Source organism: Argopecten irradians, chromosome 8, assembly GCF_041381155.1.
Source record: "Argopecten irradians isolate NY chromosome 8, Ai_NY, whole genome shotgun sequence".
In the NCBI taxonomy this organism is placed as follows: domain Eukaryota; kingdom Metazoa; phylum Mollusca; class Bivalvia; order Pectinida; family Pectinidae; genus Argopecten; species Argopecten irradians.
The window spans coordinates 32,114,525-32,258,703 of NC_091141.1; the positions used below are offsets into that span (position 1 = coordinate 32,114,525).

At 34.3% G+C, this 144,179-nt stretch overlaps 7 protein-coding genes, 2 long non-coding RNA genes and 2 pseudogenes across 9 annotated transcripts; 5 read left to right on the forward strand and 6 right to left on the reverse strand.

Annotated features, from left to right (window-relative positions):
• Window positions 1-9,253: 9,253 nt before the first annotated feature.
• On the reverse strand, window positions 9,254-9,782 carry LOC138329844 (uncharacterized; annotated as a pseudogene).
• Window positions 9,783-11,099: 1,317 nt separating this feature from the next.
• On the forward strand, window positions 11,100-37,678 carry LOC138330109 (TBC1 domain family member 9-like). Its single transcript, XM_069277481.1, has 30 exons — window positions 11,100-11,254; window positions 12,449-12,560; window positions 13,303-13,354; window positions 13,821-13,898; window positions 14,442-14,534; window positions 15,926-16,009; window positions 16,628-16,761; window positions 17,904-17,969; window positions 18,632-18,708; window positions 19,113-19,166; window positions 19,517-19,588; window positions 20,001-20,133; window positions 20,666-20,785; window positions 21,174-21,265; window positions 21,833-22,027; window positions 22,555-22,663; window positions 23,128-23,222; window positions 24,512-24,606; window positions 27,444-27,590; window positions 29,384-29,495; window positions 29,886-29,946; window positions 30,377-30,559; window positions 30,964-31,074; window positions 31,425-31,523; window positions 32,401-32,592; window positions 33,162-33,342; window positions 33,830-33,892; window positions 34,532-34,912; window positions 35,216-35,319; window positions 36,056-37,678. The coding sequence occupies exons 1-30, from the start codon at window positions 11,211-11,213 to the stop codon at window positions 36,644-36,646; spliced, it is 3,930 nt and encodes a 1,309-aa protein (XP_069133582.1). The 5' UTR covers window positions 11,100-11,210; the 3' UTR covers window positions 36,647-37,678.
• Window positions 37,679-44,307: 6,629 nt separating this feature from the next.
• Window positions 44,308-48,059, reverse strand: LOC138330110 (uncharacterized; annotated as a pseudogene).
• A 1,549-nt stretch (window positions 48,060-49,608) lies between these two features.
• LOC138330112 (uncharacterized) lies at window positions 49,609-52,595 on the reverse strand. The gene is made up of 5 exons (XM_069277483.1): window positions 52,427-52,595; window positions 51,769-52,238; window positions 51,353-51,523; window positions 50,958-51,194; window positions 49,609-50,794 (listed from the first exon to the last, which is right to left on the reverse strand). Exons 2-5 carry the CDS (start codon window positions 52,225-52,227, stop codon window positions 50,249-50,251), a joined length of 1,413 nt encoding a protein of 470 aa, XP_069133584.1. The 5' UTR covers window positions 52,228-52,238; window positions 52,427-52,595; the 3' UTR covers window positions 49,609-50,248.
• Window positions 52,596-56,264: 3,669 nt separating this feature from the next.
• On the reverse strand, window positions 56,265-58,707 carry LOC138330113 (uncharacterized). Its single transcript, XM_069277485.1, has 5 exons — window positions 58,598-58,707; window positions 57,976-58,445; window positions 57,569-57,739; window positions 57,169-57,405; window positions 56,265-57,006 (listed from the first exon to the last, which is right to left on the reverse strand). Exons 2-5 carry the CDS (start codon window positions 58,432-58,434, stop codon window positions 56,464-56,466), a joined length of 1,410 nt encoding a protein of 469 aa, XP_069133586.1. The 5' UTR covers window positions 58,435-58,445; window positions 58,598-58,707; the 3' UTR covers window positions 56,265-56,463.
• Window positions 58,708-59,142: 435 nt separating this feature from the next.
• Window positions 59,143-62,060, forward strand: LOC138330111 (uncharacterized). The gene is made up of 5 exons (XM_069277482.1): window positions 59,143-59,603; window positions 59,854-60,323; window positions 60,539-60,709; window positions 60,864-61,103; window positions 61,289-62,060. Exons 2-5 carry the CDS (start codon window positions 59,865-59,867, stop codon window positions 61,832-61,834), a joined length of 1,416 nt encoding a protein of 471 aa, XP_069133583.1. The 5' UTR covers window positions 59,143-59,603; window positions 59,854-59,864; the 3' UTR covers window positions 61,835-62,060.
• Window positions 62,061-63,418: 1,358 nt separating this feature from the next.
• On the forward strand, window positions 63,419-76,215 carry LOC138329845 (lysosomal dipeptide transporter MFSD1-like). Its single transcript, XM_069277133.1, has 13 exons — window positions 63,419-63,482; window positions 65,267-65,373; window positions 67,428-67,531; window positions 68,191-68,246; window positions 68,809-68,958; window positions 69,272-69,427; window positions 70,176-70,297; window positions 70,898-71,010; window positions 71,860-71,968; window positions 72,816-72,956; window positions 73,996-74,135; window positions 75,094-75,208; window positions 75,875-76,215. The coding sequence occupies exons 1-13, from the start codon at window positions 63,419-63,421 to the stop codon at window positions 75,971-75,973; spliced, it is 1,476 nt and encodes a 491-aa protein (XP_069133234.1). The 3' UTR covers window positions 75,974-76,215.
• Window positions 76,216-76,412: 197 nt separating this feature from the next.
• LOC138330114 (uncharacterized) lies at window positions 76,413-84,521 on the reverse strand. Its single transcript, XM_069277486.1, has 4 exons — window positions 84,218-84,521; window positions 82,898-83,051; window positions 81,081-81,245; window positions 76,413-80,448 (listed from the first exon to the last, which is right to left on the reverse strand). The coding sequence occupies exons 1-4, from the start codon at window positions 84,279-84,281 to the stop codon at window positions 80,298-80,300; spliced, it is 534 nt and encodes a 177-aa protein (XP_069133587.1). The 5' UTR covers window positions 84,282-84,521; the 3' UTR covers window positions 76,413-80,297.
• A 2,491-nt stretch (window positions 84,522-87,012) lies between these two features.
• Window positions 87,013-106,603, reverse strand: LOC138330115 (triadin-like). The gene is made up of 12 exons (XM_069277487.1): window positions 106,426-106,603; window positions 104,808-105,361; window positions 104,444-104,524; window positions 98,082-98,352; window positions 97,595-97,716; window positions 96,952-97,146; window positions 96,230-96,354; window positions 95,213-95,307; window positions 94,376-94,430; window positions 92,717-92,866; window positions 92,234-92,348; window positions 87,013-90,388 (listed from the first exon to the last, which is right to left on the reverse strand). The coding sequence occupies exons 2-12, from the start codon at window positions 105,329-105,331 to the stop codon at window positions 89,236-89,238; spliced, it is 2,886 nt and encodes a 961-aa protein (XP_069133588.1). The 5' UTR covers window positions 105,332-105,361; window positions 106,426-106,603; the 3' UTR covers window positions 87,013-89,235.
• Window positions 106,604-106,869: 266 nt separating this feature from the next.
• On the forward strand, window positions 106,870-109,165 carry LOC138330116 (uncharacterized). Its single transcript, XR_011209530.1, has 2 exons — window positions 106,870-107,011; window positions 107,850-109,165. It is a non-coding gene; the product is annotated as an uncharacterized lncRNA (long non-coding RNA).
• A 20,375-nt stretch (window positions 109,166-129,540) lies between these two features.
• Window positions 129,541-131,459, forward strand: LOC138328908 (uncharacterized). Its single transcript, XR_011209374.1, has 3 exons — window positions 129,541-129,612; window positions 130,295-130,340; window positions 131,044-131,459. It is a non-coding gene; the product is annotated as an uncharacterized lncRNA (long non-coding RNA).
• The last annotated feature ends 12,720 nt before the right edge of the window (window positions 131,460-144,179 follow it).

Below are 144,179 nucleotides of genomic sequence, written 5' to 3' on the forward strand. Positions count from 1 at the left end.
TTTTGTTAATACACGAATAAGCTAATTGCCTGTAGCAAGCAGGATTTCTGTTGTCATTACATCCTCATACATGTACATCCTTTATAACACTAGCTGATACAGTAACTGAAAGCAATAAAAACTGTAAATCCCGTAAAAAAATAAAAATGTACAAGGGCACCGTACTATCAAAGTGTTTTTAACGAAAAATTAATAATTACGATTACATGTGGGTATTTTTTCCCAGAATGGAATCAAGTTCTGTTGGCATCTATTAGATAAAAGCATATTTCATTGCAAAGTGATACGCGTGAACGATTTTTTGTCAGCATTGTTGTCGTACACAAGGTACACTCAATCCACGTGTAGCTTTCTATGTTGATAAAAACACTTGATCTTTCTACATGTATGTTTATAACTTCATGTTTTTATGTTAATAATAACACTTTATGTGTTATGACACATACCTCTAGCATGGTGTGTGACCTTCCCAATACATGGCATTTGTCAAAACACTTCTGAACTGTTAGTGATAGGTCATTAAATTCTAAGCTTAAGTTATCAACATCGCTTGTTGAGTAGCAACCATTTAAAACTGGTAACGGCTCTGATGACTGGTTCGGCGGAGTCACGGCTAGAGCAAATATAAAGTAAAACATGCCTTAGCGGCCAGTAGTTATGTGGAGTGCTAATGTGTGAAAATAACTTAATACGTTAAAAAGATAACAAAAACTTATCAATCCAATTTTTAAACAATCATATTTCCAAAAGGATTTGCCCGTATTGGCACATTACACACTATCAAGGTATTGAGAACACCTGCATAAATGGACCACTCTTTGACGGTTTGATAATTCCGTCACAATTTATAGACAGGTTTGACGGTAAATCATTTTTCTCTCATATCGCGTTTTCAATATTATTAGTGTATGGTTTTATTGCATGTTTGAATCCATAAATCGTTGATATTCATTCTATTTAACTACGGTAGTTACCTACCTAAATACCATCATTTAATATCAAATACATTGTATATGTTCATTTATTGTATATTTCGCGCTTACATTGGTATTGTCAATCATATACAATAACCTGATGTTGAACTTGATGAATTTAAATTTTGTGTCAAGCAAACAGACACAATTCATGCTTACTTGATAGATGATTTAGAGTTCCGACGACAACATTTTGCTTCTGTTCATTGTCCAATATTGCAAGACCGGAACTTTGAGACGCGCATGCGCTATCAGCAAGTGTCTTGGTAAGGGTGTTGGATTCTGCACGATAACATAATCCCACACCTCGCTGATGAACGAACCCGTTGTAGACATCACATTTGGGATCTGTAGGTTAAACGGAAAACGCATTGTAATACTGATATTTACAGATCAAATATGTCTTTCTTATTGCATTATTACATACAATTAAGTTTGGAATTGTTTGATTAGGTGAAATTCATATTAACAGCTAGGGTCATTTAAGGAATTGAAAAGTTTCGACCATATGTACCAGCCTGCACGTTACAACTGTCTGCAATGTTGTTTATTTGTTTTTGTTGTAGTTTTTTAAAGGGGAACCAGATGACATGAATCGGCAACCTAAATGTATTGTTTGTGAAGAGAAGAGACGCAAATGAATGTTAGTTACAACTTTTCTAAATATACGTACTTGAATATTCTTTCTTGTAAATATTAAAAATCTAACTTGTCAAGGCGAGATAGGGTATCGGGATGTAGTTATGTTTTTTTTCAATTATTATTTTTTATGTTTCATATTCATAATTTTACACAACTGTCCATGAGTACAACTTTGTATGTCGATTTCCTACCACTTGATAGACTCTCCGTACAGCACAAACATCAAGGGTCCCAAGCATTATCAGTGATGACATATAAAAACAAAACAACAAAAATTCAATACATCAAAGTTAACTAAAAGACAATATCGGTACGTTTTCTGTCAGGTTTCTAATTAAATTTGTACATTATGTTCATTCATGCGTGTAATTATGTTTGTCGAGACATCAAAGGGATGCCAACGCATCACAGTTGGTCCACCATGTCACATCCCGTATCTTACTATCAGTGTAAAATATAAATCGATTTTGGAAAGTGATGACACGTTTGTGATTGTCTCTGCCACTACGAAAAGTAGGTGAACAATTGATTTATTTACCATTTAAGTCTTTTGAAAATAAAAAAAAATGATTTTACCCTTTCTTATTTTATTCCATTTAACATAAGTTTGGTCTCTCCCCTTTGAGATGTTCATACGCATGATCAATGTGTGGGCGAACGTTCAGGTGACAATGCATTCGTCGTTTTTTTTTTTTTTTTTTTTTTTTTTTTTTTCACTGTGAAATTTATGTAATAAGACTTTGTAATACGAGTCTTCCATTTTTTTATTTTTCTTTAGATTTGATTATTTTTAACTTTCCGTTGTCTCATTTATGAAAAATTTGAGTTAATGTTTAGTCACACACGTAATTTACTTCCTTCTCTGTCTACTGGAGAAGTTATATTTCCTTTGCAAAAAGGTCACCTGGAATCTTGGATCTCAAAATGTGCTTGAGTATAGGCTAATTCTGTAAAAAACATTATACACAAATACATGCAAATAGTTATAATTAAATGGCTTTGTTTACTTTGTCAACATTTCCTATTAATTGAATTGCCTGAAATAGAAAATATTGAAGCATCCCGGTTCAGCGCAAGTACTCACATTTTTTACCTGGGCATAAGCCTAATTCAGTGTGTCATATCAAAAATATATACGTGTAAAATAACTCTAGCTTGACTATAATGTTAATAACACTGACAATGTTCTAATATCACTTACTCAAGCATTCTGTGTTTCTGTTGTTACAATATGTACAACTGTAGGCCCATGCGCACATCGCCGATAAAGGATACGATCAAAATTCACGCACGTTTAACTACGAATATAGACAAAATATAAACAATGTCAAATGAAGGGGAAAACCATGAAATCAAATGCTATTATTGACGGCTGTCCCATTAAAGATAACCAATCATCAGTCTGGCTTGACTAGCTAAAAATTACACTTTATGCAGTGAATAAAGTGAAGAATTTTGATTGGTTGATACATATTGTTATTCTAAAAATAAAATGAAATGCCGGGAAGTGCCAGGCACATATTACCGGACACTTCCGCAGCATAGGGATATATTACGGACACATCTTTCTGAGATCGCAAACTATGTTTACTAGCAAAAATAGTTGCTCTAACGCAAAAGAATTATTATTACTAAAATCCATAGATAACAAAGATGCTAAAACTCTTCCAGTTATTCTATTAATTATAATAATGCTGTTTGTACTGGCTGGCGACCCGTTATCGTGGTGGACCCATTATCGTGATTTTGAATGGCGCGATACAAAATGCTATTTTTATACTTTTTACGTGTATAGAATGATGACACGTATCAAAATTAGGATATAAAGATATTGGATTAACAGGTAATCACAAGTATCACACGTACGGGGACACTCTTTCCGTGACGATTGAATATTGTTACTTGTACGCACAGGGACCTGACACAAAAAATTTTAACCAATAGTATACATATTATATTATAGTATCAATACTTGGCCAATTTTGTTCATCAAGCACTCAATGGAAAGATAAATTATTTCTCTTTAAGGTAAGATATCCGTCAATGTTGTATAAAACCTATTTATTAAAATAATCACGGTTTAAAAAATAGGTCCGTTTTTCTTGACCGCCGAGTTCATACCCTTGATACTATAATATATATATATGTATACTGTTAGTTTTAAAAAATCGTGCCAGGTCCCTGTGCTTGTACGTACGTACACTAAACACTATTTCTAGTTTTTCAAGTAAATAATATGTCGATTCACGTGTTTTTCAATTCAATTCTTATATTGACTTTAAGTCAATGACCCTTCAGTGCAAAGTAGACATAACAAAAAAATTGGAAACGAAATTGCAAAAAAGTATTTAACTTATTATTATAGAAAAAGTTTAAGTTTGATACCATTCTTTAAAAAACGACAGACGGACACTGGAGTGTATGAAATTATGACATAACACCTTTATGCAAGTCAGTTTTAGCTTGATTTAAAATCATCATCGAAACCAAACCAAGTACGTGTATATGTATACAATTTTAAACTAGCAAATTCAGTTCTTATAATAATTATATTACTTTGAAGACAGACGGTCTTAACGTGCATGTATTTCTATACATAGTTTTGTCTAATATTTGACATAAGTAAAAAGTGAAAGTCATCTTCAACTTCCAAAGTATTACAGTTTATTCAATCTATGACACCTGAAATATTCAGTGTCAGACACACATGTATATATTTCCGCGAACATTATATTTTTTACAGTGACATCATATAATACATGTAATTGTCATGTCACTATGTGATCACATCATAGTCTAGCATTTGTTTTTCTTATTTTGCTCTCTTTTTAGAGCCCTTTCCAGTTTTATTTTCTCTCTATTTTCTTTATTTAGTTGAATTTTTGTTGTTTTTCCTGAATGACCTCGTCACTGGTGAGAAGGCGATGGGTTGTGATCTGTTTTCTTTGAACATTCACCTTCGGGAGGTTGCTGGATGACAACTTTGGTGGGAGAAACAGATTCTCAATTTCGCTATCCCATAGCGAAACAGTGGGACAAGGCTCAACAGTAACAGCGCCATTGCCTAACAAATTGAGTAGAAGCTCAGCACTTTCGTTATCTGCACAGTTTTCCTCTATTTCAGACATACTTTGTAATGGATGAACAATCAGACTGGCAGACGTAGCTGATTCAGGTCGAACTGGTGTGGTAAAAGGTGCTGGAGAAGGTGACATAGGATTTGGTGTCATGGAAGAACGTAACGAGGACAGAGAAGAATCGGCTGGTATTGTGCAGATTGGCAGCGTTTTCTCAATCGGTCGTGGAGTGGACATGGCAGACACAGTAGAGGACGGTAGCATTGGTTCAGTTGGCCGTGAAGTGAACGAGGCAGACACTGTAGACGACGGTAGCATTGGTTCAGTTGGCCGTGAAGTGAACGAGGCAGACACTGTAGACGACGGTAGCAGTTGTTCAGTTGGCCGTGAAGTGGACGAAGCAGACACTGTTGAGGGTGGTAACGAACGCACAGTTGCTTGAGACAAGGATGAAATACAAACAGAAGTGGGTGGTGGTGGCCGCTCTGTTGGATTGGATGGAGCGAATCCGTCCAGAGGGACCGCAGATGCATTAAATGGATACACACCACACGCACGAAAGCCATTTATGATATTGGAACTGGTAAAAGCAGCTTCCCACGCTTGTTTTACAAGTCCCGGAAAACTCCATTTGTTGACGGTGTTCAGGGGGTTTTGGTTCAGGTAGTTAGAGCAGGCGGCATTGAATGCGGAGCTAAAAGGTCCAAATACCGACCTGTCTAGGGGCTGTAACAGGTGAGTTGTGTGTGGCGGCAAGCATAATAAAGATATTTGATGGTCCCTAGCCAACTGCAGTAACGCCAATGTTTCATGTGACGCATGGCCATCTAAAATGAGCAATTGCGGCCTTTCGTCGCCGCATGATTTTAAAAAGATTTCCTTGAACCATGTCTCCGCAATGGAGTCGTTGATCCACCCGTTTTCTTGGTAAGTCCATTTGGTGCCTTGGGGTGACGCACTTGTGTTGTAGCCATGTAAGGATGCTGCCGTTTTTCCCTTTACAATTAACATTGGAGGCATATATTCCCCAGCGGCATTCACACAAGCCATGATAGTAACGTTCGTGCGGCTTGTTGATGTTTTTCCCAACAACATTTTTAATTCCCTTCTCTGCTATTACACGAACCGGCGTATGCTCAAAATTTCTCCCTGTCTCATCGCAGTTCCAAATTTTCGCTGGGGATTGGGTTAGTCCTAAATCGCTGAGACATTTTCCAAGCTGGTCCATGTAATTTTTCACGACAACAGGGTTCAACATAGAAGCCCTTGCTGATGACAACTTTTCCGGTCTTCGAATGGTGAGTTCGGGATGGCGTTGTTTGAGACTTTCCCACCATTGTTTCGACGGACTCACCCTCTTGAAAGCGGCCATCTGGTGTCGTCTACACAACTCGCCCGTCCTAGCGAGAAGCTGCTTCCTGCTAACACCTAATCCTTGCCGTGACGCTTCCTTTAAAGTGTCGACGATCTTTTCTTCTATTGCCGAAGGTAAAGCCGGTGGACGACCAGGGACTGGGTCCTCGCCATACCTATAACAAAATGGGCAAGTAATTAGTAAAGATGATATTAACCACTTTGTTTTAAACTCTTAAACAGCTCTGTAGTAATGCCATCCCGATTCGCTGATAAAGGTTTTACATTCCCATTTTAAAAATTAGAAAAGCTTTTAGGACTGAGTTGAAGAAGACGTTATTATGGAGTCTGCAAGCCTTAGAAACGGTATTATAGAAGATGCTCATACAAGCGATATTCCGGAGACAAATGTCCACACATAACATGGCTAGCCGAATATTAGTCCTGACCTCAATGAAATTTTGAGGACTGTAACCTCCCGTCAAATGTCCGTCTTCATACGCAAACATCTGAACAATTGCCATTGTCACTAAATCTCAATCTAAAATAAAAGCAAATATTACGTATCTAAAAGACAAAAATAATTAATATATATTTATTACAAAATACATAATCTACTTGTAATAGAAGATTTAGTTTATGAACCATTGTGATAGTGTGATATGAGAATGAAAATATCATTTGCAAAAAGTTTTTTTTTCTGTATTTTGAGGTTTAAAATAGTGTGTGGATCGCATTTCTAATTTCCCATACGAATTCAAATTATATATATAATTTAGCCTTAGTGAGCAATGAATTGGTGACTAAATCTTATGAATTAGCAGAAAGTGGAATTATCTTTGCTGAATTTTCTGATATTGGTTACATGTAAGTGACTAAGTGCAATTTGTGTCTGATATAGAATCTACCGTGAAGTTTCCGCTAGATAAGTAATTATTTAGTAAATTTATTGTTTATCAATTTGATGAATAAATATTAAGAGCTCAGTGGTATATGGAAAGAACTTTGTCTCCTGAAAAGATAAGTACATGCTTATAGTAAGCAATGCAAGGTCATTAGAATCTGGTAACAAAGCTCACCGTTATAATTTTACTGAGATCTGTTGCTAGGCTATTCAAGCCAAATTCAGAAAGTGGTGTCAATAGCCAAGAATGCTTTTTTTCAGGTCCATATAAACAAAAAAGACTGTTGAACCGTTCATTTTAGTACTTTAGTTCATTGTAATTATCAAGTTTTTGAGAGATACTTTGGAACAGTGTTTGGATTTGTGGATTTAGCTCAATTGGAAGAAATGTGCTAGAACTCATATTATATATAGAACGTTCAGAAATACTTCGGAAATAGTTAATTGGTGATATTATATTTTCTTATTTTGGATATTGCAGGGAAATAAGAAATAAGTATAGTGTAAATATTTGTTTAGTTTTTTGACAATATTCTTGGATATATTTTTGGATATAACTTTTACAAACTATTAAATTCAGTTGTGCACTTTGAGGAAATTATTCTTCAGTTACCATTTGGTTTCGGCTGAAATCTAACTTCAAGATTTAGACCCATATGGATTCCATATTTGGCTTTCGATCGGAATTTATTACAACTGCATACGGCAAGTACTAGTACTGCAAATTAAATCTTTGATTCTTCTTTATAATAAAACTTGAATGAGTTTCATACATCAATTTGTATGCTGTTTTCCTGAATAAGTCACCTGAGAATGATAGCAAATAGACTAAATACAAGTTTACTTAAATATTTTGATAATACAAATCTAGCAAATTGTTGTCAGAAAACGAGATCTTGCGCTAGAAATACGGGAAAACATTACAGTATTGTACACATATTATAAAAAAAAAAAGTTAAACTTACCAGTTGTAAGTTTTTCCTGTAGTGGCTCCCAATAGTTTCTTAAAACGACGAATATCTACATCAGTATCTTAAAATCTGGTCCAATACATCACATGTAGGGTCGTGCGCTAGTGTGACGACTACCAAAGTAAGGCGGTAAGGTCGATACCATCCTCTGCCAATGATCATGAACAGACAACTGATGCGCGCGCACATGGCTGTATGGATAAATAAAGTGAGCATCTCTTTCAGACCATTATCAATATTCACTTTGTTATTCTTATTTACACTGTAAACAGGAATAACAAAGGGAATTAATTTACGATTATTTATTGGTATTGTAACAGGTATACTTATAATTCCCCCTTTCGTGAAGCTAGAAGGCAACCGTATCACAATATACCAATTAAAACCTGCTACAGTATTATTATTAATATCAGAGACAACTGGATTACGAACATATTTCCAGATTTCCAGTTCGGAATATTTCTGTTTGTTTGTGTGCTTTTGGGGTTTGTGTGTGTGTGTGTGTTTGTGTTTTTTTTTTTTTTTTTTTTTTTTTTTTTTTTTAATTTTAATGCTTTATGAACAGTTAGATCGATAAAGAACGTGTCAGGATAGCTTGTTGGAGGCATCACTGACTTGTGGTCAGTACCTAACAACTGTTCCACGTGGGATTCAAACTCGGGACCCAAGAACTTTTTTTTATTTTATTTTATTTTAATATATACCTGTAAGATACATTTGATTTTAAAAGTTGGGGTGGGGGAGAGGGATTGAGCACACATTGGCAATCTACACCGTTTAGGCCCATTGCCTTTCTGAAACAGCTTTGGATTTTTGGATTTTTGAAATGGAATGTAACACGAGATTGATAATTTTGTAGAGTCGCAATTTTTTTAACTTAAATTCAATAATACACTTATCATCACCGCCTAAACAGACAAATTAAGATAAATTTAATGTTAATTTTGATAACGCGGGTCGTATTATATGTGGCCCGCCTTCGTCCTCAGTACTGCGCGTTAGTTGATTATTCGCTCAATTCAAAATCCAAAATTCAAATTCATTTTATTTCTCTTTTTCATTATGAGTATTCGAAAAAAAGGTATACAGTACTTGTTTATATGAATAACATGAGCTAAGGAGAACAAATAATATTGTTAATTATCCTAATAAAAGCACACAATTTCTTCAGTGTTTTTATGTAAGTAGAGTTCATAAGTTCATTAAACATTTGGTCGTAGCCAAAAATATCGATCAATACACAAAGTTCTTTGGGCGGATAAGGTACTACATTCTAATTAATAATGGAATTCGTCGCCAATTTGCTGTCTATTACAATGTTGACATTTTCTTTCAGAGTATACAATATGTTGCCATTTTAATATGAGTGCCAAGCGAATTTTTGGCTGCATGCAATAAAATATTACAACAGTTATCTACCAACTCGTCAATATCAAGTTCCAAAAGGTCATTACTGTTATCAATCAAATCAGTAATACAGTTGATTGAATCATCATCAATATTATTAATGAAATCAGCTGTCTTTTCAGCATTCCATTTGTTAATTTCCTCCTTAATCCCCGTGGAATTGTCTCATAATTAACTGTATTATTCAAAGTATCAGCAAATTTTAATGTTAATGAAATTGGGCAATGTGCATCAGACAATAAGGAGTCAAAATTAGAAATTTCAAACTCATCAATATTTCAAACAGGCTTAGATGAACATAGTATAAAATCAACCACACTAACGTTTTAACAGTTAAGTTTGCCAACACTTTTATGGTTACCGGTTCGACCGTTACATATAAAAAGATAATTAAATTTACGGAAATCAATTAACCGGTTTCCTAAATTGTTCTTTTTTCATCACAGTTTGCTCGATATTTTTAAAAACACAAGTATCTTGGTAGTGATTAAGAATTCCACCGGTATTGTCAATATTATTATCTATTTCGCTTATATCAACGAAATCATTTGCAGTAGAGATTCGCGCATTAAGATCGCCTAAAACGCAAGCATAGTTATGGTTACTGGCAAAGTGTAAGTATTCATTTTCTAATTCTGAATAGTTGACATCATTGGTAAGCTGTTGGTAGCTTTTAGAGATGTATTAAAAATTTCTTCAAACAACGACATAGTGTTCTCCTAACGCGTACTATGAACTTCCGGTTGCTTAAAATGATATATGGTCATTTCATTAGGGCTGAAATCCTTTGCGTCAATAATGGAACACGAGATATATACACATTGTTACTTATTCTCATAATCTTGAAAATACTGACACATGAAGTGTTAGTCCGCTAAACCTGCCTATATCATCAGGTTTTTTTTATTTATTATCTTAATTTTTGCCTAATATATTAGGCAAAAACTAAATTAAAAAAAAACCCTAAGATATAGGCAGGTTTAGCGGACTAATGAAGTGCCAGACACTGATAGAATAAATACACATGTTAAAAAGTTTCCATTGATTTAGGATTTCACAGGGTTTACTGTCCATTTTTGTGAGGAACTTTTTTCCAGATTTGAGTCCATCCTTAAAGGTGAACACACCACTTCCTGTGCTAGACGGCAAAACAGCGAAATGAATCTTCAGTGTAGGTCTAAACATAGATTACACAGAAAACTTGCATTTGTTTGGTGTTGAATCTAATCTTAGGCAATCAATATGAATTTCCTGGTAGGTTTGTTATTTTTGTTTTCATCTTTATTTTTTGTTTCTGAAAGGTAACGACACCTATTATCAATCCAGGTCTATGTAAAGGACACGTTCTATGCCTGCAGCAATTTCATTTTATCATGTGCTATCAGAAACACAATATTTTTTTAGTTCTATCAAAAATTAAGCTTTAAAATTATTTGAAAAACAAAACGTCTGAAGTCGAGCAGATTTTTGCAAATGATTGTTGTAAGGGTTAGCCTAATATGAAATCATATTTTCCCGCGCATTTTCTTCTTGCGGTGTTAATAAACCAAAATTTCCTTTTGATTAATTATTTGAACAAGACTAGTGATAGTATTCTTTCCATTAAAAACACATTAATTACTGTAATTTAATGATCAACTAGCCTAAAGTCATTCAATATTTTGGAAGTGCGTGCTCACAGTCACGCGAGATCACGAGAAAAAACGTAAACATTATATTTCGGAACACTTCTGAAGCTTTCGACTAAAAGTAAGCCACGTTATCGAGCTAATCCGAACGTCAGTAATGGCAGTCAGCTGACGAGTGCACGTTCATGTCTAAAAATATAAATTCAACGCTTAGCACACTATCGGGAATGTTTGTTTGTCTCTAACCTTCCATTATGTGGCTGAAGCCAGAAGAAATCCTGCTGGCAAATGCTCTCTGGTTTGTATCGTTTATAACGGACGACACACTTCCAAAGTTTCACACCCCCTAGCCTGTTCTGAGCCTGTTGACGTTCGATTTCACTGAAGTGGTTTTAGAACAAACATTTCCTTATTCACAACCGCAATGAGCGAGACGTCTTTTATTTACAAATAATTAACGTAAAGTTTCGCGAGAATTGGGTGTTCGAATTTAATAATGTTCCAACAGTTCTGATATTTATTTGGCTGAACATGTCGGTCCGATTTGTAAACAACCAGGTGAATAGCCTTTTAATACTCGACCGTTGGCCTATCAGTAGAGTTCAACTGAATGCAGTGGCGTCAGATAATTGTATATAAAGTGGCCTTCCTTTTATCTTCCTCGAGTGCAGGAAGTTGAGGCAGTATGACAAGTGGACGCTACAATCATTCTATTGTAGCATGAGAGGAGAAAATATAGCGGCCAGACTGGGATTCGAACCCGGGACCTCTCGCACACTATCTGAATGTTATACAGCTGAGCCACCTGGTCACCAGGTCACCAATGATCGATCCAGTCCAATCATGCTACACTTCTCTTTTTTTCAAAACCTTCACAATCAAAACACACAAGACCCTTTTACCATCATTGTGCATATTTTATTTAGGCATCAATTTTGTAACAGGAGAGAAGCAAATGCAGTGGCCAGACCAGGATTCGAACCAGGGACCTCTCGCACACTATCTGAATGCTCTACCGCTGAGCTACCTGGTCACTGATGATCAATCAAGTCCAATCTCGCTACACTATCTTCTATTCATACTATGCTAAAATAGTGATAGTGACCCCTGGAGTATTGAGGGTGATATGCAACATTTGGTACAGATATACTGGATCATTAAATAGGGAACAGGTAGCTCAAAAGATAGGGCAACCAGCTGCTAGTAGTGTTTCTGATCGAGGTCTGACCTGGATTTGAACCCATAACTTAAACTGCATTTTTCTGCTCATTAGCTATAGCATCCTCTTAAATTTGGGTGTAATAGTTTTTATAGTGATTAATTTGTATGATATAAATTTCAGGGTGACTGAAAGAGCCAATCCTTTCTGAACTTGTGTGATATAAATTTCAGGGTGACTGAAAGAACCAATCCTTTCTGAACTTGTGTAATATAAATTTCAGGGTGACTGAAAGAGCCAATCCTTTCTAAAATTGTATGATATAAATTTCAGGGTGACTGAAAGAGCCAATCCTTTCTTCATCCTACAAAGAAGGAAGGGATATGGAGGAGGAGGTTTAACTGGCCTTTTAGTTGGTACTCTGGATACTGTTCTAGATAGCAAGGTAATCTTTAATGACAGGCTACTAAAGTGAATACATGCTTTTCATTTCAAATTTCTGGTTATGTGGATGTGCAATACGGGGGTTTCGAGATCCCAAAGCAACATGGGTAAAGTAAAATTTACCGTTGATTAGTCCCATGCACCTTCCAGTGATTATGATGTCACGAAACTTACTTCAAATGATGACATCATAATCACTGGATGGTGGGACTGATCAACGGTAAATTGTAGTTTACTACATTGATTTGGGATCTCAAAAAAACCTGTATTGTCTTTAGGCAAATAGTTTTAGTTAAGTTAAGAAACAGACATGCATTGCCATAGATTTCTTAAATTTCAAAACAAAATTTTGACAATCAGTTATCAGTGTACACCAGGGTATATGTTTAATTTCAGTTCAGAATAATTTGCAAAATAACCAGTAAATATACAGTCAGATTACTAACTACAATTGTAAATTATAAAAGTCACAAAAACTGCAACCATAATCATTGATCAAGAACTATTTTTAAACTAGAAATTATATAAGGAATGACAAAGAGCCATTGGCTTTCAGGTTTTTTTTAAGGTTTACAAAATATTTGAGGTGGTTAAGTAGGAAACCAACTTTAGGAGATCATTATGCCATTACCCATCTAAAAATGTATTATGCACTACTAGGATATAAAAGTTTATTTCATTTGTTTTATTGGATAATTTCACTTGTACATGTTGTAATGTACCTTCTCTCTTTTTTTTTCCAGACACCTCCGTACAGAATTCTTCACCAACCTCATGGATCAGACGTTAGCTACAGTATGTATGATTATATAATTTATTCTGTTTAGAGTAAGACAGGGTTTATATAAGCCTGATGTATTGGTAACAAGTCCCCCTCCCCTTCCCTGCAGGGTCCTAATTAACATTGTTAATGAAACCATGCAATCATTTATTATTTAATAGTTACAAAAATTGTACACAGTCTTGGTAAAATTGCAATATTAAAGACAAAATCAAAGTTGAAAAAAAAGTACATTATATGTGTCTTTATCATGGATAATATGAAGATATTTCCATTCCCCGAAGACTTCAATATAACCTGGTTCCACTCTATTAGGTCTCTAGGTCTTCAGGAACTTCACAAGAAGACATTTGAATATTATAGGTTTTTGGACCTCCTGCTATGTGATCAGCTGAACAGGTCTCAACTGTCTAAAGGACCTGTTCCATTATTTATTTAATGTTTTTGATAAACTTATTGGTCCTGTTTTCTCCATATCAGCTGTGGCCGTGGCCAACAACAAGAAAGAAATCCACAAAGACTGGGAATGGTTGGAGCAACACCTGATGGAGACTCTGGGTAATTTATGATTTATAGATTACATTTTCAATTTTAAACTTTTAATAAAATGTGGGAATTCTGTATTTGAATATTACAGAGTTATCTGCCCTTGTGGGTAGGTATTGATTGTGATGTCATGTGTTTGCGAACGTAATTCATATAATGTCATACATTTGTAAGAAAACAATGTGAATTGGCCCACAAAATAATGACTATACAATCGACAACTACCCACAAGGGAGCTAACTCTGTGGTATGCAAAGACAGAATACTGTAAATCAACTTATTTTTGTGTGCAATTAAATTTCGCAGGCAATATGAAATTTCAAAAATTAAATGTCATGAAAATGATTCAAATATTGCAGGTAAAGAGTGTATTGATAACTTCAATAAGGTAAGAAGAAAAGATAGAAAAAAATGAAGCAATTAGAATATTGACAAATTTTGGTATTTGTATGAATGTGTACAAACACAATTTTGTAGGCAAAGAGATGTATTAAATATTGCAGTGGAATTATTTATATAAAGAAATAGTGTTATGATTCTTTCCTTTTCCAATAGGTGCATTCGAGTCTAATGAAGATGCGACTGAGTTCATCAGATGTAAAATTGAAAGTCTGCTAGCTAATGAAGTGAAGTTAAAGGGAGAAGATGGTAAGGACCCGACCCGCAGGGATTTTATAAGGGTTTAATTTTCAACCAATAGATATAAAGGCCAGTATGATATTGAATTGGTCCAATGCATCATACAATATGGTAGTTAAGGGGCAAAGTGGTAGCTATAACACATGGAAGTGTTGGAAAGCTTCATTCATTTCTACAATGTCATACAGCCCTCATTAAAAATTTGTTTATCTCTTCTTTATGATTAACATAATGATACATATATATATATAAAGAGAGATAATTTATGATGTTGATATATCATATACTCTCAAACCTGTCTATAACAACCACTTAATAATTTATGATGGACGTTTATTCTTAATTATACAGTAAAACCTGTCTATAAAGACCACCTAATAATTGATGATGCTCCTTTAAAGGGACAATTCACTCAGGCTAATTCTTTTACATAACCAAGAAGCAAAATATGACATAAATGTATTGTTCTACATTTCTTATGAAACATATAACATAAATATTGACAAATTCCACGACATTGTTTAGTATTTTAATCTATACCGTTGTAATTATAAATCGTTGATCAATACGATTCAGCAGGTAAAATATGTACGCTGTATCTATACCCGAGCCAACGTCACGCACGTTAAACAAATGAACTGCATAACCACTGAGGAGGTGATAAAATGATTTTTTTAGACGAGTCAATTCACCTAATAAGGTAAACACATTACTGTCAGAGCGATTTGAGCACTTCTAGACAAAAGTAGCATTACTCTACGAGCAAGGGATGGGGTTTGGCATACAAGATGTTCGACCACAATGTGTAATGGCGGACAGCGAGCGAGTTTGAACACTCCACACGCATTTCGCCACCATGGGCTTTTTTGGCATATCACAGTAAAACCGACTGATCTAATTTCCATTAGAACTGGGTTTTTTTCGACATATGTACAAATTTTAATGTTCTTTTAGCCTGAATTGTCCCTTTAATCTTATACATTCAAACCTGTGTATAATGAATACCTTAAAATTTATGATGGTTGTTTAATCATATAGTGTCAAACCTGTCTATAAAGACCATCCAAGGGAGAGAGGAAAACAATCTTCATGGCCATGGGGTCTTTATACACAGGTTGTAATGGGCTGATATTGGTCTTTTTTAGCCCTGGAAAAGTAGTGATATTAAGTTTTATTAAGCAGGTGGTCTTTATACAGAGGTGGTCGCTAATGCAGATTTTACTGCAATGTGTCCATATAGCTCCACATTTATAGGATATATTGATTGGTACATTGTGATAAACAAATGTTGATGATACATAACGAGAGTCTGCAATCAGTCTCAAAAGCTATGAAACATGTTAAATGTTTTAAAAACTGTACTTTTGTCTGATGGATATAGAATGCATTTTTATTTACAGATGATGAAACTAAAAGATACAAAACAGCTACGAGGAAGTTTATGAAGTTGTTCAACATGCCCAAGGAAGAGAAGCTTGTCAACTGTGAGTTTTTATATATACAATATAATCTGTATATATATGCTTAGCATTAAATTATCACTATATTCTGTTTAATATCTATATTCAATTCTCAGCTTGAGTTGCTCAGGTCTATATTGAAATGAGATTGACTGACTATATAATAGTGGTCTGAGCATACAAAAATGCACAATGAGTCTAGGTAGACTAAGTATGTGTTATGGACAGATTCAAACACAAACAGTAATTGGTTATGATTCATATGCCAAACGACCTTTAACTTACTTAAAATTAATAGTTTAATAGCACTGGTGTAAGGGTCACACTCCTGGTCTCAACTTATTCTCCAGAAAATATGGTATATGGACATTGGTAGTAGAAACACATTTAAATAGTGTAAATGAATTAATAAGTAAACATGAATATTAGATTGAGTATTAATATGTTCTATGATGATGATGATGATGTTGATGTAATGATGATGATGATGATGATGATGATGATGATAATAATGATGATGATATGAGTAGGATTTTGTGAATGTGTGTGTTAGTGATATTGAAAGTGAATAAGTATTTTGGTTTATTGCACCATATAAAGAAATAAAAAATGAATTAAAAAAAGAAATGTTCTATGTTGTAGATTACTCCTGTAGCTACTGGAAGAGTCACGTGCCTCGTCAGGGCTGGATGTACCTCAGTGTAAACCATCTGTGTTTCTACTCCTTCCTGTTAGGACGCGAGGACAAGGTCATCATACGCTGGACAGACATACTGGTCAGTATATCTCATAACTCTGTCATCTCATCCTGACTGGTCAGTATATCTCATAACTCTGTCATCTCATCCTCACTGGTCAGTATATCTCATAACTCTGTCATCTCATCCTCACTGGTCAGTATATCTCATAACTCTGTCATCTCATCCTGACTGGTCAGTATATCTCATAACTCTGTCATCTCATCCTCACTGGTCAGTATATCTCATAACTCTGTCATCTCATCCTCACTGGTCAGTATATCTCATAACTCTGTCATCTCGTCCTGACTAGTCAGTATATCTCATAACTCTGTCATCTCATCTTGACTGGTCAGTATATCTCATAACTCTGTCATCTCATCCTGACTGGTCAGTATATCTCATAACTCTGTCATCTCATCCTGACTGGTCAGTATATCTCATAACTCTATCATCTCGTCCTGACTGGTCAGTATATCTCATAACTCTGTCATCTCGTCCTCACTGGTCAGTATATCTCATAACTCTGTCATCTCATCCTGACTGGTCAGTATATCTCATAACTCTGTCATCTCATCCTGACTGATCAGTATATCTCATAACTCTGTCATCTCATCCTCACTGGTCAGTATATCTCATAACTCTGTCATCTCATCCTGACTGGTCAGTATATCTCATAACTCTGTCATCTCATCCTGACTGGTCAGTATATCTCATAACTCTGTCATCTCATCCTGACTGGTCAGTATATCTCATAACTCTGTCATCTCGTCCTGACTGGTCAGTATATCTCATAACTCTGTCATCTCATCCTGACTGGTCAGTATATCTCATAACTCTGTCATCTCGTCCTGGCTTGTCAGTATATCTCATAACTCTGTCATCTCGTCCTCACTGGTCAGTATATCTCATAACTCTGTCATCTCATCCTGACTGGTCAGTATATCTCATAACTCTGTCATCTGTCCTCACTGGTCAGGGCGTCTTTTCCAGACCAATCAGTACACCTAATACTGACCAGTTGGTAAACATTACAAGTATCTTTTGCATATTAATGAGTTTACGTCATGTGTTTGTGAGCATGTCATATTTTGAAAGAGAACAATTTAAGTTTTGTTCACAAAACAATAATTTTTATTATAACGTTAACTATGATTATGTTGTTGGTTTTTTTCTCACAGAAATTGGATATCGGTAACAATGTGCTGTTTCCTGATAGTCTGGTAGTGAAGACAAGAGAAGGGGAGGTAATTTCTTGGGACTTCATATTTGAAGGGGAAAGGAATTTGTCCAGATTTGTAAATGCACCTGAATGATAATGATGAAATTGTCAGTCTCAGTTGTTAAAAAATATGTTTTCTTAACTAAATTGTAATAAACATGTCATATTCTGGGTACTGTTAGATTGTAACATGATCTGTTCATATATAGAAATGTCACATTATGGATAATCATTGACATGGTCCAACAAAGCCAAAAATCTTGCGGAATATTGTTTAAAAGACCTGGTTTGTGTATATAAATATAAAAATGTTTATCAGTAAATTAGTAATAGAATCTTCTAAACTTTGAGAAGGTGGCAAAAGCAGAAGAAACTTATGCGTTTTTCATAACCTGGTCAAATTAAAAAATATTGACATTAATGCTTATAATAAATATTGCAGACTACTTTGAAAATAAAATATGTTTTGATGTACAATTTCATTGATTTTTCAAGGAATTACTTTTAATAATTAACACCCAGTGTTGATGTTTCTATTGTGATGTCATAGTAACTTCAGGTTTTCGCACCATTCTGGGATTTGATTTTCATAGAGGTATGATCATAGAAATATTGTCCAATCAGAATGTCAGGTTTGGTAGAAAAACAAAGAATAATGATTAAATATATGCCTATATCTTATTTCAGTATTATTTTTCCATGCTTCTGCAAAGTAGTGAAACTTTCCGATTAATGGAACAGCTGGCTAATATGGCAATGAAACAGTAAGTGTTGAAGCATTAGGATTCTTTTTAAGGAAACTTAATATCATAATGTTGAATATTTCCAATTTATACCATTGCAGGCATATCCAATTATATTACAAAATGTTAGAATATCTCTGGTTAAAGTTAAAACCAGAAATAATTGTAATGTTCTAGAAAGTAAACTTTTTTTTTGTAAATGTTAAAAGATGATTATACATTATGCAAACGAAAACTGATTAATTATAAAAAACTAATTCAGATAAATATTTCTAAGTTCAATAGCATACAAGTTACATTTGAAAATATCACCAAAATGGATTTGATGAGAATGATGCAGTCGAAGTGTGCTTTCTTTATTTCCGTAAGGAGTCATCCATATTATCCATATATAGTTAAAATCATTTCTTTCGTCTTTATTCCAGATTGATGCAGGAAGGTGGATTTGAGGAAGACAAGACTATTGTAGATAGGACCAAGTAAGGCTTTGCTTTTATTTATAGATTAGATACATTCTTCATCCAATTAAGACCTGGGGCTTTCCATAATATTCCTCTCTAATTTAATAAAGTTTCATTTTATGATAAATTAGATGAAGTCTTGTTATAGAGAGAAAAGTGGGGGTGCACATTACTAGAAAGATAGCTTTATAATGTTCGATTACATTTGGAAATGATACTTAGAAATTGTCTTTTCTTTGCTTTGATTAATTTGAAAAAAATTAAAATTCAATGCATTATGATTTTGATTATTTTTATTTGTGTTGATCGTGTCTCTTAATTAATTTGATCATGGTTTGTATTGTTATGCATGATTGCTTTTTTTTCAGAAAAAAGACGCCAAAGAAGATGTCATCAATAAAGAGAGATTTGGATGCCAGGGCAAGAAGTGATGCCTTCAGGTTTGTCTAAAATCCTCTTATTCAATACCTCTTTATTCAGACAATTATGCTAGTATTTTACCCCCCCCCCCCCTATACATAGTCTTTCAATTTTATTTGAGAAAAATTAAACACTTTAAATGTACAGTGAACCCTCGATAATCCAGACACCTTCATTTCCGGCCTAAATCACCCGGACTAAGAATTTTCCACACTGCCGAATTCTGTATATAGCATGAAGTGTTGTATGTTTGATTGATATTAATATTATAATAACATTACACAATTTTACATCAGAAACAAAAATCAGTTTTAATTAGTACTTTTAATTTCAAGTGGTTTTTTCTGTTATTATTTCAATCCAGTGTAAATACAATTTATTAAGTAATAGTTTTTCATTATGTTTATACTATTTATTTTCTTGTTGTACCAGATTGGCCTTCCGTTTGCCATTGATTGAGAAGTTGGATGGAGATACTGACTGTACATTATGGACACCCTACAACAAACAAAATGTCTGGGGCAGGCTCTACCTGTCTCAGAACTACATCTGCTTCGCTAGTAGGGTAGGTATGACACATTTGTATAAAGGTGGCATATTTTACAGAGTTATTGCTCTTATGAGCTGATGAATACCCTTTAAAAAGTTATACTTCAGTCAAACTGTTTTAGAAGTAAACCCATTGTGGTGATACTTTTGTTACATGTAATACGCATGATATTACGAACTTCTCCTTAGTGCTCAGCACATAAAATTGGATAACTTTTTTTTTTCATTTAAACAAATGCATGATTTTAAAATTAAAACATAATTATGTTTAAAGTTTTCATTTACATATGTATGTGACAATGTTTATTTTTTCTGAGAATTTTTTTTTATTTTTGATTTCTGCATGCCTTGTGTGCAATATGATGTTTTATCATACATATAGGCAGTATGAAATGGATAATATATTCATATGCTATGTTATCTTTTCCATGAATGTGTAGCCAAATGTTTGATTGCAGTTTTGGCAATATGTACGTGTAACATTAAAAGGACTTTTCACTTGATTAGTGACGAATGGTTAATTATGTTACAATTTAACATATCTACAGGTCCGAGAACTGGTCAGTATTGTTATGCCAACACGAGAGATTCAGTTAGTAGAAAAGGTAGACAACTCTGCATCGTCTGACGGCAATCAGAAGGGCCTTGTTATCACTACCAAGGGGAAGGTCTGTATACTACTGCCATGGTAACCCTATATTCTTCATTACTTCGTTACCCTGTAGCAGGAAAAACATTTCTATCAAATAATTTCAACTTATAATATATTAGCAATTTTATTATCATAATTGATTTTGATAGTTTGTAGTCGATAAGTATTTAATGATAAAAATGAACAAATAATATTACCATGCATTGCTTTTTATTGTGACTTTAATAGTTTACTACAATGGTTGTGTCATATTCGAAATTTAAAATGATTTTATTTCTAAATTTTAAATTTATCTATAATTTGATTTAAAAAATTAATTAATTCATTTTTATGTAGAAAAGGATGAGGAAATTCTTTTATTTAATACATATTTCTCTTTTTAATACATGTATCTATTTCAACAGCTGAATTTAATGTTTTCACAACTTGGAGATCGAGACTTCATATTGGAGAAGATTTCTGATTTCTTAGCAAAGCAACAACAGCCTAGCACAAGGTAGAACTTTCTTATAGTCATGATACTTAATTAACATTTTCAATAATTTTGAAAGCAAAAGGAAAATTCCTGTTGTATTTTCTGAATAATTATAATTTGATGCATCTATAATATAATAAAAAAATTCTAATGTTTGAATGATATTTTGTCTTACTTAAAAACAATGATAAATTATGTGAGGTGTAATCTTAGTTCTCTTGTTACTATATCCTGTAAATTATTTACTTAGTCATTAAATAATATTTTCATATTTGCTTTGTTCCTCATGTAACTACTGTATTGTGTTGTAAGGTAAATTAGCAAACAATAATGGGTATTTTGATGTTTAGGCCGCGTTGGCCGACAGGTTAAGATATCCTGACATATTCCCACAAGCCCATCACCTATAGGTTGTGAGAATGAATCCCATGTGGAGCAGTTGCCAGGTGCTGATCGCTGGTCGATGGTTTTTTTTCTGGGAACTCCAGGTTTCCTGTGAAAAATTTCCAGTCCTTAGTTAACCCTGCCTGTTAATGGGATGCTAAACCAATCACACCAAACTAACTTTGATTTCACATCAATTTACAGTGTACCAAGCCCAAAGACAAAGTCTGAGAAGTCAGACAATTTCAGCTCTACTGAAACAACAGAGAATAGTGCCCCAAGTTTTGAACTACAGCCAGCATTGGTCAGTTTGTTTTGTCGTCGTGACTCTGATGAGCTTTCGTCCAGGGAAACGGTCAAGGAGCATCTTTGGAATATCCATTTTGCTGAATATGGCAGGTTAGCTTGAGGAATGTACTTTGTACACAAATAGAGGTTCAGTCTCGCTGAGAAAAAAATCAAATATTACTACAAAATGACATGATCTTAAAAACTAATATTAAATCAATTTATTTGAATGATTCATTGAAATAATTGTACATCTCACCTGTTTACAATTGTGTTAGCCGCCATTGTTAATTCCATATCCAGCTTTAATGCGATATCTAAAATTATTTTGTCCATTCTCTACATATTCAGATTGCACAAATTACATCTTTTTAACCAATGATAGGAATTTCTGTAAATATGTTGAAACCATAACTTGATATAACTTAAAAGTGGATTAAAAGTGGATGATATTAAAAATTGTAAAATGATATGACTGACCTCATGGGCTTGAGCTAAAAGCTGTAGGTTGTATTTCCACAGGAAACATGCAAAATTGATATTTTGGTGTTATATAGCAAATCAAATACATAAATGAGGTTGCTGAAGTAATTAGGTGAGTTATTCAGGTCATTTTGGCCTTTTGTTTACTGTTACAGAGGTGTGTGTATGTATCGTACTGTGGCCACATTACAGCTGATACTAAAAGGTCTCCCAGAGAAGTACCGAGGGGAGGTGTGGATGTTGTTCTCTGGAGCAATTAACGAGGTAATTAATGAACTTACTAATTACCAGCAGCTATGTAACATACATAAGGGTTTAAATGTACTGTAGACCTAAACCGCATATTTAATTTAACTAAATATTGAATAATTTTTACATATACCTTCTCCAACAATGTTAGAGGTATGGCACATCAAGATACTTTTGAAAAATTTATGTCACATTCAGCAAAATAACGTCCGATAAATATAGACCTCTTAATTTGTTATGGGAGTAACCTAATACTATAATAATTTCAACTATGTAAAAAATTTCATCCTATTGTCTGAGAATACTTGTCATAATTGATCAATTTTGCCTTTTACGTTTAGACAGTAAAGTCTATGCGGTAGTCAGTAGCATTTATAATATGTTTGCTACTTCCTTGTAAGTAATGATAGAAATTTTATTCCATAAATCTTGATTAATCTGTCAAAAATAATTATCGGATTTCGATATGTATGTTGCAGAAATCCTGTAACCCTGGTTACTACAGCAGACTAGTGGAGGAGAGCTCTGGCAAATACACACTGGCAACAGACGAAATTGAGAGGGATCTACACAGGTTTGTAGGGGAGTTATTGATGTGGGGAATGGTTTGTAGGGGAGTTATTGATGTGGGGAATGGTTTGTAGGTGAGTTATTGATGTGGGGAATGGTTTGTAGGTGAGTTATTGATGTGGGGAATGGTTTGTAGGGGAGTTATTGATGTGGGGAATGGTTTGTAGGGGAGTTATTGATGTGGGGAATGGTTTGTAGGGAAGTTATTGATGTGGGGAATGGTTTGTAGGGAAGTTATTGATCTGGGGAATGGTTTGTAGGGAAGTTATTGATCTGGGGAATGCTGTTGGGGTATCATTGATGTGGGGAATGGTTTGTATCGGTATCATTGATGTGGGGAATGGTTTGTAGGTGTATTATTGATCTGGGGAATGGTTTGTAGGGGTATCATTGATGTGGGGAATGGTTTGTAGGGGTATCATTGATGTGGGGAATGGTTTGTAGGGATATCATTGATGTGGGGAATGGTTTGTAGGGGTATCATTGATGTGGGGAATGGTTTGTAGGGGTATCATTGATGTGGGAAATGGTTTGTAGGGGTATCATTGATGTGGGGAATGGTTTGTAGGGATATCATTGATGTGGGGAATGGTTTGTAGGGATGTTATTGATCTTGGGAATGGTTTGTAGGTGTATTATTGATCTGGGGAATGGTTTGTAGGTGTATTATTGATGTGGGGAATGGTTTGTAGGGGTATCATTGATGTGGGGAATGGTTTGTAGGTGTATTATCGATGTGGGGAATGGTTTGTAGGGGTATCATTGATTGATGTGGGGAATGGTTTGTAGGGGTATTATTGATTGGGGAATGCACAAAAAAAACTGTAAAACTAGTAGATGTGTAGAGACTAAAAATCCTAAGTAAAGAACAAATTACATGGAAAAGGAATTTTTGAAAGTTGTATCCAACTGTGAATTCACAATTAGAACTAGGTTCTTTCTTTCATACTGGGATAAAAACCATTCAGAAATGTTAGAATTTTCTGAGGTTTCAAAGATTAATTGAAGATTGAACTATTACATTTAATATCATATCAGCTAAAAGTACATAAGTTTTGATAGAATGACTTAGGTATATGATAACATGTTAATACTTTGAATCAGATGTTTCTATAGAGTATGTTGGTATATACCTAGTGTTATGTTAGTGATATTTCATAACCAAATTATTTTACATTTAAAATGTTTGAATAACACACAGAGAAGTAACTGCCTAAGGATAATTTTCTTAATATATATGATTTCCATAAGATGTGTTTTCTCAAACGAAACATTCTCTATGTTCACACCTAGGTCTTTACCGGAGCATCCTGCCTTCCAGTCGGACCTCGGAATCTGTGCCCTTAGAAGAGTTTTAACTGCTTATGCTTGGAGAAACCCTACAATAGGTACTGATGACTGTTTTTTCTTTACATTGACACATTTTTTTTGCTTTATCTGTTAGTCAGCCCAACAAGGCTAAACATAACCTCCGACTTCAGTGTTAGAGTGTAATGCTTTGTTCATCTGCTTCAATCAACTAACTGGCCTGGAGCAACTCTTATAGGTTTTTGAAGAAATAATCCATGAAATTTGAGTACTGTAAACTACAAAATTTGAGCAACAATTTTTTTTTTTAATTCAAGTTTTCGTGCCTAGATTTTTTCACAATGATTTAACTTTATAGTCCTTATTCTACAGTACCTAATCTTATGATTCTTAACCATTTTTGCAGCAACTTGTTTTTGCGATTTCCAATTGCCCTCAAAATTTAGTCGCACGTGAATATTTAGAAATGCTTATATTTTGCTTGTATTTCAAACAAAACTATGTTACTTGTGTTGAAATATACAGTTTATCACATAGGCTATGTCTCTCTGATGTGTTTTAGGCTATGTCTCTCTGATGTGTTTTAGGCTATGTCTCTCTGATGTGTTTTAGGCTATGTCTCTCTGATGTGTTTTAGGCTATGTCTCTCTGATGTGTTTTAGGCTATGTCTCTCTGATGTGTTTTAGGCTATGTTCTCTCTGATGTGTTTTAGGCTATGTCTCTCTGATGTGTTTTAGGCTATGTCTCTCTGATGTGTTTTAGGCTATGTCTCTCTGATGTGTTTTAGGCTATGTCTCTCTGATGTGTTTTAGGCTATGTCTCTCTGATGTGTTTTAGGCTATGTCTCTCTGATGTGTTTTAGGCTATGTCTCTCTGATGTGTTTTAGGCTATGTCTCTCTGATGTGTTTTAGGCTATGTCTCTCTGTTGTGTGTTTAGGCTATGTCTCTCTGATGTGTTTTAGGCTATGTCTCTCTGATGTGTTTTAGGCTATGTCTCTCTGATGTGTTTTAGGCTATGTCTCTCTGATGTGTTTTAGGCTATGTCTCTCTGATGTGTTTTAGGCTATGTCTCTCTGATGTGTTTTAGGCTATGTCTCTCTGATGCTCTTTAGTTAGCTATGTCTCTCTGATGTGTTTTAGGCTATGTCTCTCTGATGTGTTTTAGGCTATGTCTCTCTGATGTGTTTTAGGCTATGTCTCTCTGATGTGTTTTAGGCTATGTCTCTCTGATGTGTTTTAGGCTATGTCTCTCTGATGTGTTTTAGGCTATGTCTCTCTGATGTGTTTTAGGCTATGTCTCTCTGATGTGTTTTAGGCTATGTCTCTCTGATGTGTTTTAGGCTATGTCTCTCTGATGTGTTTTAGGCTATGTCTCTCTGATGTGTTTTAGGCTATGTCTCTCTGATGTGTTTTAGGCTATGTCTCTCTGATGTGTTTTAGGCTATGTCTCTCTGATGTGTTTTAGGCTATGTCTCTCTGATGTGTTTTAGGCTATGTCTCTCTGATGTGTTTTAGGCTATGTCTCTCTGATGTGTTTTAGGCTATGTCTCTCTGATGTGTTTTAGGCTATGTCTCTCTGATGTTTTAGGCTATGTCTCTCTGATGTGTTTTAGGCTATGTCTCTCTGATGTTTAGGTATGTCTCTCTGATGTGTTTTAGGCTATGTCTCTCTGATGTGTTTTAGGCTATGTCTCTCTGATGTGTTTTAGGCTATGTCTCTCTGATGTGTTTTAGGCTATGTCTCTCTGATGTGTTTTAGGCTATGTCTCTCTGATGTGTTTTAGGCTATGTCTCTCTGATGTGTTTTAGGCTATGTCTCTCTGATGTGTTTTAGGCTATGTCTCTCTGATGTGTTTTAGGCTATGTCTCTCTGATGTGTTTTAGGCTATGTCTCTCTGATGTGTTTTAGGCTATGTCTCTCTGATGTGTTTTAGGCTATGTCTCTCTGATGTGTTTTAGGCTATGTCTCTCTGATGTGTTTTAGGCTATGTCTCTGATGTGTTTGCTAGTCTCTGATGTGTTTTAGGCTATGTCTCTCTGATGTGTTTTAGGCTATGTCTCTCTGATGTGTTTTAGGCTATGTCTCTCTGATGTGTTTTAGGCTATGTCTCTCTGATGTGTTTTAGGCTATGTCTCTCTGATGTGTTTTAGGCTATGTCTCTCTAGGCTATGTCTCTCTGATGTGTTTTAGGCTATGTCTCTCTGATGTGTTTTAGGCTATGTCTCTCTGATGTGTTTTAGGCTATGTCTCTCTGATGTGTTTTAGGCTATGTCTCTCTGATGTGTTTTAGGCTATGCTCTCTCTGATGTGTTTTAGGCTATGTCTCTCTGATGTGTTTTAGGCTATGTCTCTCTGATGTGTTTTAGGCTATGTCTCTCTGATGTGTTTTAGGCTATGTCTCTCTGATGTGTTTTAGGCTATGTCTCTCTGATGTGTTTTAGGCTATGTCTCTGATGTGTTTTAGGCTATGTCTCTCTGATGTGTTTTAGGCTATGTCTCTCTGATGTGTTTTAGGCTATGTCTCTCTGATGTGTTTTAGGCTATGTCTCTCTGATGTGTTTTAGGCTATGTCTCTCTGATGTGTTTTAGGCTATGTCTCTCTGATGTGTTTTAGGCTATGTCTCTCTGATGTGTTTTAGGCTATGTCTCTCTGATGTGTTTTAGGCTATGTCTCTCTGATGTGTTTTAGGCTATGTCTCTCTGATGTGTTTTAGGCTATGTCTCTCTGATGTGTTTTAGGCTATGTCTCTCTGATGTGTTTTAGGCTATGTCTCTCTGATGTGTTTTAGGCTATGTCTCTCTGATGTGTTTTAGGCTATGTCTCTCTGATGTGTTTTAGGCTATGTCTCTCTGATGTGTTTTAGGCTATGTCTCTCTGATGTGTTTAAGGCTATGTCTCTCTGATGTGTTTTAGGCTACTGCCAGGCGATGAATATTGTGACCAGCGTGCTGCTACTGTACACTAACGAAGAGGAGGCGTTCTGGTTACTGACGGCCGTGTGTGAGAGGTTACTGCCCGACTACTACAATACGAAAGTGGTCGGGGCTCTCATAGACCAGAGTAAGTAAAGACTACTACAATACTAAAGTGGTCGGGGCTCTCATAGACCAGAGTAAGTAAAGACTACTACAATACTAAAGTGGTCGGGGCTCTCATAGACCAGAGTAAGTAAAGACTACTACAATACTAAAGTGGTCGGGGCTCTCATAGACCAGAGTAAGTATTTAAAACTTAATTAGCCTAATTATCTGCATGAGACATAATTTAATATCTCAGCTCATGACACGTGCCAATTAATAATATGACCACTTAATATCAGATCAATCAGTCAAATGTTTTCACTGTGTTGTATTCATCATTTGAATATTTAAAAAAAAATATGCATGATTTGTGATAAAATTCTAATGTGAAAATAATTCCTACGGCTATTAAAATCAATTTATATCAAACACTGTCTGGTGTGTTTGAGGAGCCATTCAAAGATGTTTAAATCTTACAGATAATTCATATTGAACATGTTTATTTGTAATGAGTATGTAGTTGATCAAGGATATTAAACATCAAGTATATTAAAATCAGATAATTTATGTTCAACATTTGTTTGTGAGTAGTTGATCAAGAATCTTATTATCAGATACACTATTTGACACAATAAGTACCAGTGTCCCTATAAGTGCCCCTCCCCCTTTTGAGGCCTCAATTTCAATTGCCCAGGCGCTTATTGGGTCAAATACTGTAATTGATATTGAACAAGTGTATATGAGGGGGTGATCAAGAATATTAAGATCAGATAATTTATGTTGAACAGGTGTATTTGAGGAGCTGATCAAGGATATTAAAATCAAATAATTGATATTGAACAGGTGTATTTGAGGAGCTGATCAAGGATATTAAAATCAGATAATTTATATTGAACAGATGTATTTGAGGGGCTGATCAAAGATATTAAAATTGGATGATTTATGTTGAGCAGGTGTATTTGAGGAGCTGATCAAGGATATTAAAATCAGATAATTTGTATTTAACAGGTGTATTTGAGGAGCTGATCAAAGATATTAAAATCAGATAATTTATGTTGAACAAGTGTATTTGAGGAGCTGATCAAGGATATCAAAATCAGATAATTTATATTGAACAGGTGTATTTGAGGAACTGATCAAAGATATTAAAATCAGATAATTTATATTGAACAGATGTATTTGAGGGGCTGATCAAAGATATTAAAATTGGATGATTTATGTTGAGCAGGTGTATTTGAGGAGCTGATCAAGGATATTAAAATCAGATAATTTATATTTAACAGGTGTATTTGAGGAGCTGATCAAAGATATTAAAATCAGATAATTTATGTTGAACAAGTGTATTTGAGGAGCTGATCAAGGATATCAAAATCAGATAATTTATATTGAACAGGTGTATTTGAGGAGCTGATCAAGGATATTAAAATCAGATAATTTATGTTGAACAGGTGTATTTGAGGAGCTGATCAAGGATATTAAAATCAGATAATTTATATTGAACAGGTGTATTTGAGGAGCTGATCAAGGATATTAAAATCAGATAATTTATGTTGAACAAGTGTATTTGAGGAGCTGATCAAGGATATTAAAATCAGATAATTTATGTTGAACTATTGTATTTGAGGAGCTGATCAAGGATATTTAAGTCAGATAATTTATGTTGAACAGGTGTATTTGAGGAGCTGATCAAGGATATTAAAATCAGATAATTTATGTTGAACAGGTGTATTTGAGGAGCTGATCAAGGATATTAAAATCAGATAATTTATGTTGAACTATTGTATTTGAGGAGCTGATCAAGGATATTTAAGTCAGATAATTTATGTTGAACAGGTGTATTTGAGGAGCTGATCAAGGACAACCTACCTAGCCTATACCAGAAGTTAGAGACCCTGGGTCTTCTCAGCATGATCTCACTGTCGTGGTTTCTCACCATATTTCTCAGGTGAAATATAATATTAGGTCCATTTTCACACTCCTGATTTAGTCCTCTGGCACCAAATCCTATATCAATCATTGATGGTACACATATAGCAGGGGATACCTGAACCTGGGTTGTGTGTTGAGTTTTCAGGGCAAATACTAAAACATGAGGAAAGAATGTAATGGTTCTGGATTGGGGACCAGGTAGCTGTTCGGAAGGTCCTGGGTTCCATTTCCAGTCTAGCCATGCATTTTTGCCCCTTCGACTACATTATTAAGAATTATACTTTTTATATATTGATATAATAAATCTTGGAATATGTTAATTATGAGAATTTTATAAAATTGATACATTCAAAAATAAATTCAGCAGTACATCTCTGTTATTGACAAGATAATGGCATTGTTTCAGTGTGATGCCATTTAGCTGTGCTGTCAACATACTTGATTGTTTCTTCTACGATGGTGCTCGAGTAAGTACTGTTCCTATCTCTATTAATAATGCCAACTCAGCAAGTATTAAAAACCATTAGCTCGATACGTATTCAACCAATGCTTTTTGGTTACCTTGACTTTGATTATAAGGTCAAAGTTACATAATTTGTTGTTAATTAGTGTTAGTGAATTTATTGATATTTTCAAATCATCATTAATAAAATAATAAATCTTAAGAGCGAATTTTTCACAGTAATGCATATAGTATTCATTAATAAAAAGTATTTAGCAATAATTTAAAAGGTTATTATGGTATAGATCTTGAAGTCAGATTTAAAGACATGAAAACATGTGTTCTGCAAGGCAATGACATTGCATGGTTTCTTTTTAATTACAAAGGGAAGGAATCAAGCTAGTAAATATGTATAACCTTGGTAAAATCAGTATGCAATGGTTACTTTTTTACAGGTGATATTCCAAGTTGCTTTGACCATACTTGATGCCAAGAAGGAAGAATTACTAGCCGCTCGGGATGACGGTGAAGCGATGACCATCCTAGGTTCCTACTTGGAGAATGTATCTAACCGCGACTCAACCATGCCAAATATTATCCATACTAACATGCTTTGTACTAATGGAGTCAAGAAAGAGGTGAGTGGACAAGTAGTGACTTATACTCGTCATATCATATTCTTTGATTGCATGTTTTGATGTTACAAACTTGGACTCTTGAAAAGTTGAGGAAATTTAGATAGACTAAGTAAATTGATTAGGTGCACTTTTAATTGGTCAACAGGAAATTTAAACTCTATACATTTATTTTGTGAGAACTTTCTTTAGAACATTGAAAACATTGTGCATATAAAATGATAAAATAATTGTGGTTTTTCATTGCTACCATTCATCATGAATATAAAAACAATAACTAATTAATATTCTTGCTTTCTGTTATACACATTTTTTTTGTATAGTATACAATTTACAATTTTGTATAATTTACAACCATTGATTTATGTTTGAAAGTTAAAAATTAATATGAATTTCTTTTTACACAGCCCTCTGTGGATGTGAGTGAGCTCATCGATGAAAGTTATCGTAATTTTGGGCACCTCAATAACCCGGATATTGACAAACTACGCTTAAAGTATCGCCTGCAGGTCGTCCAGGTAAATAAACATTTAGATCAACCGACTCCTCCTCCTTAAGTATTGGAGGGATTTCAACCAAACTTGGTTGCAATAATCAATACACCGTGTAGATGTGCGTAATCTATATTTTGCAGAGTTATGCCCCTTTGTAACAAAAGGGTATAAGGTGGTAATGAAGGAGGGGATCGAGGACGATGTTATAAGTTGACCTCCTAGATACACTTCTATTTATAATACTATTAATAGAAAAATCACCGTAATCGTTATTTTTGCTAAAAATTGCAACTTATTTAAGCCATAAACATTTATTCATCTGGTATATGCTATGTGCATTTTTAAAAGTGATGATTAATTTCATTTGTTTCTAGAATATTGAGGACAGCACCAAAAAAAATGTGCTCCGCAGTGTGGCTTCCCATACATTATTCAAAGGCAAGGAACTGGAGGACCTCTTCATATTGTTTAAGGTAAGGGCAGAGACAGCTAACGAAAGTAATGCAGTATTCACATTCAAATTTGAAAAAAATGCTAATATTTTATAATCTATTCATAAACTTAATTTATTTTACATATCAAATCACTTCGATGACCCGATGGAGCATATGTAATTATATGTTAATAAATAAGATGTTAGTTAGTTTTATAATCTTCAAACATTATGCAATAAATACCTTTTTTATACAGATGCTAGAATTACCGACACAATATAGAGTTTCTTATGTCTTATAGACTGATACTATCATGACGGTAGTACTAGTGTTTACCAAATTGAATAGAAGTGACAAGATTGGTATAAAATATTCTTAAAAAGGGGCATTTTTAAGCCTACGAATAAAAAATATTTGTATATGACAAATCATTTTTTATTAAATAATTAAACCAGATGACATCATATTTGATTGACTTTTTACAATATTTACCTATCACTTTTAATTAATATTAGATAATTCTTTAAATCTGAAAATAAAATAAAAGTCCATTTAATTACCATATAATTATTATACCATAGCATATGGAGGTAAATCTATATCATCACTTAATTAAGGGGTTACTTATGGATTAAAGGTCAATTAGTAACATGAGATTGTATTATTTTATATGATGTATGATTCGCGTCCAGCATTGATATGCTTTAACTCCTGGTTTGAATGCCTTTGAACTAAAACAAAAAGTCAAAGTCGCACACAAAGGAATGTAGGTTTTAATGATTTTAACATGTAAAGTTCTTTTTAATTAATGTAAAATGATAACAGAATTGAAGAATTCAAAGAAAAAGGTACCAATATTCTATATATATATTTTTGAAATTAGCCAATTATATTCACTTGACCTTTGACCTTGTAGGAGGAGTACCTGACTTCCTGTTACTGGAGGACTAGTCAGCAGCCTGTCGACACTGCAGACAAATTTGACCCCTCACGACCTTACTACGAAATCTACAAAGTGGATTTCGACCAGTTCAAGACCATGTTCCTGTCTCTCGTGCCCTGGGCAACTGGGTCACAAGGTCATGTGCTGGCTCTCAGAGCTTTTAGAGTAAGTTGACTGACAGAAAAAGATTGAATAAAGGATTTGTTGTCAATCTGATTAACATGTACATGACTGTAAACTGAATAAAGGATTTGTTGTCAATCTGATTAACATGTACATGACTGTAAACTGATTATTTCACATGGAGCTGATAATAGTATTTTGGCTATTAAATAAGTTTCATTTCAAAATCTAAAAAACAATTGTTTGGTGGTCAAATGTGAAAGGGACTAATCCACATACCACGTGATATTTGATAATGTTTGTGTGGGACTAGTATACATATCTCCAGTGGTAACTATTTGACAATGCAATCTTCCCTCTGAAATGACGTTGGTGCAGGATATTATCTATAGACATCATTCCATCACCAATAGAAACAATAGTCCTGCACAAACGTTATCAAGTTATTCCCATTGGCGATGGCTTTCTAATTTTTCTAAACTGGTGTAATTATAAAATTTAATTCAATTTATATATATTGCTTTGCACATGCAAGTAGTTAAGCAAACTTGGAACTGAATGTCAGCTAATTTAAAAATAAAAGATTATTAATCTTTGAATTTTTTATTCAGTATCTTGATGAGAATGGTGACAACATGATCAACTTTAGGGAGTTTGTTTTCCTGTTGGGTATTATCTGTCATGGCGACCTAACACACAAACTAAAACTCTTGTACCAGTGCCATCAGCCACCAGCCCTCCTACCTAATGATGAACTGGACGGCTCTGAAATACCGACGTCACCAAAATCAGGTAATCCTTACCTCTACCTCTGTAGGGGGCAGTGGTGGTCAAGCGGAGGCTCGCTAGTAATCGCACTTGGCATCTGGATCTGAATTGAACTGAGTTTGAACACTAAAAAGGGATGCTGCCAATTACTAGTCAGTTGTTGGTGGTTTTTCTCAGGGAAATCAGGATTTTCTTTGCCGTATAACCATTAAAAGCTGTTAGCGTATGTCACAAAAGATTACATATGTTACCAGTCAAGACATAAACATCTTACGATTATTAAGTCGAAAGATTTTATAATTAAAAGAAAATTGTTCAATGAAATGAATACTGTACATCAAATAGTTTGGCTTCAAAGCAAAATTAAAAGCATGGATCTTGTATCAGTAAGAAAAAACTTGTGATATGCATATATTTCATCTATTATTATCTGAATACAATGTATCATAATGAATCATGGTAAAAAGTAATTTTCTTTTGTCTTCTCTAAAACATTAGTGTTGTTTTCCAGAGTCAACAGAAAGTGCTGTAGAAGCTACTGATTTTTTTGACAGCGGGGACACTCTACAAGATGGTGAGTAGATCCGTAATTAGAGGTTATAGAAAAAATATGGAGGAACCATTAAGATTTAAATTCTATACAAATTTAAGCCTTAGTGACAAATTTTAAGCGGAAGGACATCATGACAAACCAAAATCAATAAGAAAGTTCTTTAATGTAGAATAATAATAGAGGTATTGTACGTTTGTTTTATTATTTAAATTTGTAGTAAACTCATCATATCATGCCATTTCATTCCTTTGTGCAAAATGAAGTCCTAAAAACAATAGAGAATTACTGACATTTTCCTTAACATAATATTGATTGCATAATTCATTTCCATGATATGTTTATATTGTACATTCTTAATTCTTCAAATAAACTGCCTTTTTTTGTAGAACAAAACATAGCTCTGCTTGTAGTAGCAGAACCCTTGGCATAACATTAGCAATTATAGATGAGATATTATAGTCAAGTGGTCTCGTTATATCTTGACCAATTTTGTTTAATAACCAAATTGACTATTGCTTTAAAGAAGCAAGGCGGCAGTATATAAAAATCATTTGATTGTGTTATGTGGTGTATGTTAGAGATAATCAAACTTCTCAATTTGTGCCAAATATTTCCTAAATTTAATTCTGTCACTACCAGATACTTTAAATTTGTTTGTAGAGATTGAGTTGCCAGGTGACCCATCACCACCCCATCTCGAAGAAGTTACTGAGAATCTGCCAACAGATGAGGCTCAAGGAGGGGGAGATATTTCCGCAAGGGACCAAAACAATTCTACAAATATCTCTAATCCGCCTAAAGATGCTGGAGATACTGAGGCCACTAATAAGGAAGGGGCGGAGCCTAGTGATCGACAGCTTGATTTGACCAATGAAGAAGCAAAGTCTGAGGATGGTATGGGAACAAAAACAGAAGCAGAATCTGTCGATGGGGAGGCTGCATCTGTGGCAGAATCTGTCGATGGAGAGGCTGCATCCGTTGCAGAATCAGTCGAAGCTTCCTCTCCAGATGAGACATCAGACAGTGGCAGTTCAGCAAAAGGTTTCTTCCTTTTTTTCTGTTTTTTTTTTTTTAAATTGTTTTATTTTATGTTACTTAGGAAATAGAAAAAAGTATCTTGTTAATTAAGAATATTTTAAATTATTTAATACCTAGTATTTGTTTTAAGTTTCAGCAGAAAGTTAATAATGATTCAGTTGAGAACAGTAAATCACTCTAAATCTCCATGAAATTGGCACAAGGTTTCTGTCAAAATACTGTATTTCAAGCACTTGTATATTTGTTTGATGCTGTAATTACTTTAAATCAGAAATTTGATCTAATGGTAAAATTTTGTTTTAACAGTGTCTGATATTGGCGACAGCCTGAGGAAAATGTACCAGAAACGACAAGAACTGAAGAAAAAAGACAGCAAGGCAGACTTTAAAGATGTTCCACGACTGAGACAGGTACACTTATACACTGGTACTATATGATGATTATGATCCAGCAAACTGCTGTCACCATACTAAAGTCTTGAGTTAGAAAAGTTTACTCTCTACCTGTCCCACAACTAACATACCATCACATATTAGGTACAGTGTTAATCCAAACAGATGCCAAATCAAGTCAAAGTTTTAATTAAATCGTTCAAATCTTTATTAATGATCATGGAAAAGCTGACTTTCTACTCTTTCTGATCCATAAACAGGTACATGTGTATTGAATATGCAAAGTAAGATTTCTTTGAAATTCAAGTGCATAGCTCCAGACTTGCAATAGAACCATTGACTCTGATTATTAAAGGATTTTCTTTGATGACTAACAAAGTATAATTGTTTAAAAGATTTTAAATTAACACTTGATAGATATATGAGAGAAAAAAATAATATTGTCATACACTCCAGAGATTTTACTAGGTACATTGTATGTTCGTTCCATCCTTAAAATGAAAGAAATTATTAAGTTAAAAATGTATCTTTTGAGAGATGAAGGAGATTAAGTGGACTCAAACGTAAATTTTTCATCTGCCATAATCCTGAAAACTTGTCAAAGTCAATATGGCTATGGAATGAAGGGGGAGGGACCTTCCTGTTCTAAACTGTCGTATCCCACTTCAGAAATTGGAGGCAGCTAGGATATTCATAGGCACAGACATTTCTTTTTTGTTGTTATATTAAAAAAAAACTATTTGTGCTTTAATAGGTACAGTTTATCCAGCTATGGAAGACGCTGTACGATATGTTCAGTGATAACAGCGAAGAACAGGAACTATATCATTCCATAGCCACTGTCGGAACACTGCTTCTGGAACTGGGAGAGGTCGGAAAGAAATTCTACCTGAAGAAATCCTCTCCATCGGAGAGCTCTGTTACAGATACCCCGTTGTCATGTAGCGCAGACAGTGGCACCGATGTGGATCGCCTCGCACAGAATATACAGCGTACTCGTCTCGACACCGACAAATCAGGGGAGGGAACTCTAGAAGAAGATGAAAGTGTTATGACCTCAGGTATTGAATCAGTGTCAGGTTCCGAGAACACGGGAGAGACTCCAACTGGTGAATCTTCAAAGATCACCACAGACACTTCCTCTGATTCGAATCAGTCATTTTCTAAGCCAGACTCTGATTGGTCAATATCATTCGAACAGTTCATAGCCTCTATGTTAACTGAACCACCATTGGTTGAATTTTTCGAGAAGCACACAGATGTAACAGAATCTGTTGCTAAGGTGAGAAATCGGCGACTGATGAAGAGACAATTAAGTGTTTTCCCAGATGATAAAAAGAAATGATTCATAAAGGATAATTTCATGACACAAAATGGTGTGTTTTTCTCTATGAATAACCTTCCTAGAATGGCATCCTCCTTAGCTGCATCTTTTCCAATTGAGAACTGATTAAGTGTTAAGAGTATAAACTATGCCTCTTGAAATGTATGTTTTGTTACCATGAAAATAGCATTTTTGCTACAAAAATATTTGAACTAGTTAGCATGAACCAACCCATTTTAAAAAATGAAAACTAATTATAATTCTTTTTACAAGGATATACTGGTACATTTTTTTTCTTTATTGGCATAGAATTTATTTTGTATTGTGGTTTTAACGGTAAAAAATGTGGTATGTTACTGGAAAGTAGCCTGTAAATATAAAATCAACAGTTTGGTGGAGATTAATAAGGGAAGTAACTGGTTAAAATAAAGTAGTTAACTTATTGAAATAGAAATAAGGGAGATAACTGGTGGTAATAAGGGATGAAATTTGCTAAAATATCAAAAAAAGGTAGCTGCATAGGTAAAATAAGAGAAGTAACTGGTTAAAATGATGGAGTTGACCGGTTAAATGCAGGAATATAGCTTGAAAGAATAAGAAGAGTAACTTTTGAGTAAGGGCGGTAACTGCTTAAAACTGACCACATTTGTATCCAACGAAGCTTTATCAATTTAATAGTCTTGATGGATATGTTTTATTATATAAACGTTCAAAACTGAACTGACAGCTGAGATTTGACCATATTGATTTTACTCGACTTATTTAGTCAACTTTTATGTGTATGTTTAATACATATTTATTATCATATAGATAAATTGTATATTATTTGCAATATTTTTGTTGCTTAATCCACATATTGTTTATGTTATCAAATTTTCGTTTATTTATTAAAATATGATAAATAAAAACACTGTTGTAAGACTTCAAATTCATCACAACATCCATGATAATTACTTTGATTCTCACAAAAATTATTTCTAATTAAGAACTTGTAAACATAACACATTCAAGAGACAATTGTTAAGAATAATGTTTGGAATGTGTTGTTGAATGAATGTACCAATGCTATAGACATGTATTCTTTAGGCTGCTGTTATGAAGGGCATTATATATGTATAAGTATCCACTTCATTAAGATGATATGTTGTTCCTGTTATAATATGGTGAAGGATGTTACATGTACATGTACAGTAATTAAATTTGATTAAAATACAGATCCTTATTATTCCACCATCTAATAGAGGATCTGACAACATTCCATAAGAGGTCTTATTCCGGTGACCTTTATACCACTTGTACTTCAGATTAAATGTATTTTCTAGTCACCTTTCTACATCAATTAAAAAGAACAGTTTATTCCAGACTACTTTTATACATTTGGCTTTGTTGTGCTCTTTGGGCAACATGACAAAGTACACACAAATAATTTTGACAGTTCTTTGAAACTATTTCGTCCCCTGAAATTCACTTCCAGGACTCGGAATCAGCAGTTTGATTGGTCAATTTGAAAGGTCACCAGAACGTGACCCCTAATTGGATGTTGTCAGATCCTCTTATCAAGTGTAGTGATGATAAGGATCTGTATCTAAATCAGATGGCCGAGAACTTTTCATGGTGATTTAATGTCACAATTTTTACTTTGACGATTATGTATTTATGACAATTTTGTGGCGATTATTTTTCACGATTACTCATTGGGTGTGAAATATAATTACATTTTACATTTATTATCAGTGCTGATCGTGTTCTTCCCGTCCTTGATTCAATTCCAATGACCAATTGGTCATCAATAGGAGGATCCTAAAGATACATACATTCATAATGTACAAGAATGAACAGACTCTTCAAAGTCCTAATCATTGTGCGTTTCAAATAAAGAAAGATACAGAATAAAATAGATAAATAATGAAACCTGCCTTAGCGACCACCTCTGTATAAAGACCTCCTCCTTATTAAGATAATTTTCCACTTTCTTATGGCCCTAAATGACCATTTATAACACATTTTGACCCGTGTGTAAAGACCACTTTGCTATAGACATCACTTTCCTCTGTTCCTTTATAGACAGGTTTGACTATACAAATATAACTGTCTATCAAAACCACCCAAGTTACTAAGAAAATGTCTTTATAGACAAGTGGTCATTATACACAGATCAAATAGTGTTGAAATGGCTGTTTGTAACCCAAGAAAGGGGCCTGATTTACAAAAAGATAATCTTTATATGGAGATGATCACTTAAAACAGATCAACTGCATACAATGGAAAAATGCTTGTTTTTTATTGCTAAATGCTAAAGAAGTGCTTGTAATTCCATGTGCTTACATTAATATAATAACCATATCAGTTCCTGCTAAATTCATTATGTATTATGTATACTTTTTTGTTTTTCCCTTCATTTTTTATTACTTCTTAATCAATGTGTGTATCTCTACCACAAGGCAGTATGACAATAGGTATGTTCTAAACAAACCTCTGTAAGAGATGTTAATTATAAGATATTTCAAATGAATACATTTGTAGGGTAGAGGTAGTTTTTAGATTTAGTAGAAAAAGTCCAAGAGATTATCCCTATGTAATGTGATTCACAACTCTGTCGCTGCTACAAATGTCTTTCAAAATGTGTTTCAGTATTGGAACTTGGCCTTCATTTTAAATTTCATCCTATCCAATTCAAATAAAATTGTATGTGTCTTGTGTGAGGAAAATACCTTGTGGCAGCTGTGCAAGTTATCCTTAAACTCTAGACAGTGCTGGGACTAGATGATAGATTGTCAGACACCATAACCACTTAGTCACTGTGACCCAGAGATAAAGAGCGTACTGGTAGGATGTCCGACTTAACACCACTCTGAAACTTTGATCCCTCCTATGACTTTTATGGAATGAGCTTAATTGGATTGTAGTTAATGTAATGACTAATTGTAATACCGTATTTGACCCAATAAGCGCCCAGGGCGTTCTGAAAAAAAAATTAAAAAGGGCCATTAAGACGAAATTATTGTAAAATCTATACTGTTTTGTGTAGTTTTGGTCTTTATTTATGTCTGGACAATTGAAATCAAGGCCTCAAAAAGAGGGAGGGGCGCTTATTGGGTCGAATATGGTACATGTCTATATTGTTATTTTAAGACTAAAGTTCTCATCGATATGTTTACAGTTTAAAAACGTGAGAAATGTGATACAATAATTGATTTAAGAATCAATTATAATATACAAATATTGTCTAATTGTACTACATTGTTATCATTGTCTGTTAATTTATGTTTATATATCATGTGTACTGCTTAAAATAAGGTTCATGTTGTAATAACTGTTATTTGCATTTATTAACTTATATTATAAATAAAAGTGCCATACATTGGTTGTCAAATTGATGTCGCCCTATATATCAAACTGATGACTTAAGAACTTGACAAGTATCAATGGTGAAGGGAAACTGAAAAAAAAATCAAAGACTTATGACCTGTCAAAATAAGTACAGTACTAGCTTCCCTGGCCATTTGATCCAGAAAATGTTGACGCAGAGGTGGAGGGCTTATAGCTGTAAAAATATTAGAGACCTGGACCATTTGTTAATTTCTAATTTCATTGTAATAGAAATACAAAATACCCCCGTAATCATCCGTAGACATTCATGAAATGGTCTGGTTGGATTCTGAGTTGTATATATATTAAATTATATCTTTATTGTTGACTCGTTGCAGGGAAGGCCCTTATTTAATACTACATGTGATTGAAATCCAAAATCTTTCTCAAAATTTCAAGTGCTAATTTAACACTGGAAGATTGCAATTGTTTTTGAGGCAAACGAATCGCAAAATATTAAAACAAACATATTCTTACGACTTGTATATAATACTTTTAATGTGTTCTAGCAACAATTATTATTTTGTGGGTTTCAGGTTTTTGAGAATTTACATGTTTAAAAAACAATACAATTGATTTGTTATACAGAAGTACTCCATAATCCAACTGACGAAAAATAAATGGGACATCTTATGTAACCAGTAATATTTAACAATTCAGTGGCCGATAGTCACGACAGTACTAACTTTTCGGAACACCATTGATTATTTTTGTTATTTTTATCTCGAAGTAAAATAAGAAGCTCTAACTTTTCAATGGTAGAAGTGTTGTAAAGTAAGAATTTTTTGTAAGTGAAGAAAAGTACTGATTCATCTGCGCATGTTTTTGATAGAGAAAAACATTGTCAGCGATGGAGGATCTTTGAAAATTGTGAAGATATATCGCCACATAATGTTTCAAACACATGCACTGCCTTACAATACGAGTCTAAATCTTGCAATTAAGTCGTAGCGGAAATAAAATGGTTTACAGTATTAGTCAATAGTTTGTTCATGGACATAATCATACAACTCTGAACCTCGTTATCTCGCTCTCATGAAAAGATAAATAATTTAAAGTCAATTTTGATCAAATATCACTATATATTCAAGTAAACTTGCCTCGGGAAACTCGAGCTGTTCTCATGGTCTCACAATCTTATTAAATTAAACTTGTAATTCTGATCCACTATAACAAAATTCGTTTCAGATGGAGTGAAATGAAAGGAAGTAACTCTTGTAGATTGAAATACTAATGGCATATGGTCATGGTTTAACCGAGGTCGTGATATCGAGATTTGACTGTATATCTTCATCTTTTTTTAATTACTAAAAATCGTCTTCCAATAGTTAAATAGTTTCCACAAAGCAAACAAACGAGACGTAAAACGTTATGTTAGCCTTATTCAATAATATGTCGATTTAATATCAGTGCATATCATGTAAAGATGCTTTGAAATAATTCCAAACTAAAGTGATATTGATGACGGACGGACGCCGGACGTTTCGGTATCGCATAAGCTCACCCTTGTCATTCAAAATCCCTAGATCACGTTCAACACGTTGTTTTTCCCTGTCAAATCTAAATGTATGGCATGACCATTTTCGTCTTGGGGAACAGTGTAACCTTGCGATGTGGCGTACCCTTGTAAGAAACTATTGTGAACGATATGTGAGACAAATATACTGTTAAATGTCTGTGCTGATTACAACTGATATTGCTGTACATTTTATGTTTTTTTGCTCCAGTGTTAATGATTATACGTGTTGGTATTTGGTGTATTAGCTTATTGACCACACACAAATTTATATTCTTTGTAGCTGTAATGTGTTATATTACTATATAAATATGGTACGTATGATTGGTCGGTAACAACTGTCAGTGTGCGTTTCCAGTTCAGAGTTAAGACAGAAATACATATTCAGATTTCAAAAATCATTTTTTGAGGCATTCCGCCATCAAGATAATGTAACTGTGTGGAAGTGTAAGTTACATTTTGAATTTAACCGTTTTAGAGAAGATTTCTCTGTAACTGTTATTGAAAAATTGCATATGAGCATTGTCCATCGTAGGCTTCATATAAATGTAAATCCATCATTATTGCAAGTTAAAAATCATGCTGAAACAAAACGAACACCATATACTGAATGCAAACAAATATATATTAAGTGGCTCGGTGTATCTCGATGGAGAAAAGTTGGCGATTTGCAACAACTATTGTTTATTTCACAGGGTTTTCGACATTTGATCAAGCTATTTGTTTGATATTGATACTTTTAATGAATATGCCAAATTTATTGATATTTATTTTCTTTATTTGTTCAATGATCGCGGGGTAGCAGAATATATTTTCTGCAAATATTGCATACTTTTCAATGTACAGTTGTCGCATCACTTGATTTCGAAAAAAGGTAATGTTCCATGTCGTATAACGCATACATCTATGTATATTCACAATAAATGCTAGGAGGTAATCGGATGTGTTTGGTTTTTCCCTTTAAAGTGTTGTTTATGTTATGAACATCATCTAATAATACATTGTATTTAAAGATGCTCCACCGTCGACATAAATGATACTTATCATTTGAACAATAATTGATGTTTAATCATGTATATATACATGTCTAATTAACACAAAAACATAACAGAAAATAATTTATTTTACCTTTGGTGCACGCGCTATCAGTACTTCATTCCATATAGGATATAGTGGCACGGATTTTTTCGGGACGCAATGATTTTTTTGTAATATTTTTATCTTGAAGTCAAATTAGAAGCTCAAACTTTTCAATGGCGGTAATGGTGTAAAGTAAGTAACTTTTGTAACTTAAGAAAAGTAGTAATTCGACTGCTAGTTGTTTATTGAGAAAAAAATAATATTTGTCAGCGGTGGAACATCTTTAAAAGAAAAGAAAAGAAATAAAATAAATACTAACATGATCGACAGTTTTGTAATCAGATGTGTTTTATGTTCTTTCCTTTTAAGTATCGTTTATCATACTCACGAATCAGGAAGAACTTTTAATATGGTATTCACCACCACAAATTATTACCAACATTTTAAGAATTACAATGCATTCAATGCATATGTGTTAATTTTACAAGTACAAATAAAAATTGAAAATGAATTTGACAGTACTGCCGAAATTCATTATATTTACATATACAATGCAGTGTAATGAGTACATGTGGTCAGTATCATACATGTATGTCTGTCCATTTTACAGCTTAATTTATCAAATAATATGGTTTGCAATACATTACTGCAAAACAAACGTCAAAATGTTTGCCTAGTTCTGTAAGTGAACATAAGTATAACCTTATCGTTGATTATATGTAATTAAACAAAGACCACAATAAACCTGTCGTTTTGGGGTTTATATGCTCTTGTTAAATGAATTTGGAGTTTAAGATATTTGTTTCTATAATTTCTAAAAACGATCTATAGGTATTTCCACCAGTTTCAGCCATTTGTTTTACTTACTTATTACACTAGTGGCATATAAAAAATATTTCAAGGACGAATGCACCGGATATCAGGCAGATTATGTGGTAAAAGAAAGTTACCTGTGCCCTTACTGATAGTATCGTTTTGAATGCCAGTCATGAAACATAAGTCATTAGTCACTGTCAGCTTCTCTCTGTATATCATTTTATTGTTATTTTCTATTCCGTCTTTGCATATTACAGAATTATCTTCCCTCTCGTGTAGGTTTTGATTATGACGTCATGTGTTTGCCAGCGTAACGTCATATTTTCCCGAGAAAACGAAATGAGTGTTTGCTCTCATAATAATGACGTCACAATGGATGCCTACCCGTAGGGGAAGTAACTCTATAATATGCAAAAACGGAACACTCATAATGACTAAGTTTTGCCATACTATTCGGTAATAATAAGTGCCTCAATGTCGATAAAGCCATCATTATGATATATGGGTAGCTGTTCTATATCGGTAACAGTGTCGCTAATTGACAGGGGGAAATCAATATATAGAGATACAGAGAACAGTTTAGTATGATTTACGTAATGAATTCAAATATATATTTTTTAACATATGTCCAACTATAGTGTATGAAGCTATGTATTGAAAAAAATGCCTATTTTAACTCGAGCACTCTATTAATTTCTTATTTTATCTTATTTGATTATTTATCCCCCGCCCAACTTCGTTGGGCGGGGGATATACAAATGGGTTCCGTCCGTCCGTCCGTCCGTCCGTACGAATGGTTTCCGGAGCATAACTCTAAAACCAGTAGAGATAACTCTAAAACCAGTAGAGATATTGCCACGAAACTTCATACACACATTGGTCTTATGGTCTAGTAGTGCCTTTTACTATTTTTAGGTTTTCATTTTTGCATTTTTTCCGTAACCATGGAAACATTGCTGAAAATATCATATTTTTGTACCAGGTTCGTTTCCGCAGCTTAACTCTAAAACCGGAAGAGATATGTCCACGAAACTTCATAGACACATTGGTCTTATGGTCTAGGAGTGCCTTTTGCTATTTAAGGTTTTCACTTTTTGTACTTTTTTCTGTAACCATGGAAACATTGCTGAAAATGGCAGATTTTTGTGTAAGGATCGTTTCCGGAGCACAACTCTAAAACCAGCAGAGATATTTCCATGAAACTTCATAGACAAATTGTTCTTATGGTCTAGTAGTGCCTTTTGCTATTTTTAGGTTTTCATTTTTTGCACTTTTTCCGTAACCATGGAAACATTGCTGAAAATATCATATTTTTGTAGCAGGTTCATTTCCAGAGCATAACTCTAAAACCAGCAGAGATATTTCCACGAAACTTCATAGACACATTCTTTTTATGGTCTAGTAGTACCTTTTGCAATTTTCAGGTTTTCATTTTTTGTACTTTTTCCGTTACCATGGAAACATTGCTGAAAATATCATGGTAAATGGTAAATGTTACTTAGCAAAACTCCACCCATCTTTGTGTATATAGTCTAATATAAATGTCGAGGCTGTATACCTGATTCAACAATTGCAGCCCCGCTCTACTTGAATTATACTCCATCTTTCTTTAGCTCAACTTCCTTTTCCCTGTTTTTTTTCATACACAAAAGTCTCCACAATCAAACTTCCTTCAGCTTTGATATCTCCATTGGCGGGGGATCTGAATGACAGTTCCTTGTTCATATATGTTTGGTTAGGTTAGTTTGATAAGTTCTGATTTTTCTTTCGGGTCTAGAATTTAAAACATAAATCAGAATACAACAACGTTCTGTTGATATGGATAATATAAATAAATTGCTGACCGTCAGAGCCACGGTAAATTAATATTTAGACAAGTATAGTCGTTTTACAGGATCATCATGTTTTACAATTCATATAACAAAACTGTACCTTCAAGTTCATTTCCGCTCAACACACATTATTGCATACTAGTATACAAACGGATTTTGCAGCAAACAAAATCTATGTAAGCCATAAAAAAAAACAATATGGAACAACGTACATTTAACCTCAAATTAAATAAAATATATCTTGTTATACAACAAAAACAAACATGACTCAAATATACCAAAAAATGTTGTTTTTTCTCAATAAAGCAGACAAAGCCAACATGTTGGGGTTTTTTTTCGTATAGTAACAGATTTTTTCAGTCTGTTCAATTTGAAATAGTTAACGTGTATTTTGTTTTGCATTTTTCCATACGTTCACCGGCAATGACGTCACAGTCCCTCACGACCTGTCTGTGTTGACGTTTTTTTGACGACTCCATGCGTAGCTATATTTGTTTAATGTGTCCACTTTAGCGAGGGATTTCTTATCCAGGATCGCTCTCCTCACAAACACTTTACAGCCCTCTTCGATAACGCAATTTATTTGTCTGCGAAGTCGGAGCTTAGCTCCAAACAACAGGTTGTATTCCCATTCACGGTTGTTAATTGTACCGGAAATGACATTGGAAAACATCACGTGACGTTTCCCCCGAAGTTTTGTTTGCACGGATACCTCATACAAGGCTGTTTTACAAGTTTCTCTGAATAGTTGGAGACGTCTGTGGCATAAACTTTCGAAAACTCTCCTGTATCCGATTCTAGATTTTTCTTCATTCACGTCAGTTGGAGATAGGCCAGTCGCCATGACGACCAATTCAGGCAGCTGCATGTGAGGGCCGAATGCGCTGTTGTCTCACTAGAAATCAAGTCCCCGTCGTCACCATTTTTCTTCACTTTGTCCTGGAAAATTGATTTTAGAAATAATAGTAAATGCTTATTTTCGATAGTAAGTCACTTTCGGGCGTTCCAGTATAAGTATGATAAAATGATTTTTTATATTTAACACGTTGATATATCTATTAAGGGAACATTAGTCACCTTTATCTTTTTAACAGTAACATCTCTCCTCTTTGGATTCATTCTTGGCTTAGGGGTAGTCGCTTTTGATGGCGGAATCACTTTGCCCTGGAAAATTGATTTCAGAAATAATAGTAAATGCTTATTTTCAATAATAAGTCACTTTTGCGAGTTCCAGTATAAGTATAATGAAATGATATTTATCTTTTTCTTTTATATTTAACACTTTGATATATCTATTAAGGGAACATTGGTTACCTTTATCTTTTTAACAGTCACATCTCTCCTCTTTGGATTCACCCTTGGCTTAGGGTTTGTCGCTTTTGGTGTCGGAATCAGTTTGTCCTTTAAAATTCATTAAATAATTATTAATAAATGCTTGTTTTAATCAGTAATATTAATTCATTAAATCACTTTCCAATACATGAAATGATGTTTATATTTTATTTTTAACTCGTTTGTAAAACTATTAAATAACATCAGATACCTTTATCGTGCAAACAGTGACATCTCTCCTCTTTGTATTAACCCTTGGTCTTAGCCTAGTATATATCGTTTTTTGTTTTGGAATCGGCGTAGTCGTAGTTGTTGAAGACATTGGTGAAATTGGCGGGGTTGGATGTATATCACTTGTACTTTAATCAGCTTTCCTCAGAGTCCCAAATAATCCCTCCAGGTCTCTGTTGATGTCACTTGGTCCATATCGACCTCTAACCTCGGCCTCGTACCCCTGTATCACATAAAGAGGAAATGTATTATCTTCGCTATATGCAGTAATATTTGCAGTGTTTTTGTTGGGAAAAAGCACACGTTTTGAAATATTGAACGTTTTCATATGGATCAAAAGATGCAATATTTGGAGTATTATGGTGTATTGATACTAACCAAGTATAGGTCCTCGCCCCCCTCCCGGTAACATATAGCCATGATGAAGTCACAGATATTAGAAAATTCGCTCAGCTTTAGGTAATGTCCCTCTGTATTTGTGGATATCGTCTTGTAGAAGTCCTCAACACCTTCATGTTCAAACACCTGGACACCATATATCTTAACGCCCTGAAGAATAAAAAATTGTGATTATTTATTTATGATTAACTTCTGGAACCATGTTAACAAATGATTATGTCTTTTGAAATTGTACAACATTGATGATCCTTCGTAGATAACATTTATATGATATATTCTATTATTCAGCTAATATACTTTTTCATGAATTATTTCTATTAATTTTTGTATCTTCCATATCGTTAATTAACATATTTTGATTACTTATCTTTCATTATCATATATTACCTACCATATTACGAAGGTCTGTGACTTCTGATCTCCAGTCTATGTTGTCAACATTCAGATCATATTCAGGTTCATGTGCTTTGGCGTCTCCAATCATGACCAAGATTCTTTGTGATACTGGCGTCCACGAAAAGTTTTGTCGAACCATTCGGAGAATCAGTTCATAACATTCATCTTCGTCTCCGCCACAAGTTCCATCTACACCCTCCACAAAATTACACAGTTCTACAACATCTGTACAGAAGTCTAGTTGTTTGGTCAAGTAGAAGACTTTTTCGTCACAGTAATCGCCGTGAGCAATGACACCGATTCTGATGCCGGGAATGTCCGCCTGGAGTCGCTGTATCATGTCCTGTAACCTGCCCTGGACCTCCTCGAGTATGGAGGACATAGAGCCAGTAGTATCAAAGGAGAAGACGATTTCTAGGAGTCCTCCCGGAGGCAACATGGGTGTTGCAGTCATAATGATAGAATCTGAAATTAACGAAGTGAGTTAGATATTTGGTTGAAAATTATATCACATATATGGGCGATACGTAAATAGAAATAAGAAATAGTTATATTCTAAATATTAAAACCAAAAAGGGAAATACATGTTTTGCAATTACCTTTTAAGTATTCGTGGTGTATGTAGTTATTAAGTAAACACTGCTTTGTATCCACTTCACCAGTCCAATACAGTTTAGAGTTTAGAATCGAGTCGTTACAGATTCGGACTTTTTCGTATAAATAGTACTGCGTTTTAAATTCGCATACGTCATGATCAGCATAGCTGAATTAATCAATATACAATCAAGTCAGATGGTACATCCATAATAAAAGTTCTGTTAAAATTAAAACGTGAGTTGTTTATAACACGGACTTTACTGTCAAAATAAACAACTATTATATAAATGTCTTGTTAACAGATAAAGGAAATGGTATAAAGATCATAGTATATACATACCTGGGAGCGCATTGGTTTCTTGTCGTTGTTATTTGCTTTGTATAAATCGCTTCTACAAATGTTTGTTCTGTAATTCAGCTATTTTTACTGTAGGCTGGTATGATCTCTTATTTTGTCGAAAGAAATATCTTTATCCATACTGACATAATGTACTTAGACGTCTTTTGTCATATTGTCTTTGGTTCTAAATCATAATTAAAATTGACGGTAGATCCTGAAAATGTTATATAATTAGATATAATACACTGTATGTGTTAGAATTTTAAATCTTGGGATATGGTAATGAAAGAAATACTTGTTCGGATCATGTTTGATTTGTATGAGCATTGTACGTATGTGTGACCAATTCCTAACTGAATTAAAAAATCAATACAGGTATTTGATGCAATAAGCGCCCAATGCGGTTAAAAATTGACAAAAGAAGGGGTGTTTAATAGGGCCAAATTTTGTTGAAACATTTTACAAACGTATTGCACCGAGTAAGCCATTAATCAATAATTTACAATGGAAATCAAATCAGAAAATCGTCACGGTTTTCATAGTTTCAATCTGTATTTAGGTCAGTGTGAATATAAATGAGGTGTCAAAAGTGAGTGGAGAGCTTAAAGGGACATGGCGCTTATAGGGTCGACTACGGTATATGTATATTTATTTTATTTAAAACTTTAAAATACTCTATACACATTAGTACATTTTACATCTCATTCTATGTTAAATGTTTATTCGTTAAAACAAAACAAAACCTCATTAGACTGCTCATAATGTCTATAACCCCAGAACGTCTGTATTGCTAACCAAAGGTACAAAAATGTTACCCCAGACAACTCTTTACAACCATATAAATAGTGTAGGTGCATTTCGTTGCCTTTCTGTATGCCGTAGTGATATTTAACTAATGTACGGCAATTATGATGAGGTAAAAATAGCACGATTAGCCCTTTCGATTTCGAAATTCTAATACACAAATACATGTATTTTCCAAATTTGTTCATGAACTGATGGGAAATATTGTATAAACATTCAGATGACCCCGTTTGGAATTATGTATATTTACCAAAATGATTTGCGTTCACGGTTTTTCTTTTTTTTTTTTTTTTTGTTATTATTATTATAAGCCGTATCAGTTCAGGTATGAACGATGAACACATTCACCCTCAACATATTGATATTGTCATCAACAGGATAATTACATAAATGATAAGTCAAACGAATGGAAGGAAATGAGTAGTATTTACTGAAAGACATTATGTTTTATATCACTATTATTTAATTTTTACACCAATACGATATTTCTACACAGCTGTCCATTACCTCTAAACGAATTTTAAGACATTTTCTTATTATGACACGTGTTAGCGTTTATTTACGTGACAGGTTTTTCATATGGCCATGAAAGACATCTTAGGAGAATACAGGCAATTTTTTTGAACTGTATCAAACCTAATGTTTTAGATCGGCAGTAGTGTTCTTTCAAAAAAAACCATTGCAATTTTCATAAAAAAGAACTTTAAGTGAATACACGTTTTTGTTTTTTTTATTATTAACAAATAAACAATACAGAACGAGTATAATAATGATATAACTAAATAAAAACTTAAACGTGTATTGCACATACAGAGTACAGATATCGGAATGCACTGAATTATCGTATTAAATACCATTCTGTTGTATGGCACATTTAGGTTTGTTCATCATCTGTTTATAATGTCTTAATCCTACTCCTCCATGCACTCTCCGGAAATAGTGATATAGTTCCTAACAACCTCCCTGTGATGTCGTTTGTCTTTTTGACGGCTCCAGGCGTAGTTATATTTGTTTAACGTGTCCACTTTAGCGAGGGATTTCTTATCCAAGATCGCTCTCCTCACGAACACATTGCAGCCCTGTTCGACAACACTTTTGATTTGTTTGCGAAGTCGGAGCTTAGCTCTAAACAACAGATTGTATTCCCATTCACGGTTGTCAATTGTACCAGAAATTACCTTGGAAAACATCACATAACGTTTCCCCCGACGTTTTGTTTGCACGGATACCTCATATAAGGCTGTTTTACAAGTGTCATTGAATAGTTGGAGACGTTTGTGACATAAACCTTTGAAAACTCTCCTGTATCCAATTCTAGATTTTTCTTCGTTCACGTCAGTTGGACGGTAGGCCAGTCGCCATGATGACCAATTCAGACAGCTGCATGCGAAGGCTGAATGTGATGTTGTCTCTCTAGGAATCAAGTCTCCGTCGACATCACCTTTCTTCACTCTATCCTGGAAAAGTGATTACAGAAATAGTAAGTAAAATGCTTATAATAAGTCATAATCAAATTAAAAACAATCACTTTTGCGCGATCAAATATACAAATAATGAAATGATATTTATTTTTTTTCTTTCAATTATTAATACGTTGATATATCTATTAACATTAGTTACCTTTATCTTTTTAACAGTGACACCTCTCCTCTTTGGATTCACTCTTGGCTTAGAGGTAGTCGCTTTGGGTGTCGGAATCAAAGTCGTCGTCGTTGTTGACGACATTGATGAAACTGGCGTGGTCGGATGTTTACCACTTGAAATTGAATCAGTCTTCCTCAGAGTCCCAAATAATCCCTCCAGGTCTCTGTTAATTCCATTTAGTCCATATCGACCTCTGACCTCGGCCTCGTACCCCTGTATCACATAAAGAAAAAAATTATTATCTTCGCTATATGCAGTTATATTAATATGTTTTTGTTTTCAAAAAGTACGTTTTTTTTAATTTCGAACGTTTTCTTGTGGATCAAATTGTGCATTATATATATTTTTTTCTGTGTGTAATTGCTACTAACCGAGAATAGGTCCTCGCCCCTCTCTCGGTAACATATAGCCATAAGAAAGTCACAGATGTTAGAAAATTCGCTCAGCTTTAGGTAATGTCCCTCTGTATTTGTGGATATCGTCTTGTAGAAGTCCTCAACACCTTCATGTTCAAACACCTGGACACCATATATCTTAACACCCTGAAGAATAAAAAAATGAGATTATTTATTTATGATAAAAACTTTTGAACCATGCTTACAATTTGATTATACATTTTTAATGATATAACGTTGGTGATCCTTTGTAAATAACATGTTCACAATGTTTTATTGTCATAAGTTGATTTACATAATTATATGAAATATCTTTCATTAAATTTATTACCTACCATATCGTTAATTAACTTATTTTGATGACTTATCTTTTATCATTATATAATACCTACCATATTGCGAAGGTCTGTGACTTCTGATCTCCAGTCAATGTTGTCAACATTTAGTTCATATTCGGGTTCATGTGCTTTGGCGTCTCCAATCATGACCAAGATTCTTTGTGATGCTGGCGTCCATGAAAAATTTTGTCGGATCATTCGGAGAATCAGTTCATAACATTCATCTTCGTCTCCGCCACCAGTTCCTTCTACACCCTTCACGAAGTTACAAAGTTCTACAACGTCCGTGCAGAGGTCTAGTTGTTTGGTCAAGTAGAAGACTTTTTCGTCACAGTAATCGCCGTGGGCAATGACTCCGATTCTGATGCCGGGAATGTCCGCCTGGAGTCGCTGTATCATGTCCTGTAACCTGCCCTGGACCTCCTCGAGTATGGAGGACATAGAGCCAGTAGTATCAAAGGAGAAGACGATTTCTAGGAGTCCTCCCGGTGGCAGCATGGGTGGGGCGGCCATTATGATAGAATCTGAAGTTTATAGATTAAGTAGATATTTACAGTTAAATCCAAATAACATTAAATACTATTATAACATCAAAATGTTATGTTCTAAAAAAATGATATGTTACCATAATTCTTTATTACCATTGATTAATCTAACTATGTCCTATTTCAACCAAAAAAGGGATATATTTTTTTATAAATAAAGTTATCACCTTTTTAATATTCGTAGTGTATATAGTTGTACAGTAAACACTGCTCTGTATCAGTAGTAGTAGCTATAGTGTGTATTTACTTCGACAGTCCAATACACATTACAGCCTGTCGTCTGCTCACAGCCCTATTTATACTATTTCCAGCGACAGGCCCAGACCCGTCTGATGGATACTACGCCACAACATGCTTGTTCGATAAACTACACTGGCTGGAAAACGTCAGAGGTGTATCGAGTTTAAAATCAAGTTATTACAGATTCGGACTTTTTCGTATAAGTAGTACTGCGTTTTAAATTAGCATACATCAGCATAGTCTCAATTCGTCAATATATAATCTAGTCAGAGGGCACATCCATAATAACGGTAATGTTTAAATTAAACCTTGAGATGTTTATAATATGGACTTTACTGACAAAATAAATAACTATTTTATAAATGTCCTGTTAACAGATAAAGGAAGTGGTATATTAAGACCATAGTGTATAAGTGAGCAATAGACATATAAGTACTGCCTACTTGTGAATGCAAATGTTTGTTCTATAATTCAGCTATTTTATTCATAAATAATAAATCTAAACTGATATTACCTGTTACTCTCTCGAACGAAATGTCTTATATCTACTAAATGGAAGTCTGTTGTCATTTTGTGATTAGTTCTATAACGTCATCGAAATATCGACGGTAGATCTTGAAAATGTTGGATATAATACACTTTGTCTGTTAGAATTTCAAATATGCATTGTAGACATAAAAGGTAAAAAAATCATCAATTGCGTACTCGTAATAACAAGTTGACTTTATCTTTTAGCCCCTTTGTTCTTGGAAAAGCGCGTATATTTGGTAAAGAAAGAAAGGTTTGTTAGGATTGTGTGACCACTTCCAAACTGAACTAAACAATAATAATATACGTATTCGATTTATTAAGTATCCAGTGCGTTTGAAAATTGAAAAACGAAGGAGTGCTTAAAAGGACCAAATCTGGGCTGATTTCTAACTAAATAATTGCACATAGTCAGTTAGTCAGAAACCAATTTACAAAAGAAATCAAATAGAAAAATCGCCACGATTTAATCGTGTATATAAGTCAGTGTGCTTGTAATTGAGGTGTCAAAAGTGAGAGGAGTGCTTATAGGGACGTTACGCTTATTTATTCAAAAATGGTTTATATCTATTTTAAAACTTTAAATTACTCTATACATATTTGTACACTTTAAATCTCATTCTATGTTAATTTTTCATTCTTTCAATAGAATACTACTATTCCGAAAAAATATACTGTATAAGTCTAAAAACATTTTTTGTAACCACAGAATGTTCGTATTGATCATTACAGACGTAAATAACCAATCACTGTATACAACTATAATAATGTATTTTGATTTGCTTTGTTGTGTAGTGATGTTTAACCACTATATATGTTAAATGTGAGCGGGTGGGTGTGTTGCTTGTTGTCTTCGGCGGCATGCTTCAGTGATATAGCACTATAAAAGGGCAACAGTTCCACTATACAAGAAGGCACACCATGAATATACCGCAGTCTCCCAAAACCCTGCACATTGCATACATGGGAGGCCGTCCTTACATTACCCTGACTGTCAATAGGACGTTAAAATATTCAAACAGACAAACAAACAAATTATATATGTGGCAATTTTGAAGATATAAAATAATGCAATTCGCGCGTTTGATATCGAAATTCTAAAACATTATCCAAAATTGTCCAGGGACATATTACAAATGTTGTGTAAACATTAAGACGACTCCGTTTGGGATTTTATGTATATATCAAATTTATTTTGCGTTCACGTTGTTTTCTTGATTTTGGGTTTTTTTTAAGCTGTATCGGTTCTGGCAGGAACGATGAACACATTCACCCCAATATATTGATATTGACATCAATGGGATAATTACATAAATGATCAGCAAAACGAATCAAAAGAAATGAGTAGTATTTACTGAAATATCTAATGATATTAATGATAAAAGAATTTCACCAGTATATACTATTGTAATTCAGTGATTGTGTCTTGTAAATGTTCTTTGTCGATGACATGAGGTAACTAAGAAAGTCAAAATCGTAGTTTTATATCACTATTGTTTAATTTCCACATCATTACGTTATTTCTACACAGCTGTAATTAAAGTTAATATCACCTACAATATATTGCCGGTAATTTTCACTTCTACACCGCTGTAATTAAAGTGAATATCACCTCCATCATATAGCCAGTAATTTTCACTTCTATACCGCTGTAATTAAAGTGAATATCACCTACATCATATAGCCAGTAATTTTCACTTCTATACCGCTGTAATTAAAGTGAATATCACCTACATCATATAGCGGTCATTTTACTTCTACACCGCTGTAATTAAGTGATATTACCTTCATATATAGCGGTCATTTTCACTTCTACACCGCTGTAATTAAAGTGAATATTACCTTCATCATATAGCGGTCATTTTCACTTCTACACCGCTGTAATTAAAGTGAATATTACCTTCATGATATAGCGGTCATTTCACTTCTACACCGCTAATTAAAGTAATCTCATTAAAGTTAATATTACCTTCATATATAGCGGTCATTTTCACTTCTACACCGCTGTAATTAAAGTGAATATACTCTCATATCATATATAGCGGTCATTTTCACTTCTACACCGCTGTAATTAAAGTGAATATACCTTCATCATATAGCGGTCATTTTCACTTCTACAACGCGTATTAAAGTGAATATTACCTTCATCATATAGCGGTCATTTTCACTTCTACACCGCTGTAATTAAAGTGAATATCACCTTCATCATATAGCGGTCATTTTCACTTCTACACCGCTGTAATTAAAGTGAATATTACCTTCATGATATAGCGGTCATTTTCACTTCTACACCGCTGTAATTAAAGTGAATATTACCTTCATCATATAGCGGTCATTTTCACTTCTACAACGCTGTAATTAAAGTGAATATTACCTTCATCATATAGCGGTCATTTTCACTTCTACACCGCTGTAATTAAAGTGAATATCACCTTCATCATATAGCCGGTCATTTTCACGGGGTTGTTATATGATTATGTTATGATTAGATTGAATATCACCTACATTATGTAGCCGGTAATTTTCACGGGGTTCATATAATCGCGGTTTCGCTGAACGTTGCTATTAATGCGAAAATTTGATCAGCGAAAAATTGAGAAATGAGTGAAATATATATACCCTAAAAGCTGAATTGTGAAATTCCAAAACCACTTAAAGCTTAAGTCCTTATCGCGAAAACTTAAAACACGCAAAATGACTCTACTATTGGATTTGTATAGATCATATGATACCATAATCTAGTGATGACGTATTCAAATCGTAACTAAAATTTTGTTTAATGTTTCATTCTTACATCACTATTGAAAGGATATCAAATTATTATTTACGTGTAGTTTTGAAGTGAATGATACAAATTCGCGGTAGGTTGCTAAGTCGCCAAAATTCGATCAACGGAATATTGCGAAAATTGTTAAATAAATAACCTTAAAGCTAAATTGCGACATTTAAAATCTCAATTTTCTGTTCAGTAAAAATCGCCAAAATCTTCGAAAATAACCGACTATATGGTAATCATTTGTTTAAGTCCTTTACCTCGCAATGATTTTTAAGATATTCTATGAGTAAGACATTAAGTATTCATTTACCATATATGTCCCATATGGCGTTAAAAAGACATCTTCAGAGACTACAGACAATTACATTGAACTTGTCAAACCTAATGCTTTAGTTCGTCAATAGCCTTCTATCAAAACACCCTTCCAATATTCATAGAAAAAACATAACTTCAAGTGAATACAAATTTTCATCTTTTATTAAAAGCAAATAAATAAAACAAAACGAGTTTCATAATGATTTAAGTAAATGAAAACTTAAACGTGTATTGCACATACGGAATACAAAAAATCGGAATGCACTGAATTATCGTATTAAATATCATTCTGTCATATAGTATATTTAGGTTTGTTCATCATGTGTTTACAATGTATTAATCCTACTACTCCATACACTCTCCGGAAATAGTGACATACCTCCTAACAACCTGTCTGTGTTGTCTTGTGTCTTTTTGACGGCTCCAGGCGTAGTTATATTTGTTTAACGTGTCCACTTTAGCGAGGGATTTCTTATCCAAGATCGCTCTCCTTACGAACACATTGCAGCCCTGTTCGACAACACTTTTGATTTGTCTGCGAAGTCGGAGCTTAGCTCCAAACAACAGATTGTATTCCCATTCACGGTTGTCAATTGTACCAGAAATTACCTTGGAAAACATCACATAACGTTTCCCCCGACGTTTTGTTTGCACGGATACCTCATATAAGGCTGTTTTACAAGTGTCATTGAATAGTTGGAGACGTTTGTGACATAAACCTTTGAAAACTCTCCTGTATCCAATTCTAGATTTTTCTTCGTTCACGTCAGTTGGACGGTAGGCCAGTCGCCATGATGACCAATTCAGACAGCTGCATGTGAAGGCTGAATGTGATGTTGTCTCTCTAGGAATCAAGTCTCCGTCGACATCACCTTTCTTCACTCTATCCTGGAAAAGTGATTACAGAAATAGTAAGTAAAATGCTTATAATAAGTCATAATCAAATTAAAAACAATCACTTTTGCGCGATCAAATATACAAATAATGAAATGATATTTATTTTTTTCTTTTAATTATTAATACCTTGATATATCTATTAACATTAGTTACCTTTATCTTTTTAACCGTGACATCTCTCCTCTTTGGATTCACTCTTGGCTTAGAGGTAGTCGCTTTGGGTGTCGGAATCAAAGTCGTCATCGTTGTTGACGATGTTGCTGAAATTGGCAGAGTGTGATGGATACCACTTGTACTTGATTCAGCCTTCCTCAGAGTCCCAAATAATCCCTCCAGGTCTCTGTTAATGCCATTTGGTCCATATCGACCTCTGACCTCAGCCTCGTACCCCTGTATCACATAAAGAAGAAATTTATTATCTTCGCTATATGCAGTCATATTAATACGTTTTTGTTTGCAAAAAGTACGGGGTTTTTTTTTAATTTCGAACGTTTTCTTGTGGATCAAATTGTGCATTATATATATTTTTTCTGTGTGTGTGACTGCTACTAACCGAGAATAGGTCCTCGCCCCTCTCCCGGTAACATATAGCCATAAGAAAGTCACAGATGTTAGAAAATTCGCTCAGCTTTAGGTAATGTCCCTCTGTATTCGTGGATATCGTCTTGTAGAAGTCCTCAACACCTTCATGTTCAAACACCTGGACACCATATATCTTAACACCCTGAAGAATAAAAAATGAGATTATTTATTTATGATAAAAACTTTTGAACCATGCTTACAATTTGATTATACATTTTTTTAATGATATAACGTTGGTGATCCTTTGTAAATAACATGTTCATAATGTTTTATTTTCATAAGTTGATTTACATAATTATATTAAATATCTTTATTACCTACCATATCGTTAGTTAACTTATTTTGATGACTTATCTTTTATCATTATATAATACCTACCATATTACGAAGGTCTGTGACTTCTGATCTCCAGTCAATGTTGTCAACATTTAGTTCATATTCGGGTTCATGTGCTTTGGCGTCTCCAATCATGACCAAGATTCTTTGTGATGCTGGCGTCCAAGAAAAGTTTTGTCGGATCATTCGGAGAATCAGTTCATAACATTCATCCTCGTCTCCGCCACCAGTTCCTTCTACACCTTTCACGAAGTTACAAAGTTCTACAACGTCCGTGCAGAGGTCTAGTTGTTTGGTCAAGTAGAAGACTTTTTCGTCACAGTAATCGCCGTGGGCGATGACTCCGATTCTGATGCCGGGAATGTCCGCCTGGAGTCGCTGTATCATGTCCTGTAACCTGCCCTGGACCTCCTCGAGTATGGAGGACATAGAGCCAGTAGTATCAAAGGAGAAGACGATTTCTAGGAGTCCTCCCGGGGGCAGCATGGGTGGGGCGGCCATTATGATAGAATCTGAAATTAAATATTTAAGACAGTTACATAATTGTTTATATATTATTTTTATATTTATTTTTCAATCTCAAAAAATTGCAAAGATCAATTATTTATTGTCAAATATAAATAAAATCTTATTCCTGATTTATAAATCATATTCATATTATTACCTTATATATGTATTAGGGAAGTTATATAGTGTTCTATGTACGCCGTTATGTATTGCCTGCTCGTAGTAGGTATACCTCAGTGTGTATTCACTTCGTCAGTCCAATCCACATTGCTGCCTGTCGTCTGCTCACAGCCCTATTTATACTCGTTCCTGCGGCAGGCCCAGACTCGTCAGACATATACTTCGCCAGAACATGTTTGATCGATAAACTTAACAGATTTGAATAAAATCCGAGGTATCCCGAATTTACCTCTAACTTCGGACGTTTACTTACTAATAACATTGCATCTATAAATCTATATATGTGTTGATAAAAACGATTATATTTCGTTTGTGATAATACTTGTAAATCAAAGAAAATACTCAATATATTAGTGTTTATGTAATTTATCTGACTGTATATCGACACACACATATGCTTTAATAACTATATAATTATAGTATGTACATGTATTTTTTAATATTTGTTGATACCGTGTATGTTTTATCTACAACGTAACTAAAGCGTATTTCCTTTTTTAAATTACATCCGAAGGTATATAAATCAAGACACGTATTACATCGGTGTTAAGATGTGCTTTTAAACATCCAATTAACGTTAACATGGCATGAACTAGTTTATCTTAACATCAGAATGACTATCTTTAATCTACCATAAATATGATGACATACGTAAAATAGTTCATGCAGGGATTCTATGATAAAATCCGAAATGTCTTATTCCTTATTCGAAACTCCTCTAGAGTTTTACACATACACATGCTTATCGATCCCGAACAGGTAACTTGTTTATCTATTTTTAGCGAACAAGTCTGAGCCTGTCTTAAAAATCAGTATAAATAGGGCTGTGAGCAGACGCCAGACAGCAATGTGTATTGGACTGGCGAAGTGAATTCACATTATAACTACTATAGTACCTTATACCAGTATCTACAGTTTATAGCTGCGTATACAAACCACAACTACATCTAGACTTAATCAATTCGATTCTACATATCAAAGAGGTGATTACTATATATAAATAAGAAATTGTCTCAATTATCTCTTACATCCAGCGTATTAGAAATTCCGGAACTATATCACTTACAAAGGTTTTATCAATTAATTTCACAATCGTCTGGATATCAATGATCATTTTCATGTCTCAATTTTGTGAAAACATATCAGGACCATTTTAAATCCAAAACTTGTATGATTTTGTAACGATAACCATTGTGAGGCATTCATTAAACTGGCTTTCACGTCAATTTTCAGTTTCTATCATAATGGCCGCCCCACCCATGCTGCCTCCGGGAGGACTCCTAGAAATCGTCTTCTCCTTTGATACTACTGGCTCTATGTCCTCCATACTCGAGGAGGTCCAGGGCAGGTTACAGGACATGATACAGCGACTCCAGGCGGACATTCCCGGCATCAGAATCGGTGTCATTGCCCACGGCGATTACTGTGACGAAAAAGTCTTCTACTTGACCAAACAACTAGACCTCTGCACGGACGTTGTAGAACTTTGTAATTTCGTGAAGGGTGTAGAAGGAACTGGTGGCGGAGACGAGGATGAATGTTATGAACTGATCCTCCGAATGATCCGACAAAACTTCTCATGGACGCCAGCATCACAAAGAATCTTGGTCATGATTGGAGACGCCAAAGCACATGAACCCGAATATGAACTAAATGTTGACAACATTGACTGGAGATCAGAAGTCACAGACCTTCACAATATGGTAGGTAATATATGATGATAAAATATAAGTCATCAGAATAATTTAATCAACGATAATAAAGGTGATAAAATAAACTTATGTATAGAATTCATTGTGAACATGCTATTTACAAAGGAACACAAACGTTATGTTATCAAAAAATGTAATAAATTGTAAGTAACCATGGTTCAAAAGTTTTCGTCATAAATAAATGATCATAATTTTTTATTCTTCAGGGTGTTAAGATATATGGTGTCCAGGTGTTTGAACATGAAGGTGTTGAGGACTTCTACAAGACGATATCCACAAATACAGAGGGACATTACCTAAAGCTGAGCGAATTTTCTAACATCTGTGACTTTCTTATGGCTATATGTTACCGGGAGAGGGGCGAGGACCTATTCTCGGTTAGTAATAAATGATATAACAAAATTCAAATATTGAAGTTCATTATAAAATTATAAATATAGTGTACATAATGATAACCTTGTTAGAACATACTATTTCTAATTTTCATATTCTAATGTAAAATACTCAAAATTATTAATTGATGTATCACAGGGTTACGAGGCCGAGGTCAGAGGTCGATATGGACCAAGTGGCATCAACAGAGACCTGGAGGGATTATTTGGGACTCTAAGGAAGGTAGATTCAGATATAAGTGGTATACATCCAACCCCGCCACTTATTTCACCAATGTCGTCAACAACAACGACAAATATGATTCCGTCATCAAAGGCGAATATCACTAAGCCAAGAGTAAATCCAAAGAGGAGAGATGTCACTGTTAAAAGGATAAAGGTAACTACCTTTTGTTGATTCTATTATGCTAAAACAAATAAATTTGATAGAACGACAATTAATAATATGATGAAATTAACAAACCGCCATTCCATTATTCAATTATAGAACAATTGATATTTTCATTAAGTCATTAACTCATAAAAATATTGCTAAAAATAACAAATTTGTATTTAATGTTCCAGAACAAAGTGAAGAAAGACACTGATGAAGGTGACATGATCCCCAGAGAGAAAACATCAAAAGCAGCTTTCACATGCAGCTGTCTAAATTGGTCGTCATGGCGACTGGCCTATTGTCCAACTGATATGACTGAACCAAAGCCAAAGCGTGGATACAGGAGGAACTTCCAAGGAAAATGTTACAAGCGTGTCCAGCTATTCAGAGACAGTTGTATATTAGCTCTGTACGAGGTATCAGTGCAAACAAAACTACGGGGGAAACGTCACGTGATGTTCTCTAAGGTAATTTCTGGTACTATAGACAACCGTGACTGGGAATACAATCTGTTGTTTGGAGCTAAGCTCCGACTTCGCAGACAAATCAAAAGTGTGATCGAACAAGGCTGTAAAGTGTTTGTGAGGAGAGCGATATTGGATAAGAAATCTCTCCATAAAGTGGACACATTAAACCAATATAGCTACGCATGGAGTCGTCAAAAAGATACACGACAACATAGACAGGTTGTGAGAGATGATGTCGTCATTTCCGGTGAACGAATGGAGGAGTGATTTTGTGACCATGTCACTGATATATATATATAGACTGTGATATCTATACTTTGTTACATGACAGTGACATATCCATTGTTTTGTTATGTTGATTATTAATCTTTTCCAAGTGCCATAGTAATCGCATTTAATTGTACTTACCTTGTTATATGTTGTTTTGTGTTGTTTTAATAAAATTATGATATTACATTTATTTTTTTGTTATACATGTATATTGATAATATTCTCAAATAGTTCTCAACAAAACTTTATTACAAATATGGCTTTTCAATAAATTTAGTCGAATTGAAGGGTATTAATTTTTCAATGGCACATTTACAAAATATAATAATGACGACTTTTATTTCGATGGAAAACAATTATTGATCACATACTGTTTACATCAGATGTTGAAACAGATACAATATTTCATTAAATTGTAAGGTAGGTTTCAACATATCTGCTCTGAATTTTCGTTTTTTACAAACACACATGTAATTATTTTTCTTTTGTATTTCTCCTGGGTTGTATAAGTTTAGTAGTTTTGCGTTAATACGAAATATCAAACAACTTGCAATATAAATAAATAGGGTGTCATTAATCAGTTTGTATTTATTATTGGTGATGAAAAAATCTGACAAAGGGATTTATTCTTTATACTTCGACTCACCTCAAAACAACACAAAAATGTAGTGAACGTAAATGAGCGCTAATATGTGAAACATGATTAAATTTATGGAGCGTGAAAGGAAAATTTCAACATCAAATCGAAACACAGCGGATATGGCCATGTAATACTTGATTTTCTTTTCCGATCATATATTATTGTATTACTGAAACGAAAAATGTCCTAAACTGTATGAAATTACTAATTAATTGATTTTTCGATTATCATCCTGACTCAAAACCAGAGACTTCACAAAGAAATTTATAGATATAGTTTTTGTACTTGTAAATGCAAAAACAAATTATCCAGCAATTTGTCTACTTATACATTTGTATTTGAATGTACTAATGACAGTTTTTTTTAAAGTTTCTTTCTTTGCATCTTTAAACCTTAACCAGTCTTAGGGCAACCGAAAAGCGAAGGCTTTCTGTGAAGCAATACGTTGTAAAAGAGAATTACACATCATCAACTTTTCGTCACCACATTGAAAAATGTCATCTCAATCATTTTCATGATTATGATGGATCGATCGTTCGTAACAAACTGCATATATAGGAATTATTGATGTTTTTTAATAAAAGCTGTTGATATCACTTAAAAAAGAAAATATAAATGATATAGAAATATATCACTGATAAATGATGTAGCTGTATGTCAACAAAATGTTGTATAGTTTGTGATAAATCGTTTTAATAATAGTGATGTGACAATAAGAACAATATTGATACTAATCTTTACCAAGGTACATATATTCTTTATTTTCTTCTTATGTATAATTAACCATATTATTTCGTTTGTTGTTTTTCACGGTAACTTTGAACGTGTCGATTTGCTATTTTGCATGCAAGTTAAAATTCTATAAAATGTGCGCTTAAGTTTGAGTCTCGTCACAGTATGTTATCTAATGTGTGTACAATGTATGTACATGTACATATGGCATGTACGGCGTACTATCAGATGGACACAAGAAAGACCCGCCACCGGTTTATCCAGCTATGATACGTAAGTTGCGTGAGTGTTCTTTATACATTATTTCAGAAAATGATATTGAGTCGAGTTACTGACTCAAACGCCGTCAACCATCGACAGATATTTTATATATTAAATATATAAAAAGAGGTTACTAATTGATCAATTCATGACAGAATCATCAATGTTATTTTAACCAGATTTCCAGCCAGTTTAACACATTCTTATTCATTAGCTTTTGTATAATTCATGTCCGTCATTCGATTTGATTTTATCAGATACAAAATCATCTTTGTATAATGAATAGTCGACGTTGAATATCTTGCTTTCGTAATGCATATTCAATTAACGTATTGGTCGACGTTGAATATCTTGCTTTCGTAATGCATATTCAATTAACGTATTGGTCGACGTTGAATATCTTGCTTTCGTAATGCATATTCAATTAACGTATTGGTCGACGTTGAATATCTTGCATTCGTAATGTATATTTAATTAACGTATACATTCAACCTCAGCTCGCCTTAACCATTGTTTGAATAAGATAGCCTCGTGTTTACTTAAGGTTTACTTGATACTACTTAGCCATTTCTACTGCATAGATCTTAACCGATAGGAATGCAAGTACAAACAAATCCGATGTATTGATGTGATGTGTAATAATGTGTAACCTTATATTTGGCTGGTATAACCAGGATTCCAGAGCATAACGGTTTTAATTAAAGAAGGTATATAATACAAATATCACTCGGGAATATACGTGGATTCCGACTAGACAAGACCGTTTTGACAGGTTATAGACTTGAAAATTATTTTATATTTTTGCATGAACTTAATCAAGTTGGCGTGGGAGTACAATTGTCATTTTCCAAGAAGAGGATATTTCCACTTGTTTCATATTTATTTTTACAAATTTCTCATTGATATGTGGTTTTTATCAAAATGATTTAATAAAGAAATACATTTTTACACTCCGATGTTTTGTGGTAGACGTACACAAGTTCCTATTTGTCATGAACATTTTATACTGAAAGAATCACGCCTATAAGAACTGACTAAAATGAAGACATCTGATGTTTATATCCCCATTTAAACTTACATATAATTCAAGTAAATCCTTAAATAAATGTTACGCTTCAGGACCGGGATATGCTATATGATATAGCCATTTTGCCATACATACATATACATGAATTTTAAATGAGCCTTGGTGAGAAGAAATAACATTTTAGTTTTCAGTAAGCTTACACTATACATATACATAACGACATAAACCAAATTGATCTGAAATTACAATGTACTTTCCATACATAATGCAATGTCAATGAATACTTATAAAAATTCTAAATATGTTTCTGGTTAATGTGTTCTTAATCGGTTTCTATATTTCTATACATAGTTTGAATATTTGTATAATTTTTTTTCATGTGTTCTGGGAATACGTTATTTTCTGTGCTGTTGATAAATAAACTGGAAGTTGTGAGGTTTTATACAGTTTAACGTTCAAAGTCCTATTAACAGTCATTTAAGGACATGTCATATTTAGATGGTTGAGGAAAGAAAACCGGAGTACCCGGAGAAAAACACTGAATTAGCGCTAAGTAACTAGAAACTGTCCCACCTGAGATTCGAGCTCGTGTCCCAGAGGTAGAAGGGTTGTGGTACTATATCTTGGTGCATTCTAACCACGGGGCACCTTGGCTCTAAGGTGAAGGACATGAAGCCAAATACCATTATTACAATACTAGATTCTGTTCATTTTACTTCATTTATTGCTTTTCATTATTAGTTCAGTGTAGTTTTTTTTATTTCAACAGGAAACTGGCGAAAAGTGCTTTTATTCTTTAACTGCACTCTCGGCTATGGTTTGTATTTTAACGTGGATATTTTGAGTGCCTTACAAAAGGATCTCCAAGGAAAAGAGGTTCTCCAAGGAAAAGAGGTGAGTTCTCCTATTTCGTCTTTGCATATAACAGAGTTAGCTCCCTTGCGGGTAGGTATCGATTGTTACGTCATTATTTTGTGAGCACAATTCACGTCGTTTTCTCCGAAACGTATGACGTTACGCTCGCAAACACATGACGTCACAATCAATACTTCCCGCAAGTGCAGTGCAATCAGCAAGTGCAGATAACTATGTAATATGCAAATTCGGATTATATGTTCTGGAATTATGGTATGTATTTGTGAAAACATATGGGGCAAAAATGAAATTCCAATAGTGTGGAAAATGACATTGTCACATTTGCAAAGCGATATCATTCACATTAAACATTTTGTACATGTATAAGAGAGCAATCATTATGAAGTGGGAACTTGAGAAAGAGAGAAATACAAAGCTGGAGTTTCCACTAGTGTCTAAATGTTAATAATAATTGTCAGGGTAAGGAAATGTATTTTATGAAAATAGATAACATTAGAGATACTATCTATATTGCAGAAATATCTTTCGATGTTTTAAAGATAAAAAGATAAACAACCATTGAATTTTCTTACATGCAGTGTTTGTCATTATTAAGAATAATATGATTACACTGATAAACTATGAGAATATAGACTCGTGTATTTCACCTTTAATCAATAAAATATTTGCTTACATGCATCACAATGCCCTTGTGATAAGTTACACCTAACTTATCTCAGGTTATACCCGTAAATCAATTGTACTTCTTATATCTAAGTACTATTAAATTGTGGGTTGAAAAGGTTACCTTAGATGTAGTGTTTGATACTACGAGTCAATGACCGCACAACATGAATGACGTAACATCACAGGTCAAAGGTTACATAACAGAAGTACATGAATGCTCTGAGGCTGTCCTTGACTAACAGCATCACAAATTTGCTCTCGGTGCATGGAAGTCAGTAGCATAAATGACGTAACCTTAAAGCCAAAGGTTACAGAGTTCAAGCATTGGTTAGGTTTAGTTAAGTTTTAACAAACACTGACATCAATATTTATACACCATGTAATTAATTTTTCAGTCTACTTGATAAAAATACATTCCGTTTAAACGTAGCATTCCATTGAATTTCCGATGGATTATTTTTCAAATCAATACGCAACGTCGATTTCATTATTGTATCGTCAAAATTACATCGGATTAACACGTCATTCTCATATTATTTTTCAAAGAAAACGAATTCGCCAATCATAATGTCTGTTTTAGTACATGGATACTTTTAGGCTGTCCTTGACTCACAGCATCACTGATCATTTTCTCGTAAATAGGTCGCGTTTGTTTCAAAACTACAACACTTAATGTGGTAGCTTCGATCTTGTTAACCTTGTCGATATTCTGTGGGTGCTGACGGTGGCGTAATAGTTTCTGAATGATAACTGATGGTTTAACAAAAGTTTTAGAGTTCACTTCCATACCGACAAAGTTAAGGTTTAAATTAGAACCATGCTCATATCATAATGGTATGGCGTATTAATCTGTAATTTGTTTTTAAGCTGATATTGATACCAACCCAATCGGTGTTATCTACGGTAACAGGTTGGAAAGGATGACTGTAAACAACCTCTTTCTCACTTTTGTTATTTTGTATAATGTTCATCCTTTTAAAGGAAGCTTTTCTGACCGGACCTTTTCCACATTTTGCGTTCCATTTATATAACCGCATTTACAGTACATAAGCATCACAAACATTTTTCTTTCTCCTGCTGATCTGACAGACCGCTCTCTTCACCATTGATAGTTTTATTACGTGCACAGATTGAGTATGGCGGCTGGATATGGTATGTAGTAGTGCTATACTGAAGTCATGTTACCCGGTATCGCATGGAGACACAGCATATACGGCACTTCTCAAAGCATGTATACACTAATAAGATGTAAATATGCAGAAGAAAAAAGACAGTCACAATAAAACTTTATATACATTTGTATAATAAAATTTAGATCCCAATCTCGCTATTTTTTGACATTCTTTCTTTTTCCTTTTTACTTGCATTGCCATATTGACCTTCGACAGACCGGAAGCTGTGAGAATATAACCTCTAATGCCACGTGTTGCTCGGACTGTGTCGGGCTTGGACCTGATCGCTATAACCAACTCTACGCGGCATACGCCTGGATGTAATTGAGTATAGATAGTATACTTAGGCGAAAATATTTTAAAAAAATAACAAAAAATGTTTCCTTATAACAGACAAAATATTATCATCATACATGTAAAGATTTTCTAATAATTTCTGATGACTTGAGTGGCATACATATGCCATTAATCGTTAATTGTTTATTCTGTTTTCTGTTTAACTGATAAATTCTTTATTATTTAAACCATTATAAGTACCCTGTACCTCATTATTTGTATCACATAATCAGCCTGATATCCAGTGATTTCGTCCGTTTACTATGTTTTCATGTATAACTAGTGTAATGTAACCTGAAGGGTTTTCATTGGCTAGAAATCCATTTTGACGTCATAACTTGATGTCCGTAAACGATGACATGACGTCAGGATTTGAGGAAGTCGAGACAAAATGGCAACATCCGTTGGACATTTCTGCGAAACGTAGGCTGATGTAATTTTGTGATAAAAGTATTTTAAATTTGTGTTCATTTCATGAGATTTTAGGAAAGTTGAATGGAAGTTTTTTTTTTATTTTTCTCCTTAACACTTAAAAAAATATTAATTTTTCCGACACGTTTACTAAACTTTCATATGAAATTTTCACTCATCTAAGATCCTGAATATACTAGTTTGTTTAGTTACTTTATTTTCTAATTTGAAGGACTGCTGCCACAGTGTTACCAGGGGGGTATTTTGTCGACAGAGTAGGAATTCGAGGTAAAGTAGGGGTATTTTGTCGACAGAGTCGGAATTCTAGGTAGAGTAATACTTTTACAATAGCATACTGAAATAATAAAAACAAATATTGTGTTTTTAAAGCGTTGCTTTATGAATTATATTACTATTTTGTTTTTATCGTGTATTTTCTTAAAGGCCCACTATCTTTCCGAAACGGCTTTTAATTTTTAAAATACGAATGCAAAACGAATTAATACTTAACTCATCATTATCTTATGAAAATTTTGATTGAAATAAATAAAATGTAAATTTTCATAACGCGGGTCGTCATATGTTTCCCGCCGTCGTCCTAAATACTGCGCGGTATTTGAATATTACTGCACCAAACGGGAAAACAGCGAAATTATCTCCATAGTTATCATATATTACACCGGAAATCTGGCATATGTTTGCTGTTGTTATCTCGTCTTAGGTCATCGATATTCTGATGTTATTTATGTTTTTAAGAAACCTTTAAATTTTGCTCATATATTACGATAAGCATATATTAGAAAATGGAAGTGGCGGCCAAATGTTGATCGCACCTTTGCCTTCTCTTAAGTTTCTTCCATCTTGGGTACAAGCATTGCGTGGCTAGGAACATCATTGTTTGCCTCGGCCGTAACTAGCCAGATCCGAGGCACTTCTGCCATGTTTCCTTTGATGTTCTGCAGTCGTCTGCTCCTCGGTGCAGGAACAGGAACCGCTTTGAGTAAGAAATTTAACGTCAGTCGACATTTAAGTTATCATGCTAAAAGTTAGTTCACAACATCACTGTATTTCAACTCATTTTTGGGTGAATTACCTTGATACATACATGTATTCTGACATTATTTGAACATTTTAAGTCGTAAAAGATAATGGTACGTGTTATAAAAACCTACAATTTAACAATACATGTTGACATATAGCGGTTCGGTAACCCTTGAAAAAATGTGTAAATAAGTAGTTTACAGTAATTTATAGTTTTGTTTTCATCACTGAAATAGGTTTTCAGAATATGAAATATGTTTATTATGATCCAGTTGTACAAGACCGTGTCCTTGCCATGTGGTTTCCTGATAACCTGGCGATTGTCTTTAGTATCAATGTGGTAGCATTACGTCTAGGAAACGTCTCCAACTTCCTCCTGACTGCCAACATCGCTAATTGGATCGGCCTGACCGGGGCGCTCTGGGTTGGTAAGTTTCATACCGACATCGCTAACTGGATCGGCCTGACCGGGGCGCTCTGGGTTTAAAGGGAAGTGAAAAAAATATATATATTATGTATTTTATAATTGATGTACGTTAATAATATATTTAAAATATAAATATTTGAAAAGAAGTGAAAATATTTATGATGTAATTTACACAATATTTACTAAATATCTCAATAAAAATTCGAATTTAAATTTAAATATACGAGGTATTGACTCAATTAAAAACAATGCAAAAAGGAAATTCATAATACATGTTTCAGTTTTATCCGCGAATTTCACGATAAAAGTAGACATGTTTCAGTTTTATCCGCGAATTTCACGATAAAAGTAGACATGTTTCAGTTTTATCCGCGAATTTCACGATAAAAGTAGACATGTTTCAGTTTTATCCGCGAATATCACGATAAAAGTAGACATGTTACAGTTTATACGCGAATTTTACAATTAAAGTAGACATGTTTAAGTTTTATCCACTAGTAGATTATTTGAATTCAGGAATATTAAACTCCGAGAACCTTAAATGCAAGAACAGTGAAAGTAAACGCAAGGTAGAGTTTGAAAGTTATTCGTTTTTTGTTTTTTGTCATTCTGAATAAAAAAATAACTGTCGAACTTTACCTTGCTGAAGGAAAATTGGAGCCAGGTATCTCACCCAAACATGAACATTTTTTATTTGGTATGAAGCAAATCACAGCCGTTCTTAAAATAGGAATCGTATTTCTTTGTAGGTGCAGCTATATGCGGTACAACGGCTTTAAGTGCAGTCGGTCTATCAGTACTTGATTACTATGGAACGAAGCATTCTGAAAAGGAAATGAGTGTTATTTCAGATAGCACATCAGAAACTGTTGTAAGTCGCCAGCATTAATTAATAACTCTTTAGAAAAACATTTGAAATACATGATGATTAAATCTAGAGATATTGACAAGTGCTTTATTTAGGTGTTTATTTTGAATGATACATTATTCTAACGATTTTTACGCGATCAGGATGTCAATATATTTAGTTTTGACTAAATATTCTAAAAGTAAAAATCATTCAAATTCTGGAATGAGACAAATTATGAGCATTCCAATCATTCCTTCATTCTCCATCTAAGATATATTGGTGCATGTCAAATGGTCTTGCAGACTCAGATTAAACAACGACATTAGTTGTTTTAATGGATAAGATTAACAAGTAAACGTTTAAGACATTCAAGTATGTGGCACCATATATTGAATATAACAGTACATGTCCCTCGACATGACGATTGCAATTTCAAAAATAGATATTTTGCAGTGGCGTAAATTTTCAATAATTTAATATGATTAAACATTAATAATATTTAATTCCTTTTTCGTGGATGTTTTAATTCACATAAAGTAAAAAAATCAATGATCAATATTGTTCAACAATTGCTGTGGAAATGTTTTTGAATGGAGACTACATTAGTTACATTTAATTCAGACACTACTTAGACAACTGAAGAATATCCGCCTGCTACCTAAGTCCTATTGGCTGCTGTGTGTAACAGTCATCTGCTACTATTCATCCTATCTCCCAGTCGTCAGCAATGGCAGGTAGGTTGGGGTTGATGATAAACTTTCTTAAAACATTTTAATTAATAGGCCTACTTTATAGCCGGTTATTTACATGGATCAAACGCGATTTTAGCTAAAAGCGACAACACTCCATTTTAAGAGGGTTTTAATTGTCGCGATATACCTTTAAGAATATATGATTCAGCCTTTTTTTAGCATTTCCTGGGTCAAATTTTTTCTTCTCAAATTATCCCCGCGAAAATAACTGAATAGATGGTATTTTTTTAATCGTAAATCAACTACAATGAACTTCTCATGTTTAAACTATGATAAACATTTCCCTTATTAAAAACAACATGCTCATTCATACAAACTTTATCGCGATGTTTCTACAACGTACATCAGAATAGGTATTAGTGGAAATTACTACGAATTACTTATAACGTACATCTCCGATTTACTCTAAACTCACTCTAAAGTCCAACTTTCCTAGATAAAGTTCCAGAAATGTCAAGGAAATCTAACAAATCCCAAAACCAACAATTCCAAACTCAAAATGAAATGTCTTGAAAATCCTCTGTTCCCTGTCCCAGATAAATAATTGCAGAATATATATATTTTTTATAATTTAAACATGAGCCAGAAATCTCAAGTAACAACAAAATTCCAAATCATGCAACAGTTCTAAACTCAAAGTGAATTCTTTCAGGAATGCAGGTTAAAGTCCCGTGGCATAGAAAAATATCAAATTAGCGTGCTCTAAAACACATTGGATATATTTTTTGCACTCTATTTAGTATATTTGGGGTACATTATCTCCGCTATTAGTTATGTTATTTACATGTCAGTAGTCATTTAAATGTTAGTAGTTTGTCGAAAATGTTGTAGTAAATACATTCAAGACAGATATGGTTACTCCAAGACAACATCTGCATACTATATCGGAGCTGTATACGATGTGTCCATCGTCCTCCCACCCTTCCTCGGACTGTTTCTGGTAAATGATATACTGTACACCAGTTAATTTACGTGTGCTACAAACTTAGCGTAAAAACGGTCATGGACAAGTTAAGATAATGATGAATCGTATATCATCATAGCCATCTTCGATACTCCAGGGGTTACTATTACTGACGTTATATCCATCCATGGACTATCTCATAGTTAAACGGAAGACAATAGAATAGGTACATTGTAATCTAGTCATTTGATGCACATCAAAAGAATCGTATAACGGTATACTGCGGTTGACTGTGTGGCTTTAAAGTTTGGCGTCGCTCTCTCTGTACCATATATAGTCTTCAAAGGAAGTCTTTGCAGGCATGTGATTGGTCAGATTTTTTTTATTCTGAACTGCTTAAGTTTAACTATAAGACAATCCAAGGGCGGATATAACGTTAGTGATAGTAACCTCTGGAATATCGAGGATGCATCATAGCTATATATACAAGACATAAAGAATATGCTAATAGAGAAATCAGAGTTTAGCTCAGGATTTCAGGTGCGAAAACGCTAAAATGAAATTACCGTTAAAATATGTACGTACACAGCAGTTAATTCCTCCTTAAATAATTTGGGTCATGTAACCTTTACGTGATAATTTATCAATTATTTTGCTACAAGTTTATATGATGTTGCGATTCAATTTTGCAAAATAACTGCACAATGTATTGTTGATTGTATCAGTTCTTTTCTTAAATGTACTAATTACTAATATGTAACTTGATTAAAAACGAAAAAACAATTTAGTTACAATTGGACATATGATTATAAATACTCTGACAAAAATTATATCTATTTTTTCATTCATGGAAATTTAACTTTACTTATATATTTTATTTCAGAAACGATTCCGTTGTATTGGTATACTGTTGAGTTGTTCGGCCATATTGACTGTTCCTGTGTACATGTTTCTGTCCTTCTGTCCAAGCATACACCCATTAATACTCACGGTATACCTCGGTTTCACCTACACAACATTTGCTGTAGGTATAGCACTGGTTTTAATACCTATCATTGGTAAATAATAATTAAATTTAATTAGTATTGTACCGAATAACAAAATCTTAATACCGTTAGATTTAAGAGTAGAAAATAAAACAACAATTAACAATATATATGGAGACAGACACTCCGTGTTCCGGAGGAGACTGTATACTCAATACTATCACCGTTGTTGTATCTACCCTGGACTATGTCATAGCAAACCTGAAGGTTCTGTGTACGACATACGGCATCAGATGAGGCAAGTAGTTTGGTGAAGAATACATCAAAAGAATCGACTAACGATATAGTGTATGGCTTTGGAGTTTTTATAAACCGCTGGTGTTACCAGAATCATACGGCCAAGTAATATACTTTCGTGCTAATAATCACCAGGAATATAAATATTAGCTTATATATGTGCAAAAACGCATATATGTAATCAATTTCTCATAAAGCTTATCAAATGTTGCTATTTTATATGTTTGTCTTGCAAATTGAAGTTGCGTCTTTGCTTATTGATTTGATTTAAACATATTTCATTGCAAAATGAGCAATGGGATTGGGCACAAGTTATACAACTTATATAAAGCCCGTTCCCAAAAATAATAACACATTCAAATTACATGGACAAGATGACATTTACAAGAAAAGATATACATAATATATAAAGTTGTATTTGAGACAGAGAGAGAGGGAGACAGTGAGGGAAGAGCGAGAAAGAGAGAGGTGGGGGAGGGAGAGAGCTATTTTATAACCTGTATGCTCTTCAAGGTGTTAGTTTCAACTTGTATTATACTATTATTTTAAAATCTTAAATCTACTCCTCCGATAAAGACGACAGAAGTTCTAAACCACTTTTCTTAACTTTCGACTTCTCAATGTTCATATCATCCTATATTCGGTTGTTAGAACAAGTTTACCAAGTATAAAGGCAAACGCTTCAGTATTATTAACATTTTCCTGTTATCAGAACCTCTATCACTTCGAGGTAATGTTTACATTGAGTTAACAGAACCTTTATGAATTACTGTTAAACAGGTGTGCGTGTGGCCCTGTTTTGCTATGTTGGTGAGTACCGATACATTTGGAACAGCTTCAGGAATCGCCATTTTCATACAAAGCGTGGGTGTCGGGATGACAAATCTGGCTGTAGGAAAAATAATGGGATCTACTGAAAGGTATGTAAAATTTATAATTAATATATTTGGGAATAGAATATCCTATTTACCAATATTATTATAAACAAAAGGCCCATGGGCATAAAAGGTCATCCGACTATTGACAGAATACAGCAATTTATACGGTAGGGCAAAACAACTTTGTATGAATACAACAGATTCAAATAGAATGAAAATGTTCACTTTTTACGTACAATTATAGTATTGAAAACTTCTATTTGACAAATGCGACATTGAATGAAGGTCAAGGTCATTCGTTTTAAGAAACTTGGTAGCCCTTCAGATGTCGTTTAAAGATTTTAGCTATATCGACCGTTTTTAGCCTTTTCGACCCCTGTGACCATGAATGAAGGTTAATGTCATTCATTTGAACAAACGTGGTAGCCTTTTATCCCATGTACATATTTAACATAAATACCCTGGGCCTTTCGGTTATTGAGAAGAAGTCGTTTGAAATAAAAGTTTACGGATGTCGCACGGCGCACGACGACAGACGAAGCACGATAGATCATCCTAACACCCATCAAACGTCCAAATTCAGTCTGAACACGTCCTAAATGCTTTAACATATTCACTTCAGCCTTTAAAGAGTACTTTACTTTCACATTGAAATATTTCACGTCATCGTTAATTTAACATATTCGCGAATACATAAGTTCATTATCATGTGTTCTAAAAATAACGCGAAAACATGTACATGTATCTCGCAAAAGTAGTTCTCACTACATAGTGATCGCTTCGTTATTTGTTTAACAAAGTTAGTCATATTCGTATTCTTCGATCAAACAGTTGTATGAGTTACATCTTTAAAAGCAATAAATTATTTAACATATTCGAATGTTCAGTGAGGCAATACAGATTTTTTTCTTATCCACATCGTTGTCATTACCTTTTTATTTTTTCTGGTACTTATGGTTTTCAATAAAGTCTATAAGTATATCCTGTGGTTGTACTTCAGTGTAGACATGGCAGAACTACTATCTAACTACAGGACAGTGTTTTGGGTACTATTTACCCTCTCTGCTGTATCAGCTGTGTTCAGCATTGCCATCAATATTGCTGACAATAAACATGTGAGTATATATGTTGATACACTCTTCGATTCGCATAATTCATCACTCTATCGTATTTCATCCTGATCTACCAGAATTCCCTCCCTTCGTTCAGACTCTGTCGATGTCGTGTTTTGAAAATAGTACGAAACGAAATATTTGCAGACAACGTTTCGTGATTTGTAATTGAAATTACTTTTTTTTATTTATTTCTGTATTTATTTAACCGATAATTGAATACGAAACATTAAACATCTGATCGATGCATCCTCAGTGGTGCGTCCTTCTTTTTGTAGAATAATTTATTTAGCTTCGATGCAACATTTACACGCTGCATGCATAATGTAGCTATGATTTATCATAATGCTATTAAAGTTAACAATGCAAGTTGAAATAAAAACCGATTTTATAAGACGGCTATTTATATATCGACGTAATTCAACACTCGTCAGTAAGTGCTCTGTAAATAAGGATGGCCGCCCAACAGGGGTCATCTGTTTACATCTATTGTCTATCTCGTTACAAATATAGTTTCTATTGTTAGTACTGCATTAAATAAAACACTGAAAGCACATGTCTATTCATAAAAGATTAAAAAACAAAACAAAACAAAATATATAAACGGTCATTCGTTGCTATCACAAAGTTAAAACCATTGTTATAATAATTTATTTTATCTTTTTTCAGGATAATGTTCTTAACCCTGTACTTAGGAAGGACATAAAAACTTTTGTCATCAACAATGAAAAGTCTCCACTGCTAGAGAATTCTGGCACGGAATCCTGATCTGAACGTTCATGTACAACGCTACATACACATGGTCATAACGTAACTACATTTGCAACTCGAGGTTATTCAGTGTACATCGACCTTAAGATTCGACTTATCGAGGATATACGTATACATCCGAAATATATGATTTAGTCTAATAAATAATAATTTCATAATTACGTCGCATAACTTTTGTTTAGCATTTTTTGCATACAAAGCAATTTTTTGTACTATTTTTACCTTTTAATAATGAAATGAAAGCGAAAAATCCTGTTTTTCATTAAAATATACATCTTAAATTGTGCATGTATTTGTTAGTCAGTATTTCGACATAAGCGATGCTATTCTGAACAGACAATTTTTAGAACTGTCTGTGAATGAACTAATACACTTTGTGTTTGAAATGTGTGCTTGTCTTTCACAGTATCATAATAAACACAAAACAACAACAATCTCATTGTATATTTCCTGGTTTATTGCTCGGAAAATATACGATGCAGTGATCCCATACATAGTGTACGTTTTACTTGAAAATGTTTGGCAAGTTTGGCAAGATCTTTTATTCATATTTAGGTTAAAGAGTTCACTTAACGCAGAACAGTACGTCTGCAATTTCGTCTTTGCATATTACAGAGTTAATTCCCTTTCGGATAGGAATTCATTGTAACGTCATTAGTATGTAAGCGCAACTCACATCGTTTTCTCTGAAAAGTATGACGTAACCTTCTGAAACATATGATGTCACAATCAATACATGTACATACTCGCAAGGGCGGATAACTCTGTAATATGCAAATACGGAATAATTCACAGCTAATTTGAAGTAGTTTTAACAGTTTGGAATATCTAAACTTCAAAATGTACGTGGCTTGATTTCAAATAAGAATGAACGAGTAACACATCGGTGATATACAATTCCATCATAAAATTGAATGAGGTCTGATTTAATTTCTGATTGGACGTTGAGGTCACATGTCCAATCACGTGGGTTACAGTGCAATTCAGTTTAATCCCACATTCTGGAATCGTAAGTACCAGATTGTTTCCTTTCCGGATATTTTGACAAACAATTTTGGAATTCATGAGAATTACACTATATAGCAGATTATTATTTTGTTATATCATAGGTTTGGCTATACAATACAATCCAAACGATAACGAAATACATATTAACATGCATATGTTTATACATAGGTAAATAACTGTATACATTATATTGCAATATTCGTTGTGCATAGCATATGGAAGGTGTACCAGTATAAGCTTATCAAAGGTATGGAAAGATAACCGGTATAACATATTAAAGTTATTGAAGGTGTACCAGTATAAGCTTATCAAAGGTATGGAAAGATAACCGGTATAACATATTAAAGTTATGGAAGGTGTACCGGTATAGGCTTATCAAATCAACAGTATCGAAGGTGTACATGTACATATATAGGTTTATCAAAGCAACAGTATGAAGGGTGAACTGGTATAGATTTATCAAATCAAATGTATGGAAGGTGTACCGGTATAGGCTCATCAAATCAGAAGTATGGAAGGTGTACCGGTATAGTCTCATCAAATCAAATGTATGGAAGGTGTACCTGTATAGGCTCATCAAATCAACAGTATGGAAGGTGTACCGGTATAGTCTTATCAAATCAGATGTATGGCAGGTGTACCGGTATATGATAGTATGGAAGGTGTATCGGCATAGGCTTATCAAATCAGAAGTATGTAAAGTGTGCCAGTATAGTCTTATCAAATCAACAGTATGGAAGGTGTACCTGTATAGGCTCATCAAATCAAAGGTATGGAATGTGTACCGGTATAGTCTTATCAATTTAGACTTATGGAAGGTGTACCGGTATAGGCTTATCAAATCAAATACATGGAAGGTGGACCGGTATAGACTTATCAAATCAAAAGTATGGAAGGTGTACCGGTATAGGCTTTTCAAATCAACAGTATGGAAGGTGTACCGGTATAAGCTTGTCAAAAAAATATGGAAGGATTATCAAATCAAATACATAGAAGGTGTACCGGTATAGGCTTATCAAATCAAATGTATGGAACGTGAACCGGTATAGTCTGATCACATCAGAAGTATGGAAGCTGTACCGGTATAGGCTTATCATATCAAAAGTATGGAAGGTGTACCGGCATCGTGTTATCGGTATAGTGTCATCAAATCAAAAGTATGGAAGGTGTACCGCTATAGGCTTATTTAATCAACAGTATGGAAGGTGTACCGGTATAGGCTTATCAAATCAAAAGTATTGTATAGTCATATTAAATTGACAAAGTAAAAAACACAACTTTTTATAATATAAACAGAAGCTCAATAAATCACACAAAAACTTATTGAGTAGGCACAATGGATAAATATTTCTATAAAAAACTTATCAAAAATGAAACAATCGATTCAATTTAAAATTCCTAGCAAAAACCACATTTATAACAATACATACATATATAACAATATTCATATACATAACATAGATAGTGTAGTACTACAGCGTTATCGTGATAACTAGTATAAATACATTGATATATGACGGAAGAATACATACGTGATAATAATTCATAACTAATAATCACTGACAATTAATCCTTAAATATACTGTATAGTCGGTTATTTTTTCAGGCAAAAATTTTCGCGAATTAAACCCAAATTTAGAAAATTCATTTTTTAGCGAATCGAAATTTCGCGATTTAACTTGAAGTGTAATTTCACTGGTCTTAATTTCGTGAACGAGTCGATGGCCCGCGAAATCGCGAAAATACCATCCCCGCGAAAATAACCAGCTTTCGGTAACTCAGACAATCCTTCATTCATAAATTAATCATGTTTTCACTAATGGATGTTATTGTTAATATCAATATAAAAGAAATGAATAATTAGTGACGTCATTCAGTTTAGTGTGAATACAAATACTTTCAGTAATCATTAACCATCGTGATAACAAATATTCAAATACTTTGAAAACATCTGCACACTTATATGGCTTAGAATACCATTTTACTAGATTGTTCTAATATGGAAGTTTCATCAAAATGTCACTCGAATTCTAGACTATTTTGATATGAAACATCATTAATTTTGATCATTACAATCTTTTATCTTATATCATATTACAGTCGAAGTTCTCGATTCGAAAACTTCGCAATATTATTTTTCTGTCTTCTAAAATTAGAAAACATAATTGTTCGCGATTTAACTTCAAGAATATTACTTACGTTTATATTATATCAAGGATCGAATTTCGCGACCATGCAAATGTCGTGAAAATAGCATCCCCGCAAAATGAACCGGCTACAGTATATATATTTGTGATCACTGATGTTCGCTTTACTGCTATACTTCCATCAATAGCCTAATGAATGTTTAGATATTTACAGATACTTAATCGATTTAGTTGGAGTTCATTGCTCAACACTGTCAGAACAAACGTTCCTACATTGTTAATATTTCATCATCCCCGAAACATGGCGAAAACGTAAATCCCATAGGTATCATGAAAATTAGGCTTTATTGTTTGCCTACAGCTATCACGTTATCGATTATTACTGCTACAGTGCCGGCGAAAAATGGCCAATACGGTGGATATAAACACTCAATATAATCATTGTTTGATGATTTTATGACGTTTGCTATCATATTTGTGCAAACCCTTTAAAGTTATGAAGTTTGTTCTAGGTTTGGTTGTTTAAAGTCATAATAACAGCGAGTGTCGTTTTATGTCGTACCATATCTATGTAGGATGCCCAAGGTTCCAGGAGAAAAACCATCGGCCTACGGTCAGTACAGGCCCAAATACCCCTACATAACTGGCTATGGATTCCTGATGTACATAGACATTATGTGTTTTTGGGAGGAATCACAATGTACAGCATCCGATTTATAAAAGTAAGCAAACTTCTCATGGATTACATAAACCATGACGCAGGCTTGACAAACCTGATGGATGCTCACAGAGATTCTTGTTTGAATTTTGTCTTTACCTATAAGTTGTAGTACATTACATAAAACATACCACAATTTGCACTGTAAGCTATCTAGTTTTCAAACGATAAATAGTTTATCCCTGTTTTTATAATACTATATCAGATTAGGATATAATGTAAGCGTGCATGTTTTGACGATAACATTATTTCAGCGCAAATTGTGCCAATTGATACCCGTTAAACCATGGTCCCTAAAACCAGCGATATTTGACATCGGTTTTCTGAAAGCATTTGTGCAATAATTCACTATTCAAGTAATTCATAAAATGCAAATTTTGCTTCTCAAAATTTGTAACTCGCCAATATAAACATGTTTACAGCAACATATACAAACTAAATACATATCTCATGTATTGATGAGCTTTCCCTCCCACAAGTCTTCCTTCTTCGTGTCCCCTAATACTTCCTCTGGTTGAGAATGTGCTGGTTGCTTTTTGCTTTTCTTCATTAATTTTTTTTCTTGTTGCCGCCTTTTCATCACTCGTCCTTCGCAACAACTATTTAAAATAAAAATGGATATGCTTCACAGTATATCGTTCTAACTATAAAGATAGTTAAATTCAAATTCGTAGAAATTTAATGCCGTATAGCCGTATATTTACACGATTTCAGCTAAAAAAGAGAAAATCATGTTTTCAATTTTTGGATTCCAGGGTGTAATATATTTCAATCACTCCTCAACATTTCATAGATCAAATGTTCGCAATCCTAACAATGTGCCACCAAATCGCAAAAATATCATCCCCGCGAAAATATCATCCCCGTGAAAATATCATCACCGTGAAAATATCATCCCGCGAGAAAATTTCATCCCGCGAAAATGTCATCCCCGTGAAAATATTATCCCCGCGAAAATATCATCCCCGTGAAAATATCATCCCCGTGAAAATATCATCCCCACGAAAATATCATCCCCGCGAAAATATCATCCCCGTGGAAATATCATCCCCGTGAAAATAACCAACTATACGGTATTTGTAAAATAAAATTCACATGAGAATCAATTACACTGGAAATAAAGCAATATTATGTATATATATACCCATACATTCCATTAAACAAACCAAACTGACTTAAAATAATAGCAGAATGAGTTAGGCGTAATATAAGAGTTTAAAAGCAATGTTACCAGAAACTTTCCTCCACTTCATAGTACTTTTTCTGTGTAAAATTCATACACTCTCCAATACATGGTACCTTGTCTTTCAAACACCACAAAACACTAAAGGTGAGGATTGACAAGACTAGTGCTATCCCTCCTATGGCACACAGAATGATGATCATCTGATCCCAACTGAAAAATACATAACTGTAGCATCTTCTGAACATTATTTCAGAATCATTAGTATGGAATAAATATAAGAAGTTATTTTGTTTATGGTAAGGAATGACACGACGAATACTATTTTATTTATTTATTTATTTATCTATTTATTTATTTTTATCAATTTATTTTGTATGAACACGAAACAAAGAAGACATATATTTTGTATTATTTATTTCATATTTTATTTATTTACTTGCTCATTTATTTATTTATTTAATATCTATTTATTTATTATTTATTTTATTTATTCATTTTGTAAGAGCACAGTCAAAAGTTGAGTAATATGTTATCATCAGTAAATCTGAAATATCTTTATCTATTATCACCAATGAAATATCCCATTATTATACTTCATCATTCTTATCTATTTATACTTCATCGACATCATTCGAATCAGTATCATTATGTTTCATCATCAACATCGTTTTTATCAATATACGTCATCATCAACATCATCATCAATAATGATGTGTAATCAAACAAACTACAGGTCGGATTGTGAGTTTTCCGGACTATCGGCGTCCGTATTCTCGGAAGTCTACTGTAATTTATTGATACTGATATGTGAATCTGTTTTTTAATTTAATAATCAATTATACATTGTCTTAATCCTTTGATTTAATATAATCACTCTCAAAATACCTTTGAAAATACGATTTTTTATTCATTTTTTCAAATGGAAGTAAGAGAAAGGCGAGTGGGAAATGAGATCTGAAAGGAACAAATGTTTGCTGGTTTGTTTATATTTGTTACCATGAATGTTGTTTGTCATTATAAGGAGATATGGAAGTATGAGGTCACTATATAACGACACCAAACCATTTTTACAGTGATCTTTTAATGTCCCCTCTTCTTTGAAAGACACTTTATATTTCTTTCCTTCTTATGACCTTTATATTTCTCCTATTTCGATAACTCTTGAAACTTCCTTGAAAGGACCTCTTAGATCCCCCCTTCATTATCATGACCTTCACTTCTCCTCCTAAAATGACCCAATACATGTACAATGTATATGTATTTTCTTACAATGGTTCTGTACATCTCTCTCCTAAATATGACCCTTTTGCCCTATCATCCTACTTATAATGTTCCGTTTACCCTCTCACCCTTCTTATAATGACCCCTTACCTCTCACTCTCCTTATTTTAATCCTAATCCTTCACCATCCTCATAATGATCCCTAACGTTTCACCCTACTTATAATGACCTTAACTCCCTCCCTACATATGTACTTATAATGGCCTCTAACCTCTGAATCTTCTTACATTGACCCCTAACCTCTGACCCTCTTATAATCACCCCTAACCTCGCATCCTCCTTATAATGACCCCTAACTTCTTACTCTCCTTATAATGACCCCTAACCTCTGACTCTCCTTATAATGACCCCCAACCTCTCATCCTCTTTATAATGACCCCTAATCTCTGACCTCCTTATAATGACCCCTAACCTCTGATCCTACTTATAATGACCCTTAACCTTTCATCCTCTTTATAATAACCCCTTACCTCTGATCCTCCTTATAATGACCCCTCACATCTGACCCTCCTTATAATGACCCCTAACCTTTGACCCTCCTTATAATGACCCCTAACCTCCTTCGTTATAATTTTTCTTACCTGTCCTTCCCCTTACAACACCTTTTCACGTTATCCACCGTACAACAGGATGTGGTACCATCGGCGACCCTTTCGTCAGTCTGACAGTCAAGGTAGTTCCCAACAGCATTGATGTCCAGGCTCGGGTCTATTACACAATTCGGATCTGTTTTCTCTGGAATAAAAATATATTACTGTGATTTGTTATGCATTATGTACAGCAAACTACAGAAATCGATTGTTGAACATAAGGTTTGTGTTATTGTAAGTGCCCATCAATACTAGTCTGTATTTATGAGTAATAAAACTAAGTAATTTGTAAATGTTAGTGATCGCCATGACAACACGAAATGGACAAGTATAACAATCAATATCCATATTTTCATAATCAAATAACTTGAATTATTCCTGATAAAATATTGAAGTGAAAGTACTGTCGGCTTATTTGTCTGTGTTATGTATTGGAATTTTCCCAAACTAAAGCATGAAACTACACATTAATCTGTCGGTCGGAAGGAGGAAGGGGGTAAGTAAGCAAGCAAGGGAAGCAAGCAAACAATGGATGCAAGAAAGCATGAAGAGAACAAGTAAGGGCAGAAAAAAAACAAAAACATAAAAGAAAAGAGACAAGCAAGGATATCAGCAAACAAGAAAATAAGCAAATAAGGAAACAAGCAATCAAGTAAACAAGCAAGCATAATAGCAAGCAATGCACAAAGCAAGTACTGAAGGAAGAAAGCATACAAGAAAGCAAGGGAATAAGCAAACAAGGAAACAAGCAAGCAACTAAGTAATCAATCATGCAAGAAATCAAGCATGGAAGCAAGCAAGCAAGAACTCAAGAAATGGACCAAGCAAATAATGAGGGAAGCAAGCATACAATGTACAAGAAAACAAGCAAACAAGCAAGCAAGGAAATAAGCAAACAATTAAGCAAACAAACATGTAGCAAGCTAGAAAAGAAAGGATGGGAAGGTATAACTCGTGCGTGTGTCTTTGCATGTCATCACCTTCTTTCAAAGTGCAGAATGGTTCGTCCAGGAACATCACCCTTCCCTCGGGAGTGTGTAAGTACATTTGTAACTTATTGTGCGTCACTACGTCCGTCTGGTGAAATAAGACTTACCATGTACCATCAACTCTCCTTAGGATGATTACAACACTCCACACAAACATCCCATCTTGGGACTTTGATGACTTTCTAAAGCATCGTTCCTAGATATCTCCTCAAGAGTGTATATAAAATTATCGTACACTATCAACTATCCCGGGGGTTAAATTAGATACATGTTATACCATTACCAGTCCCCGGGAGCTGGGACTGTTTACACGAATACCTACCTGCAGCATAGCCAGCTCCTAAAAGGGTCAGCTGGATGACCACAGAGATCCAAAGTCTGTCCATTTCTTGTCAGGAAGCCACGGACATGTTACAGACATAGATTCACTATATAAAATACAAGCCGCGTTACATAAGCCCAGGTTTATGGGGGCTTGTGATCGATAGGCAGTGTTTAGTGAGTGGGGTAAGTCAATACATTGATTGGTATCGGGGCGCTCGTCCTCGCTATCTTGAGTGCTGCCTCTGTATTGATCAAGTCTGCTACTCACTGTTCAGTGGTATCCAACTCGGCTACTGTTCGCCTAATAACTTCATTTGATGCTTTCAATCACATGTAATCATAGATAATTTGGGCTGCATCGTATATTGATTGTAAGTGTTTTCGTTGCTAGTTTCAGTTTGCGCTCCGTTTTTTTTTTCTCACAATGACTTTAATGAAATATGGTCAACAGTAAGTCTATATGTATAGTTTTCCTATGTGGGAGAAAGTTTAAATCTAAGTGAACGTAAGAACACTACCAGTATACAAGTGATAAATAATAAGAGGTTAAAAATTCCAGTCTGTCTAATCGGGACATTAAAATCCTAAAGCAGCACAAGTTCATCAGAACCTTTATGATATTTTAGTTCCTACTTCTACAGTGGCGTAGGAAGATGAAACGTAATGGGGGGGGGGGGGGGGGGGGGGGGGCAAAGGTCCTCAATATTTTGTAAACCCCCCCCCCCCCCTCCGCGGCACCTACAGGAGGAGATTAATTCAACTCCCAACCATATATGCTTTATGTACATTTTCCATATATCATTAAATTTAATCCTTGTACACATTTATAGACAGTGGGGTCGCTAAAAGGAAATTAAATAATACGCAAATTGGCCAAATTAGCGTGTGAGCTCCGAAGGCGCGAGATTTTGGTGTTTTAGGGGTCTGAGGGTGACCCCCGGGGGAAAATATTGTAATTTAGAATGACTGAGATGAGTTTTACAATGTACTTTGATGATTTTGCGAGTGCTCGAAAGCCATTCGGCAAACCTCGGCTGTAGGGTACCGGACGGCCGAGGTTTGCCGAATGCCCGAAAGCGCGATATTTTGGTGTTTGGGGGGTCCGGGGCCTCCTCCGGGAAAAAAATTATAATTTAGAATAGCTAAAATGAGTTTTGATGAATTTGCAAACGCCCGAAAGCGCGAGATTTTGGTGTTTGGGGGGTCCGGAGGTCTCCCCCGGAAAAAAAATACGATTTAGAATGGTTTAGATGAGTTTTACGATGCATATTGATGAACTTGCGAGCGCCCAAAGGCGCGAGAATTTGGTGGTAGGGGGTCCGGGGGTCTCCCCGGGAAAAAAATACGATTTAGAATGGCTGAGATGAATTTTACGATATATTTTGATGATTATACAAAAATGAATAATTTCCTTACTAAGACAAATTGATCTTTTAAGAGACATTTTTTAAACAGTACATAGAATCCCTTGATGGACATTTTAGTCTAGTTTGTGTATATTAATTTTTTGCTATTTAAGGTTTGACATTATGTGCTTGAACGTTTTAGGAAATGAGCCGCGCAACGGAAAATTTTCTAGAATGAAGTACGAAAAATGTGCAGGAGGACCCTTTTTTCTTTCAAATAAGCATTTTTAGAAAATTTCAGTCGTCGAAAATGGGGGGGGGGGGGGGGGGGGGGGGGGCATACTTTAAATAATAACCTTTAACAAACGAAAAACTCCTCGCTCCCACATATGGGTTGCGAGTTTTCAAAGCATTGGTGTGACTATTAGTTCTCAGGACCCGAGTGTAAATTTAAATTTATTGTTTTATCTACGGGAACTCTGGGTTTCCTCCACCTCTGCCCCTCTTAGGCCATTAATATACATTTTCATATATCATTATTGGTTTTTTAAGAAATTTTTAATTTTTGTTTCACAAAGGTATTGGGTCTTTAAATATGAAGCAAATTTATTGGGCCCATTTTCAGGAACTTTCATTAACTTTAAGGAATTCTTTAAAGGCCCACTACCTTTGCAAAACAAATATTAAATATTAATGGCCTAAGATGGTGTTATAACACCAATCAAATGCAGGATTCCCTGCATAAACTATATTAACAGTAAAGATTCATGTCGCTGTTTTACCGTCTGGCGCAGTGATAATCAACCGACGCGCGGTAATTAGGACGACGGCGGGAAACAAAAAACGACCCGCACTTTGAGAATTAGCATTTAATTAAATCGTTTTAAAAGGTGATGGTAAGTGCAGTATTAACGGTAAGTTAGTAATTTTTGTGACTCTATGAAATTATAAATTTCGTTTTACATTTCCATTTTAAAAATTAAAAGCCATTTGGAAAGTTGGTGGCCTTTAATTTAAAATTATCCATAAGAAAGCATTAACAGTTGTCCCAAGCCTATTTATACCTGTACACGCGAAAAATCAATATTTATATTTAATCACTTTGTTGAAACGTTTGAAACGAACTTTACAAAAGTCGGTAAATATGAGAAGTTTAAAACTTAAAGAGGCGGAGAAAAAAATATATAAAACACTTTAGAAATACTTTTTCTATGACAAAAATGAGCAAGTCTCAAATCTCTACAGGTCAAGACAGTGGGTCAAAGGTCAAGGTCACCGTGTCATATAGAGGTCAAACAAAGTAGAGGACAAACAAAGCCAACTTTACATATCAAAATTTGTTTTTTTCATTCTCTTTCAAACTTGCTGTTTGGAATCAAACAGCTCCCTTGACAACCAAATCTATTTTTTCAGTCACATAGTCACAAAATATGTATTACAAACGCATATAGTTTATTGTCCAGTACATGCATGTATATAGTGTGTAAGAGGGCTTTCTAGATAGCGTAGCTCTGAATTGTGCATCAGTATTCTAGTATTGTAATGCGAGTAGAAAAATAAAGTACAGTACACAAGAAATAAATTAAACAAAATTTTCAGTTTATTTGATAATTTCTTTGATATTTTATTCACTTAAATATCAAAACTGTTTTCAATATTTCTCAAAGAGAAATTATTTATATAAATTAAACAGAAATTCAATCAGACATATATTATTTTTTATATAATCAAACAAAGTCTCAAATTTTCTTTTGTTAATTTTGAGATACATGTAGTAAGTGGTCAGTTGAAACCATAAACTTAATATTGATGATCAGGACAAATTAAAATTTTGAACTCGTTTCTACTGTATAAACAACAATAGACACTAACAAATAATCAAATAAATAATCAATTTATAAGTAAAGTCTAACTCATTTTGTTAGCTTGAAGTTGGAGGAAACTTGGTATAAATTCAAGTTAAGTGAGTATTTGACACATGAACCTGAATATACACATGTACAGTGAAAACAGTGAATATGCAGACAAAAAAACTACTTCAAAACATACATGGTCTTTACTGGGAGACATGAACATGTACGTTTATATCTACAAGATAAAAATGAATTTTTATGAACTTTTACATTTACCTCTCATGACATCTGCATCCTCTTGAACAAGTTCATTATTGCTAATTAATACATGTTCAATTTCATGATTTACAAATCAAACCATAGATGTTTTATTTCATGATTGGTAAATTAAAACTTTCAATTTCATCAGTTTAAACTCAGAATTGTTCTCTGTATTTGCATACTAAAAAAAGAAGATATCTGAACATGTACAATTCAACATCTTTCATTCCATCAAATGTAAATTACTTAATCTTTTATAAAAAACAATCACACAATGTAAACAACTTCATGTCCTGACGATGGGAATGGAACAACACAAAAATTTACGCTGTTAATTGAGTATTTGAATATCATCAGTTAGATGAGCTAGATTTGGTCAGTTACATGTATTTGATGATCATGATATATATGGCCCAACAAGATTTTGTATTATGGCACAACCCTGAGTGAAGAACTGGTACTGTCTGGTAATATATAACTAAAATTATCATATTTTTTATAAACATTGGGACCATCACATGCAGATATACTGTTAACAAGCTTTCTTTGCAGCTACTAATTTTCAAGATTTTCATTTTAAAACAAGTTCACAAAAGTTAAGAATCCATCGCGAACATGTGAAGATTATTATATCATTCGTGGATTTAAAATTCGGTGGAAATTCCTATCAATGTGAATGGTGTAGATAAATTAATTCTTGAAGATAAACTTTCATGAATTTATTTCATTTGGATCGCGAAATTCACATATCTAATTAGTAAATCACAAGTGAGAGAAAGTTGGTTTAAGCTATATAAATATCATGTACATTTTCACCAAGACTGCTAATAATTATTTTTCAGTAGAGCTCTATTTATCTTAATTGATCAGAATTCATTATTTTCTTCCAGAATATTGTTTTAGATTTCACAATCTCACTTACATATGCATGTACCTACAAAAAGATATTTGATATCGATTATGTCTTCGAATTTCAGTGATCAAATTTAATGTTTCTGACTAGTACATTTATCTGTAAATCAGTAGAAATATTCTCCATAAACAATTAATCAAATACCATTAAAGAGAGACTAGTGTGTAGATTGTAGAAGGACATATAGCTTCTCATTTTTGTGAGTCAAACATTTCACGATAATTTAAAACTACAAGACTTAGTATAAACATTTCACGATAATTTAAAACTACAAGTATAAATTTCCTGATTTACCAAAAAGGACATTATTTGATTTATTCATTTTACTATTTTACAGATGAAATTTTCGCAACCACAAGAATGTTCTGCATAATCGCAAAAATATCATTCCCACAAAAATTACCAGCTGTACTATTTCATCTTTGCCTATTACAAAAGTTTATCTACCCTTGTGGTTAGTCGAAATAGTAACGTCACCATGTTGTGAGAGAAAATTTCGTTTTCCCTGAAAAATATGACATTACACCCACAAACACATGACGAAACAATCAATATATCTACCCACACGGGCAGATAACTCTGTAATATCCAAAAGCGAAATAACAGAGCATTATGGGGAAAAAAAACCCACATTTTACAAGTTTCATGTACTACACTGAAGAGGTTGGGCTACAACACTAGTCACATCGTCAATATACTGCTCACTCAGTTCTGAGAAAGGTTTCAGTTCACTGACATTTCCTTCTGACTCCTTAGTAACGTCACTTTTCTCCTCCGTTCCGTCTGATATTTGCTGTTGGTCGGATCTCCCTTGGTCTTGTATTGCACTAGCTGTGGAAGCTACCTCCATCTGTGTCATAACCTGTTCTTCGTTTGACACATTGGATTCTTGTCGGCTCACAGATTCAGAATTAATATGTGAATTGTGGTCCGTTGTTTCTGTTGCACCACTATAACTGGGTAAAGTCCCTTGATTTTGGAAACATATTACCGGATTCAATTGTGCTTGTGGGTTTATTAATGACTGCAGTTCTGTTGGCTTTTGTACCTGAACTGAGGTACCCGACGTGCTAGCAGTAGTTGTGTTAGCCAAGTTACTAGAATGATTTGTACTCCATATGTTAACATCCACACATCCTGTTATGCTGTCCTGAGAAACACTATCTGTAGCGGTCACAATTTGCTGAGCAGGAATAGTCACACCGCCTATGGTCTGCTGAGCAGGAATAGTCACACCACCCACGGTCTGTTGAGCAGGAATAGTCACACCACCCACGGTCTGTTGAGCAGGAATAGTCACACCGCCCACGGTCTGTTGAGCAGGAACAGTCACACCACCCACGGTCTGTTGAGCAGGAATAGTCACACCGCCCACGGTCTGCTGAGCAGGAATAGTCACACCGCCTACTGTCTGCTGAGCAGGAATAGTCACACCGCCCATGGTCTGCTGAGCAGGAATAGTCACACCACCAGAACCAGTTCCCTCTGGTTGAATTTTATACACATGAATGACCGTCTCCCCGCCCGGAACCGTTGGCTTGTTATAGACTAAGATAAGTGGTTCATTAACATTGTCTCCAATAAGGGCAGCCTGTCCTGATGTCTGCAGAAGTTGTACCAATTGTTCTGTATTAGTGCCGACGTCAACAACCGGCATCCCAGACTGCATCACCATTACGTTTTCTACGTGCGGCGTTTCCGGAGCTGGAGGCACAGGTTTATCTCCCTTACTCATGTTCATCAGAATTTCTACGATTTCACTGGACTCCTCGACACCTTCAGGCAAGTTTTGAGAACTGAAAAAAAGAATAACTTCAATATAAAACCAGGATATAGAAAAATTGACAGACACTTAATTAAGCTCATAATAAAAATTCTTAATAGGTTTTGATAAATTGTCACACTATATTATATTAGTATTTGTCATAATAAACAATATACCAGAAGGAAATATGCAAAGGGAATTTGAAGTATGACATAATTATAAGACTAGCGTTTGAAATATGGAAGCTAACAAAAAAGAATTACGAAGAGGAAAATGAAGGTTTCAATTTTTAAATAAAATGAAAAAGAACAAGAAAATGTTTCTTCAATAAGCTTATCATTCTCTTTATATTAAACTCTACCAAAGGTACATTTGAGTCCAAGCAATATATGCCTGAAGCAAGATTTACATATTATTTTACAATGAACTCTCTAATAGGGTCAAACAGGGTGACCAATCATCAATGTGGTTCATATTAGACGTAATGTGAAATATTAAAATTATTATTCTGGGAGTGATCGTTATTTTTCTATGAAAGGGAATGGATTAATACTTAAAAAGTGACAGAAAAATAATTCGGTGCAGTTCTGTGTTAAGCTTTCAAATTCATTTTCGAGTTTTCAAATAACTCCAAAACCTATATTCATGACACTACTGAGGAGATGGACTTTTTATATTCTTAAATGATAAAGAATTTGAGGTTGAACTTACTAAGTGCTTAAATTATTCAATGCTTTAAAGTAATTTTAAGCGAGACATGATGTTAAACTTTTGTTTTTCATATTGTAATTTCAGTATGTAAACAACAGGTGAACAAAAGCTCCAAATGAATATATTTTTGCTAATTATATTTGTCTAGGCCTATTTTTTTCATTTCCTTGTTCACACTAGGAAAAATATAGCTACAATATTTAGAAGTTACGTTTGTATTCAGAGCTCTGAATATGATAATCAAATAACAACTCAAAACTATCTTTGACAACCACACCCCAATGTCGTATGAATCGTCCCTGGATACTAATACTGAAAGACTAGTTTGTGTAAGACAAATACAGATTACAGGTTTTAGCTTTAGACAGATTTCATGAATAAAGGCCTAGAGCTCAACTCGATTTACGCTTTTCTAAGAAGAGAAGTCTTCTGAGAAGATCTTCCAGCATATATACGGAAGAGCTTCCAGAAGCAGAAGAGCTACACTCGAGTGATCGGAAGTTATATTCTAGAAGTAAAAGAGGGCAAATCGAGTTAGGCTCTGGTCAGGAATGAAACAACATGCTTATTTTTCTTTCCATTTCATGCACAAAACTTTTACAGATGGATGTGATACTATTCAAAACCATAGTTATCGTTCTGCAGTGTCAACAATACTGGAATAGTCAGTTTAGAAATATCCCCAACCCATGGCTTGTGTAAACAACATATTTACCTACATTCTGCAGTCATTATCATCTTGCCTACGTTTGCAAGAAATTTATAAACATTGTGGTTTCAGGCTCAACTGTCCTGTATTTATCACATGCATATCATTGAGTTCATTTTCTTTATAAAAAATGGCTACCTGGACAAATGTTTAGTGTTGCAGACCAGTTTGAAAGCTAATCTTGATGGATATCCTTATGGATAAAATATGCAATTCACAAGAAATACACTGTATTTTATGGGATCCTATAATAAATAAGTTGTACGTGTATAACAAACTGTGATTAGAATAAAGAAATTTATTTCGTCCCGAACCAAAAGACTCATTATAACTGTGTTTTGGTGTACACCAATGACCTCAATTTTGCTTCCTTAATAATCCAGTTATCAAAACATCTCAAAAACAATAAAGTCTGATAATGAGGGACAAGATTTTGATGATGAATGAGCACATTACCTGTTGCGTGTTGCTAGCAAGCGTTTCCGTGCTTCTTCTACTTGCTGACGTTTCACGGCTGCTTTCTTTGCTTCCACAGCTTCAGACCCTTCATTTTCATTATAGTAATACTTCCCTGTAGAGGAGAATGAAAACAATAAATATATATCTACCTTTACTTAATGTCAAAACATTTCCTTCCATAAATTAAATTTTCACCAATTCAAAAAATGAAATGAGCTAACTTTAAATACATGCAGTTTCGAAATGAATAATAATTTGTGGAGATAACTTTCACAAAGTAAAAACAAATCGCAACAATTGTAAAAGTCTATCACAGATGAAATAAAGTTGGTTTAAAGTATACTATGAATAATTTAGCCAGAATCAACAAAATATTTCAAATCTATCAGTATTTTATATTTTAATATTTCTTGCTAACAAGACTTGACAGTACAATGGAATTCAGTATTAAAGTGATAAAGGTGTTGAAAAAACACTTACATTCTTTCTTTTGCTTTGGCCTGGTAGCCTTTTCAACAGTTTTATTTTCCTTTCTGGCCCTCTTTCCTGGTTTGCGTATTGTTTTTTGTACCTCAACTTCCATATCGTTATCTTCTTTAAACACCTCCAAATTGAAGGGCTTTTTGTTGCCTGAAAAAAACATATATGCAGAATATTATTACTTGAGGATGAAATAAGAAATGTGTAAACTGAATTTCTCTCTTTCATTACATTTAAAATATTAATTTGTTTCTCAAGCTGCTCTAGCACAAATAAAATATATTTCAAGCACTCGGTAGAAATCAAATCTAATCATTATCTGAAGATGTTGTAGTATTATAATGTTAATCTATACATATGTACCATATTCAACCCAAAAAGTGCCCATGTCCCTATAAGCACCCCCTACTCCATTTTGAGGCCTCAATTTCAATTGCCTGGGCATAAATAAAGACCAAAACTACACAAAACTGTAAAGGTTTGCAATCATTTCATCTTAATTAGCACCTTTTCATTTTTCCAATCTTTTAAACGCCCTGGGAATTTATTGGGTCGAATACAGTACATATTTCAAAAATAATTTACAGATACTGATCAGAAATATAACATTTCTAATTGAAGGAAATATTTATTGCTCTTTTGTCATTCCTTGATTCATGGTTGTATAATTGATCTATTATCTATATCTGCACACTTATCGTAACAATGAAGCCTTCCCTTTCCTAACTTACTCCTATTCCTTATTGTCTCTGGAAACTACATGCATTCATATCCTTTATACTCTTGACACAATATAATATGTTTAATATTTGTCGCATATTTGTATAATACCGTATTTTCCTTATTAAGAGCGCCTCCTCTAATAAGGGCGCCCCTACGTTTTTTGCTGAAAAAAATCAACTAATTTCATACCGGTACAATTTTTGTGCCAGATTGTGGCAATTTGTCTTTGCAGACACAAATAAAATACTGTTTCACATCAATCTGATGCTTAACAGATATCCAATCAGCTTGTATAAGCACTAAATTTATTGCATTGGACAACTTACAAAATGTAGGACATCTTTGCCAAGTGTTTACACATAGAAACAGCGAGAACGCCATTTTCAAAATAAAACGTGTCACTTGAATGCCCCACACATGTGTATGAATGAAGACTAACTGGCAAAAACATTTTAACTATGTCTATACAGGTTTTATGAATACTTACTGCATATCTATGATAAAGGTTCCTAAATAACAGGAATGTTATCATTTCTAAGCATTTTATTGTGTGCTCTTGTTGGTAATTCCCATCTACCACAAAACAAAAGTAGCGATAGAAAGCACCGTCCGCCATTTTGTATATGCATGGTGAACAAACAGGCTAGCATGAAATGCCAAAATTCTGTGAAACACACATATTTAACCAATGTTTAATACTTCTGGTGCATACATTTCTTCATAATTATGTAATGTCAATACTTACTTGACTCAAAACGTCAGTTGGTTATAGTAAGTGTCAGAAAAATAGTCTGTTTCAGAAAAAAACATCTTAAAATGATCTCAAATAATGGCGCCCCCCTTGGCCATTTACCCGCGCCCAGCGCCCTCATTAGGGAAAATACGGTATGTATAATATTTATTGTATATTTGTCGGAAAATAAAATCTATACTTACGCAAAGCTGCTTCAACTTTGTTTCTGTTTTTTCTGTCTTCAATGGCAAATTTTTTCTAGATAACAAAAATCATTCAATTAGTAAACGAACATTTTTTAAGACTTTAAAAAAAAGACGTTTAACGCCTTGAGTCCTGTGTATGCGATAATAACAAAAGCTCCACTATTATTAATGTTGTCTCCGATTTGTTATAAGCTATCTGATTGGTCCACTCGCTCCTAGTAGTCAATCAGAGAGCTTGTATCAAATCGGAGACGACAGACACAAAATGGCCGAGATCGGTGATCATCTGTTCTGCATGACAATAAATGGAGCGTGGGGATCGCTAAGGGATACTTATGTGCAATTTTTATAAGTAATAGAGTTTATATTGAGGATCTGCACTTCAGGGATGCATTCGTTGAATAGATGGCGATTTTATTCGGTCTGTGCTCATTAGGGAATCGTGACCTGGGGATGTAGCGTGTACTTTTCCAACTTACAATTTTTACACGAATCCTCGTAATTCAACTTTCGATATGAAATAAAATCCGCCCATAATCCCATCATATCATATACCATAGTGACCAGTAAGGAATTGTCTTCAATGTAAGCTAACAAATATTCAGATCGGCTGATTTTTGTGGTGTTCAGAGCATTTTAAAATTAATTACCCCATTTTCTGGAAATGGGATACAGGGCTAAGTAAACAACCTTTCAGCATTTATAGTATTTTTTTTTGAGCGCGTCGTAAACCTGTGGTTCTTGTTAACCCCTGGAGACACATTTAGACTCTTCCAATTCAAGGACTAAAACAATCCATTGTGAAATTTCAGGGGTGAATGAGTTACAACCTACCTTGATGTCGTCTCGAGACCTCTTTGGAAACACACTGTGGATCAAGGAGAAATCAGTACCTATATGACTTAAAGCTTTGTAGAATTTTTCTGTGTCTGAAAACGAAGCAGAAATCAAATAATAAGACAAATGTCATCTTAAGACTCTGAAAGCAACTTCAGAATTCATTGCGCTAAAAAATCATGTGTACCTTATCCAGCACCTACTAAGGTCCATTCTTACATTTCTGATCATAAGCAAATCAATTTTCATAATGAATTTATCACATAATGTGCCAGATATCCAGTGAATTCTGTCGTGTCACTAGACTAGTGTGTCATAACCTGGATCGCTTTTCATTGGCTGGAAATTCATCATGGCGTCATGATTTGACGTCAGTAAACATTGACATAATATGAGGATTTGAGTAAATTTTGGATACACAATGTATAATGAGTAGGGCTGGGTATTGGAAGGTCTAAAATGATACAATACGTATTGACAATACACTGAAACAATACACGATACGTATTGACGATACAGTGGACCTCTTTTTCAAATTCAGTTGACCAATGTGTTTTGAATATTGTGACAATAAAAGACAATTTTGATAAAACATTTTATAACCAGGAAAAATCTACCAAACATTTGATTCGGTTTATTATCTGTGTTAATTAATTTATGTCAATTTGTATTCTTAGTCATCTAAAGGCATTTCTAATCCATCTAGGTGACACAGATGCTTTAAACACTTCCTTTTGATTGAAATGCTCTTACTTGAACGATGTTTAAGAATAAATTTCTATAATAAAAACAGGTTGAGTTGTTATAACGATACAGCGATATATAGCATGTTTGCGTATCGATAATCTTCTGAAAACCGATACGTATCGGTATATCGATATATTGATCCAGTGCTAATAATGAGATACTTATTTGGAGTATTATATTCAATTACATAGGTGTAAGCAAATTACAAGTTTACATCTTTCTTATTCTATTGATATATGCTATATGACCTATATAAACTCCTGGTACCTTTTTCTGACCACGATTGTTTATGCCGTTGTTTCCTGAAGCTTGTGTAGGTAACGTTAGTGTCAGTTTCGTCAATAATGTCATCATCCTCCTCAATAACGTGGTCGTTGTTCTTAATCACCAGACTGAAAGAGAAATCATACCATATCTTTCATATGTACCGTATAAATTCTACCCAATAAGGACCCAGGACGCTTAAAAATTGAAGAAATCAAATTAAGGGGGCTTTTAACAGGACCAAATTTGGGCTAACCTTTCACAAAATTATTGCAAAAAGTAAGCTGTTTATCAATTTGCAAAAGAAATCCAATAGAGAAACCTACACAGATTTCTTAGTTTCAGTCTGTATTTTAATCAAGGCAAGTGAAAATGTGGCCTCAAAAATGGGGAGGAGGGTACACATATAGGCAGTAGGGGCGCTTATTCGGTCAAATTCAGTACATATGTATATTGAAATAAGATTTAATAAAATAAATGTGAATGGATTAACAGGGTCATTTCTATTTATATGTTTGGACTGGTCAAATCATAGCTGTAACAATGGATCTGATGAGTTTATGATGTTTCCAATCAAGTTTTGACAACAGCTTCTGAGACATGTAAAAAGTATAAATATGTGTAGGATCCTAATTTTGGTATAATTATCTTAAAACAAACGGTCAAGCAGGTTAATACATATGAACAAAAAATGATAAGAAATTTCACAAGAAGCAGCAGCCTACCTTTCCTCATTGATAACAATGCTGCCGTCCGGTCCAATCTTCACCTGTGGTACTGGCATCGCTTCATCCTCCATACCTCCTGGGGCGTCCGCCTTTTCTTCCTCTGCAGTAGGAGCGGTCAGACTGACCACTGAATCCTCCTCCTCATCACTTTGATGGGCAGATTTCTTTTTCTTTTCCTGCACTGGTTTCTTCCTGTTTGATAAAATCAAATAATAAAATTTCATTGAAATATTAGAATGACAAAATTTATTTCAATATCAGACATATATTCAAAACTTAAACACATTATCTTTACATTATAGATCCTTTCTACAGTATCATGCTATTTTTTAAATAAATGTTATTGTCCATTGTCGCTCAGTATTTAGCCACACCACAGCTCACATGACCATGTGCATACCCAATCAATGTCAGCGATAATGTTGAAGCACAACCAATGCAATGGACACATAAAAAAGAAGAAAAAATCCATAAACTTATGTCATAATACATAGGGATCTGGATAAACCAGAATATGAGAGACAAAACAAGGGACGATTCTGACAAGTTATACTGTACGAGAATATGAGAGATAAAACAATGGACATTTCTGACAAGTTATACTGTGTGAGAATATTAGAGATTCACAATGGAACATTACTTCATTGGGTTAGAAGTGGGATTCCAGTAAATCAGATCGCCCATCTTTATCTTGGTTCGGTCAACTGGAACATCTAGTGGAGCATCAACCTTAATTGGCTTCCTTCGTTTGGGGGCAGTAGTCTACAACAGGTATAAAGTTTATTTGATAATGCACATGTACAATATTTGGTAACAAACAGGAAATTGAAATGGTCCAGTGGATATTGTTCTTAATCATAATGGTTTGGTATTCATTTATTTGTTTTCAAAATTTAGGATATTTATCTTATAGATCATTATTTTCTTTGAATGAGGATGACACTTTTATTTTGAAATGTCAATATCTGAAAACTTTTGAAAAGCTTTATTCGGCTCTGAAACATTTTTCATACTGAAAACAAACACTGATAGAGATATTCATGATTACATATACAAACATTTGGCACTAGTTTACTATGTTTGATGAATAAAAACAAACATTTGTGATACATAGAGTAGTTTTATACCTCAGCTACACTTGCATGTCGATGCCTCTTCTCGCCCCCCTCACTTGTACTCATCTGTCTCTGTCGACGCTCGATAATCGGTGGCACTTCTACTCCGCTCAGATTGCGGTGACGCCGCTCAGCCACAGTTGTTTCCCCTGGTGCTCTGGTTTCAGATTTGCTGGATTGGCCGGTACTGTCTTTCACATCTGTAGCTGGATAGTGGACTTGGAGTTCTCTGGCAACAACCGCAGACTTCTCTGGGGAGGACAGCGCCTTAATAGGTGACTGACTGCAAACAGACAGATATGATTGTCAGTAGTGTAGTCCCAATGATCGATAATAACCGATGTCTAATCGAATAGACAACCGATTCTACTTTCATTTTCCCTAAGAGAGTACAGAGTTTATGCCGCTTCTCTCTTTAGCAATGGCTTCTTACCAAAACCTGCTGTTATAAAGAAATATATATGTATAATTATATGCCAAATAGGTTCATTAATAAAGATTGTTACATTGACCTAAGTCAATCTGATAATAAATTAGGATGAAAACAAAATGCCTTCATGGCGGCCATTTTATTGGGTAACATCTTAAGCAACTGAAAACATGAAAAGTTTAAAATAAAAAAACCTAAAAAACCTGTTAAATGGCTCGGTCTCAATGATTGGAGAATATATTTCTAAATTCAACACTTTTTTTTGACAATAAGAAATAAATTTTGCTAGTGTTCCTTCCAGTTTGGACTTTTGAGGATTCCTTGGACACCAAGGTGTTAAATAAGAAACACATACTAAACTCTTGGGAGCCCATTCTAATATTTCCTACGATGTTATATGCCAAATGATTATATAGCATCTTTAACCTTTTCCTTGTTATTCTCATCAAGTTCCTGGGACCAAAGTATCAGTTAACAAGTATTGTTTTGCGGCAGAGACAGACAAGAGGCATATTTTTCTATGCCAAAATGTCTTAAATATAGAATATATCAGTCCTCTAGAAGACTTATCAATATAGTCATACCATTTCTGAATGAATTGGTCAATTGTTCTACTTTTAACAAGTTTTTGTAATTATTCTTTTGTAAAACAGCAAGTTGATTGATATATCCAAACATGATTTAAACAAGCTCTGGATAAAATATCTTAAACATCTTGCAGCCATTTAAAAAACGTCTGGTATATTTTCATGTAAAGTATACATTATGTCAAAAAGTAATCATTCTACATTTTATTCCAATATCAATTGGGTATCTTGTTAGCTCGCCATAGACCATGAATTATTTAATACACTTTCTTGAGGAAATTACAAATGATTTTTTCTACAATATTTGTATTTTCAAATCCCCATACTTCTGATGAGTATAATAAAACTGGCATTACAAGTGACTAAATATTTTCAGTTTAAAATCAACAGGAAGAGATACATTCCTTTGTTTTTTAAAAATAGTAGACACTGATTTAATTGTTTGTTCAGCAGTTTTTCCTTTTCTTTAAAAACGCTACCATTAATGTTAAAAAATATACCTAGATATGTATACCCTAGCCTTCTAATCAAAATGATTCTATATCCCATAACGTAAACTGGTGTTGTTGGGCCAATTTACGTTTTGAGAATATTGCAACATTTATCTTTCTGATGTTAGGTTATAATTTCCATGTAATGCAATATTGTTCAAATCCGTTTAACATTTTTTCCCGCCAGATAAGATTCCAAGGTAGATTGAAAATAGGAAAGGAGATATAAATAAGGTACCATACTGTACATGTATATGTTCAATGTAAATAGACAATGTAAGCTGATCTTGCAGAATTGCCTTACAGCGTTATAATAAATGCAGTATGTCTCATTGCATTGGATGTAATCGATTTAAGGGCAGTTGATGTGGTGACCGAAAAAGGTAAAATCACCACTTTCAGAGTGATCAGAGAAGATTGATAGTCAATGAGGGAAAACATAAGACAACCTGTGTTATACAAATTAATATTTAATTTATTTTGAATAAATTGTGCCGAAGATGATGATTAGTGTATTATTAACCATAATCTAAATATGTTTTCTAAAAATATTAACAACTAATGTCATATTGTGTTATAAATTTAATGATTTATTTTAATCTTTTTATTTCAAGCATGTACATGTCATAAAAATAAACAAATACCAAGTATATGCTTAAATCATATTAAAGTAAAATTCATAAATCACAACACTAATGTGTATTGTTTTGTATATATGGAATGAAGATGATGATGGTAATTATTTGGATCAAAAATGTTTACAACATTAAATGTATTATATATATGGAATTTGAATATGATGATAGTAATTATTTTCAGATAAAAAACTATTACAGTATTAAGCTACCACAGTTGAAAATTATTTCTTTCATTTTGTTCACACAATTTTTCTCCTGGACTGGTTCCAATTGAAATGATACTTGCATGTAGACATTCTGTAAAACATAGGAAACAATAAATGTATTAACAGAGTAATTACTGAAAAGGCTAATATCATATAATTAAACATTTTTTTATAAATAACAATACCAGTTTAGAGTAAATATCATTGAAATTTATTTCCTGTTTAACATTCTGAAACAAAATGGTAAACACGGTAATGGTAAATACTTATTTGGTAAATGTTACTTGATGCAAGACTGAATTGACTTTGTAAATGACAACACACATTGCAAAGACAAATATATGGAAGATGTTCTTGAAGTAACACTTAAGGAATCAGCAGAGAGTACGGAGACAAATACAGAACTGAAACAAAACGATTTTGTGGTGTCCTGTTAATCCAAATAAAAAATTAAACGAATTATTATCAAAACAGTCAACATTTTCTTTCTATGTCTCGACATTTTGAAGAATTCACAAAACACTCCCAAAGTCTACTTGATGCCATAATATAGGTATTGATATTAGAATCATTGATGATTATGATGCAATGATATACATATTATACAGTTGTTTCTGATATTAGCTGTATGTCGTATATAAAATGCCCTAAAAGTTTTATGTCGCGAAAAAAATGCCCCTTTTTTGCCCAGCGCCCTGCCGTTTTCAAATCCTAACTGGAACACTGTGTTGTTCTTAAGTCCTCCTGTTCTTTAGAGTTTTGTCCTTCATAAATTGATTGTAATACAGCAGTTGTCATATAATGTATCTGATAATGTGCACAAAGAAGTATAAGTATACGCATATGCATGTGTCCATGGGCACGATGATAAGTTTATTTTGCCGAGTAAAAAGTTCAAAGAACTAGTATTGTTCATACCCAAAGATTTAATCGCACTAAAAACAGTGATCGTGTAGGCTTTTGTGTGATTGCATTTGTAAGACTGTGCCAGGTGGTAGAGATTAGTTCCGCTCGAGTGATCACACAATGCAAGTGAGAATCGGGAGTATGTTTATGTAAGTTTTAATTGCTAATCTCTGATGATTGTTGATAAAATATAACTCAGGATAATTGCTAAACATTTAACAGTTTTCTTCGCGTTTGTTGAAGATTGAAACAGCTTTTTAAGTGCCGTTCTACGGTAGAATTATGAAAAAGAAATCGGCATTTTTATCGATCTACAAATGTAGTAGTCCAAAATAATCTCACTTCGAACATTTTATGTATGATTTTTTGACATTCGGACCAAAAATTTACTTCGTTAATTACGTAGTTTACTGAATATGTTATATATATTATCAGAACGTAAAGTTCCTGTAGACCTACATGTGATGAAAGAGGCTAAAATGTTTTTAGTGACAACCTCTAAACGTGCTTTAATATGTAAATGTGTATCTGATAATATAAATACATGTGCTTGTAAAATTATCGATAATTATGGATGTGGTAAATACAGTATTCATACCTTATTAACTGCCGTAAGTTGGAAGATTACGCCACCTTGGATATTTAGAAAATGTTCATCGTCTATCATGCGCTATTTGATCAGTTGACAAAGTTTATCCTAAATTTTATTAGAGTTGTCTTCCTTCCATTGTGGATTTACACGTACATGTGGCATAACGCAGCCGTGATAAACAAATCTCCATTTCGTCCTGAAATTTATTTGCTCCCGAACTAATATGATTCAAAATACAAAAATCATAATTGTAACAATTTTGATGTTTGAGGTGAAACATTGATTTCATTTTTTCCGTTGCGGGATAATTGTCACTAGTAGGGACTAAACGCGTGGGGCGAAGCGAAGCATTTTCGGGACGAAACGTCTTCATGCATTGTAAACAACATTTTTGGGACGAAAAGTCTAGAAACATTGTAAACAATTCAAGTGAAAATTTTCCAACCTAAGATCATTTTGATAGTGTATATGGTAAGGATATGAAAGCAGTAATCTACTATTCCTATTTCAACATTACAGATACGCTTATTTCAGTAACTTTCATATTCAAAATTTGCTATTTAAAAACGCTTATTTCAGTAACTTTCATATTCAAAATTTGCTATTTAAAATTCCCGGTAAAATCAAAGTTGTTGAATACACTGCCGCTAGGAGCGCTAGTATCTGCGAGCAATTTCTAAGCCAATCATATTGAGGAAATTGACTGTAAGAGAATTTTGCAACCACGATCACAATGAAAAGTTTAAAATAAAAAAACCTAAAAAACCTGTTAAGGGTATGTCCAAATATGAAATTTTGATAAGTGATATCAATAAAATTCATGCCATCGTTAAAAATAACTACCATTTCTAAGAAATTATGTACCAAAAGAGTAACTGATTAATAATCAAAAATCGATCGGTGTACACTTACCGATTTTATCTGATCATCGATGATGAAATCTTAACCGATTCCCAACACTAATTGTCAGTCAAGAATCGGACATTTAATTTTTTTATCTTGGATAGCTTCTAAAAAGACTTGAAGAATTATTAGAATAATTAGCTTAAAGCTGACAATGCAAGTTAAAAACATGCAGCTGAAATTAAAAAAAAATATATTAACGAAATATTTTTTTTCAAAAATTGTTTCTGAGACATCCCCTAGTTATGACAGTGTGGTATCAAATTGAAAATAAACACTGCACTCACCTGACAATATTTCATTGAAGTAATAGATGAATGTGTTGTCAGCTATATCCCAACATATGTCCAATACGAACTAATAAAACACTTCAATATACACTAGGTTTTACACGTACACGTATATCGACACGTGTGTGTCCTTGTCGCTCATTAGGGTCAGGTACTATAGTCACGTGTATATGGTCAGTTGAGTGCATCGGGTACGATGATATACGTGGAGATATGTGGACGGATTATTGTTTGGATTTCTATTCACTTGCGTTGGAATTTTATTTTGAGAAACATCTAAATGACAACTTAGAGGAGTTGACATGTTTTCTTGCTAAAAAAAGTTCCATATAGTTTTATAGGTGAGGGTTTTGTTTACCTATTTGTAGGTGATATAACCTGTGGACTGCTAGGTATATAGGTACATGAATGAGCGCACTTGTGTCGATTCACGCGCTTTATATAGGGGTCGATGAGTCGTCGGAATGTAAAACAAAAATGGCTGTCCTCAACCGGGGAATGTCTCATAAACGATTCTTGAAAAAATGAATATACTTATTTTTAAAAAAAATCATTTTAATAATTTTAAAGGGACAATTCATTCTACAAGAACATTAAAATTTGTATATATATCGGAAAACCCCCAGTTCTAATGGAAATTAGATCTGTCGGTTTTACTGTGATATGTCAGAAAATCCCATGGTGGTGAAATGCGTGTGAAATGTTCAAACTCATTCGCTGTCCGCCATTACACATTGTGGTCGAATATCTTATATGCCAAACCCAGTCCCTTGCTCGTAGAGTAATGCTACTTTTGTCTAGAACAGCTCAAATCGCTCTGACAGACGTGTGTTTACCTTATTAGGTAAATTGTCTTGCCTAAAAAATCATTATATCACCTCCACAGTGGTTATGTAGTTCATTTGTTTAACGTGCGTGACTTTGGCTCGAATATTTGTACAGCGTACACATTAATTGTACCTGCTTAATCGTATTGATCAACGATTTGTAATTACAACAGTATCAATTAAAATACTAAACAATGACGTGGAATTTGTCAATATCTTATGTTACATGTTTCATAAGAAATGTAGAACAATACATTTATGCCATATTTTGCTTCTTGGTTATGTAAAAGAATTAGCGTGAGTGAATTGTCCCTTTAACTTGCATTGTCAGCTTTAAAATAGCATTGACAATAACTTTTTCTTGGTAGAAATTTTGCTGAATTATTTCCAATGAATGTCATTGATTAATATTTGATATTATATATTCCATGACGTCAATAAAAACAAGTTATAACACATCAAATAAAATAAAATAACACAATACTTCTGTAAAGATAAGGATACCTGATGATGGGGCGTGGTGATTTCATAGGAGATGAAGGTCTATTTTGACTGGTAGCTCCTTTGGTAGTTAGGTCAGAGGCTCTATAAAAAAAGATATAACATAAGTTAACAAAATAAAAAGTTGCATCTAGATAAACACACATGACAAGTTTTCCTATTTCAATCATTCCATAAATTAATATAGTGAGTTTTCTTTAGTTAAAGCTGAACATTAATTATATAGAAGTACATCGAAAATTGCAAAAATCGGCAACAATGATAAAATAACTTAACACAAACAATTCTAGAACACTAACAGGAGGCAAGAACACATCTAATTTTCACAAATTGAAATTTTGATTCAATTTTAACCAAATTGTCTTACTTTTTTGGCCTTCCTGCATCTGAAAGATTTGGTCTGGCCTTTGGAAGTCTATTCCGTGTGATCATCTGTACTTTGTTTTTCGGTGCAACGGGTAGTTTGGGTAACACTGGTATTGTATTCTCCTCTTCTTTCCCAGTTTTGTTTTGGTTGTATGCATCACCTTTGACCGCATCCTTATCTTTCAAAGTAGATTGATCTCCCTTGACAGGGGAGATCACTTCAGAAGGCGTTTTTACAAGATTGTCAGCACTAGTAATTTTTTGGATATGTTTATCTTCTTTTATTTCTTCTGTTTGTTTTTCTTTTTCCTCTGTTGTGACAATTTTATCTTTTTGTTCTTCCTTTTCATTATCATCTTCAGTAACTTTTTTCCTCAGTCTTTCCAGAGTCTCTTTTTTGGGGACAGAAGCTGGGGTTTGCTTTCCCTTCTTATCTGTGGTCGGTTTTGCTGATCCTGACTTTGGACCTCCCAACTTTGGCCCAAGGTTGGGCTTCACACTTAATCTTGAACGCCTTGTTGCCATCTCTGATTATAAGCACCTCAAATCAAATCTCTGAAATTAAAAAGTAGACCATAAATCAAAATGTTATATTGAATCTAACGAACAACACATTTTCAGATGAATGCAACACATTCCAAGATCTAGTTAATTAAAATAAAGAATACATAATGAACACTGGCTGAGTGGCCAATGTTTTCTTTGGAACTAGAAATCTTATGAAGGAACATCAGATCTTGTTCATAATACATTTGTACACCTTTTTGCAAAGTTTTATGAATGTTCATGCAAAAATAGCTTTTGAGAATTCATACCATGCAATGTAACAATCCTTTAATTGTTAAATAAAATTGTAGATCATCATAAACACTAAGGATATGCTTAATTTAGTTTTTGGATTACTGATGCATGAGGTCTATGTACAATAAATTATTCCCACTGATAATAATTCATGGGAAGAATATGCAGTTGATCTAAGTATCTCATTGTGTATAACCTCTAACATTGTTGGAGAATCTTTGCATCAGATTTCATTTGTTGTTATCAATGGTTATAGTTCAACAACTGATTAAGAGAAAAAAAAAAATTAAAAAAAAAAAAAAAAATCACGTCCTACCTAGCCTTCATTTTTAAAGGGCGTTACCAGAAACAAGAAGAATTTTTAGTTTGCCTCATCGGGAAGATTGATATTAGAGTATAACATAATGCATGCATATTTTTAAGTGACAGTACTAGTACTTTTTATCAGGAGACTTTTACTGTTTTATTTGAGTACATTTCTCACTCAAAGATGGTGGTTGTGGTCCCTTGACTTATTATAGATTATCGAAACTTATTTTTTTATTAAGATTTTCTTTCTATCTATCGCGAGCCCCTGTGCTACTGTCAGAGAAGACTGTTCATAAAACGTAAGACTAACTTTATAAACTATCATTAAATTATCAATTAAAAAAGTTCTGTCTATATACTGCTAAGTAATTTTGAGGCTTGGTTGAATATATACAGTGACATGCCATAGACACCATGTATAGTGAATGTGTATAAAATATTTGAATATGGCAATACGCCACAACCAATATGATTTGCAAAACAATTGTATATTTCAGCATATGACTTACAATCTACAATATATCGATGTTCATATATGTATTTAGATCCATTATATTGACTTCCCAAATCTGAGAATGAACATTAAAGCATTATAAAAGCTTCATTTTGCCTTCGCTATACTTTTAACTTCGACTCGTGGTTCTCATGTGTCTTCCATGGTGGTAAAATGGTCCAACTTCCGGTACTTGGGTTGTTATATATTGCGGACTTCAAAACAAACGGACCAGAATGATGCAATGCTGTGAAATAGTTCAGGTACATGTAACCGATAATAAAATAACCATAAATATCATTTTAAACGCCTATATAATACTGTAAAAGGAAACTCTATGATAAATGAAACATTCTAATTAATAAAACTATTTCAAATATTCTGATTTAACCACACCTCCCTATATCTATAAAAAGAAAATAACTGTAATTAGTTATCGACTATGTGTAAAACTTCGACCTATGACGAAATGTTCTTAAAATAAATCAGGATTACTATATATATCTTGTTGTTGGTGACCAAATCATCATTATAAAGTTAGATCACCGTAGTTCATCATGTGCTGAACGCTATAGTATATCACAGATTCTGCTAAACTTGAGGTATGTACTAATTAGTATAGAATTTATATAGGCCTATATATTTTAGCCAACCAAAAGACTTGAAACGGATTTAGTTTCTTTCTGGTGGAGGTTTTGATTTGATATTCGCCATGATGAAAGTGATACTTATACCTCTTTTAACGATGAAATTAAATCGTAAGAGTTTTTTTCTTTTTATGTTATCAATAACCCAATCGAAATAATATGATTTGTTCTTCGATAACTAAGTCCTACAGAATATTGAAAAATATAGAAATACAATTTACAAATGTAGTATTTAATTACATGTAGCATTTATGTAATTTGAAGTTCATTTACATGCAACATAATTATACTAGTAAGGCTAATTAATTATATACATTGACTGCTGGTAAAAAAAATCGAGCCTAGTCCATGTGTTTCGTGTGTACGGCTTTCCGAAACAGCTTAAATTTAGTTTTTAAAGATAAATTTGTAAAATCGCAAAAGTTACTAGCTTACCATTAATACTGAACAATTGAATTTAGATAAATCAAATGTTAATTTTCATTTAAAACATGTTCATGTTCATTTTCACGGGCCGTCTTATATGTTTCCCGTCGTCGGCCTAATTTCTGCGCGCTAGTCGACTATCGCGCGCAATACATTAGGCGGCAAAACACATTAACGCATGAAATCTTATTTGTTCCTTATTAATTCCAGGGGTGAATATAACGTCAGTGATAGTAACTCCTAGATTATCAAGGATGGTATTGGAGCAAATGTATGAATATGATCATATACGCTTTTATGATCTGTGTATTTTGAAATTATTAGTATTGATTTATGTCATTATTTATTCTTTGTTCTTTTTTTACAGGTGATCAATGGCTTTTTGAGACCGATCGCGAGCTAACATGGCGAAATAAAGAGAAAATATGGCCAGAACGTTATAAATTTAGCTTGATTTGTCAACATGGCTTAAATGCGGCCCCATTGAGCAACGCGCAATGATGAGAACTTCCTGAAAGGACGACCAAGATTATTACGTACCGTGGAATAATCGGTACGTGCTGCATCAGTGTCAGCAAAAACATGGCCGAAAATCACGTGTATGAAATGCACGTGCTTTTCGGACTCCGTGGCGAAGGTCTAGACGTGGACTAGTACAGGCAGAGGACGATGTCCATGCAGTCATTCGGCGGACAGTCACCGGTGAGCATCACCAGGGAGCGGCCATGATGGGAATGACGTTCTCAAAGAAACATCGATGGTACCTCTAGATGAATATCTGTGGCCCGAGTCCATGTTCATGGATTCGGGTGTGAATAGATGGAAATTACCGTCAAAATGGCTTCCCACGAAAAGGGGGCCCATGCGGCGCCCCGGGGGGTAGGGGTTGGGGAACGGGAGGGATGGTCTTTCTTTCTTTCATATTTGTTTCCAAAATCTGATTTTCAAATTATAAAAATGGTTCAAAATTCGATAAATATTACTATTCTGAACGATGAAAATAAAACTACCGATGAAGTGTCACTTACTGCAGTCGATAGGGTCGAACAAAATGCTGTTCCAGAGGATTTGAGCAAAAGATCATTAAAACTTTTTGAACATCTAAAGGAACTTGGCATTTCAACAGATACCGTAAATTATGAACCAAAAGAAAACCAGGATGCAGACGACAAAACGATTTATTGCAAAAATTTATTTCTAAAAGACAGAAAAGGACAGTTTTATTTGGTAATATGTCATGAAGAAGAAGCCATCGACCTGAAATGTCTAAAACAGAAGCTGAAAGCATATAGAAACTTTTCTTTCGCCTCTGCTACGGAGCTTTTCTGGACTCTGGGTGTCTGTCCAGGGGAAGTAACTCCGTTAGCGTTATCAAAAGACTGTGACGTCAAAAAAGTTCGTGTTGCAGCGACGCACTCGATTTGTAATGAAGAAAAGCTTCTTAACTCCCATCCATTGGATAAGCGGTATGCGACTCGAATGACCTTTGGTGACCTTCAAATATTTCTGACAAACTGTGGACAAACACTTGAAAAACTTGACCCGTGAAACTTGTTGTACTTTCATACATTTATTACCTTTTTAAAACTAAAAAAATCTTTGGAATATCTATAGCATAATACCATTCTCAAATTTATTTTCTTGTGCTTTTTATTGGGAAATAAAAGAACAAAAATTGTATAATTGTGTGATTTAGATTATTGAATCAATTTAATTGCAACAAGTTACATACGTTCCAATTCCCCATGTTTTTCCCAAATGTGATTTGATAATTATTCATAGCGCCCCGATTCTCTCTATTCTTCCTATTCTATTTATCTGTCACCCAGATTGCATTTATATCTCCAATATGATACATTTCAATAAAGCACGTGTTTATAATTTTGCCACGAGAAAACGAAAAAAAAACAAAATAAAAAACAAACAAAAACAAAATATGTACATGTATCATACTGGTAATGAGAAAACAGATGTGCAATTTGCTACGTTAAAGATGCTCCACCGCCGACAAAGTATAAACGATACTCACTATTTTAACAATAATTGGTGTTTAATGGTATATATATATATATGTCTAATTAACACAAAAGGTAATATGAAATAATTTATTTCGCTTTTGGTGCATGCACGATCATAGCTGCAATACTGTAGCATAAAAGACTTTAAGACAGAAAATGGTGTCGTCTTTAGAGCTACAATCGGTGCCTATTACTGCTAATGAAGCAAAGTAATGATTATGCAAACCATTATAAAATGTTTACATAATACATATACGGCAAATTTGACGTCAAGTGTGAGCGGTACGGTAGACATTAAGAATGTTAGTTATGTTTGTTTTGGACAAAAATAATACGTAAATGCACGTATGCGCATGAAATAATTGAAAACCTACAAAAAAGTATAGAAAACTGCCCGAGTGATTTTCGAAGGCAGTGCTCCACTACAACACATATGGACCAAATCGTACCCGGCCGAAAGGTATCACTGGTAGCCCTGTTCTGTTAATTTTCGTTCTTAAACTGTTATTTTAACCATATTCGTGATTTTCTAACTATTTATGTTGGTTATATCTGTTTTACTGTTATTATCAAAATTTTAGTTATCTTAAACTAAAAGCATGTTATTATTTTCTAGCACACGTTATACTTTTGCTGCTGTGTTATCTCTATCTTTGCATGCGTTTGTCTTTTTTAAATGATGTTAGATTTAGTGGCTGATGTTATTATTTATTTTGCATTGTTATTCATTTCATTTCACGTGTTAGTGTCAGCAATGATTGTTAATGATTTTGTTTCCCATGTTATTGCCAGAATGTTACGTGATTTTTATGTGAAACTTTGTTAGCATCAACAGAACATGTGAATATTTACGTGACCACGTTACGAGTATCGTTGGAAACGTTATTTTTTTTGAAAACGTTATTTTTGTCGTGGAAATACCACTGCCTATTGTTCTCATTGACCCCCTACGGCGACAGCGCAGTAAGCCGGCGGGCGAGCTTCGCTAGTGTGTTGACCACTCACCCATAACGAGAGCACGGCTCCCAAGATATAGTCGACTGGCGGTAGCGCTGTCACTGTATCGCTACCGTATCGCATGTGCTGTGCAACTGAGCATGGAATATATATAGTTTTCAGTTACTATATGTACAGTTCTTTTTCTCCAAAGTTTGCATTCACTGTATGAATTTATTGAAAATTCCTTACATATTAGGGTTGTGTTGGAATCGGCAAGGACGTTTAAACCCTTGGAATCGGTCATAGTTTAACTACACTGTACAAAGATTTGATGGTTTTTAACATATTTTGTAATTTAAGTTTATTGATTATTACGTTATAAATATAATATATAGATATGTTTCTGATAACGTACGTAATCTGTTTTGATTAACGAAATTGTGTACATTTCTTGAATGGCTGATTAACAAAATTATTTGTCGAAGTTATGCATATTGTGGAATCTGTTTTGATTAACGAAATTGTGTACATTTCTTGAATGGCTTGATTTATATATATCACAACATTATTTGAGGCATTTTTGGTGCTATATATTCAAAATGAACATTACAAAATCTACTATATACCGACGGTAATTCTATATGATATGTCGTATCGTACAGAGAAGACACAAATAAATATCAAATGCACGTCCCTTGAATACAATTACAATATGCATGATGCAAACTGACATGCATTTATTTAATTAAATACACTGTATTGTACGTTTTGTCTACGTTATGAAAAGTGAAATATATATGCAAGTTCATGCTAAAATCACTGTCAAAACAAACTCCATTGTATCTGACTTGCTACCGCGCAGGAACATGTAACATGCGCAGCGATCCGTGAAAATTGCCCGCGGGTCAAGCAGTCGTGGATCTTTTATTTTCGTCAAGTATTATTATCTACGCTAGAAGGCCGTTATCATTAATTTGTATGTACTGTTTGGAATCGGCTTTAACTTAAGCCATTAACTTTTAACTTCAACAAAGATTATTGAAAAATGGTACCATGACATAGAGTCATCTAGCTAAAGGAAAACTATACTCTACTATCAAAGAATTTGTGTCACGATAACATGAGGTGTGTTCTCCTTTCAAGACACTCGGAGTCATTAGTTGCCGGACACCTAGATATCCGCATTTCGGTGCCAGGACATGTATTGTGGTAACGAGACTTATTTGGTGCGTGACGTAATCGCCCTATGAGAGGCAGCGCAGCTCATCACTATCAATGCTTGCATACGGCGCTCGACACACCTACCTGTGATTCTCAAAAACGTATTTTCAGCGATTGGGGATTGTTGCTACGTTTCTCTGATTTTTTTAATTATTAAATAGCATTGTCATGAACTTTCGTTTTCTTATAAAATGTTAAGCAATGCGGGACGAAAGCGTAACTGTGAGAACCGCGATGAACAACGTAACCCTGTACAATTTCACCTGGATGCGGAGGCTGGTGGATAATTATGTATATTTAATGAGGGTAAAACTTTCGTGTAGATTTCTTACTTTTTTTTCAATGATTTATGCATTCTTTCTAAAGACTGTAGTAAAAAGTAACACATACTTGTATTCATCTTTGCGATTAACATTTTTCTACATATTTAATTCTCCCTTTCTCTTTCTTTCTTTCTCTCCCTCCCTCTCTGAGTGACAGGTCAAGTGTCACAGCACTTACAGGTTCTCGCCATGTCTGCTAGTGTGATTATCATGTTTAGACAGGAATTCACACTAGACCTATACACGGTGGAGAAGGTTAACGGAATCGTGATGCGCCCTGACTTACGAGGCTCGACTTACGGGGCGCTTATATTTCATTGTATTTAGGCGGCACTAGTAGGAGCACGAAGCGAGAAAATGGCCGACAATAATTGTATACTCTTTATAGACAAAGATATTGAAAGGGAACATTAACATTGAAAGTTGCTAGTAGACGTAAAAAAATCTCTTTATGAGTTGCAAATTGGTTGAAATCTTAGCGAAGTACGGGATTGGCTGGACGGGTGGTTACGTTATGTATAGTAATCTTCAGAATGTTCACACAAGTCATCTACAAGTATTTAAACCAGAGACTTAAAGGGTTTGTGCAGTCAAAAATAATAATTTCAGTTTATGCTGGAAATGGCTTTATCAGACCGTGTAGAAACCTCTCCGTGCCGCGCGCGACCGGATTAACCTGTAAACCGCAGATATCGAGGTCAAATTTTCTGACCACCCGATCATGCATATTTTCTAGCTCTAAACCGTGTGACGTCATAATAGTCCGTGGCTTATAGCTGTACTATAACTGATGTGCTATCACTTACATCGACGGTCACAGGAAAAGCCGATCAAAGATTTTTTTTATGATTACTTTTGAGTGAAGTTAATCGTACAATAACGTTGGCTCTAATATAAATAACTAAAAGAGTGAAATTCGATGTTTCAAATACTCTATTTTATGCTCTAATAGCAGGTATCTTCGTGTAATTATGAAAGAAAATCCACACAGAAATAAAAGTTTCAGATTTTTTGTCGAGGAGTTCAGCAACGAATTAGCTTTAATAAGATAACATTTTCCTGTAGTCTGTATCTTTGATACATTGTGAATTGCAAAGTTTGTGAGTGTAAAATGAAATTTTACGTTACAATTTAAGAAATCCTTGATTAGAGCATCAAGGATATTATGCTTGACATACGTACACACCGATGTTTGATCATTACAAACATTGTGTTGTGTGTTGCTAACCGAATAAATCGAGATACATTTATTGCAATACCGTAGAACGTTTCAACATGTGGTAGAAAGAATTTACTTTTGATATTATAAAAGATCATATAATTGAGATATTAAGCAAAACAAACTATTTTTTTCAGACCGTGCGGTCGCATTCAATTTTTAATCGATATACGAGTAGATACACCGATATTATAGATATATAATTAGCCATGCCTTTTGTTTGATGGTTATGTAATACCTTGACCAGGATGTTGTTTACCTGTACACGCCGCCATTCATCGAACTCACCTGCAATTACCTGGCCGCGGGCAATTTGCTATTCGGTGGACTATATCGGGTATTTGCTATTGTCTTACTGTCAATCAGGTTAGGACATCCGTTAATTGGATTGTGATTTGAATTATGGAAACCCCGTACATCTATGCTCTAGGTTTTTTATTGTCACCTCCATTTTTTAAAATGAAGATGTAAAAGCAAATGGAAATAAAATATACCTGATCATACCTAGGAACATATATTACATACACATATATATATATGTCGTACACAGGTAAAACAAAAATGGAAAGTGACTTATTCAGAAACAAAAATGGTTCTAAGAACTATTTCAACTAAAGGTTTAACCTAAAATTATTCCAGTCTAGTACTGTAATTACGGAATCGTCGCATATAGCAATCTTCCGTAATTTCTAAGGTATTAGTAAAAATTCTAAGAATGTATTTTCACAGTTTCGAATCTAAATGTACATGCATAGTCATACAAAAAGGGTTACAACATTATCACACTAAATATACTTATCTAAATATCACTTAGTATATTTTTGAAAAGGTACAATATATTATATCCATTTATAATCCCTGTATACAGGTAATTTCAATTTTCATTTGAACACTTTATGTGGTTACTTTTTGGATGATACGATAAATGTTCATATATCATACTATTAAATCTCGGTATGATATACCAAAACGGTCGACAATGAATATACTATTTTAAGGATTTAGTATAATTTTGAAATAATAAATTTATAAAATCTACATTTAAACTGTAATTTAGGAACATATATCAGAAATACCATTGATGTATTTCTGCTTTTTAGTAAACGTTATGGATAAAGTTTCAAAGGCAACAATATAGATATACATATAATTTTCGATATAAGTTCGGTAACTGTTACTCCAATATCACATAACTGATAACCGACCACATTTTATTTTTACGAAAAACTGTGCCGCCCTGGACAAAAGCCCCTCCGGACATAAGCCCCACGGACAAAAGCCCCCCCCCGGACAAAAGCCCCTTAGGACATAAGCCCCTAGGACAAAAGCCCCTTGGACAAAAGCCCCTCCATACTAATGGAAAAGAGGACAAAAGCCCCTTCATTTTTCAAAAAAAATAAATTCAAAAATATAGTAAAAAAAATATAAAATATTTTCTTATATCAGTTTTTTCTTCTTTCAAATATACATGTAGTTCAAAATAAGACACAAAGTAATAATTTACTGGATTATTGGGATTTTACTAAAAATTTGATAAATTAATTTCCTGATTTATAGAAGAAAAAAAAATGTAAAAAATTATATTGATGTTAATCTAATTATGACACTATATGATAGAAATATTTTGTAATTAAACATACTTTCTTAATTATCTATATATAATCAATGCAAACATCAAGCTGTTAGCCTGGTAGGTGTGTTATGATAAAGTAAACATTAATGGTTTCTTGTATATATAACATTCTAATGTCTATGTATACATGTTTTTTTATTCTTTCTTTGATATCAATAACTCAAAAATTAAAAGAATTCAAATGATCACATCATAATTATGCTTTTTTATTATGTTTGACATTCTTCTCTGATAATACCCAAATGTATCAAATAGCAAATAAATATCTCAAAAAAATAGAAATAAGAAAAAATACATTATTTTATAAAGAAGGGGCTTTTGTCCGGAGGGGCTTTTATCCTAAGGGGCTTTTGTCCGGAGGGGCTTTTGTCCTAGGGGCTTATGTCCGGAGGGGCTTTTGTCCAGGGGGGCTTTTGTCCTACACGTGTTTGCATCGTTATGGCAGAAGTTTGAAATAAAAACACGGATTCTAGATATATTTATGCTAAATTTTGGGATTTTACTCGGAAAAAGATAGTGTTACGTTATACTGTTTTTTTATTACACTGAAATTCACATCATAGCTATCTAAATCTCAGTCCAGACTGATCCGAACATCATTTTGATATCGCAATGAAATTGGACTGATTATCTAATCGTAAGTAAGATATATGCTTGTTTGAATTTTTGAAATGGTGTAAATGGAATGTTTTGAAACTGAAAATATCTACATCACACTAGCGCTATCGGTTGGTTTTGGTCGTGATTTACGGGTAGTGTCGACTAGGGTTCAGAGATAATGAGCTAGGCGGTCTCGTGGTCTTGTGATGTCAGAGTAGTCCGCGGCTACACAAGGTAAGCTTATAATACTATACATATACGAGTTTTTCGGAGTAAATGGTTATTCTAGCTTTGTGATGTAGATATTTTCAGTTTCAAAACATTCCATTTACACCATTTCAAAAATTCAAACAAGCATATATCTAGTTTTTTTATTTCATCCAAATGCATAACAAGCATATAGGGAACAGTACAATTATTATCATTATAATATGACATACAATGTATACAAGTATAAGATGGCGGAGGACAATATTTCAGTATTTCAATATACTAATAAGCTACATATGTATAAAAGATGTGATCCCAACAGAACCTACGTTGATGCTGACGGCAAATAAAAAGCAATTTTATCATTTAATTAATTGTGAGCAGAGTTTTTCTTTTCTCTGTTGCACGAAACAAAAAGTTACCCAACATATTCAAAATTTTAACATCTTTACTAGAGAATAATTCTATAAACTTATGCACGCTTGGTCTATGATATGGTCTTAGAAATTACGAAAGATTGCTATATGCGACGATTCCGTAATTACAGTACTAGACTGGAATAATTTTAGGTTAAACCTTTAGTTGAAATAGTTCTTAGAACCATTTTTGTTTCTGAATAAGTCACTTTCCATTTTTGTTTTACCTGTGTACGATATATATATATATATATATATATATATGTATGTAATACATATTCCTAGGTATGATCAGGTATATTTTATTTCCATTAGCTTTTACATCTTCATTTTTAAAATGGAGGTGACAATAAAAAACCTAGAGCATAGATGTACAGGGTTTCCATAATTCAAATCACAATCCAATTAACGAATGTCCTAACCTGATTGACAGTTAGACAATAGCAAATACCCGAAATAGTCCACCGAATAGCAAATTGCCCTCGGCCAGGTAATTGCAGGTGAGTTCGATGAATGGCGGCGTGTACAGGTAAACAACATCCTGGTCAAGGTATTACATAACCATCAAACCAAAGGCATGGCTATTTATATATCTATAATATCGGTGTATCTAATCGTATATCGATTAAAAATTGAATGCGACCGCACGGTCTGAAAAAATAGTTTGTTTTGCTTAATATCTCAATTATATGATCTTTTATAATATCAAAAGTAAATTCTTTCTACCACATGTTGAAACGTTCTACGGTATTGCAATAAATGTATCTCGATTTATTCGGTTAGCAACACACAACACAATGTTTGTAATGATCAAACATCGGTGTGTACGTATGTCAAGCATCATATCCTTGATGCTCTAATCAAGGATTTCTTAAATTGTAACGTAAAATTTCATTTTACAGTCACAAACTTTGCAATTCACAATGTATCAAAGATACAGACTATAGGAAAATATTATCTAACTAAAGCTAATTCGTTGCTGAACTCCTCGACAAAAACTCTGAAACTTTTATTTCTGTGTGGATTTTCTTTCATAATTACACGAAAATACCTGCTATTAGAGCATAAATTAAAGTATTTGAAACATCGAATTTCACTATTTTAGTTATTTATATTAGAGCCAACGTTATTGTACGATTAACTTCACTCAAAAGTAATCATAAAAAAAAATCTTTGATCGGTTTTTCCTGTGACCGTCGATGTAAGTGATAGCACATCAGTTATAGTACAGCTATAAGCCACGGACTATTACGACGTCACACGGTTTAGAGCTAGAAAATATGCATGATCGGGTGGTCAGAAAATTTGACCTCGATATCTGCGGTTTACAAGTTAATCCGGTCGCGCGCGGCACGGAGAGGTTTCTACACGGTCTGATAAAGCCATTTCCAGCATAAACTGAAATTATTATTTTTGACTGCACAAATCCTTTAAGTCTCTGGTTTAAATACTTGTAGATGACTTGTGTGCACATTCTGAAGATTACTATACATAACGTAACCACCCGTCCAGCTAATCCCGTACTTCGCTAAGATTTCAACCAATTTGTAACTCATTAAGAGATCATTTTTACGTCTACTAGCAACTTTCAATGTTAATGTTCCCTTTCAATATCTTTGTCTATAAAGAGTATACAATTATTGTCGGCCATTTTCTCGCTTCGTGCTCCTACTAGTGCCGCCTAAATACGGTGAAATATAAGCGCCCCGTAAGTCGAGCCTCGTAAGTCAGGGCGCATCACGATTCCGTTAACCTTCTCCACCGTGTATAGGTCTAGTGTGAATTCCTGTCTAAACAGGATAATCACACTAGCAGACATGGCGAGAACCTGTAAGTGCTGTGACCTGTCACTCAGAGAGGAAGGGAGAGAAAGATATAGAAAAATGTTAATCGCTAAGATGAATACAAGTATGTGTTACTTTTTACTACAGTCTTTAGAAAGAATGCATAAATCATTGAAAAAAAGTAAGAAATCTACACGAAAGTTTTACCCTCATTAAATATACATAATTATCCACCAGCCTCCGCATCCAGGTGAAATTGTACAGGGTTACGTTGTTCATCGCGGTTCTCACAATTACGCTTTCGTCCCGCATTGCTTAATATTTTTATAAGAAAACAAAAGTTCATGACAATGCTATTTAATAATTAAAAAAATCAGAGAAACGTAGCAACAATCCCCAATCGCTGAAAATACGTTTTTGAAAATCACAGGTAGGTGTGTCGAGCGCCGTATGCAAGCATTGATAGTGATGAGCTGCGCTGCCTCGCATAGGGTCGATTACGTCACGCACCAAATAAGTCTCGTTACCACAATACATGTCCTGACACCGAAATGCGGATATCTAGGTGTCCGGCAACTAATGACTCCGAGTGTCTTGAAAGGAGAACGCACCTCATTTTATCGTGACACAAATTCTTTGATAGTAGAGTATAGTTTTCCTTTAGCTAGATGATTCTATGTCATGGTACCATTTTTCAATAATCTTTGTTGAAGTTAAAAGTTAATGGCTAAAGTTAACAAGCCGATTCCAAACAGTACATACAAATTAATGGTAACGGCCTTCTAGCGTAGATAATAATACTTGACGAAAATAAAAGATCCATGACTGCTTGACCCGCGGGCAATTTTCACGGGTCGCTGCGCATGTTACATGTCCCTGCGCTGCGCGGTAGCAAGTCGGATACAATGGAGTTTGTTTTGACAGTGATGTTAGCATGAACTTGCATATATATTTCACTTTTCATAACGTAGACAAAACGTACAATACAGTGTATTTAATTAAATAAATGAATGTCAGTTTGCATCATGCATATTGTAACTGTATTCAAGGGACGCGCATTTGATATTTATTTGTGTCTTCCCTGTACGATACAACATATCATATAGAATTACCGTCGGTATAGTAGATTTTGTAATGTTCATTTTGAATATATAGCACTTGTTCCAAAATATGCCTCAAATAATGTTGTGATATATATAAATCAGCCATTCAAGAAATGTACACAATTTCGTTAATCAAAACAGATTCCACAATATGCATAACTTCGACAAATAATTTTGTTAATCAGCCATTCAAGAAATATACACAATTTCGTTAATCAAAACAGATGACGTACGTTATCAGAAACATATTTTTATATTATATTTATAACGTAATAATCAATAAACTTGAAATACACAATATGTTAAAAAACATCAAATCTTTGTACAGTGTAGTTAAACTATGACCGATTCCAAGGATTTAAACGTCCTTGCCGATTCCATCACAACCCTAATATGTAAGGAATTTTCAATAAAGTTATACAGTGAATGCAAACTTTGGAGAAAAAGAACTGTAAATATAGTAACTGAAAACTATATATATTCCATGCTCAGTTGCACAGCACATGCGATACGGTAGCGATACAGTGACAGCGCTACCGCCAGTCGACTATATCTTGGGAGCCGTGCTCTCGTTATGGGTGAGTGGTCAACACACTAGCGAAGCTCGCCCGCCGGCTCATTGCGCTGTCGCCGTAGGGGGTCAATGAGAACAATAGGCAGTGGTATTTCCACGACAAACATAACGTTTTCAAAAAAAATAACGTTTCCAACGATACTCGTAACGTGGTCACGTAAATAATCACATGTTCTGTTGATGCTAACAAAGTTTCACATAAAAATCACGTAACATTCTGGCAATAACATGGGAAACAAAATCATTAACAGTCATTGCTGACACTAACACGTGAAATGAAATGAATAACAATGCAAAATAAATAATAACATCAGCCACTAAATCTAACATCATTTAAAAAAGACAAACGCATGCAAAGATAGAGATAACACAGCAGCAAAAGTATAACGTGTGCTAGAAAATAATAACATGCTTTTAATTTAAGATAACTAAAATTTTGATAATAACAGTAAAACAGATATAACCAACATAAATAGTTAGAAAATCACGAATATGGTTAAAATAACAGTTTAAGAACGAAAATTAACAGAACAGGGCTACCAGTGTATAGTAGGCCGGGTACGCATATTCGTTCTAGCACGATCAGTACTTCATTCCATATAGGACATATAGTGCCAGGAAGTTTTTCGGGATGCAATTGATTACTTTTAATATTTTTATCTTGAAGTAAAATTAGAAGCTAAAACTTTTCAACGGTGGTAATGGTGTAAAGTTCGTAACTTTAGTAACTAAAAAAAAAACACTCAATCGTCTGCTCCTGTTTTTGAAAAATAAAACAAAATATTATTTGTCAGCGGTGGAGCATCTTTAAAAGTTGTGAAATGAATACATATTGTATAAATATGCTGTTTGACTCATTTATTCCTTACCTGAATTTAATATTTTCCAAAATTTGTACTACAAAATAATTAATCCATTTTGAAAACAGGCGGCCGACGATAATATGGTTTTAAATATGTTACCCTTAAATCTAAATATCTTGGACAAAACAAAATAAACTGGACTTCATCATCAACTTCATAACTATCACAAAAGATACACAGTCTTTGTAGTCTAAGGAAACCACTGTAGCTACCATTTTTAACATTCAACGAATGAGCATTTAGTATGTACTTTGACATTATTAGTTTTGGAGCATTTAGTATGTACTTTGATATTATTAGTTTTGGAAGTTAATGGTTCACTGATCATGGTATAGTCCTGTAAATAAACATATCAACGATTGTTATATAGAGGTTCCCTAACAAGTGACTCTTGTTTATCATGTTGATCAAACTCGAGTAAGTTAATTTTCAAATTTTGAAAAGACACGAGCTTTAGTGAGTGTCTTTTTCAAATTTGAAAATTAACTAACGAGAGTTTAGATAAACATGATAAACAACAGCCACGCGTTGGGGAACTCATTTATCCATTAACTTTAGCTCTGTATTGATAACGTGGTGACCATTTTCCTGTCTTCAGTCAGGGAAACTTATCTTTCCGCCATAAAATAAAGTGCCTAAATATAGAGCCAATATTCTAGCGAGGTGGAGAGCCAATCGGAATCAATAGATCTTGGAATTGACAAATCAGAGGCGCCGTAGGTGTTTACACACTGGAGTGTGTAAACACAAATGATAACCAACTGCTATGGAATTTATCACATGGATTTTCCATTGTAAAACATGCATAGTTATGGGATAAATACATTTGTATGATACACTTTGAAGAACTTTCTGAACTAGTTTTCATTGCTTGGATACAAAATAGTTTGTAAACGTTGTTTATAATAATTATCATTTGGTACGTTATGTGCTTACCATACGTCACCAAAACCAAATGAACATAAATTATTTTTGCAAATGATACATCCAATTTTCTTTGCTATTAGGCTTTAAATATCAAGTCCAACTAATTCATTATAACAAGCCCTTAATATTTAACAAAACAATCTTTCATATTCTGTAAAAACGTCATAGTTTAAAATGTTCATGAAATTGTAAACCATTTTTTAATACCCAAAATCGGCTATATTAAAAGCAACAAACTATGGCCGAATGAGAGATTTGTATAATGGCAGAAACATGTCTTTGTTGAGTTGACCAAACGTTCCCCTAATCACCCCCTGAAATCGATTTGCTTTCTTGACACAGATTGATACGTGTATGCTAAATTTGATCGCTGTATCAAATATCATCCCTAAATTCTTTTCTTCGCGTGTATAATTAATGTAGTTTGTCTATTATTCCCAACATAATGTACTCGTTTTCTGTGTATTTATTTCCAAAATGCATAACTTTACATTTGTCAGCACTAAATTTTCATTGCCATTTCTGCAACCAGTCTCCAATTTATTGAGGTCTCTTTGTGTTTTTATCCGAATCGTCGATGTTGTTGACTGACCCATACACTTTGGTATCACTAGCGAAAAGTTTCGTTATATAATTAGTAGTTTCTTGATGGTCATTGATAAATATGAAAAATAAAACAGGCCCGAGCACACTACCTTGGGATACTCCGCTTATAACCGGGATCCAGGACGATGTTGTTTCGTTTAAAACAACCCGTTGTTTTCTATCCGATAGAAACGCCTTTATTTTTTTTTTTAATTTTTGACATTTTGAGTTTAAGGATGCTCCATCGCTGACAAATGGTAGTTTTTCACTATCAAAAACAGGATCAGACTATTTAGTAATTTTTTTCAGTTACAAAAGTTACTTACTTTACACCATTACCACCATTGGAAAGTTTGAGCTTCTAATTTTACTTCAAGATAAATAATATTAGAAATAATCAATTGCATCCCGAAAAAATTCCGTGGCACTATGTTCTATATAGAATGAAGTTCTGACTGCGCATGCACCAACAGCAAAATAAATTATTTTATATTATTTTTTGTGTTAATTAGACATATATATGCACGATTAAACACCAATTGTTGTTCAAATTATGAGTGTCATTTATGGTCTGTCGGCGGTGGAGCATCTTTAAACATATTTTATTGCAAAAACAATTACAACAGGATTGGGCACAAGACGTAACGGTGTTCCCTTGTAATGTCGAAGTAGTTGTCGAAAACCAAACAACTCCTCACATAAAAGTTTATTATTTTCCAAAATGTCCATAATATGATTTCGGCAAGATTGATTCTAAAGCTTTTACGACAATGCTGGTTAAACTCACGGGTCTGTAATTTTGGGTTTTCTGTTTGTTTCCTTTTTTGAAGACTGGATTTACGTTTGCTTCTTTCCATACCTTTGGTAATACGCTTTCTCTGAGAGATTTATTAAATATAATTGCCAGTGGTTCACTGATTGCTCATAAAGTATCTTAGGATGAAACATGTCAGGTCCATGGGCTTTAGCGATATCTAATTCTCCGAGTGTCTTTTCGACCTGGTCTATTGTTATCTCCAGGTTATCGAGTTCCATGTTGGTTCTTGCTTTGGAACTCCGGTATGTTGTTGTTGTCCTCTATTGTAAATACACTACTAAAGAATTGATTAAGAACTGCTGTTTTTTCTTCGTCTATTGTCGAAATGGTTTCTGTCTTGCTTTGGATGTGTTTTCAAAAACTTTTATGATTGTCCTTAAATTCAGTTACTATTTTATTTTAATATTCCTTCACTGGCCTCTTTGCTGTTTAGGTGCTTCGTTTCTGGCAAGTCTATATGTTTCGTAATTTTCTGGTGTTTGATTGTGTTTATATTGATAATAAGCCTTTCGTTTGTCTTTTAAAAGGCATTGATGGTGGCCTCTTCTATCCAAGGTTTCCTCACTTTCCCCACTCTCCAATCTGATGGTCTTACTTTGCACACTGATATATGTTGAGCAATTATCTTGAAAAGTGTATCGCTAAAGTAATACCATTACATATGTTCAAACCTTGAAGTCCATCCTCCCGTCGAATTAAGTTCTTCTTTCATGGTATCGTATTTTCCTAGATCGATTTTCGGTGTTGATGTTAGTATAAACATTTAGTCTAAATTCTGGCACAGCGTGATCACTTTTACTTAGAGAAGTTCCAACATTGAGATCTTGTTTTATGTTATATTATATCTGGCACGTTGATGAGGCGGCAGCTTTGAGGACACTCAAAAGGCGTAGAAGGCTCACGTTGCCTTCTCATCCTGTACGAAACGAATTCTGTGATAGATTTAGAAGTGCTTTGAACTTGTGTGAATAGTTGCTAAATCATAACATCAATTATCAATTTATTATACGTATATTTTAGACGAATTTGACATTCCTTGGGCTTGATTATATTCTTGGTTATATTTACTATTTACTCTTCATGTACATATGTGTATCCTTTGTGACATTTGATATATAAAAAAAACTCATATCTGTATAGAAATAGGTATTTAGCCCTTTGGCTCGGCGAACATATAAATGATATATTTCAAAAAAGTACAGTAAGAGAATTTCATGATATTGATACTATCCCTTATTTAGATTTTATTCAGTATTATGCTTAAGTAAATAAAATAGACACATATTGAAACAAGTTTATCATGATTCTGTTGAACGTAATGAAACTGTAATACTATCCAGGAAAATAGATATTATTTCACTTTTAATGTGTAAAACTGACTGGAAGTTTATCTATTGGAAATTTAGTGAACATAATGTTAGTCAAGACAAATGGAAATCTGTTTTTGATATTAGTGATAATTTTAATTGGTGTGATGTGTATGCAAATGCATTTAACTGTTCAATGGAAACAAAATAACAAACATTTCAATATAAAATTAATCATAGAATTCTTACAACAAATGATGTGTTAGTAAAAATGAAACTATCTAATAACAAACAATGTACAGGGGCGTAGGAAGCGGGCAGGGGGGGGGGCAACTCCCCCCCCCCCCCCCCCCGTTGCTTATTTGAAAGAAAAAAAGGGTCAACCTGCAAATTTTTCGTACTTCATTCTAAAAAATTTTCCGCTGCGCTGTGCATTTCCTAAAACTTTCAAAGCACATAATGTTAAACCTTAAATAGTAAAAATTCAATACACACAAACTAGACTAAAATGTCCATCAAGGGATTCTATGTACTATTTAAAAAAATGTCTCTTAAAAGACATTTTCTTTATGTCTTAGCGATACAATTAATTCATTTTTTATGTTACACAACAATGTGCCGATGGTGTGAAGAAGGTATATTCAGATCGAGTAGGGTTGTATAATGTGATGACGACACAATTATCATTTCTAAATGCAGGTAGCTTTAAATCGAAAAATTACCATGTTAAGAACGCTTTATAATCATTAAAATTTATCGTAAAACTCATCTCAGCCATTCTAAATCGTATTTTTTTCCCGGGGGAGACTCATGGACCCCCCTAACACCAAATTCTCGCGCCTTTGACCGCTCGCAAATTCATCAAAATGCATCGTAAAACTCATCTAAGCCATTCTAGATAGTAATTTTTCCCTGGGGGAGACCCCCCCCCCCCCCCCCCCCCCCCCAAACACACCAAAATCTGGCGCTTTCGGGCGATCGCAAAGTCATCAAAATACATTGTAAAACTCATCCCGGGGGTCACCCTGAGACCCCTAATAAAACACCAAAATATCGTGCCTTCGACGCTCACACGCGTATTTGGCCAATTTGCGTATTTCTTAATTTCCTTTTAGCGACCCCACTGTCTATAAATGTGTACAAGGATTAAATTTAGTTCCTCCTGTAGGTGGGGTTACAAAATATTGAGGACCTTTACCCCCCATGACGTTTCATCTTCCTACGCCACTGTTGTACATTTTGTAACAGGGAACCAGAAACTTGAAGGCATTTGTTTTCGCAATGTTATTATGTACAAAGATTATTTGAACAGTTTATTGCTTGGTACAACGAACACAACAACACACATTCTTTCTATTATTTTGACGATCAAGATATCATTCTGGGAAATCAAAAGTTTGGAAAATTGTTAAATCATTTTATTTTGTTAAAACAGCATATATACTATTCCGAATTTGCATATTACAGAGTTATCTGCACTTGCGGGTAGGTATTGATTGTGACGTCATGTGTTTGCGAGCGTAACGTCATACGTTTCGGAGAAAACGACGTGAATTGCGCTCACAAAATAATGACGTAACAATCGATACCTACCCGCAAGGGAGCTAACTCTGTAATGTGCAAAGACGGAATTGTCGTATGAAAGATTCCATTCTAAATTTTGGAGCATATTTGATTTTTTTGCCAACACTATGACAATTGAAAAAAAAAATCGGAGAAAAACATATCTTTACAAATTTCAAAAATAAATGGGGAGCGTTTGAGCAATCTCTTCATCACATACAGTATGGTTTTGAATTTCACAATATTGGAAAGTTATATATTAACTTGTTTCATTATTAAGTTCGTCCCCTTTTCATAAGCATAAGTAGATTTCATAAGCATACATATTTGAGGTCTGAGAGTAGTTAGAAAGGAAGAATAGAATGAAACTAATGTAGTAAATTTAAGCCTAAGGATGTTTTGATTGGGATGAACTTGCAAAATCTGCATGGAGAGCCCTAGAGACGTCTAAATCGAACAGTTTACTGTTTTCTCTAAATTGTAGGAATCGCTTGTCGAACCCATTTGAATGTATTGGGCCAAAGTGAACACAGGGTTATCAATAATACACAAAACAGAGCCATAATATCGAAAAGCGTGGGGAAATGGGATGGATGACCTGCCAAACGAAACAACGCGTTTAAGTTCTTCAGTTGTATTATTACTTGAGATTCGTCAACAATGACAGACTTCTGTATGAAGTTCACTAGTGGCCAAAGCGTAAAGGAAATTCTTGTAATGAAGACTGCAAAGGCATGTAATATTCAGTACAATTAAGACTCAACACGTGGTCTACTAAATCTATATTGCGGAAAATTCGGCAGTGCATTCTTGTTTAAACATATTTCAATATCAAAACAAAAGACAAAAGGACCCGGCAAAACTTATAAAAGCCTTCATCAACATACAATGACGAGATAATAGACAATAAACCTATACATTATGAATAACATTAAATACAAAATTTACATTTTTTTTAAAGTCAAAATCTGTTGCTGGACTTTTTAAATTGATGCATGTGTCTGAAAATACTTTGTTTATATGATCAGCATATTGCTCGCTGCGAAATAGTAAATCTTGTCAAATTTAAATAAACATTCAAGTTTCTTAAATTATATAATAAAATAATTCTGCCATTCACATACTTATTACATTGGAAGACAAAATGATTAATTTTGCTATATGTTTCATCGTAACGTTAAAATTTATCATAAATTCCCTAAATTTCGTTGACAAATTTGCATCTTACCTGGTCAAGGGCAATATCCGAGGAGCAAATTCTGAATGTTTCAACCTAGCATGATCGGCATTTTCTCAAGATATCTATCATTAAGTGTCACCATGTATGTGCCAATTATATCCTACAGTGTCAGGGGTTGGGGTCAAAACAAAACTTTTTTCCTGGAGCTATAAAAGCATAAGAAAATTCAATATTTTACACTATAATAGTTAAAATGACATATGCACTACACATCTACAATAAATTTGTTACCATGTTTTCATAAAATATATATATTTCTGAAGGGACTTCATTTGTGGGTACTGGAACCGGAAGCATGTAAATGTGGTCTTGCCGGAAGTATGTAATTGTGGTCTTGGGCCATATATAGCGGCTTTAACAAGACCATGACACTATATGCCCTATATGGAATGAATTGCTGATTGTACATCCTCAGAAGCAAAGTCAATTAGTAAAATTATTTTTTTTGTGTTAATTAAACATATATTTACATAAATATGACGTTACGCTAGAATACATATGGCGTCACAATCAATATCTACCATCAAGGACAGATAACTCTGCAATATGCAGAATAAGGATGCCCAGAATATCATGCTTTGAAAAATATGTCCCCAGTGACATTATAATATGAAGATTTATTTACCCTCAAATGTAGTATTTCCCTCGGCCAAGCCTTCAGGAAATATCACACCTTCAAGTAAACAAACCCTCATACAGTGTATCACACTGGGCCCATAAAGCCTATAAACGTCCATAGATCCTTAATGACGTGCCAAGTTTAGGGATGGTGGGAAACCGGAGTACCGGAGTAAACTTCTTACTATGGTCAGTATCTGGCAATTTTCCCACGTCAGATTCAATCTAGAAACCAGGAATTTTAGGGCTATTGTTAATATACCATGTGCCCAACTGTTTGGTTTGTTTAGTTTTACGTCCTATTAACAGCCAGGGTCATGTAAGGACGTGCCAGGTTTGTTGGTGGAGGAAAGCCGGAGTACCCGGAGAAAAACCACCGGCCAGCGGTCAGTACCTGGCAACTGCCCCACATGGGATTCGAACCCGCATCTGAATACGGGGAATTTGTAATTAAAAGATATAACAATCACACTTAGCATAGCTAATTTCGATATTAAGACTCCGAAAACAAAAAGCAATTTTCAAGCCAATACTACTGACTTTGTTTTTAACAATGACCTTAAGATTCGCAATAGTAACTTCAATATTCACAGTGAATTCAGTGGGAATTTTTTGAAGGATGCTGAAGGTGGTGATTTTCTAAAACTTTAAGGTATAGTCTACTTGATGAAAAAAAGTCTGTTGTCATTTTGGCGACCGTAACAAATTGATTATATGACATCATCAGAATGGTGGCCAAATCAATCAAATATTGCCATAAGTTAACGGCAAAACCAATATGTTTAAGCATGTATTTCGCAAAGTACGTAGAGTATGCTACTATATAGAAAAATAAATAATTGTTCTCTTATATATTACAAATGGTTTTCTCGCTGGAAATAAAACATAATATGGATCTACGTCAAAAGCGACCGATTCTAAATACAAACAAATTGGGGTTTTATGCTGACTTAGATTATTAGTTATATAGTCAGTTACTGACCCCCTATAAAGGCATAGAGGGTCAGTAAGATTTATAGGGGGCGGGGGCGTAGCCCGAGCCTCCTATACTTCTTTACTTCTTACTGACCCTCTATGCCTTTATAGGGGGTCAGTAACTGACTATATAACGAATTTATCGCATCGAGGACCTTTTATTTGTTTCATTAGATCTTTGTTTCCTATTTGTTTTCTCAAGAATCCGATATCAAACCTGAACCATGATTGCGAAGTATACAACAATCGCCGCATTTTTAAATATTTGGCCTACAGTAGGCCTACGTATTTATTTACATGTATGTATTTCTTTCCGGAATCTGCAAATAACTGTATAAGGAACCTGAAGAACAATACTGAGTAATTCATAAATCAACAATAATTCGACATTCCTAGTGCACAATAGGCCTACCTCAATGCGACATCAGACTTGTTGTATTGAAAGCATCACAAACAAAAGTGACACAAACATCCATCCAACATTTATAGCGGAGACTCATGATCATCTCTGCATTCTCGCTGAGATAATCACTTAAAGTAATGCCGATAAATTAGCTGTAGAGTGAGGGTTGATAGATCTAAAGATACGAACCCCTCCATTTGCTTATGGTCGCAGTCAAGAAAACGCTTGAATTCTTACGTTTGACTTTCACCGCGTCATCAACATTCAAACTGGCGTAGGGGAAGCAACTCGTATTTAAAAAATGCGTTTCATTTAATTTGAAGTATTAAAACGATTTTAAATGAATTTTACATAAAAGATAATAAGTAAAATATATTTTTACGGTAAAGAAATGGTATATTTAGTTGAAGAGAATGTGTTAAAATTTTGAAGCGAGGGCGACAGCCGCCATATTGCACCATAATAAAATTTACTGACCCCCTAAAAAGTGTTAGGGGGTCACCACGTGACGGCTCTGCGCCAATCATTTGGGGACATTTCTGTCCGAGGTGCGATATAAACCGATAGTGATGTAAAATTTCGAATCCTGCACATTGGTAGTCTTTACTCTCTAGCATAGCTCGATAAAATTATTAAAATGTCGGTCATACCGAATAGGTTGATGTAAACGTATGAATAGTGTTTTCTTGATATTAGCTACCAACGTACATGTACATGTATGTATTGCAACTATAGGAGATTTCAGAAAAGATGGCGTGACGTCACAGAAAGTTTACATCCGGGTCCTCAAAGGTACAAACACAGTATGGCGACTGATAAAAACAATAACAGATACGTACATCCCTGCTTCATAATCGATACTTTGACAAAAGTTTACACTTTCATACTTGCAAATTCTGATTTTGAAATGGTTTCTTATTGTTTCACTGGTTACGGATGTTAACATTTTTATATTTTCATTTGTTTATTGCTAAATATAACAAGTGTAGATTTAGTGTCGAAGCCACCTATCGAAGCGCTGCCGGGCCATCACACGTACCCGATTTTGTTCATACGTATAAATTGAGGTTATGAAAAAGTGTTTATGAATAAATGATTTATTTCAATGTATCATGTTTCTGTTAAAAATGAAAATGCTGTTCACAACACGATATGATATAAACAAAACGTGAACCACCTGACCAGACCACGGCTGCTCGGGTATGGCTTCATCGCTTGTAGATCACCGCAGGCCAAAGCATTGTTGGGGAAATAAATCATATGAATAATTACCAACACTTTTATCTCAAAAGGTACGTGTTTAAGATATATATATATTTCGTTATTTAATATGTACATGTTGTTTTAATGGAATGCCCTTGTATTAACTACTGTGTTACACGTACACGTATGGCTGCCGATCTCGAAAAATAATATATGGTGAAATCGTTCAGTTTTCATGCTGCATATTTCATTTTTGATATTTCATTTTCAGCCGCTTTTATGCCATGGACTGCTGTGTTAAGTCTCCAATTGAAATGGTATTAATTTTATATAATTTGAATACATATTAGGTAGACTTCATTTAAATTGATATAAATTATAGATCGTAGTACTGTACGTAAATGCCGACCAGGATACATTGCGCACGGCTTCGAGAATCCTAAATACTCAAAATTTTGTTTAAAAAATATGATATAATGAACCTACAAACTGACTCATTTGTATGTTATAAACTAAATCCCAAAATTTATGACAAAAATATTAACCAGAATACGTAATTTTATGACACTGAAAACGGGCGAAATTCGGGTTCTCGGTTGTACTGTAATGGCTGCCGTGGGCTTGGGGGATATCTACAAAAGCAAATGTTTAATTTTGTACTAATCACACATCGTAAGGTGTTTTATCAAGAAACCCTTCGAAAACAGTTATTGCTTATAATTATATTTTGGGGGACTTTGAATTTAATTTGTAATTTCAAGTTGATATTTGCAATATATCTGACAATGTTTATACGTAATGGCGACCGTGTTTTGTCGTGGCGGTCGAAAATGGAGTATAAACAGAGTAAAATATATGAATACCATATGTTTAAAATTGTAAATTATTGTAAAATATTTTTATTTACACTTTTCGAAATGTAAATAACGCAATAGTTCTCGGATTGTCGTACTATTTATTACAATAAAATGTAAACAAACATCGCAAGCGGCTGTGTTCCCTCAATGTTTATGTGTACAGATATAGGAGTTGTACCTTTGAGCGCCCGGATGTACCTTTGTGTGACGTCATCGCCATCTTTTCTGAAATCTCCTATTCAGTCTTTCCAGAACGTACCAAGTAGAGCACGCGCGCCACCTACCGGGAAAATGTGCAGCCGACGAGCGCTATTGAAAATCAACCTTTAATTGTTCAAACGTTTTAGAGGCCGGAAAGACACTAAATATAGGTTAAGAAGAATGAGTAAACATGATAGGTTGGTTAAATGTTTTACTATAAATGAGGTTGCTGCTCAGTGATATGGCAATCAGATCCTGCACTTTTATAAAAAAAAAAAAATTATGTGAAATATCTAATACCACACCGTCCAAGAGAAAATGTCAACATTTTTTCATTAAACAAAACAATTGGTCGACTTCAGCCGACTGGATATACAAAGAAATTACTGCTCGCACATTGCAATATTTGATACACACAATTTTTTACGGCAATGTGTAAATTGGATGTTTCAAATACTCGCTCTGTGGACATATACCAGCACGATTTGCTCATATTAGCCAGAAGGAAAACGTAAACAAACACATGTGTGCTTACGCTACCGTAGTTACCTGGCTCATCACGTGCAGGTCGTGTCGAACGTCAGTCACGTGATACGATTGGGAAAAGCGGTGATTGAAGGCGCTATATTAAAATCTCTGAATATATGATCCCTAGATTTGGGTTCTTTTATTGGCCGACATATGCTTTTGAAGAGCTAAATCATCAAGTTACATGTCAATATTCAAATATCAAATGTTTAAGTGACATATCGTTACAGTGAAATTAGCTATTAATTATACATGTGACATTAGGAAAAGTTGGATTTTCTTTATAATTCAATAATTTGGTAAACAATGAAAAAGTCACATAAAAACATATGTCGGCCTATGACAGAGTCGAAATCTAGGGATCATATATTCCTGGTTTTGAATAAAGCGCCTTTAATCACCGCCATGTTCAGTACTGTACCTTCGGGGTTTGTCGGAATTCCGAATCATATCCCACGACTGACGTCCGACACGACCTGCACATGGTAATCCAGGTAACGATCGTACGGGCACATGTGTTTGTTTACGATTTCCTGCTGGCTAATATGAGCAAATCGTGCTGGTATATGTCCACAAATACGTGACCAAATTAAAAAAGATTTTTTACTTTTATAATTAAAAATACTCCCAGTGCTGCAGCTTTATAATAGTGGTAAAATTAGAAAGTTTAAAACAGACGGAGAAATATATGTATAATGCTTAATTAAACAGTTTTCTTTACGACAAAAAGAGCGAAAATGATAGACCATACCACTTTAAGCATTCTATGTAATGTATCCTAGGTCTCTAGATGTAAAGTAACACACATAGACTCTTGCTGCATTACGTTGGACTGAACTCTATTCCAGGGTTGAGAGCACAAGTTCTAGAAACGCTGCTTTCCTGCAAGTCGCAGGACAACTGGGTTTCTTTCATAAACCCGAGAGTAGAATTTGCCTTCATGGTCAGAAAACCTGGCCGTCCATGGTTGTATATATATGTAAAACAAAAAAGCAGCCATCTGCGAAAAGGCCGATCGTCTGCCTGGAATAACCAGCATCCAAGCAGTAGGAGGGGGGTTGGATTGGATTCTTATTTATAAAACCGGAATGGAACCGGAATTCTCCAACAACAACCTCGATACTACGATTCTTTTCCTACTAGATATGCATGCAATGCAAATACTTAGAGCTTGTGCAAAAGTTACGTATGATTTTGTACTTTTTTCCATTGAAAACAATATAGGATATGTAAGGTATCAGATTCCCATTAACTGTACCTAAAAAATTGTCACGTAAATGATTTTTTTTTCTTTTTTGTTTCCTTCTTATGAACTAGCCAAATTCCAATCATCGGAAATAAGTTTGCCAGTAACAGTTCTGGATATTTATTACGCATTGTTTCTTTTCTGTGACGATGTTAAGGATTTTTGGGAAAAAGTGAGTTGACGAATCATACTAAATTTCGATGATTGTGACAAGACCTTTACGAGAGATAGCTTTCTGGCAATATTCCAACGCTTTTGTTCACATCATCTTTGGTGATTAAAATCAATTTATTGGAACATTTGCAATAAAATCAACTAAATGGATCGCTGCCTTAGATGGAATGTGGTGGATTATTAAAACTATACCATTTCTATAAAGAAAATCTTGTCACTTTGTGTGATTAATGAGGAAAAACAGCCACTTTTGTATATAAAAAATGACCCTACGGACTTGTTAGTGAAGACGAAACGTGTTTTGAATGTTTTACGTAACATCGAGCGTCGCAGTGGCGGCCAGGTCTAACATCACATGATATACATCTGTTAATGTTGTGAAAACACAAACTCGAAAATGTTAATTCAAAAACTTGAAAATGTTAACTTGAAACTGCAAAGAATTGTCTCGAAACTCGTTGCCAAATAAGGAAATATTCTATTAAAGTTTATGGATATTACTCAATACCTTACATATAAGACAGAAAAAAAAAATTCTCAACGAAATTGGCTATTTCTTTATAATAAATCTATATGGTGTTATGAACAATGTCATGACGACATTTATTTGAAGATCACAAACGCAAATGATCATCTTTCCAACGCATTCTGACTTATTAAGATATAAAAGCAATTTTTACATTATTTTTATTCTTGAGTTAATATTTCATATTACATAGATATATATCAAACTATGTTTAACTATCTGATGTAGAAACTTATTTTTCGGAGAAGTTTATTAAATACGAACACGATATCTTAATATACATTATTGCATTGCGTCTATATGTTTTGTTTAGACTCAGTCTGAATATCTTTTGTGTTTATGAAGTCATAGACGACAAACGGAAGGACAATCCGCGTTTATCATGTTGAAATATTTTTTTGAATAACTTAATGAGGTACTAATTAGACATTAATTTCCGTTTTTTTACTTTCTATTGTTGTGGCGCATTGATCCGATAGTTCAGTTTGGCCAATGTGACTGTGCCGCTTTAAAAATTTCCCGCGAAAACGTTCTGTATGTTCGACATCATAATACTCGATGAACAATAATTTCGGTTTATGGAAAAATAACCTCAAAGAGCTAACCGATAAATATTATTGTAACAAAAGAATCAAAATATAAGAATATAAAAAATGAAACAAGGTAATATATATATATATATATATTCCATGTATGAATGTTGGGCATTTCTGCCGTAATTCTTAGTTAAACATGTACATATATACAACGATATGTATGTGATATTACGAAAAATGGAAAAATAACTCAATAAAAAAAAATCCAACTCGAAACTTGAAAACAAGTTGACCCGAAACCTGAAAAAAGTTGACTCGAGCAAAATCATTTGTTCGACTCATAGGTAGTAATCTACCGCTCGATTGCTAAAAATTGACGGTCCAATTTACTTCAACATTTCGAATAAAACGACTCACAAAACCTCGTTTCATTAGTAAGTATTATACGAGATAAAAATAAGTAGAGAAAGATATGTTAGTTTACATAAAATAAATTATTTCGAATCATTTCATTTCGACTTATCGAATGTATCTACTCTTCTCCATGCGAAACAATATTCGCAGTAATTTTTAGAACGACTAATTTGTTTATAACAAGATACAAGACATTGTAAATATATATTTGTTTCGACTCATAGGTAGTAATCTACCGCTAGATTGCTAAAAATGGACGGTCCAAGTTACTTCATCAACTTTTCGAATAAAACGACTCACACAAAACTTCGTTTCATTAGCAGTATTATACGAGATAAAATAAGTAGAGAAAGATATGTTAAATAATTACATTTCAAATAAGTTCTACTCTTCTCCATAATCATTTCATTTGTTTTAAACAAGATACAAGACATTGTAAGATTATTGTTTCGTAGTAAATCTACCGCTTCTAAAAATGGACGGTCAAGTTACTTCCATCGAATAAAACGACTCACACTCGTTTCATTAGTAGTATTATACGAGAGTAAAATAAGTTAGAAAGATTTTAGAAATAATTAATCATTTCATTTCGTGTTCTACTCTTCTCCATGCGAAACAACAAGTAATACAATTTGTTTATAACAGATACAAGACATTGTAAGTAAATTTGTTTCGACTCGCGTATAATCTACCGCTCGATGCTAAAAATGACGGTCCAAGTTACTTTTCGCGACTCACAAAACATCGTTTCATTGCAGTATTATACGAGATAAAATAAGTAGAGAAAGATATGTTAATAAAAAAATAAAATTTCATTCGACTCGAAGCAAGTCGCAGTAAATTTTAAAATTTGTTATGACAAGATATAAGACATTGTAAAGTAAATGAGTAATTATATACATAAATAACAACAGACAAATAAAATTAACAAAAAAAACCCATGGCAGTAAACAATATGTACATGTAAATGATATTATATATAATATTGGATGAAACTATACATGCATATATATAGTGCTTACATGATTTCATTTCATATGAGTTTATAAGTCTAGGAATTCTTAATTTCACGAGCCTTAGACTCAATCAAACGGAAGCCGCCGTTGTCGAAATCCTGGTGTCACTTCATTTTTTCTGAATCACATTATTGCTACTGTTATGGTATTACAATGAATTTATTGCCTGGCACATCCAATGGATATTAGGTCATATACACAACTGACGTAGATTAAGTTCATATTATACTAGTGACGTTAATCATGACGTTAAAATTAGGATACAGCCAATGAAAAAGTGCTCCAGGTCATATTACACACTAGTGACGTTAAGTTATGACGTTAAAATTAGGATACAGCCAATGAAAAGTGCTCCAGGTCATATTACACTAGTGACGTTAAGTTATGACGTTAAAATTAGGATACAGCAAATGAAAAGTGCTCCGGGTCATATTACACTAGTGACGTTAAGTTATGACGTTAAAATTAGGATACAGCAAATGAAAAGTGCTCCGGGTCATATTACACTAGTGACATATGTAATAATATTACAATACGTGTGCGAAATCACTGGATATCAGGCGTATTAATACAATAAACATATATCTCAAACACCTGCACAGTTAGACCTAATTCAATTGATATTAATTAAAATATTATAATAGAATAGAAATCAGAAAGTCATTCAAAAGGCAGATGATTGGGTTCCAATATCTCACAAATCATTTGGATAAAGTTTATAAGAATACAATAATATATAGATTCATTACAAAAATATATATCATCACAGGTTTGAAATTCTATATTGCACGAATCTTAAAAAGATGAATTGAAACAAGCTGCGAAATACCAAAACATATTAATGAAAACATACTATGAAAATTAGAAATAAGGAAACTTTTGTGAAATAATATTGCTTAGCAACAGGGATTAGTATTCATAGTGATCATATCATCGCTAGTCTTGAATAAACGTCACCCTGTGTTGAATGTCAATCAGTAAAATGGTTCTTTAGTTATCAAAAATGTAATAATATTTGCCAGATATTTCCACAAAAAATAATATTTCAAAGATGTTACACATCTGACGAATGATATTTTTTTCTTTTATCAACAACAGGAGCAGATGAAATAGTATTTGTCTTCAGTGACAAAGGTTACTTACTTTACACCATTGCCACCATTGAAAAGTTTTGAGCTTCTGATGTACTTAAAGATAAAAATATTAAAAAAATAATTAAGTGGGTACCGAAAAAAATTGTGCCACTATTCATGTATCCTATATGGAATAAAGTTACTCATTGCGCATGCACCAAAAGTAAAATAAACTAGATTTGATCGCGATCAAAACACGGGATTTTCCATCCAGCAAATAATCATGTTATCGATCAGATGATCGTTTTGATAATTTTCTCTTTGCATAAAATCGAACTATCTGTAATGAGCGAACAAACGGTCGAAAGAACGAACAAACGCACACCTGAGTGAAAGAAAGAAAACAATAACTATCGAACAAAAATAACAAACGAACAACAAAAGAAAGAACGAATATAATGATTACATACACAATGTATTTAGTTGAACACGGGTATCAACGTGTCCTTCATTCCATCCGTCTTTTAATCGGACTGTGCACACGTCCGGTAACAGACATATGCCACGAACATACTTCCATATTTGATTTTATTAACTCAGACAAACAAACACACGAACACATGAATTAATGAACAGACAGATTGGATAATCACGATACAGTGATCACAATTTGCACACATTTTTAGTTCGGAATATTCTCCTGAGTATACTATCATGTGTATCCCTGGCACTTTGACACTGGATATCCGTGTCATTAATAGTGTCCCCATGTTGGACTCCGTGGTGGGTGGGGGCACAGATAGTGAACAATACCAAACTCTACAGATGGCTTCCAGTAATAAACAAAAAGAACAAACAAACCCTGATAGCAGTACCAATACAGACACATCTTTTCCCCCCAGTGATCTTCTGATAACATCTAAAGAATCTGGGAAAAAAGCAATGTCGCATCGCTATCACCTATTGTAATTAAAAATGTCCATCCAAGGTTGCAATAGGTGATAGGAACAGCAAAATCCGTCAAGACCCTGAGATAAGGAGACCTCCTAGTAGAAGAAGGATCTTCCGAAAGACGCATTACAACTCGGAAAACTTGTTGAAGTTAAAAGATTATCTAACCTTCGGTGTTGGTGTACATTTTAGGGCAACATCAATCCCTTAATTACTGCAAGGGGGTAATCCAGATGCCCTGCCTTGCAGAATGATACTGATGCCGATATCTTGCAGTTTCTTCAAATCAGCAGAATATCCCGGTCCTCGGAGGTGAGACGGATACTGAAAAAGCGTCAAACAGTCAAAACAAAAACACCTTGTACTTACGTTCGCAGTGCCCCAACCTCCATCATCAGTAATTGGTCAGGGTACTTGCGGCTGCGCTCTGCAACATCTCTCCATATATACCAAATCCTCTACGAGATCTCTGCCAGAATATGGTCATCATGACTGATCGATGCATAAGAGGGCGCAAGGAGGTTTGTGAAGCACTGTGGAACGTGAGGTCATAACGATCCTGACTGATTATGACATAGTAGGCACAAACATTGTGCTAATTGCAAGGGCACTCATGCTGCTCTCATCTCGTCGACTGTGCCAGCCTCTACCTGGAAGAAAGAGACGGGGAGATTGTTCGCCGGTGAAATATACCCGAAACATTCCCTTTCCTGAAGGCCAGGAGGATAGTAGTGCATGAGAGTGAACTGACCCTACAGCAATTGTCCTATGCATCTGTAAACAAAACCCAAGCAACACAGCACCATAAACCGTTAGCGATGCAACAGTACAAGCATGTTACTTTGACAAACCAGCAGTTCTGTTCGGGAGGCACTTCCATTGTATATGATGAGAAAAGAATGACAAGATTCTTTTCGGATACAGGATCACCATCCCCGTTCAAATCAGGTAGGGTTGCTACTGGTAGCACAACATCGCCAGTCGATTCTGCCCTGCCTGATAACAAACAAACAAGCCCAGCACCTCAAACACGAACAAAACAAGCTATTCGAAAACGCGTGGCCCGTCATAGACGTACAGTATCACAACCGTCTATTGACTTAAAAAGCTTGCTGGTAACTCCAAGCGACCAGCAACAACACCACCACAGAGCAACGGCGGACCAAAGCCACCAAGGTAAAGCTGCCGAGGGCTCCCAGAGCCAATAAATAAATAAACTACAAGTAAGGGATCAGATGACCACCTGTTCATAGTCGGGAACATCTATGATGTTCTCTCGGACGTCGACACGCGAAGTTTGGCGACAGCACATCTACTATCCGCCAAACAACCTACTGTAAGTAGTAGTCCTGTGTCAGTCCGACGACAAACTATCCTATCCTCAGGGAGCATCATGACAAACACAATCACAAATACCAATGGAACATACCGCGGATTTAAAGCGAACAAGAAGAACTGAAACATCTTGTACCCATCACTAAGCTAAGAACCCATCCATTATTCTGCCTCCAGAGAAATAATGCTTGAAAAGACACCATCAATCTCAGACTCAATTTACATCTTATACACCAACAACAGGCGGCCGGGTATCAGGCGTGTTTGTGGCGGTGGTGGTGCATAAAAACGTCCCATCACAGACACATCCCGCTCAATACCTGCCGAGTAAGTGCAACTCTTCGACACTGAAAAAACAATACAGTTTTTTTCCCCCTAAATATTAACCTCCAAATAATCCCTATAGTTATGTGATCAACCTAAGTAACCACTCGTATCCGCAACTAACCAGTTGCCATATAGTAATCAAGGGTGACTATAACGGTCATAATCTGCCTGTCTGGGTTCCCCAGGTACTGAAGAATAGAGGTAATACGTAAGCGAAGAGTTTTATTGATAACCGAGCTTAATGTCATTAGAGTTTACACCCTGCCTCTGGCTCGCTTACCGCACAATGGAATCTATCGTATGTTGCGCATCCATCAAATTCTTCTGAGATTATGAATGGCGGGTCATACGATAGTCTTTGTGGTTGTGGCCGGATTTGGGCTCAGTTTAAAACCTTATCGCCCGAGAGCTACTCATCGAGGATTAATTATTCTTGAACCTCGATGACCCCATAAAAAAATTTCACAGACAGCGCTCAGGTTCTATACAGACTAACATCAAACCATAGCCAAACCATCCTTTCCAAAACATAGCAAAGTTTCCTTCTGTCAAATGATTCATTTATCAATGGAGATGGAGAATCTGGATAGAAATGCAGCTCTGATGCGGTAACTTGGCTGTCGCCAACCGCGTCTCAAACTAATACACAAGATTTTAAAATATGGAGAGCTACACAGCTTTAGCTCTAAGGTCTATTAAGTACAATGATCCGACAAGAAAAATACTTGGAAAGAGTACTCTCATCAAAATTAATTGCAATATCATCTACGATGAAAGTTTTCCGTGAGAAATGATTGGCAAAATTAGTTGGGAAAAGAAAAACAACACCATCCACCCACCACATTAACCAAAAAAAAAACTTTTCTATACACAATCCGAAATAGCCGACGCCTTTGCGAGGCTAAAAATTTTTCGCTGAACATTTACTTCGTCGTCAAAAATCATAATCAAAAAACTACCAAACAATTTCAACAAAAAACAAAACGAGAAAGAAAAAGAGACGTCCTACATTTTAAATCCTCAAATACTGAAAGTTACAAATAGCCAATCCGAGCTAACCTAGAACTGCTCGAGTCCCCTCGAGAAATCAAGAGACTTCGGCCACAGGACTAGACGCAATTCCATATATGTTTTTACAACAATTACCAGACGCTGTCACTTAACGTCCCATATAACTATAATTTAAACAAATCTACTCTCACTTCACTCTGAGCGAGAGTCCTCTACTACACTATCTCTCACGATCGATCCTGTGCAGAGATACAATCTCTCATAGTCTACTAACAACCGTCCTGATGCCCGGGACTAGGCATTCAACTGATAGCCAATAACTAATCGTCCTATCTCACTGACCGTAGCTGCATTGTGTAAAACTCTTTAACGTATGATAAATATCTCAGATCAGTTGTAGGTTTTTATTCCTGGTAATCAAACAATATATTAATTCCATTGCAAAGCTGTCTTGTAGACACACCGCATGGTAGAACGGTAGACCATTTATTAGACTAGAAAGCATTATATACGAGAAGCCCTTGCCAAGAAAAGAACATTCCCTCTTTTGGGATTTTTTTTGGGCCGTGATTAATTTGAGACTCTTGAAAAGGCACACGACACAACTAGGCAATATTGAATTCTTGAACGATCTCCGATGATATCGGTAAGCGTGGTAAATTTGCCAGGGTTTTATTTCACATTCTTTATATCTGAGCAGCATTATCCAAAGTTTCGGAATCAGGTTTCAACTTATTCAGAAGCTACAAAAACAGTGATAGGGGTGTCCTCAGGTGGTATCCTGTCTGCACACTTTTTGGCTTAAAAAAATTTTTAATCAGCATAACCAACAATCTTGTCAATCTATAGAAGGGTCTCTGTTTCTGTGATCTATTTCTGATCTGCTACAGATCCAAGGAAAGGCAAACACAATAGCAACGACTAACTATCACAAAGTTTTAGGCAAATTACAAAATTTAGGCTGACGAAACACAATGGCTTAGATTTCATCAGATCAAAAACAGTCTGCATGCTGCTTTTCTGTAAACAAAACTATAAACCCGGTTTCAAAAAAACCACACCAACGATCCAGACGTCATCATACTCAATGGAATTAAAATTCCAGTAGTTGAACAAACTAAATTTCTTGGATTAATATTTGATTCGAAACTGTCCTTTGTGCCACACATAAAACATCTGAAGGATAAGTGCTCGAAGGTGCTGAACATTCTACGTGTTCTGTCCCATTCTGATTGGGGTGCAGACCGTGAAATGCTTCTGCGTATCTACGGGGAACTTATTAGATCAAAACTTGACTATGGCTCGATTGTCTATGGATCGGCTCGCAGCTCCTATCTACAGATGCTTGACCCTATCCAGAATCAGGGACTGCGTCTGGCACTTGGAGCTTTTCGAACAACACTGTGAAGAGTCTCCATGTGGAAGCTAATGAGCCATCTCTAGACGATCGACGAAAGAAATTATCCTTACAGTATGCTGCTCAACTGAAATCCAATCCCAAAAACCCCGCATTCGATCTTGTATTTAATCCACAACACCAGGACATATTCAGACAAAATCAAAAGCTCATACCAACATTTGGCATCAGAATTTCAAAGTTTTTGCAGGAACTAAATATAAATTTCGACACCATTGACGAGTACACCATATCGGATGTACCACCATGGCTCATTCAAACACCTGATATCAATTTATCTTTGCATGAGAGGGCAAAGTCCAGTGCATTACCCGAAGAACATAAATCCTCCTTTCGGGAGTGCATCAGAGCTTTCCCTGATCATGTTAAGATCTACACTGACGGCTCAAAAGATGGTGATAAAGTTGCGGCAGCATGCTGTACATCTAATCACTGTTCCACTATCCGACTTCCAGATGTTGCCTCCATTTTCTCTGCGGAATCTTGTGCTATCGGTCTGGCTCTTGACCACATCGAAGAACACCGCATTGAAAAGGCAATCATCTGTTCAGACTCTCTTTCGGTTCTTCAGGCTTTGAAATCAAGATGCCCTAGAAATACTCTAATTCAAAATCTTTTAATCCGAACATTTCGATTATCTTCTAAAACTCAAATTACTTATCTCTGGATTCCCAGCCATGCGGGTATAAAGGGGAATGAACAGGCTGATAAAGCAGCTAAGACTGCTCTTTCGCCTAGCACAAACAGATTTGAAACTACCATACACCGACATCAAACCTTCAATTCAGTCAGCCATCAAACACCATTGGCAACAAAGGTGGTCTACCGAAACAAACAATAAACTGTTTAAAATTCAACCTACACTTAATCCTAAACTGTCCAGTCGGAGAGACCGCAGAGAGGAAGTTGTTCTCTCTCGGCTCCGAACTGGACACACATATTTTACACATTCCTATCTATTGAGAAGGGAGGATCCTCCCACATGTCATGCATGTGTTTCTCCTCTCACAGTGGAACATATTTTAGTGCACTGTATTGATTTTAAGCACATACGAGATAAGTACTACGATGTCTCTGACATGTACACTTTGTTTCATGCCGTGAGACATGATCGTATTTTTCGTATTTTATCTCAAAGAAATCGGTATTTAAAAAAAAAATATGAACGTTTTCTCTCATATCATATCATCGTATCAACTCAACATTTCATCGTTTCATCAACTTTGTACATGAGTTTTCTCATGTGTTTTAGCCAAAACTATTTTATCACATGCAAACCTTTTTTATCAAATAAACGTTTACAATCTGTGTTTTAGTCCTTACCTGCCTTTTCTTACCCTGATCTTTTATCCTGATATTAATGCATGACTTGTAGTTTGGCCCTAAATGACCTTAGTTGTCGATGGGCCGTAAAACTCAAACAAACAAATCAACAACAAACAATTTGCACACATGGACTAACAAACAGCGCTGAAAAAAAGTTGAAAGTTAGAACGCAATACGATGAAAATAAATATACACAATAAATAACACATACATGAAGTGAGGACATATTTTTTTTGAGCCTGCTGTAAAGATACACAGTAAAATCTCAAAAATTAGTATGAAGATGAAGGGACTATCTTAAAAAGTTCTTCATATAGACTTCGACGCATAAACTGTCTAGATAATGCACCTACTTGTGGTTTAGTTTGATGTATATCACCTAAAAGTTTTTTTAAGATTTTGAAATTTTGTTTTTCAAATTACAATTTTATGGGACTCATGCAATAAAATATCACTGAAATGGATCACTGCCTGTCGTGTGAAACAACATGTGTATTGAACGAATCACTGCCTATGATGGGATAAATGAAATGAAGAGACGTAAAGGTACGATAACAACTGTTATCGTTCCTTCGGAACGAAATGTTAAAGATGCTCCACCGTTGACAAATGGTATTTGTTGCACTATCAAAAACAGGAGCAGACGAGATTTGGTATTTTTCATTCAGTTACAAAGTTACTTACTATTCTCACACCCATTACCTACCATTGAAAAGTTTGAGCTTCTAATTTTTACTTAAAGCTTTAAAATATAAAAAAATAATTAATTGCATCCGAAAAAATTCCCTGGCACATAGATCCTATAAGAGAATGAATTACTGAATGACAGCGTGCAACCAAAGCAAAAAACAAATTTATTTTATATTTATGTTTTGTTGTGTTATATAGACATTACATAACACGATTAAACACCATTATTAGATTCAACATGATGAATATCCCATTTATGCTCCATGGTCGCGCGGAGGAAGTCATCTTTAAACCGAAAACTTTTAGCATCAACCCGCTTATAACCGCGATTTGAGTAATAAGGAAATCCTTAACGATTATATTTTGCTGAATTTTGCGAATGTAAGCTAATCACGGCGTGATCTCATCGATGAGAATATAATCGCCACCTTAGCTGTGAAAAATTCAAAACGACGAGATATTTTGGTGTAAAACCCCAAACATCGGCATTTGACCACTGATTTCTGTTTAAGCTATCCTAGTAAATAA

Excerpts from the sequence above, each read along its gene's own strand:
- LOC138330115 (XM_069277487.1), bottom strand. The coding sequence starts at position 105,331 with ATGGCAACAAGGCGTTCAAGATTAAGTGTGAAGCCCAACCTTGGGCCA. Across the intron at positions 97,717-98,081 it reads GACATGCAAGTGTAGCTGAG|ACTACTGCCCCCAAACGAAG; the intron begins GTATAAAACTAC and ends TACCTGTTGTAG. Across the intron at positions 96,355-96,951 it reads ATTGTTATCAATGAGGAAAG|TCTGGTGATTAAGAACAACG; the intron begins GTAGGCTGCTGC and ends TTTCTCTTTCAG.
- LOC138330109 (XM_069277481.1), top strand. The coding sequence starts at position 11,211 with ATGTGGCTGAAGCCAGAAGAAATCCTGCTGGCAAATGCTCTCTG. Across the intron at positions 13,355-13,820 it reads TGGATCAGACGTTAGCTACA|CTGTGGCCGTGGCCAACAAC; the intron begins GTATGTATGATT and ends TCTCCATATCAG. Across the intron at positions 33,343-33,829 it reads ACCGACGTCACCAAAATCAG|AGTCAACAGAAAGTGCTGTA; the intron begins GTAATCCTTACC and ends GTTGTTTTCCAG.
- LOC138330112 (XM_069277483.1), bottom strand. The coding sequence starts at position 52,227 with ATGGCCGCCCCACCCATGCTGCCACCGGGAGGACTCCTAGAAATCGTC. Across the intron at positions 51,195-51,352 it reads GGGGCGAGGACCTATTCTCG|GGGTACGAGGCCGAGGTCAG; the intron begins GTTAGTAGCAAT and ends TATGTGATACAG. Across the intron at positions 50,795-50,957 it reads TCACTGTTAAAAAGATAAAG|GATAGAGTGAAGAAAGGTGA; the intron begins GTAACTAATGTT and ends TCACTTTTCCAG.
- LOC138330114 (XM_069277486.1), bottom strand. The coding sequence starts at position 84,281 with ATGGACAGACTTTGGATCTCTGTGGTCATCCAGCTGACCCTTTTAGGA. Across the intron at positions 81,246-82,897 it reads TGTTGTAAGGGGAAGGACAG|TTGGGATCAGATGATCATCA; the intron begins GTAAGAAAAATT and ends TGTATTTTTCAG. Across the intron at positions 80,449-81,080 it reads GAAGTGGAGGAAAGTTTCTG|TTGTTGCGAAGGACGAGTGA; the intron begins GTAACATTGCTT and ends TATTTTAAATAG.
- LOC138330113 (XM_069277485.1), bottom strand. The coding sequence starts at position 58,434 with ATGGCCGCCCCACCCATGCTGCCCCCGGGAGGACTCCTAGAAATCGTC. Across the intron at positions 57,740-57,975 it reads TCACAGACCTTCGTAATATG|GGTGTTAAGATATATGGTGT; the intron begins GTAGGTATTATA and ends TTTATTCTTCAG. Across the intron at positions 57,406-57,568 it reads GGGGCGAGGACCTATTCTCG|GGGTACGAGGCTGAGGTCAG; the intron begins GTTAGTAGCAGT and ends TATGTGATACAG.
- LOC138330111 (XM_069277482.1), top strand. The coding sequence starts at position 59,865 with ATGGCCGCCCCACCCATGCTGCCTCCGGGAGGACTCCTAGAAATCGTC. Across the intron at positions 60,324-60,538 it reads TCACAGACCTTCACAATATG|GGTGTTAAGATATATGGTGT; the intron begins GTAGGTAATATA and ends TTTATTCTTCAG. Across the intron at positions 61,104-61,288 it reads TCACTGTTAAAAGGATAAAG|AACAAAGTGAAGAAAGACAC; the intron begins GTAACTACCTTT and ends TTAATGTTCCAG.
- LOC138329845 (XM_069277133.1), top strand. The coding sequence starts at position 63,419 with ATGTACGGCGTACTATCAGATGGACACAAGAAAGACCCGCCACCGGTT. Across the intron at positions 71,011-71,859 it reads CCAGTCGTCAGCAATGGCAG|TAAATACATTCAAGACAGAT; the intron begins GTAGGTTGGGGT and ends AAAATGTTGTAG. Across the intron at positions 71,969-72,815 it reads CCTTCCTCGGACTGTTTCTG|AAACGATTCCGTTGTATTGG; the intron begins GTAAATGATATA and ends ATTTTATTTCAG.